The 133,871-nt window shown below is 39.8% G+C and overlaps 3 protein-coding genes and 3 long non-coding RNA genes across 12 annotated transcripts in view; 2 read left to right on the top strand and 4 right to left on the bottom strand.

Annotated features, from left to right (window-relative positions):
* MPZL1 (myelin protein zero like 1) overlaps positions 1-9,726 on the top strand; it is a 35,891-nt gene extending 26,165 nt beyond the window's left edge. For both annotated transcript variants that reach the window (XM_021401963.1, XM_021401972.1), the window contains exons 5-6: positions 1,200-1,305; positions 5,907-9,726. In XM_021401963.1, the coding sequence (XP_021257638.1) occupies positions 1,200-1,305; positions 5,907-6,008 (208 nt within the window). In that variant the 3' untranslated portion in view covers positions 6,009-9,726. The remainder of the gene's footprint in view (positions 1-1,199; positions 1,306-5,906) is intronic.
* MPC2 (mitochondrial pyruvate carrier 2) lies at positions 12,997-20,069 on the bottom strand. The gene is made up of 5 exons (XM_021401910.1): positions 19,831-20,069; positions 16,743-16,783; positions 15,007-15,091; positions 13,874-13,985; positions 12,997-13,240 (listed from the first exon to the last, which is right to left on the bottom strand). Exons 1-5 carry the CDS (start codon positions 19,934-19,936, stop codon positions 13,183-13,185), a joined length of 402 nt encoding a protein of 133 aa, XP_021257585.1. The 5' UTR covers positions 19,937-20,069; the 3' UTR covers positions 12,997-13,182.
* DCAF6 (DDB1 and CUL4 associated factor 6) lies at positions 20,601-97,880 on the top strand. Of its 6 annotated transcripts, none has more exons than XM_021401869.1 (21): positions 20,601-20,836; positions 36,216-36,277; positions 41,339-41,431; positions 44,528-44,713; positions 49,400-49,513; positions 50,553-50,688; positions 51,352-51,566; positions 55,281-55,374; positions 57,412-57,531; positions 57,767-58,012; positions 62,141-62,314; positions 67,935-67,994; positions 72,323-72,428; positions 72,975-73,090; positions 73,959-74,042; positions 74,197-74,518; positions 86,176-86,314; positions 91,505-91,661; positions 92,636-92,724; positions 94,571-94,676; positions 97,439-97,880. In XM_021401869.1, exons 1-21 carry the CDS (start codon positions 20,743-20,745, stop codon positions 97,501-97,503), a joined length of 2,778 nt encoding a protein of 925 aa, XP_021257544.1. In that variant the 5' UTR covers positions 20,601-20,742; the 3' UTR covers positions 97,504-97,880. The 6 variants fall into 6 exon arrangements, with proteins under 6 accessions (XP_021257544.1, XP_021257533.1, XP_021257553.1 ...); XM_021401858.1 differs by having other exon boundaries at positions 72,975-73,117; XM_021401878.1 differs by lacking the exon at positions 67,935-67,994 and having other exon boundaries at positions 72,975-73,117.
* LOC110401161 lies at positions 98,006-104,581 on the bottom strand. The gene is made up of 4 exons (XR_002440274.1): positions 104,099-104,581; positions 103,228-103,698; positions 100,070-102,594; positions 98,006-98,225 (listed from the first exon to the last, which is right to left on the bottom strand). It is a non-coding gene; the product is annotated as an uncharacterized LOC110401161 (long non-coding RNA).
* Positions 104,678-112,678, bottom strand: LOC110401126. The gene is made up of 3 exons (XR_002440265.1): positions 112,521-112,678; positions 111,534-111,591; positions 104,678-110,532 (listed from the first exon to the last, which is right to left on the bottom strand). It is a non-coding gene; the product is annotated as an uncharacterized LOC110401126 (long non-coding RNA).
* Positions 122,314-133,871, bottom strand: part of LOC110401117 — a 14,572-nt gene continuing 3,014 nt past the window's right edge. The window contains exons 3-4 of the long non-coding RNA XR_002440262.1: positions 128,487-128,594; positions 122,314-122,472 (exon numbers count right to left, since the gene is read on the bottom strand). This is a non-coding gene — a long non-coding RNA (uncharacterized LOC110401117). The remainder of the gene's footprint in view (positions 122,473-128,486; positions 128,595-133,871) is intronic.

Raw genomic sequence — 133,871 nt, 5'->3', positions numbered from 1 at the left:
CCTTCCCTTCCCTTCCCTTCCCTTCCCTTCCCTTCCCTTCTCCTCCCTTCCCTTTTCTTACTGCTGCATGTTTGCAGAGCTACATCTTCTATAGTTAGACTTACCAAAGGATAAATTGCGATTCCCCTGTGGTCTGCTTAATGTAACAGTCCTCATTTGTTTGTTTCTGTACTTGCTTTGTACACCATCTTCCTACAAAGATTGTGAGGAAAGGATGCCAAGAGGGTTGTGGTAGCAAAGGGAGCTCTTGTGTTTGCAATCAGGGAGGCAGACAGTTTTCTTTCTTGGGTGTGTGGGTAACAGAAGGTAGACATAGCATAAGAAAGATAGTACTGCGCTACCCAGAAGCTACTGAGGTTAACTTTGCAGGCGTCGCTCGTATACTTATTTCTGTGGTATTCATTTCTCTGTCTGTCATTGGCTTGTTTTCTTTTCAGTCCTGCTCTAAGTGAATGAGAAGAAGCAAGCACCAAGTGAAAACTAGCAACCTTGTTTTAGAGGTGTTAGTTCTCACCAAAAGACAGTTTTCTGAGTTTTCAAACAAGATTTGCCAATTTAGATATTCAAGTAGCCATATCTGGGCGCATAGCACACATGTCACTTGTAACTCTTGAAGTAATCACTCCAGGGACTACTGTCTGTTGTGAGTGGGCAGAATTACTTTGGAACCATTCCCCAAAGAAAAGCAAGGGAACTAATGTGGAGTTTGGTGGGAAGTACCTTGGGTAGTATGGAGAGCTGGTGGCTCTTGCAAGCGTTCACTTTAACTGTGGCAGTGGTATCACGCTTGCTTCAGTAACTGGGGCTATTTAGCTAATAGTTAGAGGATAATTGTTTATAACTACTAATTGAATCTGAAACCTATATGAAGAAAACATATAGGTATGTGGGCTGTAAAGTTTTACACTGGTTGGCTTGAATGGGAATATCTAGGGAACGAGAGTTTTGGAGGAGCTGTCGTCCGGTGTTAACAGTTGTCTCTTCATGTTGCTCACCAGTGAGACTAGGAGAAAGGACAGGGAAATGACTAGGGAGAGATGGAGAATTGTATGTGTTTATTACAGAATCCATTATGTTCACTTTTGCTTTGGCGTAGTCTGCCATTTTCATCTTGCCATCACTCGTTTTTTGTTTTTGTTCTTTCTTTTGTTTGTTTGTGCCTCTTGAACATTGTCGTGCAAACTCTGCCACCTCGTCAGCTGCGGTACATCTGAGAGCTTGATGTCACCAGTTAAGCAGGCTCCGCAGAAGTCGCCCTCCGACACAGAGGGTCTGGTAAACAGCGTACCCGCCAGATCACACCAGGTAAACTGCTTCCTGCTGCTTTCCGAAGCAGGATCCTCCTGGAGTGTGGGGGAGATGGTATGGAAAAGTGGAAGGCAGGGTGGGACCTATGAGTTAGGTGCTGTCTGTTAAGGTGAGAAGGGCGGGGGTTATCTGATCTGGATGAGAGATGGGCAGTAAGCTGGGACCAGCGAACTCTTCTCTTGAAGATGTGCATTTGAAAGAGTAGCATTTTTATATTAGTTGAGGTAGTTTTTTTGCTGTTTGTACACTAATGTATGAAAAAGATGGTTCTCATCTTCTGTGTTAACATACACAGCCGGTTGCAAAGTGCACTATGAGATCCTGAAGAAGATGAGGAGTTGGTAGCAGGTAGCTGTTTAGTGTAGGGATAACATTATCTACTAGATGTGTAATACCCTTCAGAACTGCCTAATCTGCTCTAGGATTGTGCTGGGAAGGAGTTGTACTTAATCTCTCATTGCTATGAAGGTGTATGCTCTAAGTGGCATGTAATTCCTTTACATGAGGATGAACCAAAAGCTCACTAGTGGTGATCAGTCTGAAGTTGGTTCTTGCTGCTGAGTTCATTTCTGCTGAACCACCTGGCTTCTGTGGGTTTGAAATTATGAAACTTCGTCTTGTTCTTGCTGGTGTTGGTGAAATTCTGCTGATTTTGAAGGAAGAAGGTGGCTCTTACCCAGACTAAACATCCCATGAGAAAGCAGTCAGAAGGGAGAGGGCATGCATCAAACATGCAACATATGATTATCTCTTAACAGGATTTTCTTATTTGCAAGCTGTTTCTTACTTCTTGTGTATGCTCAGCAGTTTTCCTGTGAGATATAGATCCTCAGTGATTTTTAAGTCCAAAAGGGACTTTTTCTTAATGTCATCTTGTAGCAAGTGTCTACAGAGTAGTGTGTGGACTTTGAGAAGTTTTAAAATCAGTGTTGACACCTAATTTCTTGACAAAGTAACAGAGATATGTTTTAATACTACAGGGGAAAAAATACAGTGCTAAGTGAGCTGGATAAGGTGAAGATCTCCACTCTGTTGGCCTTACAGTCTGTGAAGTGCTTCTTATTCTTGATAGGTGCAGTACTTCCAGAACACAGAGTTTTATTATGTAGACCCACAAAGCTACATAGTGACTTTAGAGAACAGTTAATCTCTGAACTGAATGCAATATAATGAAGTAATGAGGTTTAAAAATGGTTCAGATTTTGACTGAAGTGGTTCTGTTAGTAAGAGTCTGCCTTTAAAATCCAGATAAAAGTTGTCTTGTTCTGTAAATGTTCATTTGATTGACTCAACTCCACTTGTTTTCACCGTTTCTTCCTTCTCAGTAGGTATGTTCTGTCCTGTCAAATTTGTGTATAGTGTTTCTTCGCATTCCATCTTCTGCAGTGTCTCATATTCTAACATGACCATTATTTAGATGAGGTAGAAAAGCATTTCTGGCGAGGATGGGAACTAAATGTATTTTTTGGATGGATGTCCTTGTTTAGCTAGTAATCTGAGTTGCAGCAGGCAAACTGAAAAGCAGATGCATGTTGTCCAAAGATAAACTAACTCCAAGGTGGTTCCTATATATTTTCCTGCATACTTAGTGTCCTTTAAAAGTTTTCTAGTGATCATCAGCCTTCACATTTTCCTAGCAAGGATTGTTTTAGTAACTGATTTTTTTTTTCTTCTCTCCCTTTATGTTAGTGAGCTATTCTCTGGTGGAATGAAAGGTGAAAGCATCATGTTAACTTTTCCCTGAGGGAGCTCCAGAAGCATGTTGCAATAGTGTCTGAAGTATGCTAGTGAAACTGGTTGCTTTTCAGCTGCAGTGAGGTGGTATCAGCTCAAATACTGAGTAGACATGGGAGAGACATGTGGAGCACATTGGATTAGAGTTGGCAACAAATCAGATAGGTGGAGCATTGTAATAAATTCTTGCTCCTTTTTGTTCTGTTTTAGTTAATCTTCCATTTATTTAGGTGATGGTGAATATATCTAGACAATAACTTGATTTGGATCAGGTGACCATGCCAGTCAGCCTCTTCATCGTTATCTGACATTCTGGTTGCAGCAGGATAATTATATTTAACCTGGCATAAAATCGTAATGGTGATAAGATAACTGATCCCAAGTGAACTCCTGTGATAGAAAACTGACGCATCAGGAGTTTTTGAGCAAATTTGAGATGTCATACTCAGTATTTTATGCAATTGTAGAATTTTTTGGACTCATACAAGGTGCCATAGAGCAGAATTTACCATTTCCTTAAACTACGGCTTCGTGCAGGTGAGAATTCCTAAATTGCTTACAAATAAACCTTAGGCTCACTTTGCCTTAACATTTTTATAGGCACCAAGCTTTGATTGGAGTTAATAACATAATCCAAATACAGTCTCAGAGACCAGAACAATGTGAGAGACAATAGTGCTGAAAAAAAAAAAATAGTTGTTGTAACCAAACTCTAAATTTCAACTTTCCAAAGACATCTATATCTTTTTTTTTTTTATCATTTCTTTAGTCTTTGATTTATATTCAGCATTTTATATCTGCTTACAAATTTTCTTCCTCTCGTATTTGTCTTTGTAACTTGGGAAGTGCTTTACCTAGAAGGAAAACAGTTTCGCTTTATATTGCTTCTGAAGGACAACAAGTTATTTAGCAGGTGCATGCTTTACCATTGTGTTGGAAGGAAAACAGCTGTGCAAAAGTGTACCTATGTCCTTCAAGGATTTTCTTTTCTGAATAGAAGGTGTCTTCTCATCTTTGGCCCCTAATTGCTTTGGAAGATAAATAGAAACGGAGAGTGGCGAGTGGGAGAAATATCTGTGAAGGCTTCTTCTCTCTTGAAACTAAGGGAAACAGAAATGGAGTTAAATGGATGAAATCATTTTGAGGCAAAAACAGCTAGAAAACCCTCAATCAAACAGGAAGATCTGTCCTTGTAATTTTTCCCCTCTTCCCTCTGCCCGACAAAACGGTCCCTTTCTCTCCTATGTGGGTAATGTTTGTGTGTGATCTCTCCACTTAGACTGCCTGGTAGATGATCACAGCCTTGTGCTCTGTGTTTATTTCAGCTGTGGCATGCAGAATGGGAGCTGCAGGTCAAAGCTTTCCATAAAGTTCCCATCTTTACCTTGTCAGGCATTGCAGGCCGCAGTCCTGTCCTTGGCTCATCTGGAATAGCTACAGCTTGCTTTCCTGTGGCTGTGTTTTGGAGGATATGGTGCTTTAGGGAAGGGCTCGTTTATTTGCATGCTCTGCTAGATTGTGATTTAATGTCCTCCACTCCAGGAGACAGAACAAAGGTGTATGGCTCTGTTGCAGTCTTTTCTAGGGAAAGCCTAGCAATAACTGTCAGTGCTGGGTCGTACTGAACAGACTGTCACAAGGAGGTACCGAGCATACCTGATGTGTGAAACTGTAGGATCACTGAATATCCCAAGCTAGAAGGAGCCCACAAGGATCATCAACTCCAGCTCCGGGCTCCACACAGCACCACTCCAAATTCAGACCCTATGTCCGAGAGTGTTATTCAGGTGCTTCTTGAACTCCGGCACTTGGGGCCGTGCCCACTGCCCTGGGCAGCCTGTTCCATGCCCACCACCCTCTGGTGCAGAACCTTTCCCTAACCTGCAGCTGCCCATCCCCTGATGCAGATCCATGCCATTCCCTCGGGCCCTGTCACTGTCACCAGACAGCAGAGCTCAGTGCTGCCCCTCCGCTCCCCTCATGAGGAGCTGCAGGCCACCATGAGGCCTCCTCTCAGCTCCTCTGCTCTGGACTGAGCCAACCAGGGGACCTCAGCCACTCCATGTACATTTTGCTTTCCAGACCCTGCCCCATCTTCAGAGCCCTCCTTTGGATGCTGTCTAATATTTTATGCCCTTCTGGAATGACGGTCTTAAGTAGTTCTCTTGTTTGTAGGTCTGCACCATTCCTTGGGTTGGTGTGTAGCAAAGGGGAACCTTGGTGGCCTAACTGACCAAGGGATTCAATTCTGTTTTTTTTTTAAACTCTGAGCTGGTTTGGTTTGAAAGTGAGGTAAGAATTTTGCATTACTGAACCATTTTAGTATTTTCTGGCTTGCTGCTCTGTAAACCTTGATCCCATCATTTGCTTGGCCAGTGACTATGGTGTCCTGAAGTGGCTGCAGGTTTGTTCTCTCCTTTGTTATCTGAGTGGTACAGCTGAGCTGAGATTTACAGGACATGGCAGTACATTAAGTATGCTCAGTTATCTACTGGTAAATCTGTAGCATAGTTTCTCTTGTAAAATATTAAATCTGGCATGCATCTGACTAAGCCAAGTATATTTCTTCTCTCTACAACATCTAAAAATTGCTGCTTTTCAGAGCAAATGATTCTAGATTTAGCTTTTCATGAGAAAGCAAGCAACCTTAACAGTATTAAAGGGAGGAAATGTTTGGCACACTCCTGATGTGAGCACGGTGGCAGACTAGACACTCAATTATAGATGAGGGCTCATTCCGGTTGCTTCAAAGTGTTGCTAACAGTCATAAAAGCTGTGTGGTCTTGCAGTAGCCCCTGCAGAAGGGAGGGACAATACGACCTATTCTGAACAATATTGATTGTGGTTTTTTATTCTCTTTCCAGGGCCCAGTCATTTACGCGCAGCTAGATCACTCCGGAGGACAGCACAGCGACAAGATTAACAAGTCAGAGTCTGTGGTCTATGCTGATATTCGGAAGAACTGAGATGTGATCCTTATCTGTCTATAGCAAAACACACATTCAGACTGGAAATCCTTAAACAAAATTTGACCCAGAGAACTCACATGTGGCCTTTGATGCCTAGGCTAGGACCAATGCATGTGCATACAGAGGGAAAGATATCTATGTATTGTGTGTAAATAGTCTATTTAATCGTAGAGAAGTGAGACCAATGTTGCATGTTGAAATGCGCTAAGAATTCCGCTTATAAATTGCCAATATTCTTTTTTGTATCTTGTACGATGAGAGAGAAAGTGCAAACTCACATCACAATTTAAGAATATTTTTATTAATGGAGAAACTGGAAGATACCTGAAGATTCTAGATTGACCTGGAGACTTTTTTGTTTGTTTATAGGACCTAATTTCTTTAATTGTTGTTGAGGTGAATATAAAGAAAGTAACTTTCGCAGGGTATTCATATTTTCTTGATCAGATTATCAGTGCAAAAGCTGCCTTCTCCTATGAGGTAGACATTCTCATTTGGTCTTGTAAGCAGAATTGTGACTCCTAGCTATCAGAAATAGATGTCTTACCTCTGTAAGTGAAGGAAATGCTTAGACCTACCTGACTTGTCTAACACAGTTCGCAGAATTGTTTACTTCTATATCGAGCCTGTGTATTCGAGCAGTCCGAGCTTAGGTACAGGGATAGTGCTGATCTAATGACTTCTGTGAAATTGTAGTTTACCTGTGAAAACTGAGGAGCTAGTAAATTAAAGGGATAAGAAGCTGTAGCTCTAGGTGGCTGAAAAGTTCACTGAAAGAGTCTGAGGCAACGAAGTGTTTCTTTCTCAAAAATGTCACTTCATATGAGCACAAAAGAAGGGCTCCAAGCGATCTGGAAGTTCTAGTATTCCCTCACCTCTCCCTCATGGCTCCACTGTACCTCTGCCATTTCTGAAGAGATGCTTTATCTGTTCTCAAAAGCCTTTAATGGAGGCTGAATGACCTCTGGAAGAAATCTAGAGCTTCAATTTTTTTTTTTTTTTGTTAATTAGATGTGGGGTTTTTTTGCTTTTTTTTTTTTTTTTTTTTTTTTTTGCTTTTTTTCTTTTATAATCTTTATTTGCACAGAGAGATGAGGAGGGTGGTTTATTTCCTTCTTCTCTACAAGTCTACTACTAGACTACCAGCACTCCAGCTGAGGTCTTTTCAGAGTAGCACGTAGTAAGTAGGATTTCTGTTCTGTACATCCTAATGTAGTATTAACTTTTCTCTAACAGCAGTTAATTTTCAGTTTGAGCTACCATAACCTCTTCTCTCAGATTCTTACCCATTTCCTAATTTGGTCTATTTCACAGAATCATTTACAGAATGGTTGAGGTTGGAAAGGATCTCTGGAAATTATCTGCTCAAACCCAGGCTGGGTTTAGCTAGAGTAGGTTGGCCGGGCCTGTGTCCAGTTGCATTTTTAGTGTCTCTGCAGATGGAAACTCTTCTGTCTCTTTGGGCAACCTATCCCACTGTTCGGGCACTTAGAGTAAAAAAGTGTTTCCATGTGTTCAGGTAGAATTTCCTGATTTTTAACTTATATCTGTTGCTTCTTGTTCTGTCCATGAGTACTACTGAGAAGAGTCTGGCTTCCTCTTCATTCTTTTTTTCTCAACAAAGTTGGGTGTGCAAACTTTGTATTCTTTCATCAGGATCACGCTTGACTGGTTGCCTAACAGCACATGCTTTTGTTAGAAGTATTGCTAAAGTCTGAGTGAATCCTGCTGCTGCTTTCCCTGTCAACTGGGCTGTTTCTTCCAAATGTTTGTTTTACACTTAGCAAGAAATGGAAGCTTAGTTGATGGAGGACCTTTGTTTTGATCTGCCTATGGTCATCGCTGTGCATTACTACCTTTCTCCCTAGACATTTTAGAGTAAAAGGGTGAAATGTGATTAATTTAACTATCAAAAACTTGGTGCTACAAGAAAATAGGGCTGTCTGTCCTTTGCTCTGAAGTCACTAATTGTTTCTGTGGGATTTCTTTTTTCTTTGTTTGATTGTTTTTCTGCTGGGATATACTGAAGAATCTGAGCACAATCCTGCTACTTCTGGTGCTAACTATAGGAAATGTAATTTCATTGCTTTTCTTTAGGTACAGGTTTGTTCATATAGCCTGCATGGAGAAGTCTCATTGCAAGGCTGCCTGGATTCGGGCAGCCTTGTGTGTGAAGGCAGATTAAAGTGTGGGTTTTTTTTGTTTTTTGTTTTTGTTTGTTTGTTTGTTTGTTTTTTTAAATGTGGAACTTTTTTTTTAAGAAAGAAACAAACTCCCTTTCCCACAGGAATAGGAGAAATGAATCTCAAGTATGATGGACAGCTTCTCTGGGCTGCCTGTTCTAGTGCTTTACCACCCTCTGAGTGAAGATTTTCCTCTTAATATCTAATCTAAATCTTCCCTCTTTTAGTTTAAAATCATTCCTCCTTGTCCTATCACCATCAGACTGTGTAAAAAGTTGGTCTGTCTCCTGTTTATATGCTCCTTTTGTACTGGAAGATCCTTTTAAGTACTGTAAGTTCTGGAGACTTTCCAGAACAAAGGGGAATTTAGATTAGATGTTAGGGGGAAATTCTTCACTCAGAGGGCAGTGAGGCACTGGCACAGGCTGCCCAGAGGAGCTGTGGATGCCCCATCCCTAGAGGTGTTCAAGGCCGAGTTGGATGGGTTCTGGGCAGCCTGTGCTGGTGGGGGGCAGCCCTGCCCATGGCAGGCAGTTGGAACTGTGGTTTTTAAGCTCCCTTCTAACCCAAGCCATTCTGTGATTCTGTGAACTTGAGGCAGCATGGGACAAAACTGTTGTGAACTTTCTGGCACTCAGGTTGTGTTAGCTTGTTTATTTGGATATGGTAGCCTGTGCTGATGAAAGGGACTGATGCTTAGTTGGTTTACTTAGTAAAGTCTCAAGTGACAGATGACTTCTAATCTCCTTGATGGGTAGCAAGCAGAGATTGAAGTCAAAGTCATCAGACTGTGATGTTATGATGACCAGAAGTTCAATCAGGTGTCCTCTACTACTGCTATTCTCTCAATTGTTTGATGCTGTTTTGCAGGTGGAAAAGAACAGCATGTACTTTTAGGAAAATGAAGTGTATTGTCCTTGACCAGTTCCAGTACTGCTGCTAGCTCTTTTTAAGTCTGTCTGTTTTGAAAAGACTTGCTGCTTGCTGCAGCCCTGCTGAAGAACTGACAAGATTCTTGAGGCAGTACTGAATGACTGTTACGTGAGCAAGCAATCATGGATGATGGAGCTGGGGAAGGTCTGCGTGATGTTGCGATGTAAAAGATTTACAGTGAATTCTCTGCTGTGAGGGCAAAAAAAAAATAGTCTTTTACATGTAAAAGTGACCTTATATGCATTGTAGGAGCACAGTTTGGGAATGCCAGCTTGGGCTCTGGCTGCTGAGCCGGCTTGCACCCCCTAGAGACAAGAAAATGAATGGCATCACTCATCTTTGTCATCCCTTCTTCTGAAAAGAACTGCGAAATGAAGAGTTTTGTCTCTACTAACAATGGATATATTCTTCCTTACAACTGATTAGCAGAAATAGATTTGGAAGGATATTAGGTATAATTATATTGACGTAAGTAAATCAGTAGCTATACTCAGCGCATCAAATCTCCATGGCCTTTTTTGTCTTCAGCAGTTGTTCTGTGAGGGAGATCAGCAGCGCGTTCATTAGATGGCACTAAATTAAATCAAATTAAATTTTAATGAAGTCATTAAGTGTGTTCATTAAAGAGCCACTACGGGTTGGCAAATGTGTCCCTATATTTAACTACATGATGATAACTGGAGACCTGTAGGGTTTTGTTTTTCCTCAAAGCTTAAGTGCTGTTTCAATTTGTGACAAAATGAGCTGGAAATAAGTTTTCAACTTTTTTAAACCTGTGAGAACTGCTTAGCTAACCATCTGTCTGGTAACTGCAGTAAATGCAGCTTATAAGGGAAAGCTCATAAACTTTCTATGTCAGGGTGGAGGCCGGTCACGAGTGGTGTCCCCCACGGCTCAGTCTTGGGGCCAGTGCTCTTCAACATCTTTGTCAATGACATAGACAATGGCATTGAGTGCACCCTCAGCAAGTTTGCAGATGACACCAAGCTGAGCAGTGCAGTCGATACATTGGAAGGAAGGGAAGCCATCCAGAGGGACCTGGACAGGCTGGAGAAGTGGGCACATGTGAACCTAATGAGGTTCAACAGAGCCAAATGCAGGGTGCTACACTTGGGCCGGAACAATCCCAGGTATTTATACAGACTGGGGGAAGAACTCCTTGAGAGCAGCCCTGCAGAGAGGGACTTGGGGGTCCTGGTGGACGAGAAGCTGGACATGAGCCAGCAGTGTGCGCTGGCAGCCCCGAAGGCCAACTATGTTCTGGGCTGCATTAGAAAAGGAATGGCCAGCAGGGAGAGGGAGGTGGTGGTCCCCCTCTACTCGGCTCTTGTGAGGCCCCATCTAGAGTACTGCATCCAGGCCTGGGGCCCCCAGCACAAGAAAGACGCAGGGCTCTTGGAAAGAGTTCAGAGGAGGGCGACCAAGATGATCAGAGGGCTGGAGCACCTCTCCTGTGAGGAAAGGTTGAGAGAACTTGGCTTGTGTAGCTTGGAGAAGAGAAGGCTCCGGGGAGACCTCATTGTGGCCTTCCAATACTTGAAGGGAGCATATAAACAGGAGGGGGAACAATTGTTCATGAGGGTGGATAGTGATAGGACAAGGGGGAATGGTTTTAAACTGAGACGGGGGAGATTTAGGTTAGATGTTAGGAGGAAGTTTTTCACACAGAGGGTGGTGACGCACTGGAACAGGTTGCCCAAGGAGGTTGTGGATGCTCCATCCCTGGAGGCATTCAAGGCCAGCCTGAACGTGGCTCTGGGCAGCCTGGTCTAGTGGTTGGCGACCCTGCACTCAGCAGGGGGGGTGCAACTCGATGATCTTTGAGGTCCTTTTCAACCCAGGCCATTCTATGATATGATAAGGTGCATTGCTGTAGAGTGCATTCATTGAGGTAAAATGCAGGCCATTTGATTTATGACCAAAACTTTCAGTCTGTTTTGAAATTTTGTCTTGGAATTTTACATTAATAATGTATCTGCCAAGGACTTCAAATACAAACTGTTCTTATTGTACAGCAGGTGATGGAATTATTTTCTCTTTAAAACTGTCAAAGCTGAGAAGATGGGTAAGACTTCTGGGCTGTGGCCATAGCCCTCTGGTGCTAATATTTAGGTAACAAACTACAAAATCATATAATGATGCTCAGTACTTGTACTCTTCCGAGGCTTCTCTTTCCCTGCTCTTCACTGCCCTAAAGCTACTAAACCCTTTAATTTAAAGGTGTTTTTGCACTCTAAAATGCAAGTTCAATGCCTCTTGAGATCAGTGCGCTGTGCAATCTTTTCTGTCTCCCTACAATGGCAGCTCTTTTTATGTGGTAAATATAATTGGGAATATAGACTGGATACTTTTCATAAACCTCCATCTTGGTGGTATGTGGGAGAACAAACACCTGTAAGACAGGTGTATAATCTCTGTGAGGGAGCTAGATATGCATTGCATGGCCTGACTACATGAAGAGCCTGTGTATCAACGGTTAGTGCTTTTGCTTTTACAGACTCATGTGGAAAGTTATCCTGGATATTTTTTCTTGAATGGACTTTCATGTTTTCTGTTGTAATCTTGTGAATATTTTAATACACTTATTTCCCCCTCCCATTATTGGTTTGTTGAATGAGTCTCATCTTCTCAGGAACTGGGAAGGGAGGGGGGCTGAAATACACCACTTTGCTTCCTGGCAATATTTTTCAGTCATTGCACTCTCTGTCAGCTCAGCAAACACACAGCTGGAGAGTTCACTGTTTGAGGTGATACCCTGCATGACTTCAGCTAGAAGAACATACACAGGAGAAAATGTTTGAAGTTACAGCACACATCTCCAGCAGAATCCAACAGGGAGAGAAGGAGCTTTCAGAGGCAGGATAACCTCTGGAGAAGGAAATCTGGTTCAGTATCAGGCACATGTCTTGTAAAGAGAGAAAATGCTATCCTGCACTAATACTCTGTGTTTATATGTTTACATATAGGGTGAGAAAGGCAAGGACTTCAGCGCCCAAGCAAGGTGCTGGAGCTGTTGTTAAATATAGAACAGTTTCGTCCCGTCTCCACCCTTGCCATGTGGGAGTGGTACCTCAAATTGGATTGGGCAAAGTACAGCGGAGGAGAGAATAAGAGGCCATTGTCAACTTCAGCATTCAAGGCATTCACGTTACTGAGAGCTGAATACAGAAGGAGCTGCTCTGACTTAGTTCTCTTTTTTTTCCCCGGCTACTGACTCCTAGCTTTGGAGGAAGAGGTCTCTGCCAACATGCCAGAGGAAGCTGATGGTTGCCATGCTCTGAGTACAACTACCTGATACAGATGGACTTCTGCAATGTAATGTACAGCTTTTGCTCTGAAGCTGTTTCATGGTGCTACATTTTTGTCTTTACAGGAAATTAAGTAGGGAGAGAGGTTGACTTTCAAAGAAGGTTTCATACATAAACATGCCACAGACAGGAGCAGACCACTTCCTCCAAGGCTTTGGAGAACTGACATATACAAGTTCGCTGAGCGCACAGCTTCACAGAAAATCTGTACGTACTTAAGGAGGGTGTGGGAAGTGAGTAAGATGTTTTGGCTGCTTATTTTTCACTCCCAAGAACCAGGTACTTAAATGTGCCCATCTTCAGCCTGAGTTGTAGAGGATGGCAGAAGCTGAAAAAAAGGATCTATTGTAAAGCATAGTAAAACCCCACACAGGTGTCACCACGACATGGAAGTATACTTCTGTCTGGGATTTTGGCTAACAGTCCCAATACAATGGCATGCCAAGCTCTGTTCAGCAGTCAGGTAAGGTGAGGCCCAACAAGTAATTCAAGGCACAATCCGCAGTCAGTTTCTTTTAAAGAGACAATGTAAGTTCTCTGACATAAGACATACAATTTTACTTAAATTTAAAAGGTTGCATTTTATTTAAATGTATGGAGATACTTTGTTATTTGCACTTAGAAAATGCCTGTTCTCTAGACTTTCAGAATTCCTCTTTCAGTTTTGAAGAGGACAAAAATATTAAAATTAGTGAAGCTAGGTCCCATAGGGAAGGGTTTGTGCGTTGCTGGATTTGACCTGTGGAGTTAGGCATCTTTTTGCAGTAGCTGCTCTTGTTGTTTTGCTTTTAGCTCCTGATTGTACCTATTGGAAAGAAAAGCAGAGACTAAGGATAGAGCTCCAGTTACAATAACGGTATCTTTGTAACAATCTATTCTGTAAAGGAGGTTTAAAATTACAAAGAACTTGAGGGTAGAAACTCAGGATAGGATAGTTTAGTTTACGTAAAAAGCTCCCAGTTAGATGCTAGGTTTGCATTATTTCTGTCCAGTACTTCAGAAGGGAGAGAACTCTCCTCAAGAAATAACCAAATTAAAAAAAAATAAATAAATAAAAATCACACTGCTGTGCTTAAGGACCCTTTGATCCAACTGATCAGATTCAACAGTAAAAGCTGACAGAAGCACAAAGCTTATGAAACAGTGTAGGCTTTTTGTCAGACAGACCTACAGCTTTTAAAGAATGCCTTAAATTTTGAAACTACAGCTTACATAGATAATTCCTTAAAAAGTGCTCTAGCTATAAGGAAATATTTACAAGCTTCCCTGCTATTCATCTGGAAAACTAAAAATGTAGCAAAATGTAATGTTTAATTAATTGTTTCCTCTTGCTTGTTACACTGACACTGAAAGCTGGTAGAATTTTTCATTTCATGATTAAGATTAGGTGGTGTAAGCACTTAATTACAGCGTGTAGATAGCCCTTCTTAATACATACCTCCATATTCGGAAGAGTTGCGAGCCACCAGCACAGCCAACAAAGAAGTTCACCGCAAACAGGCTCCAGTTTTTAGGAATAATAACTAGAGAGTACCTTGACCAAATAAGGCCTGTTGAATGACAAGGAAAATTAGGAGACATTACATCTTTGTCATTAAAATATTCAGACATCCCCTAAGTTTGGGGACAGAAACACGGGCTAGTTTAAGTACACCAATCTTGCAACTTCATGTTGGGCAACTGTTTTTCTTATAATTATCTGTTTCTCAGTTAGAAGCATAACGAATGCCAGTGAGAGATACAGGTATGTGCTTCATTCCTCCAAAATGACATAACCGGACAATAACATTAATCATAGTCCTAGTATCAAATAAAGATTCTCTGTACTCTACAGCAGCCTAAAGCTTAATACCCTGGCGTGGTTGCAGGGTAGTGGCTTTTTGCTGCAGTATATCCAGTTTGCTGCACCCATTTGGGGATCACAGAACATATCACACAAAGCACACAGCACTAAGCCAGATATCAAAATAAAGTCCAGAGAAGGAAGAAGGTGGCAGCTGTAATTTTGATTCTCAGCTTTAGCTGCCACAAGCGTCACCCTTGACAAAATCTGGTAGAAGAACTTGAGTATGGAACATTAGTTCTGGCAGCGTGATAACTCATGGCAGACAGCAGTGCAGTGGTCTGTATACCACTGCTTCCAAGCTCTTGTAGCACGTGGAAATTCTTTCCATCTAGCATTGTTTAATCCCTTCAAATCCATTCTAAAAAAGCCACCGTATTCTGGACTGATTTCAAAATTTCTTGACCTGAATGAAGCAGAAGAGTTTATTTCCTGGAATGATGGGTATAATTTGTAACTGAAGGGACTAAATTCATATCCTAACTCAAAAACAATTTGCTGTGGACAATTCCAAATTAAGACACTTGTATAAAACTATTATATAATCACAGAACTCTCATAGATTTAATAGCAAGCATAAGCGTGTATTACCAGGTAACCGTGACAGTGAGTGCTAGCATACTCAGCCTTTTCTATGTAAGTGGCTTAGTGCCGACAGAATACAAAAAGGAGTGGATACAGTTGTAGAGAGGGTGTTGTGTACAAGTACAGAGTACCACTGGCTTTACCTGTGGCCATTAACACTGCAGACTGTGCTGTGCTGAGCTTTTCTGCCGGTCTGGTCATATCAGCCATTCCAGCGCATACCAAACCCTGTAAAAAGAAATTTATTGAGCCAGTGCAGTACCAGGACCTAACAGATCAAGTGGTTCACAAGGGGAAGTTGCTGTATAGCTCAGTGCTTATTCTGTGTGCGTTATGCAGGAGATGGGATGTACGAGCTGAGTAATTGCTCTTGGAGAGCCCGTACACTTCTAGTCCTTTGTGGAGGAAATAGCATAGTTATGGGGGATGCGATTAGCTTGCAATAAGATCCCAGGCAACTTTTCATTAGTTTAAGCACAAGGTTAATTCAAGCATAGCTGCTCTTAAAAACAAATTGGTTTTCATGCAGCAAGTAGAATCCTGTCTAAATAGAAAGACCTTTCTTCCTAAAGCTCAGTTAATAAGGATATACATGTGCAGTCTTCTCTCAGCTTCATCCAAGGAGGTAGAAGTGATTCTTTTTTTGTAAATATAATTTCAGTAAAAGTGGAAAACTCCCCACTAAAGTGACAAACAGCTTGACTGACCTCCAACGTTACTAGCAAATGCACTGCTTGATTTATTTTGTTGTGTTATTGCCCTCTACTGGAAATACAATTTGTTGTTCTACTACAGGAGTTAACCAAAATAATAGAACAAAAAAAGCCTTAAAGCTTTTAACTCCATGACTACCACTAAGGGCTACTTTGGGCTCCACTCAAGAGATCAGTTTTTAGGGGTAGAGACTCCTGCATGCTGCCTCATTTATGGGATCAGTTTTGCTGCAATGGTGTCACAGAGGTACAGATTTTCAGTCCATTTGGGTAACTGCAAGTCAACTTGCCCTCGCTGTGTAGTAGAAAAGCCATTTTAAATTTCTCAGTGAAGAACTGAGCACAGATTGGCCTTCCTGCATTTTCATAAAAATAACCAAACCAAACCAAAAAAAAAAAAAGAACAACTATCAGTGTATTAGCTCTTGTGATAGAGCAGTAGACAGCAACCTGCTCAGAAGAGTTGTTGTACACTGAGGCTCAGGAGCACATTGCCTGAGGGCCTTCTGAAAAAAGCGGAGGTGAACCACAGATAGTGCAGCACCCACTGAGACTGTCAGAGAAAACAACCAACAGCATAGAGCACCGTGTGTTCCCTGTGGCCTGTAAGAAGTTGGTGTTCACAACAGCAGATTTATGAACCACTTGGCAATAGAAAGAGGAGACTGTATCACTGCTTGTTATCAAACAGGTATATCAAGCTATTTTATGATTTATTTCATTTGTACAAATTACGACAAGGATGAGGCATGTACTTCATGTGCGCAAACACAGGCCAAACGGTGTAATGAACTGAGAAGCAGAACTACACAAGGAACACAGCTACTGATGTCTAAAATGCATGCTTTGAGAGTTTCGAATGATGACAGTTCACGTCTACCTTAAGCAACAGTGACTGTCCAATAAAAGAAAGCTTTCATGAAACTTTCAAAGTCAAGCGTACAGCTTTTCCAGAAAGTACTGCTTCTTTTACCCCTCTGTATCCCTGGAGTGTTGCACCACGCATTTTTAAGGCTAATACTGTTCCTCCCCATATGCTAAAAATCAGAGCTTCGGCATCAAACCTTTCTGGAGGCTCATGCACCTGCTGGGAACTATTACTTGCCCAGTGGGTTGCCGCAGACTGCCCTCTGATCGACAGACATGAGTTGGCGTCTTATACTTACCCATTTCATAATAGGTGCCCAGAAAAACACTGTCTTGGGACCTGAGGGAAGAATGAGGGGAAAGTTAAATTACTCAGTGAGATATGGCTGTTTTAATGGTCGTGGTAAGTTTCGAGTTATTGCTGATTTTTTTTTGGTTGGTTGTAGTGGTTTTTTGTTTGTTTTTGTGTGTAGGGTTGTTTTGTTGTTGTTTTTTAAGAATAGTGAATTGCACAGTGGTATTGTGTAACTGTGTGTGTATTAGCATACCTTCTACCACTGTACAGGCTTCATCACCTAATACTCATATTTCATCAACTCTGTGCATCAACCTTCAGTTGCATAATCAGCCCACCTGTTTTTGCAACAGATGAGAAAGAAAGATTTTTCTACTTCCAAGCAAACAAGTGTACTGCATTTATAATGAAAATAGTTGGGATCAGGCCAGGAAGAATGAAAACAGTTTCTGCATGAAGATTAAAACTTACACTATTACTGAACTAACTGAATGAGAGTTTGAAATCTTTGTAATCTGAATCTTGTAAACTAAAGCCATGAAACATTTTGTTATTGGCACTGTAATAAGTCAGACCCTGATCCCTTTCCAAACCATAACCCATCTCTTCATGCTACAAAAGACATCCTACACAGCAGGGTTAGATGGTTAAAGAGAGAGTACAAATTGCAAACAAGTAGCAACATGTTCTCATGGACCTCTAATGCACACCTCTGAATAGTCAGGTCATTAACCTCCCACCTCAATATTCTGCCAATAGTCAAAAGAGGATTACAAGGATACAGAAAGGAGAAAAATCAATGGAATGGGATCTGGAAAAACATCTCTCTCACAATTATGTATATCCTACAGTGGTGCAGAAATAGCAGTTGGTTGGTTAAAACAAAGTACTGTAATGCTACACCTGCAATGTGCAGACTGTCAGCTGTGCTAGACACTGTTAATCTAGGAATACTGCTCCAAGTCTTTAAGGAGAGACCACGATCCAAAATACCCACCCACCACACTGGGGTACAGTCAGGGCACTGGGTCTGACTTTGTCAAAACACATGAAGTTTGAGGCATTGCTAGGCAGATAACATGTGAGATGAAGCCAACTTTCCACTATAATATGTTACATATTATGAGTCAAAGTTTTCAAATATAAACAATAAACACTAGGACACTGGTTGCTTGCCTTTTATGTGTGCTAATATTTAACTAACAATGCAGCCTTATAGTAACCCTTTATATGGCCTGTTTTAAGCACCCTCGTGCTTGGAACAACTTGGAACAACTAGCCACCAGGTTTCTGCAGCATGTGGACGTGAAGCAACTTATAACATGGGGGATAAGACTTACTGTTAACACATCTCAGTTGTTCAGTCACCTTAAAGCCAGCTAAGCCCTATAAAAGGCATGACTTCAACACAAATGCAACAAAAACTAGCTTGGCAGCTTTGCATAAAGCTCTAAGACACATACTGCTCGTGACAGTGATCAAGTTTCAAGCTGCAGCTAGTAACTTCTAGCAGATTACTTTTCACCTTAAGAACAGAACGTTTCTCCCTATAACTTTTTTTTTTTCTTCCATGATGCAAATTTCAGTCATTATTTTCTTAGGCAGCTCTTTAGAAATCCATCTTACAGAATTAGATTTAATTGCTGTCACTCACTTTCTTCTGAAGCACAAATTCAAATTTGGAGTAGTAGAGAATTGGGGGGGTGGAGAGGGTATAAATAATCAATTTGACATTCCGTAAACAAATAGTAAAATTTTCAAGATATTAGTTTTTATTAGCATTAATAGATAACCCGGTAATTTAAAACTACTGACTATGAAAGTAAGAAACAGATGAGGACAAGGTACGAAGCCAAGCTGGTTATAAGAGAGGGCTGTTAAATCCTGCAAGTGGAACACCTCCCCAGAGATGTCCCAGTGAGGAGGAGTCCCCAGCTAGGGTAGGCTCTTCCTAGACCACAGAATTTTTCGGGGACAAATGCAGCACCTCAGAACCAGGACATTAGTAGAGGCTAATCTGAACGCTGTATGTGTAAATAGAAGTTTACATTATATTAAGTGTAAGAAGTGTTTGTCCTGGGGAGCTGTATAGTCAGGCCAAAGGAGGTGGAGTACAAGCAGAGCCCAGGCCTGTGTGGCTGAGAAAAGCCGCGCTCCCTGCACGATGGCAGTTGACATGTCATGCCCCAAGCCCTTCGCTGCCCTCCAGCAGCCGTGCTGTGTGGTGCTAGTCAAACAAACAGCTCTTCAGAGCTGGCACTTTCCTGGAAGCTTTCTTTGTGCCAGGAAAGAAGCAAGCATTGTTTGTTCTTCACTTGCTGCAAGCGATTTATAATTTCACGATAGCGGCCCTTGATGTCATTCCCAAATCAGACTAGCAACTCAGTTATCTCCGGGAGATATGACGTCAGCCTTTCATTTGTAACCTACTTGTTTGCAGTCAGAGTGGCATCTATTGCTCAGGTTTCCGAGACCCATCTGCACGGCATTCAGGGCTGACACTGAGCAGCAGAGGCCCGGTTTTGATACCTGTTTGTTTTGTGGCCTTTCTCACCAGTGCCACCGGTATGCGGGCCTGCTGGCTATTTATGGGTTACGGCTGCAGTGTATACATACATACACGCTCCGCCAACGTGAATGTTACCATGTTTCTGTCGCTCTAATGAATTTGGTACGCAGAGCTGGATAGCGGCATCTTTCTCTCCTCGGTTAGAAGCCACAACGCGAATTCCAGGAGCGCACCGCTACGGGATGGGAGGGAGCAACCGCCCGAGCACCAAAGTCCGTTCTCACAGCACACATCCCAGCTAGGTGAAGAGTCAAGGATGCGGCACACGGGAGCCGAGCACCGGCCTATGGGGCGCTGGGCCTTTATCGCGCGTTCCGCAGCTGCCCCGTGCGCCCTGTTTGCACGACAAACATCACCGGGGCGCGCCGCGCTGCCAGAGGTCTGTCCCCGGTGACACGCTTTTGCTCCGGACCAGCTGAGGGCACCCCCAACCCCCCGCCAGGCAGCACCGACCCCTCGCTGAAAGGAACCCTCCCCAGCAGCTTCTCCCCGTGTCCAGGCCCCTCCCGCCCCCCGCCGTTACCGGCCGGGTGGTTGTAGAAGGGCCGGAAACGCGGCGGCAGCATCAGCTCGATGCGGTCGAGCAGGCGGTGGTAGGAGGCGCGCAGCCCCGCGGCGGCGGCCGCCATGTCGGCAAAGCGAGAAGGCCCCGGACAACCGGCGTGTCAGCTCGCCGCTCGGTCACACAGCCGGCGGCTCCGTCCCCTCGCGACCCGCCGTCCTTCCGCCACGCCCCGCCCCTGCCGCCCTCGAACCGGCGGGAGGAGTGTAGAATTCCCGCGCCCTCATTGGTGGTTTGGGCAGGGGGCGGGGCAGGGCGGAGTGGTCCGCGAGCCGCGATTGGCTGGGGCCGCCTCGCGAGGCGAGCGGCGCCGGCGCTCTGGGCAGAGTGCTGCCGGCCTTCTTTGGGAAGGGCATGACCGCCGTCTCGTGCCCGACTCAAAGATGGCAGCGGAGACGGCTTCACGCTCTCAATCAAGATGGCCGGTGCGGGAAACCCTGGCCGGCGACCGCGCGCCCAGACCTAAGATGGCCTCCTCGTGGCTTCACCGCATACAGGGACTGTGTGTACGTATGTGCTGTGCATCGCCGTCACCCCTCACCTCTACGGCGCCCCCCACCCCCCGCAGCGAGGAGGCGGTGCTGCCAGCTCAAGCGAGAGGCGGGGCGCGTCGGAGCACCGCCCCTCGCCTCGCTCCCCCCCCACCCCCGCTCTCCGAGGCGGGGCTCCGCGGGGGCGGGGCGCCCTGGGGGCGGGGCGCGGAGCCTCCACCGGCCCCGCTGCTGCCGCTGTTGCTCTCTCGCTCCGCCGCTCTCTCGGTCGCTGCTCGTCGGAGCCGCGGCGCGAGGCGGGCGCGCGCGGGCCGGCGCCGGTTTCCATGGTGATCGCGCGGCGCGGCCGGCAGCAGCGGAACGCCCGGCCCCGCGCGGGGCCATGTCCCGGGGCCGCTGCCCCCACCTGCTGTGGGACGTGAGGAAGCGGAGCCTGGGGCTAGAGGAGCCCGGCCTGCTGCGGCGGCACTACCTGGGTAAGGGCTCGTCGGGAACGGGCTGGGGCGCAGCGGATCCCCCCGCCCCCGCGGCGGCTGCGCCCGGCCGCCGAGTTTCCCCGCCCGCGAGTGCCGCCCCTCCCGCCGCCGCCGGGGCCCCGCGAGGGGGGAGGGGGAAAACTGTTGCTCGGGGCCGGCCCGAGCGCCGCGCACGGCCGTCGGTGGCCGTTGTTGGCTGGCGGGAGGGCGGTGGAAGCGGCCGCGTTCGCTTTCCACGTGAGAAAACGGCGCCGGGGGCGTTCTTCGGTAATGGCGGAGGGTGCGTGCGTGCCTCGCCCCCCCACCCCCCACTCCGCTCGCGGCGCTGGGCACGGTGCTGGCAGCGTGGATGCCTGTTAACGCGCGTCGTCGTGGAGCTCTCGGCTTCGGTGGGCTCGTAGGCAGCGAATCCCCGGCTTTGTGCCCCGGGGGTGGAGCGATTCCCGCTCCCGAGGCGAACCGTGGGGTGCTCGCTGCGCTGGCAGTGTGTTCCTGGCTCCTGTTGGAGCTCCCTCGCTTCCCGGCGGAACGGGGGCAGTGTGTGGATGATGCCCGGGGACCCCCGGCACTCGGCAGGGTGGGAAGGGTAAAGGAAAAAGCAGAGCCCTTCCTGGGGCTTCCACCTCCTGTGCAGGGACTGTGTGCACGTATGTGCTGTGCAAAAAATTGTGTGCTTTTTTTTTTTTGATGATGATCCCGTTGACTGTGGCTTGGCAGCTTGTGTCTGGATGGCAGTGTGTGGCAGGCTTAGTTGGGGCTTGTCCTAACCTAGAATCACAGAATGTCTCGGGTTGAACGGGACCCACAAGGATCACCAAGTCCAACTCCTGGCTCCACACAGGACCACCCAAAATGCAAACCCTATGCTGAGAGCGGTGTCCAAGCGCTCCCTGAACTCCGGCATTTGGGTCCGTGCCCACTGCCCTGTGATGCAGAACCTTTCCCTAACCCCCAGCTGCCCATCCCCTGACACAGCTCCATGCCGTTCCCTCGGGCCCTGTCGCTGTCCCCTGAGAGCAGAGCTCAGCGCTGCCCCTCTGCTCCCTGTGAGGGGCTGCAGGCTGCCATGAGGACTCCCCTGCTTCTGGTAGTCAGATGTGAACGTCCCTCTGCCTGGGCACATGAGGAATGTTCCTTCTGCTTGCTCCAGTTCGAGCAGAAAGGCATCGTGTTACAACTGGGGCTGTGGTGTGTATGTTTTGAAGGGGCACTGTAAGACTACTTGCTCTGATGTTACACCTCCTCTGATAGTTGATGTGTGAAATTTCATCAGTAGAAATCACTCCTAAGTTTATGACGATCTGTGCGGAGCACTGCTCCTGTGCAATATAGGTAACTTCGATTAAAAACACTATCACTCTGCTGACTGGAGTAAGATCTTATTGTTCGGGACGTTCGCTGAACCTGTATGTGTTCCATAGCATTGTAGCGTTTGAGGACATGTTCCCTGGGACAGGTGGGACATGCCGCTGGGTTCATGCTAAGATAGTTACTGGTGGTGGCAAGTATTGTTCACTCCTTACAGTTTGTCCCTTAAGCTGCAGCTAGGAGTTGGAATCATATTCTGAGGTTAGCATGTAGTGTGCTTGTCTTGTAGAACCATCACACTTGTACTCAAAATGGCATTTACTACTCTAATACACCCACCAGTGGTTCTGCTTGGCAGGGGGGTCTGCTTGTGCCTGGGTTTAACCCATGGCAGGCCTGTTGTGCTTTTCATGTGCAGTTCTGGTGTGCATTACAGGTCTTCTCCTTTTCATATGTCAGCAGCTCTGTGTAGGATTGTTGCTGTTTGGACGGAGGCTGTGTTGAAGTCAGGTGGGTGGTGGTGGTTGTTGGTCCTCCTGGAGCTCATCTGAACTGGGAGTGAAACTTGTACCTGTCAGGCTGCCTCGGCGGCCTGAGGGCCAGAACAAAGGCAAGGCAGGTGTCTTGGTTTGGCTTAGCAGGAGTGCTATGAAACAAACACATCGTCCATGCTTTTTTTTTTTCCCTCTCTTTTTTTTGGTAAATTTGTCAAAAGAATTATACGAAATAGAGTAGGTTGTGTGTCTTTTTGCTGCTGGCCACCCTTTTCAGCCAGCAAAGCAGAAGAGAGGTCTCACAGCAAGAACCTAATGGTGCAGTTAATAACGCATTGGAAGACACATTGTGTTTACCAGTGATAACTGTACAGAGAACCATTCACTTAGATAGCATCATTATGCTACCAAATAAAATACAGGCAGTACTGAGGTGTCTATGTATTGGAGGGACACATCTAAGAACGAACTGCTGTTTCTTATTTACTCTGCGTTTTGGTTTCATGTGAACTGGCAATCAAGTGGCGGTCTATTTATAGCCCCTTTCAGCTCTCAAAAACAGCTGCTCCAAGAGGGATCTGCGCATCATATTGTGCCGCCCCATGCAGGTCTCTCACTCTGGGAATTTATATCTTTGGAAAACTCTGCCTGATTTTGCAACATCTTCCAATAACTGCCCTGAAATGTGGTCAGTTAAGGACGAAGTTGCAAAGGACAGTCTAGTGGAAGTGGGCCAATATGTATGTGCCTGGGATGCGTCTTCTGGACGTCATCATCCATTAAGAATTCTCTCTTTGGTGCTAGAGGGAAATGTGGGTCTTATGAGTGTATCAGTGGTAGCTACATTTTCTTCATCATAATTATTTTCCATTTCAAACAGTGCTTGCATCTGAAGTCTCCAGAGAAAGCCAGGCTGTTCTAGGAGGCTGGCAGTAGCACTCTGTGCTCTGGTGCACTTTGGCCGTCGTCTTAGTCTGATGCTGGTGGGAGGAATCCTGCTGCTGGGTTGCGGTGGAAACTGAACTTTGCACTCCTTTCAGTTGTTTGAAGCATCACAGGGCTTGTACGTTGAAAAGCAGTGTTAGTAAGCTGTAGTATCCTACTTAATGAATTTAGGAGGACACATTCAGAGACGTGCTACTTTCTTAAGTCCCAGATCAATTCTGATAGCAGCTGAAGTGTTGGGTGTTGTCAAAATGAGAGCCTGCGTGTAGGTTAACTATGGCATGTCATTGTCTGTCTAGAGCAGTAACAGCCTGGGGTTCTTGTAAGAAGGGAGTGGATCCATAATTCCTCTGAAGTATTTAATGTGACAGCTTTATTTTCTTTCTGTGAGGGTCGTGCTGCTGAGGATGGCTCTGTATGGCCGTGAAGAGGACTTAACCAAAAGAAATTTTTTTTTTTTTAACTGGCAAAGCAGGTTATCCACAGAAACTTTATTAATCTAAAATAGTTCGCAGAGAGGAATCACTTGCGTGGTTTTGCTCAGAATGATTGTCAGGAGTTGTGCTTGAGACAGTGAAAGCGAGTTTCAGAATAAGTAAATTCTCCTTGGCTTCTGATACTCTTGTTGGCATCTGGTTTTCTACCATTTTCCTCTCAGAGTTTTTAGAGCTTTCAAGATTTGTTAGAGAGAGTGCTGTAGTGCTGTCTGCTGAGCTTCCCTCCACCTTTTCTGAGAAAACTTTCATATTCTAGGGCATATTTTGTCAAGGAGTGCAGCTTATAATACTGTAGTTTTCTAGTGCTGTTTTGTAAGAATTAGGAAAGGTGTGAGATCTACAGGTTAACTGTAAGCAAACCAGTAGTGAGGTTAATCGTGGTCAAATTTTGTAAAGCCTCAGCAGCTTTTGCTGCAGGGAGAACTGGAAATATATCGTTATGCAGATAGTTTAGCAAGTTCTTCCATTTCCTAATCAGGCATTGTTAGCTCCCCCTCTTTATCAGGGTGAACTGTCGTAAAACCGAAACTACTGTCAGACTGGAAGCAAGTCTGTTTGTAGGTGGGGCTGAAGAACAAGGTGGGTAAGGTCAGCAGTTTCAATATTGTCTGTGTTACGCTTGGTGACATTATTAGTTTATACAACCAGCAGTGGCTTACTGAAGGTGGGTAGGATTGGGCCTTGCTTTAAAGTCAGACAGCTTTCAAGGTAAGAGCTTTGTAGCTGCTGCCACTGCAGGCTTGGAGATAGTCGCAGGGTATTTAATCAGCCCTTCTTCTTTAATTCTTTGCATAATACTTTTGATGTTTGGGTATTTTCAGGTGCACTGTTACGTTTCATGTCCTAAACCTCTTGCATTAATTTTCTTCTCCAGCATAAATTAAAGAGACTGCATCTGTCACAGCTAAAAAAACACATAATTGGGAGAGGTGTTTTATGATGATCTTCGTTTTATAAGTCTGGCAAATTAACTGCTGCTTGAAAAAAGGAGCTCTATAACTTCATCTGTTTGTTTATTTGATTGCTGTTTTAATATAAATGGCTTAACTTCCTGGTGTTCAGCATCTTCCACTGCACTTTGTTCTGTGCCCAGAAAACCAGCTCTGTAGTGGTTGGTGTGTGTTGGCACACACCAAATGCTTTGTGAAATGAGACTGAAAGCTTCAGTAGGAGGCAACTGACCTCCCCAAGTTTGCTTTGTTAGCTATGTTTTCTGAGTAATAGAAACTGTCACAGTCAGAATCAAAATTTACGGTATAGTGAATGAATGAGAGGAAAATATGTCGTAGAAACAAACCCAAATACCTTTAATATCCTCAATCTATTATACATCTGGCAGGAAATCTGGTACAGCCATTGGATTTTCAGTGGTTGTACAGAGTAAGACATATCAGAACATAGCAAGAGAAGAATGCTGTTTTTTTTAATTATTGAAAGAGTAGAGTGATTGGGTACTGCCTTAAACTCACTGTGGTTTTTGTCAGTAAAAGCGCTATACTTAGTAAGTCTCGTCCTCTAAAAAATACAGATGGGCAATTGAAAGAGCAGTGTATTATCGAGACACGTTGATTACAAATTGGCTTTGGAGGATTTTAATGAAGAGAATATGTCTGAAGCAAATTCCGTGATACAATCTCATTGAAACTGCTACCAGATAACGGAAAGGCACGGTGCATGTGCGTATCGAGTCACTCTTTAAAAATGTTGGGGGTGATCCTAACACATAAAGATGAATGAATTTTTTTCAAGTTCCAGAGAAATCAACTGAGATAATCAAGACAGCCATATAAAATGTTTTAATATAGTGATGAGTGAAAGTAGCACAATATCTATAAAGCAAAGTAAAAATGTAGCGTAGCAGAATCATCTGGACAAGGTAATAAATGAAGAAAAGCTGGTTAGCTATAATTTGATACATAAGGGGAACTCACTACAGAAATAGCTATAAACCAGTGTAACCTAAATAAAGAGGGTTTCATGTGATGGCACACTACATTGGTGAAGTTATTCTACATTATTCCACCTGTAGATTAATTGAACTCTGCAGGTGGAGACACGGAAGTGGGTTGCACCTGAAAGTAGCCCACACCGCAGTGCCACATGGCTGGAAATTTGCCAGCTTGTTTTGCTGCTGTCTCAGTGATCTTTGCCCATAGTTAATGGTACCATTGGCTTGACCTCAGTTACCTCTTGTGTATTCCTGTAGTTTAATTGTTAGGTTTTGTGTTACTGTTTCTGTCTCCTTATTTTTGTCCCATCTTGCTCCTCAGGGTGGGAATTACAGTGTTGGCAGTCACTTCAGTTTGTTTTCTGTTAAACAGAAAATTGATACACAGAATATAGGATTACTTGGTGCTTTGGTCACTCTGTTCTGAAATAGGAGAGTGAGACTGATAGGAATGCAGCTTGTGTTTATATGTGTTAGTTTGCGAAAAAACTGATTTTCAGAAATATGAGTCCTTTTGAGTTACCTTCAGTTTTGTCGCCTCTGCTTGACGTGAGCTTAACTGTGCCAATGAACTTTTTTCTTCATTTTATTTTTAAGGGATTACCCTTATCTGTAATATCTGCGCACTGAACATTAACCATGCATGTTCACGGTTGCCCTAAACATATAATAATACATTTAAGTATTACACAAAATATATATATGTAATAATGTGCTGTAGTCCCAAGGCTTTGCATATTCGATTAGACTATTTGAATTCCATTCAGTCTTAGGATGCAAATGTTGTTTGCTTCATATACTTTGGAGTCTTAATCGGCCATGCATACAGCTGGAGTCTATAGATCTGTGTGAGCTTTATATACCTTTTCATTTTTTGATTGCAGTACTTTCATTAAATTTATACAGTGTGCTTTTAAAGGCGCTCTGTACAAAAGAAATGTTTTTGCTTTGTAAATGACTGCCTGTTCCTTGATACGGAGTGTTTCAGACAGCTTCATCGCTCTGTTGCACCTTGATCTTGGAAAAATGAGTCTGGGATACATGAAAGCTGTCTCTTTCTGCAAAAACAAATTGTCTACTGCGCTTGTACGTAGATTGCTCTGAAAATAATGTCTCCTACTTATTTCCATGGAAACTACAGCAGATACAAAGAGCACAGTAATACTATTTGATAGAGCATGTGCTGAATTACAAAGCGCTATTTTTCAGCAGTCACCACTGTCAGCAAATTTGGAAAGATGAGCTGATCAAGACACTCTTCGTTTTGTGGTGTGCCAGCTGTGCATGGCTGTCCAGAAAGTGGCTTGTCTTTCACACTGGTAAAACACACCACCCACTGCATCAGTGCACTCACATCCACTGACTGGTCTCCATCAATGTTCAGTAAGTGTCAGTGAATGTCAGTGGGAGGTATTTTTTCCGCATGGAGGAATTCAGTGACACTTCTTTGCTCTATGTGCACTTCCATGTCAGGCACCATTTTGTCAGACTTCCCTTCTGCTGCCATCTGCTGCACAGCAACAACATGTAACAGAATACTGGTGGGAAGGTTCAACCTCTACTGCCGTACCACCAGCATGCGCCTCTGATGTTGTGGCCAACGTGATAACATAAGAAGCAATACTTCAGGAGCAGTCATCGCATTTTTCAGGATGGGGCAGTGATGTGGGAGATCTCTTTAGTTATCCTTTCTTTTTTTTTCTTTTCTTTTTTCCTTCCCTGTAGTCTTCCTCCAGTTGGGTTGTTTCTGTTAATTGCCCGAGGGCAGACCTGTGCGTGTGTGCGTAGTCACTGTTAAAATGTTGCATTGCAATATGATGAGATGTTGTGACTTTGCTTGTGATTCCTGATCTTCTTTGATTTAAATGTCCCCAAAATAGCCCAGTGGGATATAGCTGATCATGTATCAAGGACTTGTTGATACTTGAAACTAGTCCTATCCTGGCAATGAGGAAGAAGATCAGTCCGTTATAAAGTATGCCAGCCCTCAAAGTAAGCTGGATTTTTCACTAACGAAGTGCAAGTCTCTGCTTTTTCTTGTCCATCTTTGAGGTTCAGTGAGTTACTGATTCAGATATGTCACATATGCTTTAGCGTAGTTTGATTCAATAAATACTGAATATAAGTAGAATGAAATGGAATCAGATAAACGTCAGTGAATTTTAATGTATTTCTTGAATGGAGTGTAGGCTTTCCTTGAGAGACTTGAACATATAGATGCTGCTGCTCTCTATTTAGCAGGTATCATGGGGAAGATGAGGTTCATTCTTCCCTTGCCTGTGAACTGAATGTGATCCAAGGCGGTAGTGCTGTTTGTCTAGCTCTGTTCAACTACTGGAACTTCATCAATGTAGAAAGCTATCATGCAAAACCCTCTTTATTTAGGTTATATTGGTTTGCAGCTATTTCTGTAGCAAGTTTCCATTATTTACCCTTCCTAAGAAAGGAAGAAAAATGAGGTTCCATTTGTTTTTATTCTATATGCCCTCAAAATGCTCTTGAGTGAAAAAGGATGAATTCATGCAATCTAATATGCCAAGCAACTTTTAAAAGTAAGATTTGCTGTTTTTTTTTCCCTTTGTTTTTAATGCCAACTTATAATTAAATTTATATCGCCAGTGTTGCTTCATAGTCATCTACTAGCAAGACTCAGATTTCTGCTTCAGATTTTGACGTCATCTATTTTTAAACAGTAATCCTGGGCAATTTCCAAGTGTTTACATGTGTAATCTCTCAGGGATGCTTATCTGTATTTGTTTCGCTGTGTGTCTCTGCTTCATTTCTTGCTCCAAACCAGATGGTTTATAATTCTCATACTGGCTAGGATTAAACAGTATTTTAATTGAGGTAAGTGTGCAGAATTGTAAAAGCTTCAATTCAGTTCCCCCTTATCCAAATTCCTAGTTTTACCAAGACGTCTTTGCAGGAAAGGCAGAAGGCTTTTTTTTGCCGGAAGGCATGTCTCCTTAGATATGCTGGTAAGCTTCTGTCTAATCACTTCCTAATCTATTTAAAAATGTGGATTGAGTTAGCTTAGACGACTTTAAATAGTAGACTTTGTTTTTTATTTTTTTTACCCCAGCACCTTTGTCCATAAGCAGCCAGGGAATAAGTGCGTGGTGAGTTGTGCTGGCTGGTGGGAAGAGGCAGCAGCCACTGCTGGGCACTGAGGGGCAAATGGGAGCCTGGCAGTGTGCTTAAGAGCTGATTCCGATAGCTTTTTCTGTGCAGCTATTGTCCATGCTATGGTAGTTGTCTGTCCAAATACGTGGAGGTGACAGAATATCATAGTTCTGCTGCCAGCGGTCATCGCTTTTGCCCTGGGGCAGAGTCATATCCCTGTTTCTGCTTCATAGGCATCCTCTGCACTTGCTGAAGTATGGAGCCCCTGATTAGCTTTGGGTGTCGTAAGAAGTGCTTTAAAGAACCGAATGAATATCCAACCTGCTGAAAACAGTGTGTTTTCCTTTCTCCTGTCACAAAACCACACCCACTTATCTTCTGCTCAGCTGTAATCTGTGGCAAGAACTACCCAGAAGACTTTTCTGTGGGCAGCCAGAGTGGGGACAGGATAGCTGTCAGAATGCGGTGTACTTGTCAATGAAATCCACTTAGTACTTGCCACTGTGGCATGGTTGGTCTCTCACAAGGTGTTATTTAGAATATGCAGATAAAATGCCATCTCTGGGACTGATAGTTGGAATTTACAGCATGCTTATGCTATGTGAACACCTCAAAATTGTTATCAATGCAATTGATTTTTATGTATTAAGTATATTTCAAGCATAAAATGTGGTAGACGTCAAACAACAATTGAACAAATTATCTGTGATTATTCACTGCGCCAATGCTTGTGGCTTTGTCAGTGATGAAGCCCAATGGAAGCTTATATTCAGGAGTGGGTGCATTTAGAATATGAAATATATTTGAAAGTTAATTACAGATGCTTCTGCTAATGCAAACAGATCTTATCTGTGTCATTACCTGCAGAAATTAACTCTTGCAGCTATGGTAGAAGAAAACAGAAATTGAAGTCTTTTCTGGTATGGTTACTGATTATCCTAATGTATCTAACATCATAGGGCCAAGTTTTTATTTTATTTTTTTTATTTCAGCTGATCTTGTTATGTTTTCTTTTGTGAGACTTAATTTTCTATCAGTATACTCACCAGGAGACTCCACTAGAAGACCTGCTGTCTTGCAATTCAGGGCATAGTAGAAACTGCCTTCTGTAGTTTCTGTCTTAATATGTGAAAGTTCTCTGCTTCTAAATACATGAAGCTTATTCTGAAGTGTCTTAGGATTTAAGTGCAAGCTTGATTAACACTAAGTCATCTGGTGCTGAGTGTTTAGTAACAAAGCTCTTGCAGATTAAAATGACAAGTAGGTCTCTTCACAGAAATTAAATATTTTGTGTTTCTGTTAGGTGTTCAGACCTTTAATCTTGACGAATTGCCATTAAAAGTAGAGAAGAATTTGGATTATCTGTTCTGAACTTAAATCATAAAGAAGCAGTTGTCCTTAGCAACTTGAAAGGTAGTCTTTTAAACACTGATAAAAGCAAGTGTTACTGTTTTGGGGGCATTTATACAGAACAATTAGGAAATATAACAGAGGGCATTGAACAAAGGACTGGAGGGTCACTCTAATGGATTTGGTTTCTGGCACTACTTCTGATTCGCTCTCTCACTTGATAAATTGCTTTGGTTTCCTCTGTCACAAATTCAGTGTCTATAAAATGGGGCCGCTCTAAGTCTGTGAAGCTAATACGTGTTTTACAAGAGTTCAATTTGTGTTCAGGGACTCCAGGATTTCTTGATGAAATGTAATGCATTGCTTTTAGGGTTGTTAGAGTTAGGGAAGCATGGTTAGGTTGAGGTTGAACTTGATGATCCTTGAGGATCTTTTCCAACCTCAGCAATTCTATGATTCTATTCTGTTTCTGTATGGTATATTCAAATTTATTTGCTAAGGAAAAATGGTGAGACATGGACCAAAAGATGCGAGGACTGCTCCAAAAGTAATGCCTGCAATGTTATTATGTTGGCCCATAACATCACAGACGATTGTCGGTGGTACGGCAGTAGAGGTTGAGTCTTCCCACCGGTATTCTGTTACATGCTATTGCTGTGCAGCACATGGCAGCAGAGGGGCAGTCTGACAAAATGGCGCCTGACATGGAAGTGCATATGGAGCAAAGGAGTGTCATTGAATTCCTTCATGCAGAAAAAATGGCACCCAGTGACATTCCACAAGCATTGCTGAACATTTCTGGAGACCAATCAGTGGATGTGAGCACAGTGAGGTGGTGGGTGGTGCATTTCAGCAGTGGTGACAATGGCAGTGAGTCACCTCTGCTGGTACAGATTTTTATGAGCACAGTATACATGCTCTTGTTCATCTCTGGTGAAAATGTGTAGCTGATGGTGATGGATATGTTGAGAAATGGTGTATCGTGGATGAGAATTTGCTCTGTCAAATAGTGTTATTGTGCTCTTTGTAGTATTTTCCATGGAAATAAATAGGAGACATTACTTTTGGAGCAGCCAATGTATACTCAGTCATTGTGCTGAGTTTGACACAGTCCGGCCAAATAACCCATTTACAAATTAACTGAACTTGTCATCTTCTCATGAAGCAGCTTCACAACCATGTAAACTCTGTGCCAGAGGTCCAAGAGAAATTTTGGAATGGTCTTAGAGTGAGATACTATGTGCTCTGCAGTGGGAGCGGGCTCTGGCTCTGTTTCAGTTTTAAACTAGGGCATTTCAAATGTCACAGCAAGCAAGCACGGAGGGACTTGGCCTCAGGAAGAGCCAGCTCGACTTAAATGAGCGTTCATTTGACAAACAGGATCTATTAGTGTTTTTTGGAATAAAGGTTACCTTTCAGTTTCACGTACCATGATGGTGCAGCTTTGGATCAAAAATTGGTTATATTTCTGTATAGCGCAAACATTCTTTTAAGTCTAGACCTTCTTCATGAAATGATCTCTACTTTTTCAATGGAAAAATCTGGACCGAATACAAAGGTCTTGCATACTTGAGGCACTGAGCTTTTCTGCTGTCACCTGTTCTGAAGTACTATCAACTAAATCACATGAAAAAGAAAGGTACCCATACTCCTGCCAAAATATCAGTGTAGAAGGTACCTGACCAACAATTTCTAAATTGAGAATTGTGACCTAAACAGCATCATGACTGTTACGTGTGGGGAACAAAAGGAGGTAGTGTTACTTCACTCAGAAATGAGATGGGAACTGCATATATCTGCCTGTGCACCAAAGTTAGGTGGTTCTCTGGAGAGGCGTGTTGGGAAGGCATCGCTGGTTTGACGTTGTGTGCAGTGTGGCATATTGAAGAGATAACATGCAAGAAAGCATTTATGCTTTCTCTTTTGCCTGTTTTCCCATATTTCAACTCGTGTGAGGTGTGCATCAGGGTGATGCTTCTTCCATACATAAAATGTGGCCTTGGAAATGGTCCTGTAGTCTTGTTTAATAAAAAATATTTAAAATATATATATTAGTCACTGTACTGAGGGTGTCACTGTACCTTGAGTCTTCAGAAGTGTGCAGTGTTTGGTGAAAATGGGTGGATGGACAAAACCTGAAAATGGCACTGATCATTGTACTGAGAGTGGCAGTATCCCTTGAGGTTTCAGAAGTGCACGATGTTGAGTAAAAACGGATGAGGAGAGTGCTGGCTTGATAGCTCTCCAAATTTCAGATACATAAACACTTCACAGGGAAGTCACTACTGCCATTTGAAATTTCACAGTGCTTGTTTGCTTTTTTGTTTTTCATAGATAGTTTGACCTTAAGAGTTTCAAAGCAAACCTCAAGTATGTTCAGTGAGCTAATCTGTGTCATGACAGCTTGGCCACTTGACCCTCTCGTAAACAAACCTTACTTGAATAGAAGTAATGATATATTAAGGCGTCCTCTCAGAATTAAATCATTCATTCTCTGGTGGCACATACTTAAGCAAAAAAAAGAAACAGTTTCTGGCTCTTGCAGAGCCTGTGTGCGCTGTTAGCAGAAAAAAAGTCAGCAGAGGTTTTGAGGCCAGAAAGAATTACACTGAGCTTTTGTCAAAAGACTGCATCTCCCCCATTGTCTTAGCTGAAGGGAGATCCAGGAGGGCCATTTCATTGGAAGACAGAGGGAGCAGGTAGCCACTGCAGGAGGTGAATGAGAATTAAGGATTTGTTGAGATGCTTGTCACCCAGAAGAGCAGAGTCTTTGAAAAGAGGAATTTTACTGTTAGGAAGTTTAGCGGTAAGAATTGTGATAAGGCATCTTAAGAGTGGAGTAGGAGTGTAGCCTACTAGTTACCAAGATTAACGGTATTGTTTTCAGTGCTTTAATGTAATAAAAATATGGAAGTTACAAAAAATATTCAGGTGACTTAAATAACAGAAAACTATAGCATTTATTTACTGCTGAGGTTTTCTCAGCTACTAAATACTGTTTTTCAACGTAGCTAAAGGTGAAAAACAGTAGCTATGCATTTTTGCCAGCAGTGAACAAGAGCCTGCATGCCATGCTTGTAAAAATCTGCATCTGTTTTGACTCCGGCTCATATTAGTGACACCACGTATTGGTAAGGATATGTTCCGGGAAATTGTCACCTTCAGCCTCTTATTTGTTCTGTAGGTCCTGACAAACTTAGATATGGTGTTCTTTCTATTCCTGTGTGAGCATTCATGAGATGTACCTGGTGCAAACTTTGCAATATTTCCACATTGCCATTATCATTTCCAAAGTGTTGAAGCCGATATTCAGCTCTGTGTGGAGTTCTCTGGTCATAATCTGCCGATTCATGCAGATGAGCTGATTGAGACACTTTGCATTTTGTGGTGTGACAGCTATGCACGGTCATCCAGAATGTGTCTCGTCTTTCACATTGCTGTCGCCACTGCTGAAATGCAGCACCCACTGCCTCAGTGTGTTCACATCCACTGATTGGTCTCCAGAAACGTTCAGCAAGTGTCGATAAATTTCAGTAGGTGCCATTTTTTCTGCATGGAAGAATTCATCATGTTTGGTTCATACGCACCTCCATGTCAGACTCCATTTTGTCAGACTGCCCCTCTGCTGCCATCTGTCACGCAGCAACAGCATATAACAGAATGTTGGTGGGAAGGTTCAACCTCTACTGCCATACCACCAACATCCATCTCTGTTATCATGGGGTAACATAATAAAATAGAGGCATCGCTTTCAGGGCAGCCCTTGAAGAAATAACGGTTTTTGGAGGCAAAACGTTTTGACATTTCTACAATGTCTCTTACCTGTCTTTAGTCCCTATACTGTCTGAATTCTCACTGCACTACCTGATTTATGGGTAGAAAACAGCCCACCAGCTGCGTAGGGAGGGTATTGGAAAGACGTTTAACTCTACCCTGTGATTCTAAAGGTATGCCGTTCCTAGAATTCTTGCTCTGTGTACAGTGAGTGCAATCAAACAAAACTAGAAAGACTAATGCTGAATACTGCACCACTTAATTAGTAAGGTAGTATGTTTTTAATTTGTTTTTTAAAGCTGCTTTAGATGTGCTTAGAAACAATTGCTGTATAATCATCTCACCCAGTCATACATCCTCTTTAAAAAAAAAAAAAAAAATCCTTTGTAAAAGAATACTCTTCAGTCTGCCGTGGTACTTAAGCTATGTTAGTGGAAGTCTGGCTGCCAAAGCATGCCTTTTCATGGAGGGAAGGCTAGATGCACATTTACTGAGGTGCAGTTGTTCCTGCTGGAGCTTGTAATGTTTGAAGAGTCCCTGCGTCTTTGAGGGTGCGTGGCATTGACGTTCTGTGCCTGCTTCTCAGTCAGGTGTCTGGCCTGTGGTAGCCTGGTTTGCGAGGGGACAGCCGTGGATGCCAGGTGGTCTTTTTTTGGTTCAAGAGAGTGTGTGGGACAAGTAAAGACACAAAGAGGAAACAACAGAGAGGAGAAACTGTGGTTTCAGATTTGTACTTCGAATGCCAGAGGCAACAAGGCTGAGTGCCTAAATGGGGCCTCCCATTTGATCGGAACCAAAACAAGCCTTGAAGCATAGAGCTTTCTGATGCAGGGAGGGTTCTCTTCTGTTGCAGTTTTTCTCTCTGTGGCTCTGTAGTTTCCTTGAGGGAAAATTAATTTTGAGTGAATGCAGTAGCTGCGGTATTCGGAAACAATACAGCCTAATATCTTACCTAGAGTTTTGTTCTGAGATTTACAGAAATAGAGGATAGCAAAGATAATGGTCTTGGAGTCTACAGGCTTTTAGGATTTAAGTAAAAAGATCAGGCTTGTCAATATTTGCCTTTTTTGAAAGTACTTTCCAGGGATTATTACATTCATTTTAACCCGTTTTCAGGACACAAGGGCACTCTAACCAAATACCTCCCAACTTTCATTTAAGAACTTCAGGAAGTGGTGATATTGTTTTCAGTATGCTTTTTTTCTGCTCTTCATTTGTATAGAATAGTAGTGTTATAAAGTGCAGTTGTATGGTAGCTAGCATGTGGAACATAAGAGTAAAGTTCACGGGACCTTGTTGTAGTCAATGTGCATTTATAGATTTTTTTTCTCCTTCATCTCTACATTTTATGTCACCTTTCCAAAACTTTTCTTTTTTGTCTTTCATGTATATATCAAATGCAATGGTACTGAACTTCGCTGTTGCTTTTCAACATGCAGAATTAATAACAAAATTGAAGTTGAGTTTTCTCTAGTTTAAGAGCAAACGTAGAGTTATACTTGAAAGATCTTCCAATTTTTTGCTGAGATTATGAGATCATATTTTACTTGAGACCCAAACATGTTCTCCTTTGCTTATCTTATACAAAATGTCATAGTTCTGAAACTATGTTGAACTTGCTGTCTTCTGTGAAGTTGACCAAAGAAACCCACAGGATTATTCTTGATATTACAGCAGTTAGTTTCAGGGTAGCCATCAACCTGTGAATTGTGCGTGTTGCCATTTTTACACTGTTGAAATTGTTGGAAGAGCTAGCAAATGCAATGCTTGTCTTAGTATTTGTAAAATGAAAAGCATATGAATTGTTTCAAGACTGACATTTAGATTCTGGTTCTTTGTTGTTTAGGTTTATACCTGCTAGTGTCCATTAGTAGGATCTTAATTAGTTCTTCATTCTTACCATTTTAAAAGGGTATTATAATTAGTATTTTTCTTCACAGGGAGAAGAGAATTTATCCAAAGATTAAAACTTGAAGCAACCTTGAATGTGCACGATGGATGTGTAAGTGACTTGTTGCTTTTTTTTCTTTGTTTGTTAAATGTTGTTAAATTGTGATTATGTTGCCACAGTAATAGTTCATTGACTTAAAAATGCGAATACCATGTGTTAAATCTGAGCTGGAAACCTCTGCTTGTTGAGACCTATGTGTGAATTCTCTAGGTATTTGTTTCTTCTTAAGCATTCAAGAATTTCTCTTTGAAGAAGAACAAGATCCCACTTCTTTCCTTCAGTTCCATGTCCTGCTACATGAATGAGTTAAACTCATGTGCCAGGAAAACACATGCTTGTCTTTTCAGTTAGAACCAATCTTAAAGTGGAAGGCTTGAAATATTTATGCTTATTTAAATGTTTAGTTTTTTGAAAGTGCTCCAAATGCTACAGGATGTCTTCTTTTAAATACTTAAACTAAGCACAGAACAAAGAAATATGTTTTAACATCAAATGGCTTCATGCTTTAACGTAATGCTGATTCACCAATGTTAGAAAACAAGTTAAAATACAAGCTGGGTTTATTTGCCTGTGAACTGAATATTGGAGTAGTGAATAAATACTCATAGCTCTATCTTCTGAATGAAGAAATTATAACTGTTGTGATAAGATTTTTTTTTTTCTGTATTACCTTTGTAAATGCAGAAGTAAAGTAAAGATTGCAATATCCTTACTCTTTAAAATGCTTGTACCATCAGTGGTAAATTATATTTGTCTCTTCCCTCCCACCTCCTCCTACTATAACTGCTCAATCAGCATACATTTCAAATGTAAGAAATGAATGTCATAGTCATCTTACTAAGAGTGTTTTCTGGTTTTGTTATTTTGTTACAAGCATTTGTATTCTTCTGTGGAATAAGTTTTGACTTGTATATTCTGTGTAAAGCAAACTGGGCTACTAAAAAAGATGAACAATGTACTTGAAGCACAAATTTGCTTTTCTAATGGAGAATAAAAGTGTAACTTCCTGCCCGTCATTTGATTTATGTATTACACAAGAGAGAGATCTTGTTGAAAAATAGGCCTGTATATGTAATCATACTCAGACACAACTTCTTTGAGGCAGGATGATAGTTCTGTGAATTACTTGGAGTATGCATATTTCTGTAGCATTAATATTACCATAGCACCTTTGTGTTTGGGATATGAGTATTTCTATCTCAGAGTTTAGCCCAGAAGTTGCTGTTTTCCCTGTTGGCTCTAAAGGAAGTTTAAGAGGGTGAGAAGCTCAGCTGTAGATGCATAAAATTAGGTGAAATGCTTTCTTTATGAAATTGGCTACATTGGACTGGTAGCAACAAAGGGTGAAGTAAGTAGAGGAAAAAAAACAACTGTAGAACATATTGATTGAATCCTGTGAAAACTGTGTAAGGTAGAGTTGGAGAATATGTAGGTAGATGGATCATTTGGTATGAGCAAATACTACATTTTAAATCAGAGGGGAGAGGATCACCTGAAGGAATAACTTCTTGTTTCTATGTATAGATATTTAGTTCAGTATCAAGTGTTTGGTGTGGCATACATCACTCATTCAGCAGAGCATTTGTGAGCAAGTCACTTTTTAGACGTAGTCCTCAAAATTATGCTTAAATTACTACAAGAAGTATGTTTAGCATACTGTTAGAACTTGTAGTTCTTACTTCTTCCTCCATATGTGACAAGTAGTACCTTTTCAATCCCTTCTGTGCTTGGGAGATCTTTCTGGTGTGTCTCTGAAGACATCTTTATTTCATTTCTTCTGTTTTTTATAATGTCTTTTTACATTTTTTGTCTTTTTACAAAAGAGTTTATTTTGTTGGTACATTAAAGAGGAGTGAGTGAAAATTTTGATTTTTTTTCAGCCTCAAAGCTTGCTTGTACTGCCTTCTGTATTCTCTTTGAGGAAATCATGGAGGTGATGTATGGACATGACACTAAGGAATGTAGTTCAGAGCTGGAACTCAGTAGGTCAGGTTGGTGGTTGGACTTGATGATTTTTGAGGTCTTTTTCAACTAGATGATTCTATGTTTCTATGATTCTAGTAGATGGTAAATTTATTTTTAACGATTTGATTGTCAATTTAAAAGTGCTCACTAATTCCTTTCAAGGCAAGTTGAGAAGCAAACAGAATTTCATACAGATGATAAAGTGTGGAATACTTAATAGAAAAAAAAACCTAATTGCATACTCTTTGATTTTTTCATCTTATAGTAATTTTCCGTCACTTCAGTCTGACATCTCTCTTATTTTGGTGCTAACATGAAGAATTTCAAACCCTTTGTGTAGTAACTGTTACGCTGTGCTTTCAGCTGGGCACTGAGTGGCTGTGAAGGTAATATAGATGCGTAGCTTTTCTAAACAGTTTTGCAGTATGAAGCAGTTTTCTAGGGAGTCCTCATTTGATGATGTATTTTAAGAGTGCGTGTTCTACCTTGCAATGGGACATGAGGATTTTTCTTAATCTGCTGTCATTGGACATCTGTTTTCAGTTGTCCATATGTGTATTTATTGGGGTAATTCAATGTTGGTCAATAGAGTCTACTGAGCACAAGAATTATAGTGTATTAATCAACAACTTACATAAAATAATTATTTTCTGGGGAAATAAAAATAAAACTCAAGCTTATTCCACTGAAAGGCTTGCATATTTTTTGTCAGTAAGGCTGGGAAGGTGATCCAGTACAGAATTAAAAGCCTGTTTAGTTGTAGACTTCTAGCACACAGTGGGCTGTCTTCTCACTTCACGGTTTTTTTTCTGAACCAAACTTGGCTTGGGTAGGGTATGCTGAAATTGCTCAAACCTGAATGAAATTAGAACTTAGAAGGAAAATGATTGATGTCTTGTGTAGGCTTCTGACACTGTAATTCATATAATTGTTGTCTCTCCCATTTCTTTCTTTATATACGTTTCTTCCTATACGATGTTTGCTTTTCTTTCTCTCAGGCTTTTTGGACAGCCTTTCTACCCCCATCAGTTCAATTTTTGTGCAAGCTGTTTTTCACATCACTTCCCCCCCCCCCATCTCTACTTCTTACAACTTGTTGTGGTTTTCACTGTTTTGTTCTTGTACTCTTTCTTGTGTTAGCATGTTAATTTCTTTAGGGCAGTCATGGTATTTAGCTGCCTGAAAGGAAATATAGATGAAAACTAACATTCTAGTGTTGGTACCACCTGTAATACTGTTCTGTGCTTGACTATGTATTTTAAGTACTGTAGTTATCAGGACAGTTTGGATCTGTTAAACATGGAAGTAGGGGCTAGTTGAATGTGCAGTTCTTGGTGACTGACAACCAAGGCAGGTAGGAGTAGCCAAGCTACATCACACCACTGCTCAATCAAGCCTGCTAACTTGGCTCTGATGATGGCCAGTACTGATTTTTGAGGAAAGCAGAGACATGGCCAGCATATAGTAGGGAGAATACGTCAGACTTTAATGGGCAAATGGAGGTGAAATTTGCATCTTTGTTTTTGATCAGTTTTCTTTGGCAAATATTCTTTTCCACTTACGGTGTTTAGGACATTCCATGACAATGAATTCCAGTTTTAATAAAATGCCATAGGAGAATCACCCTTTGTTTTGGATGTGTTGCCAGATGGTTTCATTGAAGGCTCTCCATTTCCTGGATTGTAAAGAGCTGTGGAAAACTGTTTCTTACTTTTGCCATGCTGTGAATGATTTCATAAACTTCTGTCATATTCCCTTTCTCTCTCCCCTGGACTAGCAGAAATTTGCAATAAAAAGCTTTAGGTACTTGCAATCACCCTACCCATTCTTTTTCATAATTTTGCATTTCATATGGGTATTAATAGAAATTGTGAGTATGGGGGTGGAATATGAACCAAAACTGCAGTATGGAAGATGCAGATCTGCCATACATGGATTTATACACTGACAGAATGACATTTGCATTTCTATTCATTTCCTAGTGTTTGTTTTTTTTTTTTTTTTTTGAGTGCCTACAGTTAATTTAAAGATCCTCAACAAATACGTAAAGTTCTGGTAATTTCTCTGCCTGCCCATGTGATCTATCCGTGCAAGCAGCTAATTCTCATTTTGCAACTTTGCCTGAAGAAGGACTCAACTAAGCGTATGCTTAAAATAGTAACTAAAATGAGTATTCTTATTTTAAACAAAAAGATTTTTGCTTTTCAGGCTCACAGTAAGAATGAGGCATTTGAATCAAAAGAAAGCGTAAGAGGAGAACGTTAAAAAATGGGGTTTTGACTAATAATATAGTCCACTCATATCAAATCATGGCAGTTATCTTGCCCACGGAAAATAGCCATTGGAAAAGTTGATGACTGCAGTTTGACAGCTAAAGCTATTTTAGGGTCTATTTGAAATAATAATGGCCATGCATACAGTCTTTGGTGCTTGTGCACGAGCTGCTGCTGGAAGACAAACCTACCTACTCTAAGGATACTTTCTGAGCTTTCTGGATTTTGAGTGCATATACAGCTTTGTGTCATTAACACAGTATTGAACACATTATTGTGGAAAGGAAAACTGATAAGGAAATGCATTGTAAAATTCTCCCAGTACGATTCTGCACCTCACTGTAAGATTTGGCTTTCCCAGCATGCTCACATTCCTCAGAGAGGGATCTGGGATAGATTCTACATTGCTTTTCACAGGATCCTTGAGAAGATGTGGTGACCGGTAAGTCTGTAAAGCAGTGGATGTTCAGAATTTGGACAATGTGAAGATATAATGATGAGAGCACTGTGGTGCTTGTTGAAGTTCCAAGAACTTTGTGGAGCATATTTGCTACGTTGAAACACTTGAATGTATAAAATTGAGGAATTTGATGTCTTTGTAGGAAGGCTTAATTTACTTAATTAACTCTTTAGGAGCAAAGGAAACGACTGAGTTGCAAATATATCTATATATCTATTGCAAAGGCAATAGATTAAGCAGATGATTCCCTTATCAACTTATTTTGAAAGTATTTTTTTCTGTGTGTGCTAGCTGATTTCAGTTTCATTTGTTAACTCCTTTTTTTTGTAGTGTTGGATAAGTATAATATGTTGATGATTTAATAGTCTGAAAATTCTAATGCAGCTCTAAATTGTTGTTAATTAATTCATGCAGGTGAATACAATTTGCTGGAATGATACAGGAGAATATATTTTATCTGGTTCTGATGACACCAATCTGGTTATTACCAATCCTTACAGCAGAAAGGTAGGTTTGCTTCTGAATACTTAATATGTTTCAAATGAGATTTAAGTTGTTATTTTTCAAGAGAAACTAATTATTATCTGACAAAGATAATATCAGGCACTTTGTAGTGTTCTATAAATGGAATAAAACTTCACAGTGCTTTAAAACCTTAGTATTCTAATCCCTTCTAACAGAGGCATTATCCCATTTTACGGTAAATGGTCTGGCACAAAAGGAACAAAGTCTCACAACAGATTAGTGTCAGAATTAGCAATAGCATTCAGTAATTGTGAAATTTTATAGTCAGATACATTGTCTTCATTTTAGCTTTAAAATATTGTATTAGCTTCTGCTGTGCACAATATACTGAGCTGTCGTTTTGTGTAACATAACGTTGTCGAAATGAAGTGTCAACATGTATTAAAAAATTTGATTACCATTTGAAGTGACGTTGTCTTGTGTGTGTGTGGATGGAGAAAAATTTGTACGGAGATGGAGGAAGCAGGTTTGTGAAGGTAAGTGTTGTAAAAAGCTTGGCTTTTCCACATCTGCACTTGCATAGGTTAAGATCTGTTCAAGTGACTTCCAGTAATGTCAGTAAGTGTCCATCACATTGTAGCAGCGTTCCATAATTTACTCTTCAAGCATCTGCTGTCAGTTTACCTAAACAGATGCTCTGAACTATGTCCTTCAGTGCTGGAGATCCTATGCAGCAATGTTCAAAGTCCACTCTTCCATACTCTCTCAGAGGTCGTCAACTAAACCTAGAAGAGGTACTGAAAAAATTAAATGTAGAAGGAGAACCAAAATGTGTGGTTGGTATGGGGGAAGGGAGTTTAAATTGAGGCAGAATGTATGCAACTCCAGTTTGTGTTGTGTGTCCTCAAATGGAAATATTGTTACTGTGTGCCTCAGAAGGAGAAATTTTTGGAGAATGATTGTTGAGTTTGAATAGATTATGTTTGTGTTGTTAGTGTATCTGAGGAGAAATGTATTACTGTGATTTCTAATAGTAACTGTAAGCCGAAAACAAAGAATAAGTGCTTTGTTATATTTTGAGATGACTGAGAATAATTCATTTAGTGGATCATTCCTTTCTTACACTGTTTCACTCAACCCATTGCAGACTAATAACCTCCTTTAAAATAAATGTTTCAGGAATCTCAGTAACAAAATAACTAAATAATTTAACTGTCTGGAGCTAAAACTCTTTGTGCTACAAGTACGTCAGGTTGAGCTCTCATTTTTCAGAACCTTTAAATGTAGCCTGGGATTTCTGTCAGCTAAGACCTGTGTGAATGCAGAACTCTCGCTAATAGTTTCGCTTAAGATTTTTGAATCTGTAGCCTGGTTTGCCTTCAGAGAGGAAAAGGGTTCAGCTCATGAGAAAGTGTTGGAGAGGCTTTGGAGTGTGTTTAGTGCAGCTGAGAGATTACATCTTTTTCCAGAGTCAAGACTGCTATTTTTAACATTAGGAAGAGGTTCCATTAGGTTTGCTTTCCTTTTACTTCTAAAGGGGCTTTGGCTGCTTCAAAGAAATACTGTTCCAATGGCTGGATTGTAAATGATTCTGAGGTAGATATCTTAAATGGGATCTCTAACTCTATCCTGAAAGGCTTAGTAACCCTCTGATATTTGGCTTGGGTTTGTTTAAACAGGCCTCTTTACAAAAAATAAGCTGAGTGGAAAATAAATGAAAACACTTCTTTGAGTGCTTTTAAAAAAAAAAAAAAACACAACTGTTTTTAATATGACTTCAAAACTACTGTTTTGTTCATTATCGTCCAAAAAAAAAAAAAAAAGAAGATGGCCCATCTCTGGAGGCATTCAAGGCCTGGTTGGACAGGGCCCTGGGCAGCCTGATCTGGCGAGGGTTGGAGTTGGATGGTCTTTATGGTCCCTTCCATCCCAAGCCACTTAGTGATTTAATTCATAGTAACAATAGCTAAAATCAAAGGTGTATTTGTCAGATTACATGTTTTTAACTGTAATCTGAACCTAGGGTACCTTGTGGACTTCTTGTTCTGAGTTTTTCATTTCGTTTGAACTCTAAATTAATAGACAGATTTGCTGAAATAAAATGAATGTCTTGTGTCTTCTGTTTTTTCTTATTTTTTCTTCCAGTATTAGGCTTTGAATACCTTTTAAAATTTTTGTATAAACTGTTTAAAAGATGTGAAATGTTGTAAAATACTACGCATCAGTTACTGCTGACAGAGCATCTTAATTTGCATAATGTTTTATTTGATTAAGTTAATTGAGTGGAAATTTTGAAGGCATTTTTATAAGGTAAACAACTTGGTATATATCGTTTTCCCAGAGGTAGTGGTGAAAACGCATTTAGTTTATAGGGAGGAAAAAGAACGTAAGTGTAGAACATTCACCAGTGCACAGGAAGGTTAATGGAGGATTTTTTTTCAGTTTTAGTAGACTAATAAAAAGTATATTAGTAAATGAAAAGAGTCATCACAAAGTGTTTAAAACCAGTTATTATGGTAAAATAAATTATATGCTTTTCTGCTGTACTGTAAATGAAAGACATTTGTTGAGACTGAATTCAACTCTTAAACTCCTAGTTTAACTGCCTAGTAATCGTGTTCTTAAACTTTTATTTGACTGGCTTTAAAGTATCCTTCTCTATAAACTTCAATTCTCCTTTTGAAGTGTGTTTATTGTACAGGAAGCATCATTTTTTTTGAAGTCTGTAAACCTGGCTTGGATTAGAATGCCACCTTCTTGACCCACAGTGTTCCATATCTTTGAAATCTGTCACTGGCGTGCAGGCTGGCTGTTTTATCATACCAGCCTAATGGTTTCCTTTGAAAAACCTGATGTGATACGTACCTAGCATTTTAAAAACAAAAGGTGGCAGTTGCATTTCGTGTCTTTCATTTTGCAGACTACTTTAGGCGAGTACATATGTCTATGTGGAACAGATTCTTTCTTAGAAGAAATGTGGTGTAAAGAAAGCTTCTCTTTGCTATTAGTATTAAACTATGCATCACTGGCAGCCTGTACATGAGTGACTTTTAATAGTACCTGAGTGTGTATTATTTTCCCATTCTTTATTTGCTTTGAAAACGTTAAACTGATACAGGCTTTCTTTTTCTTTTGTAGGTTTTAACAACCATTCGCTCAGGACACCGGGCCAATATTTTTAGTGCAAAATTCCTACCGTGCACCAATGACAAACAGATTGTATCTTGTTCCGGTGATGGGGTCATCTTTTATACTAACGTTGAACAGGATGCGGAGACCAACAGACAATGCCAGTATACGTGCCACTACGGAACCACCTATGAGGTAACACACAAAAGTATATGATAATTTTAAGATAAAATTCATATTTTCTTGTATTGTTGTGCAAGATATTAACTAGATGATGAAAGTGAGAAATAAAGAACCTTCCTTCTGCAATCTGATTATTTTACTTTACAGAGTAGGCTTTAGAAGAGAAATAAATTGTCTGAAGAATTTTCCAGAAGTGAATGTCATTAAAACCACTTTCTTTGAGAATAAGGTAGCTGAATAAAACTTCATTAAAATAATAATCTGCAGCAAAAATGGTTTGAACTGTGCTGTGAATTTCCTTCTCAGTTGACAGAGGAGGAGTTGGTGGCTATGCTTCACCTCTTGATTTTTTTTTGGGGGGGGAGGTGAGGGGAGGAATAAAAATGTTTTCAGTGGTTTAGTCCTTTTTCACAATTTAAATCCTAAGAAATTCTTACTTAAGCATTTGTGAATAATCTGAAAAATGTGTTTAAAGTTTTGGGTGATTTCTGTTTCGTGTTATGGTTAACTGATTACGTGTAAATTTAGATCCAGTGTTTCAGTCCTCTCTTGAAAGTCTGTGTTGTTCCTATAAATAGGCAAGTGGAGAAGCAAAGTGCTGCTTAGTTTAGGAAAACGATCAGAATTTACATATTTATTTTAATGACTGCAAAATCTGTTACTTGTAAAGCTTAATTATTTTTAAAATAGAAGAAAATAATATTATTTCTCCTTAAGTTAAAAGTATGGCATTCAAAAGAAGTCAACTCAAATCCATTGCTTTTGTAATTATTTAGCTGAGATTTCATAACAAATTTCTAAATCATTTTCTTTACCTTTATAGTGAACAAAGTTTTTAAAAATCTGTTAAGACTGACTGAATTTGAGGTGTGTGGAAAGGTTGTGTGAGAATTCATTTTTTGATCACATTGTAAAAGTATCCTTACAGTTGATATTATACATGTTCAATTAAAGGATTTGTAAAAAACACTTTGTCTGCAGGTAGTCTTGTAGATCAGTCAGTCAAGCAAACCTGGTGTTATTGACTGTGTAGACATTCATGGGATTGTGGTTTGTTTGTCTGGTGTATTTTGTTACATAGTTGTTCTTGCCTGGGTTTAACTCAAGACTGTAGTCTATGTACGAATTTTCAGTTTTGGAAAATGTTATTCTGACTTGCATTTCCTGCTTTTAGTTTTGAGATTGCTTTCACTGAGGAACTACTGTTCACTTTGAAAAGCAGCAGTCCTGTGGCCCTCAGCCAGAAGCTTAAACTGCCTCAGTTGCCACTGGAGCTTACTATATATAGTAGTCTGTGTGTTAGTCTGAGGATTCTGCAACTTGATTGGACGTTCTCTGTACCTCACATAAACCCTGCCTTTTGGTAAGAACATCTGGAGGCAGAGATGCTATTTCTTAAAGATGGAATGTCCTCAGATGAGGATGGAGTCTGTCAGGTCAGCGTTCTGACCTCCTGGAGAAGTAAGTGCCTGCTTGATGGCTGGGCACAGACTTGAGGAGCAGCCAGCTAATGGCTCAGCTAGTTTCTGTTTCCTGGCTAGCTAGCTGTGAGTTTTGTGTATTTAAAAACAAACAAACAAAAAAACATTGGAGCATGAGAATAGGAGAATAATTATGGACATTGGGCTAAGGAGACATAAAGGTAGCGTCTGTAATTAGAGCAGTGAGTTTGTGTGCCTGAAGTTTAGGGTCTTGGGATCAGCTGTTATGAGTGCTGTAAATAAAAGTTTTGATGACAGAGACATTACTAGAAGTCACAGTTGCAATCCTGAGTTTTGATTTGCTCGAACTTGGGCTGACCAACAATTTGGTTGATTACATGAAATGCCTGACAAAGGGTGTTGCTGCAAACAAATGATCAAACTGGAAAAGTTCAATGAAAGCAGTTGCAAGTTGACCTTATGGGTCAGGTGCGTCAGCAGAGGCTAGAACGTAGCTCTAACAGTTTTTACTGTGAGATGCTGATCAACTCTTGCAAGGGGTTGCTTGTCATCAGTAGCAATGGTACGCGTGTTTCCAACTACTAGACCTGATGGCAAAGGCAAATTATTAATATAATTTAAAAAAAAAAATTAAACTCAACAAAACAGAAAAAAAAAATAAGATCAGTTTAGTAGAAATAAGGACTGCCCAACAGACCAGCAAATCAAAATGAAAGATTTACTATTTACCGCATAGACTTGTATTCCATACAACCAGTTATTATTTAAATATAACTCAAAATCATTAGTTGAAGAGAGTACGGCTGTTTGACTGCTGTACTGCACAGGCAAAATTGTAGTGTTGTGGATTATTTTTGTTCAGCAAATAACATTAAAAAGAGGGCAATACTGTTGTTTTGACTGATGGGATCCAGAACTGTTTTCTTGATTTTTTTTTTTTAAATATCATTAACGGAAGCTGTCTCCCAGTCCCCAGTACAACACTGACTGTTTTAAAAATGCCTTTTCTTGAAATGAATTTTCTTAGGCTGTTTTGCGAATCAAGAAGTTAATAACTATCTTTTAAAAAAAAAAAAAGTTTTTGATACATAGGTTTATAAAATATTTTTTCAGGAAAAGATACTACTTCTAAAGGCTTTAAATTCTGTTACTGTCTTAAATCTGTTTGATATGTGAACGTTAAATGCCTGTGTGGGCATAGCAGACCTTTTTTGTTCGAGCCTTGATGCGTGGAAGTGTTATGGAGTAAATACTAGTTCTTTTCAAGCAAATGACTGAGGTGCAGCCTCAACTTCTGGTGCAATGCACCTTAATCACTGAGAGATTTCTGGAGTGGGAAAGTCATTTAAAATTTTGTGGTATTACTGCCCAGCTGTAACCACATCATCGTATTAAATATAGAACTTTGACTCACTGGATTCTGTAGATAACAAAAGCTAACATAATTTGGCCTGGAGGTACTAATTCTAAATTTGAATGCATTTTGGATTTATACCGCACTTTAAAGTTGAAGTTTGTGACTGTTTCAGGCAATACAAAAACACTGAAAAATAATAATGTAGAAATTTGTTTATATCATTATGAACTGCGAGATAATTGGATAATATTTTTAAGTCTGGGGAGAACAGAGTAAGTAGATACAAAGAGAGAAGTTCTTCAGAAATGTTTCTGGAGAATTTGTTTATACAATGCTATTGCAAGTTCATTTTTATTCAGCCAAATGCTTTATTACTGCTCGTGTCAACTGTGTTACAGGAGGAGAGCGTACAGCTCTTCCATAAAAGCATAGAATGATTCATAGGATGGCTTGGGTTGGAAGGGACCTCAAGGATCATCAAGTTCCAACTTTCCTGCCCTCTTACCATGACAAAATAGTAAAATTATCATATCACAATGTATTTTTTCAAATAAGTGGAACATACAGGAGAAAATGCTTTCATATGTTTGAACTCAAATATGTTGTTTGAGCTTAAATCTATTATCAACAACTCTTCATTACTGGGATCTGTATCTCTATGTTTCTTTATTTTAGTGTTTATGAATTAGCTGATATGTTCATAAGCACCACACATAAAAAAAAAAAATTGGCATATCTAGGTGTAGGTATGTACCATGCTGTTACATTTATACTGTGAAATGGTGTCATTAGGAACAAACATAAAACATGACTAGAAATAAGAGTTTGATGTGTTGTACCATATTCAACATAAATCTCGAGACAAAGTAAACATTTGCAGTGCAAGTTTTGCATCTCAACACAGATAAAAGCTGAAAAGATTTAGTGGATTAAAGAGCAATTCCTGGCTTAAATAACTACACTAATAAAATTATTGATTTGAGTGAATATATATTGGAAAATGTTCTTTTCAATGTGGTAAACTAACATATGAAAGAGTCATAGTCATATCTTGGAATTTTATTATTCTGTTGGTATTAAAACCTTGACTTTGTTCTCCTTGTTAAATTTCTTATCTGTCATCAGTAAAATTTGGCACAGCTTGCATTGTTTTAGTTAATATACTGAGCGCTACAACAAGAATTGTTGAATCCTGCAGAGATTACCTTTGTAATCTCACTTTAGGTAGTAAGATTTACAGATATCCATAGGTAATTTTCATTAAGAGTTTGAAAAAAAAATCATTGCATAAAAAGTGTTAGAGAATCGATCTTTTGCTCTGTGTTGAGCTATTGTACTACACGATTATTGATTTTTGTAGCTCTATAAATTTGTCGAGTTACTGATAGCAGTATTGTAAGTAAATAAGGATGCCACCAATTTCTACAACATCCTCTGTTTTGTATTTAAAGGATACCGTATAGAAACATGTCACTTCTTGTGTGTTCATCAACCTGTGGAATTCAGCTTCTATGTTATGTTTGCTTGCCTTTTTATTTTGTCTTGAGGAGGGCTTCCTGAATGAAGCCATACGTAAGATGCATCTGAGTCTTTCCTAGTTTGAGTGAGATCAGTATAATGGTGCAGTACAGTTTTACTGTACTATAGTACACTAGTACTAGAAGTTTTTTAGCTTGTCCCATACCACACAGTTTGTTTTAATTTCTGTAGTTCAGACTTTTTATTGAAAATGAAGAAACATCAATATTTATTCAGTTTTCTTCTTTGTCTCAATAGAAGGCTCAATGTGAGTCATTACTGCTTCAGTCTTTACTGTTGCTCAAAATGTTGATGCTTTTATTTTCACATGAATGGCATTTCCTGAATTATTAATGCTTTTTTTTTTCCTCCACTGGGCAGATTATGACAGTACCAAATGATCCCTATACTTTCCTCTCTTGTGGTGAAGATGGCACTGTACGATGGTTTGATACTCGAATCAAAACAAGTTGCACAAAGGAAGATTGTAAAGATGTAAGAGTGAAATCTTTTAATAAAGATGACCTAAATGTAGAGCTGTACATCATACAAACATAGGATTTGAATTCTGGTAAGGCTTTTAGAAATAATAGATTTCAGGGTCGTTGGTGGAGATGACAACATATTTCCCAAGAAACATTAAAAAAAAAAAAGTTTGAGCATTCCTTTTTTCTTTTCTTTTTTTTTTTCTTTTCTCCCCTTTTTCTTAATCTTAATATCATTTGAGGAGCTTCCTTGGTGTGATGCTGTAGAAAAGGTTCTACCTTGAAACTGAATCTATTGGTTTGGCTTACATTAGTTACTACAGAGTGCACAGTTGGAGGCAAAAAATTATTGATGAAAATCAGCTGCACCTTTGTGGTTTTGGCCATCTTTTGTCCCTCCATAAGAAAGGATTTCATAATGACTTAATACTAGATCAAATTAGTCACTGGTATTACTCCCCAGAAGGTAAGATATCAGCTGTTTCCACTGTTTGGAGTTCAGAAATGGTATTGAATTGAAGAAAAAATTGACACCAAATTACTGCTCTTGATTAATTCTGTTGTGCTTTGTGCACGTCTTGAGTTTTAGGAATTTCTTTGGCCCCTTGTCATATTAAAAGATATCCAATTATCTGCCTGTAGATGAAATCCATTCTAATTATGTTTCTGCGTATTTGGTACTCATCCAACTAAATGCAGTTACCTGTGTTTGCATAGGAAAATGCGATGTGCAAGCCAGTTTATAAATCTGTATTATGCTTATCTTTTCTGAAATGTTTGTTGCTGTGGTTTGTCCTTTGTTAGTTTGTTTTGTTTTGTTTGTTTTCTTTTTCATTTAATCTCATGATATAATCTACTTCTGTGATAGCTTGCCTTCTCCGCAGTGAGTTTTCTGTTTGGCGTATTTACAGCCTGTCTTCACAAGGCCAGACCTGACTTTCTTAATAACTCCTTGACAAATGGGCCTGTGTCCTAAAGTAAAAAGTAAATTATACTTCAGATGCTCAGAACTTTTGTTTGAATGATGGGTTTGCTTTCTTTTGTTCCAGGATATTTTAATAAACTGTCGTCGTGCTGCCACTTCTGTTGCTATCTGTCCACCAATCCCGTACTATCTTGCTGTGGGTTGTTCTGATAGCTCAGTAAGAATATATGATCGGCGAATGCTTGGTACAAGAGCAACAGGTAGGAACCATGCTTTGTAGTAAGCGTCTCTAACTATGTGCAATTCGACTTTCAGGTTCTTTTTTTCAAAATAAATGGTGAATGACTGAATTGTAATACTGAATGAAGTGGAACTTTATTCTCTGAGAACTATGCTTTTCAATAATGGAGTCATTTCACTTTAATATTTGCTAATATAGAAATCTTCAAATAAGGAAGCTTCTTACTGGAAGGGATCTTATGAACTCTATAATGTCACGCAATCTGTTTAGCTTTGCAGAAGTCATTGCTATATCTCGCAGAATTTTACTGAAAAGTTACAAATTGTACGGTTGGAAGTTAGCAATCTTCAGATGCTTATCTAAGGATTTTATTCAAAAAAATTCAAGTTACAGCATATATGTAGTACTAATATATCTCTTACTTGTAATGTACGATCACTGTATGTTTCAACATATGTACAAATCAATATACATAGCTGTGTATCCACATTCATAAAGGTATTTATTTTTATTTACACATACTGTAAGACCTGGTGTGTCACTATTCAGAACCAATTTAATACAAAAGCTGCAGGTTGCTTAGCTATTCTCTGATCATCTTTGGATATTCCCTAAGGAGTATATTGAAACTGCTTGTTGAAAACTTGCAATAGTGAATGTATTCTTTCTCATTCTCACACAGGGAATTATGCTGGTAGGGGCACTATTGGAATGGTGGCACGTTTTGTTCCTCCTCATCTCAATAACAAATCTTGCAGAGTAACATCTCTATGTTATAGTGAAGATGGTCAAGAGATCCTTGTTAGCTACTCTTCAGATTACATATACTTGTTTGATCCTAAGGATGATACAGCACGAGAACTCAAAGTTCCTTCCTCTGAGGAGAGACGAGAAGAGGCAAGTGATTAAGATGACGTGTTTTCATGTTTTGTCTCCCCCTCTCCCCCCCTCCAGGGCAATCCTATTGGTTTTGTTTCCCTTGAAATGATTCTTGAGCCATCACTTGATTCTCAAACACTATTTTAAAAATAGTTTTAGAGTATCTACAGTATTGATGGGGGGGGGTATGGGATTATTGGTTTTTGGGTTTTTTTGGTCTTGTATATTTTGTTAAGAAAACTTGAGGAAGAAGCAGATCTTGGTTTTGCCAGAGACATATGAATACTCTGTTTCCCTTATACTGGAAGTCCACAATAGACTGATATTAACAGAACTTGATACTCTGACCATTCATAAAATGGGCTGTTTCTAGAAGAAAGCGTGCAAAATCATCATCTCTTTATTCTTCCCAGTTTGACATTTTCTAGAAAAAGCCAGTGCCGCAGAGATTCTTGGTTAGCCATCATCTTTTTGTAACTAGATCCAGACATACAAGATGGGAGATATGTTCAGAGAAATTTATCTTGTGGATTCTGACTGTCTGGCAATTATTTTTGCACCTAAAACTTCAGAGTGCTTTGCTTTCTTAGAAAAATTGTTGCCTCTTTTCAGAGCTGATGAGAATTTGGAGTACCTGTGTCAAAATGAGAACCACAGATCCTTTTGTACCATCATTTTGGTGATATATTAAAGTTTCCACCATGATTAACATGTACCCGTGAATTCCAGTAATGTAGGAAGTCAGATAAATTTTAAAGGAAATTTTGCTGTTCCTAGCTCATAGAGAAGTTTAATTGCTGGCAGTTACAAGAAGAAGAGTAATATTATAAGGTCTTTGACACAGAGCTCTTTAACTTAATAGCCATGGACAAGGATCTCGGTCTCAGTTTTTCTTGTACCCATGTAATTCAATCATATAAAACAACAGAATTTAATAGAATTATATAAAATTCAAGATATATTCCGAGATCTGAAAAATTTAGCCAAAATGCCTTAAAACACATGTGATACATAGCACTAGTGTTAAGGTGGAATTTCTTTTGAAATATCAGTGAAATTACACAATGCAATTGTTTGAACAGATTTCTATGAAACCAGTTAAGGTATTTTTATAATAGGATATAGAATTGAGGATGAAAACAGAGAGAGACTAATAGCTGGAAGTAGAATATACCCCTTGCCATATGTATGAAATGGAAAAGAAACTTCTTCCCTCTGTTTTCTGTAGCAGGCTGAAGTTGAGGAAAGATAATGCTCCTAGATTGAGATGTGACTGTGAAATTGTGTGACAAAATCTGCAAACTCCATACCTAATGTATGAAGTGCACTACTTTGACACAAATGCCTGGTATTGCCTACTAGTATGTGGGGATGAAGTTTTTAGTTATTTGTTACCTGCTTTTCAGTATGTTGTGAACTCATACAACCTGTGGACAGTGGAGTTAGTGACTGACGTTTCTTACTTTGTAGTAATTGTAGATGTACACAGTTTAGTCAACTCTAAGCAAATTGGAGTTCTGGCTACAATGAGCTTTTGCTTAGAGGAAAGTCTTGTCTTTTGCACTGGCTTTCTGCATGTTTTCATTTTTGCAACTTACTGAATGGCCTTGCAAAATTTGAAAATAACGTGGAGCAGAAAACTTGACTTACCTGTGTGAGGCCTCAAGCACTTGTAGACAGAGGTACAAACTTAGTCTTTTATTTCTCTCTTCTGTCTTACGCAACTGACTACATACTACATGTGACTTTTATTTTGAGAATGATATTCTTAAAACATTTTATCACTCTGATTTTCATTCTTGACTTTTTTTCCCTCTTCTAAAGATGAGAAAGCATTTGCGTGACATCAGGATACAAAACCAGCAGTGGTGGGAAGTAATTGAGTTGTATTCTCTGTTATTTTCTGCACCACCAAAACCAAATACCTTGACATCAAGTATAAACACTTAGGAAGAAGCTATCATTTAATGACAAAAATAAGGGGATACAGAGTGTTTGGACCAGAGAGGTGATCCACCATTACAGCAGAGCAGTATTAAAGGACTCTGCAGTGTAACCAAAACACAAGCAGTTATTATCAGTTGAGTTACAGTGATGCTGACCTTCCTAGTCTAAAATTTCTCATCAATTTAAAACAAATCTCTTTAACTACCATCATTACATTTCTTTCACCCTCCTCCTGCACCCAAACCCAACCATCCACTCCATTTTTCTGGCTTTACATTCAGCCTTTCACAAAATCCTCGGGGTCCAGAGGTCTTTATCTTAAGTCTGAGACAGGGCTCTTAAGGGAATTTGCAATTAGTTGTCAGCCCCCTGATGTCTTCACTGACAGGAGAATTACTGGTCTGCCAGTATGGCATGCCATTTGCTTCTATATGCTTGCTCTTAGTTCCTCATAGTTACCCCTAAAACTGTTTTAGTTAAGGCTCAACCTTTGCAGGGTAGTGAAGTACCACTGGTGAGCTGCTGAGAAGGTGATGTCCTCCTGTGTCCATACTTACAAGACCTCTGCCTTCACACCGTGCCCATATTACTGAATGCTCCATCAAAGCCCATTGCATCTGGGTGATTGGTTCTTTTTTGCAAATATTGTTTTGGATAGGGATTCATAGGATTCAGGAAGAATGTCCAGCTGCATTAAACTGTTACTGGTTGAGACAGAGGAAAGCAAAGAGGAACTCAAAAAAAATGGTGCTACACATAAATGGTTTCTCATCTTTCTCTTTTTCCTATGTAATTTCAATCTAATGTAAAGTAATTCAGTGGAGAATTCATTGCCTGCTTTTCTACAGAGAGGGAAGATTGTGACTGCTTATTAATAGCAGATTCGATGTGTTCTTCTTTACGCACAGAATATATTGTGTAATTTCATTTTGTTAGATAATTTCACTCAAATGGTATTTTTATTTCACTCTTGCTTTAAGTTCTGCAGAGTAGGAAGAATGTAAAGCTTTCTTCCTGAATCTGCTGGCTCCTGAACGTTAACGCTTTAATTTACTTCCAGGGGGGTTTTGCGTTTAATCTCAAATTGACAGCACAGCTGGTCGCTATTGTTACTTGTTGTTTGGTTTTGTTTTTATAAGCCATAAATAGCCAGCCAACACACTTAATTTCCAAGTCTGAACTGCCTTTTTGAATGTACAAATCTCTAGCTGGTTCTTTTCAGGTTAGCAGAAGTAGCACTAGCTGCATAGTACTCTTCTTGTGCTACTTGTCACGGAAAACCTTTTTTAATTAAGAAAATTATTACAGGAGAGCTTGAAGTTTCCTCATAACATTTCTTTGACAGTGTCTGAATGTTTTTTTTTCTACTTTGCTTAAATACTAATCTACATTTCATCAGGATGAGACTGGCATGTAGTTGTTAACATGAAGGGGTGAATATTTCTGTGGAATTCAGGCTGAGTTTATTGTTCTGTATGGAATGCCACAATTAATACAGTAAAGTACTGAGTAAAATATTATTGAGTAAAATAGAAGCAGTAATAGTTTTAAGAGCTGTTGATTTAAACTGATGAAATTCTGTATAGCTAAAACACTCGCCACCTTTTGATACAGGGTTGTGCTTATTCATAGTTGATCGGAGCATATGGCTGATACAAATTCTTTTTCTGTGACAAGTTTTTGCATCTTAAGAAAATGGGGATGTAGCGTTTATTTTTAAAATAGAAACTTTGTTCTGCTCAATATAAATAACAATATAATAGCTTTCTTCTTTTTTTTTTCTAGTTACGGCAACCTCCTGTTAAACGTTTGCGGCTAAGAGGGGATTGGTCAGATACTGGCCCAAGAGCAAGGCCTGAGAGTGAACGGGAGAGAGATGGTAACCTGTTTGCTGTTGTGGGGTAGGGATTGTCTGGAGGGGGAAGGATTTGTTGGGTTTTTTTGTTTTGTTTTACTTAAACTTTCCTGAAATATAGAAGTGCTCCAAATAACTATCCGCATGTTTTAAGAAACAGTCAGGTAGGTCTTAAGTGTGTTTATTTTTAGCTTAACAGGGAACTGCTGTTCTATATCGATCTTAAAAACTGTCTAAATTGAAAATACTCTCGCAAGAAAAGTTTCTTCAGTGAGGCTGATGTAAATCAAGGACAGCGTTCTGCTCACTCAATGCTTTCATGATTCCTCAGACCTGTTTGTATATCTCCTCATAATAGGTGTTTCCCATCAAAATTAGTCACTGCTTTGCTTTTGCTCAGAGATATGTTCTATCTGGAGTTTGTTTTGTTTTTGTTTTGTCAGTTAATGTTCTGCAGCATTTTTCTAGTTGTCACTTCCCTGTCATATCAAGTAAATCTGCCAGGGAGAAAGTAAAACTTGAAAAAAAAGGACTCCTCCAGTATAGATACTGGCTAGATTTTTCTTTTGTCACAACAAACCTTCTGTATCTTTACTGTATGTTATTTGATAGAATAGTGACTGATGCACTCAAGAGAGTCGTTGAATTAGTCAGGCATCTGGTGACCTGTGATTTATTTTTCTGTTAGCTGTTTGGTATCCCCCTCTTCACCTCACTATCCACCTTCTGTGTGTTTTTATCAGCTCTTGCATTCCATTTTGTGTTTTAAACATTTGAGGCCAGAACTTTTCTGCTTGAGCTGCAGAAAGGGAACAGGGGAATCCCAGGGAAAGGTCAGAGAGCCACAGTGTGGAAATGAGGATAGATGTGGATGTTGGGGTAAGATTGGGGGGCATTGTTTTTTGTGTATAAGTTGATGTTTTTGCATTCTCAAATCCCAACAATAACTCTTAAACTCAGCTGTGAAGCAAGTAATCCAAAGGCGAGGTCTAATGATGTATTCAGGGCATATCCTAGCAGTGAAAATTATATGCAACCCTCACAGATAATTCATTTCTCCAGATATTTGCTCAGTCTTTCAGCTTTCATAACATCTGTGCAGGTAGCAGAACTGATCTTTGAATGAGGCATCTTCTCAACGTGCATGTTTTTGTTGAGTATGTTCCAGAATCTTTGAATGTCAGCTTTTGTCTGCAGACTGTTAATTTTTTTTTTGCATATGCATTTTGATAAATAATTGTACTTCTCAGTGATTCCATTTCCTATGATCTTTGATTGCAAAACTTTTGCATATATCTGAAGAGGCTAAGGAACCAACAGAAGCTATTACATCCCTATGTGTGGAATGGTCCACCAGTGAAATGGCTTTCTGTTGGGAGATGTCAGTATATTCAAGAAAATAAATAGATTAAAAACACTTAACAGAATGCAAAACATAATTAAAGATTCAGACTCTCAGCCCTTGACAAATGGAATCTTCCTTCTCGGAACAAATTTTGTTTCATGTGTAATAAAACCAGAAATAAAATAGAAGAAAATGCTTTGGATTACATTAAAGAGAACCTGTGCAAAGATTTTGCTGCTTTAGTGTTTTTGCAATCCTGAAACTTGGTCCAAAATGTAAAAATGAAAAACCTTAAACTCTGCTGTTTTACTGAATTGTGCTCATGAGGTAGATCTAAATCATGAAGAAGTCTTTTGAAAATGCTAAAAATGTCTTTTTTTTCTTTGTGATAAAATTGGCTATTTTATAATTAGCTGGAAAAACATAAAAATCTGGGCTTTCTTATTTAACCAGCATCTAGAACTGAATGGTATAGAGTTCACAATTACCTTTCGTAAACATGATGTGAAGTAGAGAACAGAGGAGAGCTTTGGGTGGAAGGAATTCCTTTTTTGTAATGCCATGTTCAGCTGGCAATTTGTGCTGTGCTGTTGTGCTGACAAAATGGCATTGGTTCAGGGAATTACCAGTTACGTAATTTGCTGTGCCTTTTTTTTTTTTTNGGGGGGGGGGGAATGAATGCTTTTGTAAAACATTAAGCATTACTGTTTTTACAGGTGAACAGAGTCCTAATGTCTCTCTAATGCAGAGGATGTCAGACATGCTGTCAAGATGGTTTGAAGAAGCTAGTGAAGTTGCACAAAGTAATCGAGGACGAGGAAGATCACGGTCCAGAGGTGATTTCCTTCTTTTCAAGAATAGTAATTACAGTAGAGAGTATGCTTATACTGGATATAAAGGCCTTGATTGTCACTCCGTCTGAGCTATAAACTAAAAATTTTTAGTGCACATTGAAGAACTGAGCACATGTGGATACTATATGAATAGTAATGAAAAAGATTCTGTAGAAACAGATTAAGTTTACCTTTGAGCCTTTGTTTCTCTTGCCTTTTTTTATTTTTTTCATCAAAGGTGGGACTAATCGGACAGATGCTTCTGCTACTAATAATGTACCACCTGGTACAGAATCAGAAACTGCAATGGAAGTAGATGGTTCTGAACAACTTCCATCATCTTCATCTTCTACAATGTCAGCCCAAGCTCCTTCAACATCATCTTCAACGGGAAGTCCCCCTTCAACATCATTACTGTCCTCTCCTGATAATGAACAAAGGCCTTCTTTGGGGGCCTCATCTCAACCTGTGCTCCATCAGTCTGGTGAGAAGAAATCCATCTTGTCACAATTCGATAAGCAATTTTATTTTAGGATATTTGGGGTAATCGATTTCTATTTGCGCGTACTTAATAAGACTATTTTATAGTTACCAAGTGACTGGTAAGCTTTCATTTTAAGTAAAGAGTAAAAACATAGATATATTTGCCTGAAGAGGGAAATGTAAAAAGGGAATAAGCATTAGTGCCGTTTCAAATGGAAGTAAGAAAATACTGCTTTTATCTTCATCTCCTCCTCCCTCCCCAACTTACTGTTCTCTTCATGGAATGTAAGTAACGTCATGCCTTCTTCAACTGTAATTTGGCTGTAGCAGTGTCAGTGCAGTGAACAGCGGGATCAATGCCTGTTTTTAATTGGAAGAGGTAGACATGTCAGTCAGCAGTGTTCTTTTTTGCTTCTTAAAAGTATCTAGACAGGGCTCACTTTGCATGAGGTTCCATTATTATTTAATAATTTGTACTACATATTGCTTTTTAAGATTGCGTATCTTGGAATTCACCTGTTTTAAATAGTCTTATATCTTTGTCGTGGTGAAGGAAGGAAATATATTTCACAGCCAGTGTCAGAATTTTCTTTGGGCAAAAGTAAAAGAGCACCTTTTGCTTTGGCCTGCGTTTATGCATCTTTATGCAGGAAAAGATGCCACAGCCCTTAGAGTTGCATGCAAATTTGTTTTTATTTTATAAAAGTGGAATAAAGAAATGGGAATTTCCCAGGAAAAAGAAGTTTGTCATTCAGTGTACTGTGGCTGCTGCTACCAAAATCTCTGGCACAGCTGAGAAATGACGGAGTATTTGGTATTTGAAATACAGAGAAGCTAAAGACATGCGTTGAAATTCATTAAATGTGTTATTCTGAGCAGTTGGAACCTTGCAATTATTCTAATACCTTATTTAAAGAAAATAAGTTGTGAGGATAGGAACATGACAGTACGTATAATCTGTGTGCTATTTCTATGAGTGAATGCTAGAAAATTTGATCAGTAGCAGAGGCTTTTAGTCCCCAGTGGTAAATCTGGTTTGCATAATGATAATACAGTAAAGAACACTTCTGGAATTACACATTTTCTATCTTACCGTTTTAAAGAATGCATCTTTAACAAGTGTTTTCCTCTTTGTCTCTGAACCTGTCTGAATTTCTAAGTAAAAGTTTATGATGCTAGCATGAAGCTGAAGGTGTTACTATTCAGTGCAGCTCTCTAAGAGCATTTCCTCTTTCCCGTTGCTAGTTTGGACTCTGTATTCAAATTTGAAAGGGGTAGTGGTGGTGGTTGTGGTGGTTTTCTTTTGTTGACTGACAACGGATACCTTCTAGCTTACTCTGTAATGTTTGATAGGTGCTTTGACTACACCTAAACAAAGTGTCCGTGGGCTACTGCTGCTGCTTCAGTAAAGTCTAGTTTATCTACTTAGAATAACCCATGATGGTGCTAAGTCATAGTAGTTTATTTACAGCCTCTGGTTTATGAGTATGAGAGTGCTGCACACTGTATCAAGAACAGTATTACCTGGGTATGGGCAGCTACATTTAGACATGAATAAAACCTCCTGCTTCTTTGGGGTGACAGAACAGGTTGAAGTGATGCTAGACAAAGCAGATTAAATATAGTGAGGGTTGAGTAGGAAGGTCAGGTAGAGATGTGTTGTAAAAGCTGGATGACTAAGGACGCAGCTTGAAAAATGGAAGAAGAAAAATGAGAGGCTTTCAGGCATCACTTTGCTTAAAATTGTGGCAGATCAAAGCTTGAATGTTATAGCAAAAGTGTTAGCAGGTAAGGAATATGTTCTAGGGTAGTGACTTACTTAGAATTAGAGCATTCTGTGGAACAGGCTTATAAGCAGCTTTTCATAACTCATTTCTACAGATTTCTGTACTGAATGCAGATTACAATAGTAAGCCTATACAGGAAATTGCAATATCTTTATATATTTATTATAATTCAAATATGTTGTTGGTATGGTGTACCAGTAAATATACCATGTGTTGAGCATTTCAGCTTCTAGGTGTGCACTACTTCATCTCTTAATGTTTGGAGAAAAAAAAAAGTACTAATTCAAAAAGGACTTGATGCCAAAATAGTTCAGTGCTGGGTTTTGTTGGGATAATTCTCTTTATGAGAATGTATATTGTAGAGGAATATAACTGAAATGTATGACTAAGGTGCAAATATTCAGCAGGATCTGTGAGATGCATCTCAGTAACCTGCTCTTTCAGTTCATCTGGAAAATACTCTTCTATAATGAGATAGGATAGTTGCTGGAAACTTTCATGCTTGTCACCAAGGAAAACTAAATAATATATTAGTGATATAAGGTAGCTTTGTCTTTAAATTTTGAATAGGAAAGGGACAATAACTTACTTTCTGTTGTGTTTTTTTCCCTTTTCTTTCCTTACTCCGTTTGCTGGCAATATAAACATTTGCTTAGAGATTCTGAAATGTCTTAAAAGGTGTTGTAATTAAATGTATTCCCCATAGTAGTTATCTCTTTGCATTTTGAATTTGAATTCATGTTATGTCTTAAATTGGAACTGTCTCTGGAGTGAGTGGAGGTAAATCAGCAGCAAGTACTGAAAACTGCAATTTTAGACACTATTCATGTTTCCTTAAAAGCATTTTCTAGTATTTTTGGATACTTAATTTCCATAAATGTTCTTTGCACATGAAAATTATTCATAGAAAATCACCTTAATACCATATTCCTCTGAAGAACTATATCTTTTTTTCTTCTTGTTATACCTTATCAACCTAAACTGGCAAGATGCACTTTCCAGGAGTGGTACTAGGACATTCTAGCTTAAGATTTGTGATTATCAACTGCCACTAATGTGCTGAATGGTTGGATTATAACGTTGGGTTTATTTCTTCATGTGAAACAAAACTTAAAATTTGCTTGCTTCACTGAGTGAATAAGGGTTACAAAATATTTTTGAAGCTTTTGCTTTATTGAATGGTGATGTACCAATATAATTCTCCATCGAATTTTAAGATTTCACAGCGCTTTTTTTTTTTTTATTGCAGATTTCCTCATGTCTACAAAGTACTGCAGGGTGTCCTTGATAAAAATGCTTTCAGAATAGATCTAGGACAACAGTTTATAGCAGAACTAGCTAGAGAATTTGATGTGAATGTATGAGTCTGAATTAGCTTCATAACACTACTGTATTTACAGGTGAGAGTAGTAAGCAGATCAGTGTTGTGCTTTCAGCTGTTGCTAATGAAGACACAATCTGTATAGTATAAAGAGAAGTGCTTGTTATGTAGCACTAGTTTAAGTGGAGGAAATCTGCAAAGAGCGTATAAAGAATGAAAAATGACTTGGTACACTTGATTTTATAGTAGTTTCCAAAAAAAAATACTGTTAAGCGAGGCAGTGACTTGGTACACACCAAAATGCTATAGCTTACAAATGAGTAAAGGCAAAATGATGAAAACAATGAGGTCTCTAACGAGATATCTGCTGTTGAGAGAATGATGCTAAGAAATGTTTTTGATCCAACAGATTGCTTTCTCTGTAGGACCAATTAACAATGTTTACAAACTTTGAATCCTCACCGATTGGGTATGTGAGATAAATGTGGAGTTCATGATAAAATCTACTTTTTCACTAGGTGCTGTTCTGTCACCTCTCTCAATGATCCACACTTTACTTTTTTACAGGTTTGTTTTGACTAAAACAGTATTAAAGTATTTTGTGTGTTTTTGACACCAGAAAGCCGTGACATTGATTTTGAAAATTTACCTGTACACCATAAATGATCTGATTTGTTGAATGCTTCTGTAATTTTCCTTGTTTTTAATCAGTCAGGATCTATTCTTCTTTAGTAATTGTTTGATAAATGTTTTAAGTGTTGTAGATGGGGAGGGGAATGTATGACGTGAACTCCGAACTTCTAAGTCTGATGTGAGCACTGAAGATGACAAAAGCAATTTAAATATTCTTATTCTGTAATTCCTGGATGTCAGTAGATGGATTTGTAAAGTTTTTATCCCTTTAATTACATATAATATCCATTGCTTCTCTCTTCAGTCAGTCCCCTGCTCCACCCCTATTTCTGTATATTGTATGTTTGATGTTTCTTTTTTACATATTTTTTTTTTCTCCTTCCATCAGAGTTGTCAGAGTTAATGGGACCCGAGTTAGCTATAATCCGTAGGGGTCTACAGCGGCTGAGGCTTAAGAAGGCAGAACAACAGAGACAGCGAGAGCTAGCTGAGGGTTCTGCACCACAGTCCTCCTCTGATCAGTCATCCTCTAAGGGCTCCTCACAGGACCCTCAGACATCAGGTTGTCATTTGTCAAGGTTTCTTAAGCAGCTAACGTAGTTGTAGTTTGTGCTACTATTGTTTGCTGAGAGCGCTTCACTTCCAGAACAAGACAGTTAATGCATTTGCTGCTTTTCTTACCTTGCATGTGGTGGTGTTTTATCATCACATGGTTAGGGAAAAAGTAATAATGACAGATGTCATTTATCTAATGTGTTTGGATTACGTAGTGCAACACCACTATACGGAGAAAGTTTCCTTGGTGCACGTTATCAAGTTTTTGCAATGTTCGTTAGAGAAATTGCTGTGTCCTGAATAGAGCAGTGTGCTTCCACACGTGTTCTTGAATTGCTGTTAATCTCAGGTAGTAAGGTGGCTTTGGTTTAGTCAATCAATCAAAGTAACAATAGAGTAAAACAACAAACAACACTCCTACATGCTGTGTTTTTACAGTAAACGTAGTGCAAATACTTCTAGCAAGCCAGTCCCCAGATGTGCTTTTTTCTAAATAGAATGACACTTCCTTTCACCAGATTAAAACTGATTGTAAGAAAGCTTTGGAGATATTTATAATAAAAAGAGACATTTCTGTGAAGTTCTAAGTTGGGGTAGAATCATCCATAGGAATGTATGAATACACAGTTAAACCCTAAAGCGTATAAGCTTGGAGCAGACTTCGTCATGGCACTGTGTAAAAATGAATGGGCTGCATGCTGTGTGAAAAATGAGCTTATTTTGTGTTGAAGTAAATGTAAAAGTGACATGTCTAGCAGTGTTTCTTTCCTAGCAGTGTGCGATCTCTTACTTTTTTTTTTCCTGCAAAGTTGCGCTTGGTGCTATGTTCTGTGGCAGATGTTGAGTCTTCAGGCACGTACTAGTTGTAAGTTTAAAAAAAAAAAAAAAATTAAAAAAAAAAAAAGAAATTAAACCTCCAAATTTGTCTGCTTCTATCTGAAATGAAGTCATAGGCTTTGTTTGGCCCAGAGCTGCACGTTCTCAATCTCTACTTGGGTATAACTTAAACTTGCAGTTTTCTTTTAAAGTCAGTGTAATGCTAACGTCTTTTTCTTCTGCCCTGTATTTCATTCTCAGTTCTTGTCCTCGCAGTTACAGAAGCTCAGTTATCATTGCTGTAGACACCAGGGGGGAAGAAATAGTTGAATCACATAAGATTACCAGTAGAAAATGTCATGAGCTGAAAGCTCTTACTGGTTTAATAGAAAAGGTTGTCATGCTATTGGACTGTATGGTATTATCCTGTCTCCTCCTAGCCTAAGGATTTGTAATGGTTACACAAAGATTTGTAAGCTTTATCTGTAGCAATTAACGCTCATGGAAGTGTGGCCAGAAGCTTAGGATGCTGTTGGATGCAAAAGTGAATTAACTAAGTAATGATTCACAGTGGCTGATCTGACCTTGAGAAAATGCATCATCCTCAGATGGCAAAGAAACTTGGTTTCAGTGGATGCCTCACATGAAATATTGTGTAAACTTGGCAGAGCTGCTGTAGCAGAATGTGCTGTGTGTATCAGGCCTGTTTTGTCTTCAAGTCTTTTACATTGAACTGAGATTTTTTTTTTGATAGCTGCTCGAAGAGGGAACTATGGTGAAAATTCTTATATGCTCTCTCCTGTAAGGACTTGCCTTGACTTACGTTTTTGTGGTATTTGTTAACATCCTGCATAGTATTTAAACAAGTATAACTAGGCTGTGTGCAAACTGCAAAGAAATGAAACCTTTATAACCTGTTGATGCTGCTGCCCTGCCCAGAGCAGATGTGCTGTGCACACATTGCCATAAATCAGTAATGGGTTATAAACTGAAGGAAAGCTTTGAAGAGATCTTTACCTCTCTTTTTGAAAAGTTTTAAGTAAATAAAATACGTTATGAGAAGTTAGAGAAACATGAGCCATCTGATTGTGAAAGAAAAAAAATTGCAGTTATAGGTCAATGTGGATCAGAGACTCCTGCAGCTGTCAGTATGCAAGCATCTTATGTAATCTGAGTGATAAAAACTGCCTTTTTATTCTTGGAGGTTTTGTTTTAAATGTGCAGATATAGAAATGTCTGCTTGAAGTCCAAAAGATGTAACAGAGAGCTTAATTATTGCACAAAGCAATTATTCCTAATCACTGAAGCAAGTGTTTATCTTCTTGGATTAATGTCCACTTTATCTGTTATGTCTGGGACTCCAAAGGCAGGTCTCGCTGCCTCAGGCCTGACTCTCTCACTGATGCGGGTGTTCGTGCTATAAAGAGGAAATTTTTTTTTAACCAAAGCAACAGAGGCAACATGCTGATATTTTGAAGAAGTCAAGTGCTGATTGTCCAAACTATAGGAAGATCCTTCAGCATGTAATTGACTTAAAAATTATCTTCTATTTTCTGTTTGAGGTTCCCCATATTTATGAATCTCCAGTTCCCTCTTTAAGTGGTGTTCCAGTTTAGAATGTACTGGTGACATTACAACCAGTGGTGAACTGCACTGGGATGTAGACCCAGCCTGTGAAGGCTCAGGTAAGAGTTTGGATTTTTGTTTGTTTTTTTAACTATATGGCACAGTTTTGGTAATGCTTTTTTTTTTTCAAAAGCTTTATCAGAAATGATGAAAGTACGTTTTCAGAATTTTTACAAAACCAAGCCATATATTAAAAAAAGAGGCATTTACCTGAACTTCTCTAGGCTGGTCCTGTTGATTTCCCTGCCTGAGCTTAAGGTTCTAGACTGCAGTGCCACTTCCGGGGGTGCTGGTGATCTGGGGCTTCGAGAGACTTAAGGGAGGAAGGAATAAAAGAGAGTGAGGGAGTTGGGAATTGCTACATATTGAGCTCTTAACCGTGTTAATTGGGTTGTTTAGGATGCTTCCTCGATTTCGCTTATGTTTCTCAAAGGTCATATTGCAAGTAAAACACATTCAGAGAACTGTAAGAAGTTATCAAAATAGTAGTGAAATGTGGGAGATTTAAGTCTATATTAGCAGAGACTATTATCTAGAATTTTTTTTCTACTTACTGTGATTGAATGATATGCATGGTAAAACATGCTACTATTTACTTACTTTTTAATAACTGGAGGTCTTATGAAAATGCAGAAGTACTGGAAAGGGTATTAAATGTACGAGGGCTGCTCCAAAATATCTTACCATGTTGACACACAGCGTCAGAGATGGTTGTTGGTGGTATGGCGGTAGATGGTGAACCTTCCTGACAGTATTCAGTTGCATGTTGTTGCTGTGTGACAGATGGCAGCAGAGGGGCAATCTGACACAATGGCATCTGATGTGGAGGTGTGTATGAAGCAAAGGTGTGTCACTGAATTCCTTCATGTAGTAAAAATGGGGCCCACTGACGTTCATTGACGGTTGCTGAACAGTGGTGGAGACCAAACAGTGGATGTGAGCACAGTGAGGCAGTGGGTGGTGTGTTTCAGCAGTGGTGACAGCAACAGTGGGTCACCTTCTGTGGTGTGGGTTTTTACAAGTGCAGCATGCAGGCTCTTATTCAGCACTGGTTAAAAATACCATACCTAATGGTGGTGACTGTTGAAAAATAGTGTTTTGTAGCTGAGATTTTGTCTATCAGACAGCGTTATAGAGCTCTTTGTATCTGTTCTAGTTTCCATGGAAATATACAGAAGACATTACTTCTGGAGCAGCCTGTGTTATCTCTTACGCTCAGAATTAAAGTATGCTTGTTTAGTGGTATTTCTTCTGTTTGTTTAAGCTTGAATTAAAAAGCTGATGAGATTGGCTTTTTCAGCAAAATAAAATGTTTGGCAGCATGGTATGCCCCTTAAAAAGATCATAGGATGTATAAGCATGTAGAAACAATCAGACTGCAAGGACAGAGCTTGTCTGAAAATCCCTGTCTTCTGTGATTCAGTCTTCTTAGCTTGCTAGACAAGAAATCCCTTGCCTTTAGCACTTTGGTAGAAGTTAATCCCAGCCATGAGCTCGTGGCTATGAATATGCTCAAAGCCAGCCTGCCCTTGAGAAAGACATATCATTTCATGTGCTGAGTCAGCTGGTCATCTTATGACATGGTGTATCTTTACACCAGCCTTTTTCCTCACATTTGCATTTTGAAATTTGGGTTGCAGTTCCACTGAAAATACTCTGCTGTAAACACTTATCTTCTAAATTAGAAATTATGTTTAAAGTAAACTTCAGTTTTGGAAAGTGAAGTATATTAGTGTTGTGGGTCTCACACTGAAGAGCTAAGTCCCATCTAAATCTAGAGGACAAATTCTGTGGTCTGGCTTTGGTATCTTTGGTGTAAGGCATGAGCGTGGTTGAACAAAAGGTGAAGACAAATTAAGAATTATATTCCATTCCCCAATTACTGTGTACAAGCCCAATTACTGACACAAGCCAGCCTCCAAAGCACGCTGAGCTTGCATTAAACTTCCCCCGGTCGTCTTCATTCCTTCTCCCCTTCCACACGAAGCGAGGTGTCGGTGTAATGAAGGAACTGGTGATTCTTGCACCAGTAGTTGGGAATGAAGTATCATTTTGAGGATGTATCTTTAAATCAGCCTTGTCAGTTTAGCAGGTTTTATAGCTGTTCTACAAAACGGGTCATGCTGCTAATCTGGCGCAAACCTCAGAATGAATCACCTGTAAGAGGAGATCTCTTATTTGATTGCTTTCCCATATAGGATTTAAGTTCATGCTAAAGTTCTTTTAGCATGCTGTGAAGTTTGCAGACTAACTCAGTTTGTAATACAGGATATTAAATCCATTTAGCTTAGCGTGAATTTGTTTGTAACAGAAGATTAACAAGTGGAACCAACATATGGTAGCCTAGCCAATATTAGAAATACTGCACTGATTTATGTACATCCGTGCATCTTGCAGTAATATGAAAATAAGATTTGGCTTACAGAGTCTGCAAGGGAAATGGACTTCAGAGAAGATGTAGAACTTATCATCTACTGCTATTTTTTTTGTTTCTATTTCTGTGATTAAATAAGAATTTTTGTAAGACTGGTTGGTGTGGTAGTGTGTCATAAACTCGTGAAGATGTTTCCAGTCATCAGATGTCGCAGATGTTTATAGCATCCAAGAATGCAGGACTACTGAACTGTCTTCTGAGTGGGATCTATTTGGGTGCCTTGACGTTATACAAGCAATCTGTATGCTGCTATATCCGTAAATCCTCTTTTCTTTTACAATTTATGTTCATAGATACAAATACTGAAGATACTGCTGTGCCATGAGTATTTCATGTTGATGTATAAATGCTTGGAAATTTACGTGTAGCACATGGTTTCAAGTACTAATGTCATTTGATAGTTTCAGCAGAGGCTTTAGAAGTCATAACTCACCAATGTTCTTTGAAACATTTTAGAAACGAAGAACAAGGCAAAATCCTTGGTAACAGACAGGCATTTTTAATATCAAGGTCAGGAAGCTTCAGGCTGTTCAGTGACTACCTAAAGAAACACGTCATAATTTGAAACAAGTGGCTTTGCTTCTTTCATGCCTAGAAAATGCAATATGGCTGGCTGCACATAAAACAACCCCAAAGCTTCCTTGTGTTGCTGCTTTTTATTTTTTTTATTTTAAACTAACGTATGATCGTGACATTGCTGTGCAGTTCTCTGCTGCTTATGTTTTAAGTTGAAATCTCATTTTTGTTTCAGATTCTCCTTCTTCTGTGGTTAACAAACAGCTTGGATCCATGTCACTTGATGAGCAACAGGGTGCGTGACAGGAAATGCGCTATACCCAGCCATAGCTGATTGCAATGCTTCCTTTTTAAAATTGCCTTTCGTGATGATAAACAGTCTAAAATGCTGTTCATCTGCATAAAGTAGAATTCTGTAAGCAGATCTGCTGGAAACTCATTAATTATTTGATTCTCAATACCAGGATCAGAGTAAGGTTAATTGTTTTCGAAAGCCATCCTATGCTCAATTCATAATGCGTTCAATGTAGGTACAGTAAATGTCTTATGTACTCTACAGAAATTTAGTATGTTTTTTAATGTGAAATTAATTCTTTAAACAGTCTTTCTGTTTTTTCTGGATGGTTGTTCTTGAATCAGAACGCAGCTGTCAACTTGAAATAACATGCAATCGTGCAATGCTAAAGTAGTTTATTTTATGCAAAAGATATATGCAGCTTTGTTGTACTTGCACAATTTAAGTAACTTGAGCACCTATTGCATTTAAGTGCATCTTACCTTTGTAGTCTTTTGTCCTCTACCCCTTCTACTAAGCAAGTACTAGTGTTTCTTTGTAAATGCCTCAAGTTCCACTGGTAGAAAGAATGCTTCTGAGCTTTCTTTGTTCATCAGAGTCTTCAAATTGTGAGCAGTGAACTTGGCCAGAGGTGACCCTATTCTAGCTGAACCAATGTCATCTATAGTGAATATTTATGCCCGAATAATTAATGATGGAGGGTAATTTAAAAATAGATTTCCATATGCTCTGCATTATGCTTACTTCCATATCAAGGCCTCAATAGAGCTTAAGTAGCTCAAATGCCAAAAAAGAGCTGGCTGTTTCATGTTTCACATTGAAAGCTAGAATGCTATTTTGATGTTCCCTTTCTGAAAGACACTGTTTGGCAACTGTTGAGGTATGGTTTATGTTAGGATGCCAGAATGCTTGGGAAAAAAAAAATTAAGCTGTGCTTGATTTATTGATGTAATAAATTCATGTTGCAGAAATACATTTTGTGGTGAAATAGCCTTAAATCTTACTACGTACATTTACTAATTATTCATGGTTTAATAGTCTACATCACTTCATTCTTCAGGTTTGGCTGGAAGACTTGCTTGTTATTAGTGACCAAATTATGCTCTCTTATGAACCCAGAGCATTATTTGATGGTAGTAGAATAAGCTAGAATTAACAAGTCTGCATGCTTATTGGAATTCTTACAACCGAAAAATTTTGGAAAGTTGATAAAACAGTTTATTCAGTAAAGTTGTAAATTAAACCCATATAACAACAAAAATAAAAGCAGAAGTTTTCATCCCAGAAATCAGTTCCCAAATTTCTTGTCTAGCAGGAGAGCTAGTTTGTATGTTACTGATGTTAACTGCGTAACTGTAGTAATCTTGAATGCTTGAAGGCAGTATTTTTCTTTTGTGGTGGTAAGGATCACCTGAAGAGACGCAGTATGTTACCTTAAGTTTCATAACCTAAGAAGTTGGAAAAGCAAGTAATTTGTTAGGAAATCTACCTTATCCAAATGAAAACCAGAAGAAGTAATTTGCTGAGATCCAGAGGAGAAATTTGAAGTTAAACTCCATTAGTTTTATTTGATACTTGAATAGAAATCTCAGAAACTTGTAAGTAGCTAATGGAAGAAGTTGTATCAGTTCTTATGTAGAAATACTTTGTCGTTCTTACTCCTCTTTTCTTTCTTAATTCGGTACTGAATTAGCTGGCTTACTGTTGGACCAGACTTTGTTGTTTACATTTATGCTTTAAGACGTTTTCTAGGTTTAAAGACCTTTTGATACTTATACCTATGTAAACATATAATGCCATTTTTTTTCTGACGTTCTAGCAGAAGCTGCGAATCCTTCTATACTTTAAAAAATAGCTTCCAAATGGATTGTAATAATCAGCACTGAATGTCTTGTTTGACTGTGATTTTAATAATAAAGTATATCTATAAGATTTCTTTTAGTGTAAAGGCAGTATTATGTCTTTAAGGTACTGTCTGAATCGGTATGATCAGTGAGAGAACCTGAAGCCAGAGCACTAGCTCAGTAACTTTGATATGTAAATGGATGCTTGCATCCCGTACTGTCTTACTGCTTCTTCCTTCATACACAGAAGCTTTATTGAGTGCTGATATTTCTAGATATTTGCAAGTTAGCGTGTGCATTTATGGAGCATCACTACTATGGTGATGTCCGTGCCAGATGGTTCAGTGCCACACTATAGGTATGTGAGCCGGCTCGGAACAAGCTGGTTTGTCAAACTGTGGCAGAGTTCTCAGTTAGTGCCCTCTTTGGATATGCTTATGGCAGTTCTTCCTATTTTTTTAGTATGAATAAATACAAGCATTGCCTCCACAGTAAGTGCAATCAGAAGACCAGCTTTCGAGCATTCTGCTCTAGTTTTTTGATGTTGAGGTTTTAGGACGTGAAAGCGCTCTTATGATGATAGATCTGAGCTTTATAACACAATCTAAACATTCAATTACATTCATTATAGTTTTGTGATGTTCAGTTACAAAGATAGCTCTCATCTGTATCTATGACAAAGAAGATGAAGAATTCTCTGTGTCATCTTTTACTCTTTCAGTGGCCCATTCATGACAACTTGTGCAGTATGCTGAAATGATCAGTATTTGTGCATGCATAGGAAGGAATTCCCAAACACTGAACGGATTTTTACACCAGGAGATACTTGCTGACAGATTGCAAGAAAAAAATACTACTACAGCAACAAACACCTCTTTAATTATGAAAGATGCATCATTTTTTTTCCAGTTTTGTTCAAAATACCTGTACATGCCACTATGAGATAGTTTGATCCTTGCTTCACTCTAGTAAGAGCATAACTAGAAGCTTTCTTTTAGAGAAGCGATGAGATGTTGACACTCCTCATGTATGATTAGGTCATGTTTGTAATTAAAGCTCTTTCATGTATATTTTTTTTACACTATTTTCTCAGTTTCTCATCAGGAAATGTAGAAATACATATTTAAAGTTCTTCAGAGCACTTATTTCTGCTCTGATACTGTAGTGGGTTTCTGTCTTGTCAACGGTTTACAGACAAATACTGGTAGCTAGGTTAAATTCTAATGTGCTGTTTCATAGTTCCTACAACTTAATTGCATTTTTTCATAAATATCCTGTGGCAATCTTGTAGCCATTGTTGTTCTGGCATGGGAAATTTGTATGCTTGTATTGAATGTTAGATTTTAATTGATGTTTACCCAAAGATTATCTGAAGTTTTTACTTTACTTTTAAGTTCTGGTCTGTTGCCATTACTGCAGATATCCTTTTAGTCAAATTTCTGTACTCTGTAAACCAAAGAAAATTGGTCATGCTTTTGTCCAAACAGTGTTTGTGCAAAGCAAGTCTATGTAGGCTACTTTACTAGTCATTTGAATGGTGCCTAATACTAAGTGAACTCTACTGTCTGAATTCTGAAAGATTGGCACCTATGTAGTGAGGCTTAATCTGATGCTACTTTCCATTAGCTTTTTAGTGTTGCCCATAGCCAACTTAATCATTAGTGGCAGTCGGGCCGTGCATGTAGATAGTCACCATGAATTTCCCTCAAGGAGGTTGTGTGGGTGGACGGATGTTATTGAGGAGTTCCATTTTGAAGGTGCCCACTGAACAGTCCTTAAAACTACGTATGCAACAGGAATTTGCCAGGATTGCAGCGGCTTTCAATTTGACTGACTTCTGTTGCTTTTGGATGACACACACATTTAGTTTTGCAACGACTCCCCTTCTGCTTAAAGTTATTATAATATGAAAGGGTTTTTTTTAAGTCTGAAGCTATCAGAACGTGAACTTACAGTGATTTTGAAGCAATTCTTGACAATTTATGACAGGTCTGAGGATATTTGTGGTTGAGTGATTCTAGGTAGAAAAGAAAGTAAAGGATGACATGAATTTCTAGAGTGCTGATTGTGGTCTCATCATCTTTCTTCATGTGTTTACATGAGACTAACAGGACTGAACATAACATCTAAAGTACTTTATGTTCTTGTTGCTAAGATAGTTGATAGGAAAAAGATCTGCTTCTAAAGGATCATATTGTGTGTACACATACCTAGCTGACAATTTTATTTATCTGCATGTTGAAGGGCAGCATCTTTGTTTGCTCTTGTAAATACAAATTATTTTAAGCCATTTTTAAAGCATTGCAAAGTATGAATTTGGTGTGTTTACTCTGAAACTTTTTAACTGTTTGCTTGGGCTGTAACAAATCTTAAATGTTACGTCTTAACAATGTGACCTTTTTGAAGATAATTATATGAATCTTCAGAAATATAGCATCTTAATCTCTGATGCTTATCCAAACTTTATCAATTCCATATTTACAGAGAGTGATAAGCCACGAACAGGAACAAGTGAACCAGTTTTAAGTTTGCACTACAGTACAGAAGGAACAACTACAAGCACAATAAAACTGGACTTCACTGATGAGTGGTAAGAATTTAATTTTGCTTTTGATTACTTGTTGACACACTTCACTAACGCTGGCCTAGCATAGATGTAAATATTTTTACATATGATATAGGTATATTTTCCATGAAGTATATATTCAATTTGAAAATGGCTGGAGTTGTTAGCACGTTCAAAATGGAAGACAGTCATACTTTACCATGGAATTTATGTGAGAGTTTGTGATATTTTACTGTAAATCTTTTTAATGGTAGCGTAGTTGGAAACGTAGCTATTGTCATAAAACCAAGCATCATATTTGCATTCATTACTCTTATTAAAGCAAGGTAGTACATTGATGGAAAGGGGTTTTGGGGGGTTAGCACTCAAGTTTTAATTCTTGGTTCTACCAAACTTCACATACATTATTTAGCAAATTAGTCTTTCTGTGGGCACAGTTCCTGAGTTGTAAAACAGGGAATTCAGTTTTTCTATGCCAGACTACACTACAGTGATCTTCTTATCAATTTACATCGTTTCTAAGTTCTGTGGGTTTTTTGCTTGTTTGCATTTTACATGTTACATTGCCAGGAGCAGTACAAATTCAAGCTCTAGAGGGAGTGGAAGTCATTGCAAAACTGAAGGCCAAGAAGATTCCTTAAAAACAAAAACCTCAGAAGAGTCAGGACCTGAAGATGAAGAAACAAGTAAGATTCAGCATTACTTCTGTAATGGTAAGGTAAAATTTCTGCTCTCATATGTCTATGACTACCACTGAATACAACGGGAGTCTCATACACACGCATATGAAGGCAGAATATAGTCATAATAGAACATGGTGCTTTTGTTCTTTTTTTGGGTTTGGTGGATTGTGTTTCTCTGTTTTTCTCAAAGAGAAGTGTACTGACCTGAGAGAGATGCAAATAAATGCAAACAAAATGAGCTTTTCTTGTTTTTAGTTCTGATACTTTAGTTATTTTTTCTTAGGAACATATTTTGGCCCTAATTCGCATTGAAAAATAGTAGAGCTGCTGTTTGTAGTTGTAATGAATACTAGGTATTTTGCAGCATTCCTTCCGACTTTTAGGTGTATTTTTTTATGTAAGGTTGTATTTATGTATTTTTTTTAACGTGAGGCAGTCTCGTTCATTTCATTGCCAAAAGGGCAGTCAATTCAAATTACAGGTTCCAGATAAATCCACTTTCAGTAGAGGGATAACTTAATTTCTCTCTTCAGAAATAATAGTTTTCAGTAAGTGGTCATCTGTTTGAAGAGTAATATTGCTAGTTCTACGCTTAAATACTGATTGCATGGGATACAAGTGTATTAAGGGACAAAAATACTTTATTCTTTGTTTATGTATTGACCTGAGCAACTAGAGAAAGAGGTTTTTTTAATATACTGACTTTATACAATTAATAGGTAAGATCACAGTAAAGTGAGATACAGAACTTGCAGGGCATTGCTTTCATTGGTTTGGACTGGGGCTGCTGGTACCATCTACTAGTAGGTAGGATTGCTAGGTATGCATCTAAGTGAAATCATGCAATTTAATATCAAGTTGTTTAATTCAGGAGTTCCTGATGAATCTCACAAGGAAGACACAAGTGCTGAAGAATTGAAAACTACAGATGAAACTGTAGAGACAACAGAAGAAAGTATGTATATGTGCTAATACTGTTATGTGAGGATGTAGAGAGTGGAAAAAACTAAATTTCTAATATAACCTCAATATGCATAATGTAATTGTTATGACCATTTATATTGACTTCTAAAATAGGCTGTAATAATTAAACCGGTGTTTTCCATTAGCTGTATCAGATAAACCTGTTACTGAGCATTCTGGAATCCAACCAGAAGAAAATGATCCCAGTGCTGAGACTGTCTCCAGAACTGTAGAGGAAGAAGCTTCTTCTGAAAAAAGTGCAAATCAAGAAATTTCAAGTCAAAGTGCTGAATCCACTGCCAACTTGCTTAGTGCAAACGATGAACCTCAGCCACACCCGGAATCCTCAGGGCTTGCAACTCCAGAAGATTGTTCTACCAGAACCTCAGCTCTCCAAGAAACTGATGACAGTGATGATGATCCTGTTCTGATCCCAGGGGCAAGGTATCGAGGAGGACCAGGGCACAGGTTAGAGGAATACTTGTCTCTGCTATTGCTTGGCAAAATGTATTTTTCTCTTAGTGGAAGTACTAGAGGCCAATGCTTTATATCCTTAATTTTAAAAGTTGGTTTTGATAGCTAGACCAGCATGATGGCTGAGCCTAATTTGCCTATGTATAAGATACATATAGCTACGTTTTTCCTCCTAGCCAGGCAAGCTTCCACACACCTAATAACCTGTCTGTGCTTTTTTGTGCCTGCTGAATATCCCAAGGCTAAACATTTGCTGTTTACTTTTGATAATTATGACTCCAGTGAGAATAGTCAAAAGTTCGTATAATTGTATTTACAGCACAGGGGCCTACATTTTCTTTTTCAACTGCACTTTGGGTCTTTTTTCTTTGACAAAACAAGAGCTGTTCACTGTTGTTGTTCATCAATATTATGTCTTTGTGTAGTACATACATTAAGACAGATGGGATCAATCATCCTTGTTTTTATTCTCTGAAGGAGAAACTGTAATCCTTTTTCTCTTCTCAGTTGTTGAATGTCTATGTATAGCAGTAAAAACAGTGTTTTACTGAAGGTTGTCATCACCAAGAAAAGGTGCATTTAATAAGTGCTGTATATTCTTTTTCTTTTTAAAATGTGAACACCTATACATTATTGTTTGATCATTTGGTAAACTTAGTCCGCAGTTTAGTATTGCTTTTGTAATACCTTTGTTCACTAATTTCAATTGTTTTACTTATAAAAAGTTACATTAATTATTTAAGCAACATCCTTAGAGTTAAGAAAATATCTTTTATTTATTTTAGATATTATATAACCTAGTGTCAGATGCCTTAGCTTTACTCCTGTCCTCTTCAAAGGCAGTATTATCTTGCTATTAATTCCTTGTGCTCATAATACAAATTCTTTACTGGAAACATTACAATGTATATTCGTTAAATACTCTGAAGGACTTTAATAACTGAGTGCAGAAAAGGTTTTGAATAATTTGCAGTTTAAGAAAAAACAGTCATAAGCAACTTACATGGTCAGTGGTGACAGAGTGCAGTGGTTGCTTATTATATAGCACAAATAATTCAGTAAGTGATTTTTTTAATGAAAAAGTCATTATGTACAGATTCTGTCTTAACTGTTAGTTTTTCACACAATACTAAATAAACTTGAATTGCAGATAAATATCTTGTGGCTGAAATAGTTGCTACTGCAATGCCAACGTTCATTATAATGTAGTGGATGAAGAGCAAGCTGTCAAAAACTCTGCAATTTTAATCTCATTTCTGCTTTCATTTAGGATTCTTAGCTTCTCTTCATGCACCTAATATTGGCTCTATTACATAATAGTTCTTGTAGTAATGTAATAAGAATGATACTTCCTAGTGTCCTGTAGCTGTTACAGTTTCCCACCAGTGTGGACATCTTGAATGAAGTTGCCCTCCATCTGGTTTTTCTCCTCTTGTTTGTGCAGTGAGATTTCTTCTGTAGCAGTTGAAATCTATCATATATGAAAAATCATTCACCAAAATTAACAATGCAGTTAAAATCCTTTATGCAGCCCCTTGCTCCCTTATTCTTCCCCCATATAAAAACCAACAAAAGCTACTGTTTAGTCGATACTGGTTTAGGATTGCCTCCAGGCTTTCATTACTCAGGCTTAAACCGACCACCTCATTTTATTCCACTTCTTTTTATGTGTGAACAGGGAATTTTTCAAGTTTCATTTCTAACTACTCAGATACGTATTTACTTTGTTCCCCTCCAATTCTTCTGGTTTCAGGAGTTTCTAAATGCCCTCTGAGATACTGAAGAAAAGTGAGACAAGCTATGAGTAATGAAAGAAATTTGGATATCCAGAGAGAGAGATTAGGCACTGGTGGTCTTAAGGGCTAGCTGTAAGCCCTCTTAGTATTTATATCTCTCATGAAAAGGAGTGAAAGGAACTGGAAGTCCTCTCTACTACTGCAGCAGATCTTATAGCATATTATCCGTTTTATAAACTTACATATCCCTTACATAAAATCCCCCTGATGCCTTAATGAGTGGGAAGTTGCTTCAAAACATTCCTAATATAATGGGTATAAGTTGACTATAATTAGTCTTTTTGTTTTGTGCTAACATAGTGCTTTGAAATAACTGTTTTTCCATGCCCAGTGCATGGATGAACAGGATGAACATCATTTAAATGATGCTCATCCTGCCTGTTGTTGGCTTTATTTTGCTAGACTAAAGAGCGCTATGATTTTCTGCACTCTTAGAAGTAAAATCTAGTATTCTTCCAGGATTGTACTGGTTCCCATCTGTGCTCTTCCTAGTTCCACCTCTTTCTCGAATCTGGTAGGCCAGAAGTACGCACACTGAGCTGCTTGGATGTTGCTAAGAATAATGGTATGAATATTACTCTTTTTCTAGGGAAGATTCTCTGTGGTACCAATGGGATGTAGTTACATCCTTTCTCTCTCTTGCCTATGGCTGCCTCATAGTGGTGGCTTTTTGTCTTCAGATTACTGAAGTCTTTCCTACTTCATCATTTCCAGCAGGATAATGTTCCTATGTATACGACTGTTCTCAAGGTCCTACAGTCCTATATTCTTAAAATTACCCAATTTCATGTTCCCAATGCACAGCATGAGTACATTCCTACATTTTGCTCAAAGATCATTAGCAATACATTAAACAAATTGCCTTCAAGGCTGGTGAGTAACTCCACCCAGTATTCTTCCAGTATAGGCTTACATTCTCTCTTTTCTCACTTAGTGATTTGTTACCTAACAATTCCTTTACTAAATCTCATCTTCTCCGGTTTTACTTAATTATCGAGTTTCCCATGTGTCATCTATATGACATAATTAATGTCATTATTGCAGAAGTAATACAGTAGATTTCATCTCTCTAGAATATCTAGGAGGTATTGGGTTTTTATTTGTTTTGTTTGTTCTTCCTTTCCAGAGAAGGTTGTAAGATAATCTTGCAATAATGTAACTTTTGTAAACCTAATTTACACAGTGGCAAAAAAAGAATTTTTTTTCCTCTGGGACAAAAAAAAAAAAATAGACTGTAGCCTTCTGAAACAATTTAAAAAAAAAAAAGTTTTGACTATGTTGCTAGTTCTTGTCTGGAGCAAATTCTAGAGTTTTTTACTTTTTTTTTCTCCATACCTAATAACTAGTTATTGTTTATGTAGAGGAGAAACTCCACAGATGGGGAAATGTAGATAAAAGAAACTGCCTTAGCTTTCCACTGTAAAGTAAAACTTTCTCCACTGAGAAAGGGAGGGTAGCCTTCTGAGCCTGTACTCTGCAATCGTGAACTTCCTCTTAAGGACAAGAAGTGGCTGAAGTGCCCATTTGATACTTCTTTTGACGCTACTACTTGAAGTTAAATAAGTGGAGAACTTCTGCTGCATCAACCTTGCAGGTTTCAAACAATTTTTAGTAAAATGGATGTAGATTTCAGATTTATGAACAGATTTTTTTCATCCATTTTGCAAATCTAATGTTTGCAGAACTTTCGTTGTTTGATTCCAACTTTTAATGTGTTCAAACCAAGAATTTTATCTCGCTTATACAATCTAAGAATTGATACAAGGGACATAAACTCTTATTGTAGTTGCGTCTCAAAACACAATGATGGAACTTTGTCTCCAACTAACCTGAAGTTGAACTGCCACGAAAGACTGTGTGACAGAGAAACACAACATCTGCACCTACATGAGTATTTTGAAAAAGGCCTAAAATACTAGCAGCAAAATATGTAGAAATATGACAGTCCTTTGTAGGTTGATAAATTGGTTAAGTCAACTGAATATTGACTAGGAATCAGGTTGGCATAGTTTTGACATAGAAGGATTCATTGAAAGTAATAATTGAGAATGTGACATCTCTTTTCCTTCAGCATTTCTGCAACTTCTGAACATCGTTATAGGGTTGGTGGAGATCAGTGACTAAAAGAATCCTATATTTTGGATTGACTATAGGCTAGTCAATACACATTCTTTTTAATGCATAAGGAACTGCCCAGAGTGTTTTTAAATTAAAAAAAAAAAAGCCACAACAAATGATCATTTGTCTTAGAAATATGATAACATAAGCAGGTTTTGAAGTCTTAAACTAGGTCCATGGCATATCTTCATTAAAACTTAGTAAGTGTAGCAAATATAGTTGGAACAGAGATGAATGGCTCACCTGAGCAGTGTCCTTCGTAATGTGTGAGGCAGAGTGAGGAATCTAAGAAAGATGTATGTACAGAGAATGCAGTTTTTAACTGACTGAGTTGGATTTTCACAAAGTAGTCAATACAACTCTTTCAGGGCTGTTTTCCTTCTTAAATGACTTAATCACTTTTATCTAGACTTTGACAGAAGCTGATCTCTGAGCGGAGGTTAACTCTGGAAGATTTTAAACTAGTAGATCAAAATTTGAAACAAATGCAAACGTAAAATTGAAATGATAATGCAGCTGCTTCTGTTTCTGCTATAATCTATGAAAATTACTGCATTTTATAGGATCTACTTTGTGTACTAATATGTAATCTGAGTATTATTTTTGCTGAAATTGAAATAGTCTCATATACTAACACGTTGAGGAGCACAGATCTCCTCAGTTGGAAGAAGTAGAACACATTTTGTAATGGATGCTAACCTTTTAAAAACATGATATCCAGCATTTTTGAATGACTTCAGTTGTTGTTCCCTTTACTAGATATAATATCAGAGGAACAGCGATAGGTGATAGAATAATGAGGTAATTGATTTTTTTCCTCCCCCCCTCTTATTATTTCTGTATAATGGATTTATCAGGTTCTTGTTTTTTGTATCTAACTGGCATTTTAAGAATTGCTATACTTTAAATGCTGTGAGTTATATTTAGCTGCATGAATTTGCATGGAAATGGAAAAGAAATGGCAGCGTATACATCTAACGACATACTAACATTTTTATTGTGTGCAATAGAAATTAATGGAATTTGTAAAGTGTTAAGTTTGTGAAAAACAAATACCCTTTTTTTATTCAGCTGCTGAAGAATGTGTTAAATTTGCATGTGCCACTGCTGATCTGCTTTGTCTGGCACTAGAGAACACCCAGTTCTGAAAAAAATATAAGAATTTACATCTTTTTTTTTCCCTGAACAAGATGTAATTATCGAAGGTATACTTGATAATACATATTTATTAAAAAAGTGCAAAATATAATGAGGTTACATGAAAAAGTTACTTGATCTCATGTTCCTCACTGACATACGTGAGTGAATTAGTTATAAGAACATAGAAGGTTTGGACAACTGTGTTTGGCCGTGTGCCATAAGAGGGAGAAATGATCTGTGATTTAATGCTAAAGTCTAGGGAAATACAGAAAACAGGGAGAAAAATAATGCTGCTGATGAAAATTAACATACTGTCTTTGTGTGGCTGGAAAGGAAAAGGCATAGGATGTTGTTTCATAGAAAACTTCACCTGAGTCCTATATCTTAAATGCTTAGAGGAAAATACCACAGGCACGTATTTCACTGTCTTATCTTTCAAACTTATCTGTAATTGAAATACATAAATTTAACACAACAATATTTGTAAGGATTCAGGAGTCTGTGTACTTTTTGCTGTATTGCACATAAATTTCACGATAGGCATTCTTTCTGTATTAGACATGTTTACCATGAAGTTCTTTAGCTCTTCAGTAATGCCCAGGGGAAGAATGATTTCATATGCTATAAATTTAATATAAAAATGAATGATTTATTCAGCATAGAATTTTTTTCCAGTACACTTTTCTCTGATTTCAGATGTTGTTCTTCTGTAGAATGTCAGAATTTTTGAAAAATGAAAATTTAGAAAGGTTTGCAGCTGAGGAATGTTGAAAGACTGGCTGTGTTAGAGGGCCAGGAAACGACTTAGGAAGGCATTTGGGTAAACATTTTGTTCTGTATAATCAACAGAGAAATAAATTTTTGCCTTTAGGATGTCAGTAGGCTGTTACCGTGACAGTTTTGCCCATGTTTATGAACCTTCTTAATGCTTGAAATTTAACAGTAGTAGTAAATCTCTTTCCTAGCATCAGAGGCTTCCATAGGACCATGGGTATTTGGTAGTTAAAATCAGAAACATAATCAAATATTGATATTCAGAAACAGGATCTGTTTTAATATAGTTTACTAGTTAGTCACTTTCCTGAGCTGGATTTGACTTTGCTGATGACAGCTTATTTGTTACGAGACGTGGTAGGAATTCTTGGGCAAGAACGTGGTAGCAGGCAGCTGGATTCGTCTACATGGTCGGTGAAGAACTGACCATAAGGCATCAGAGAAACTGCTTCTAAGGTAATGGCAATCAGCCTTAGGTTGCCTGCATTTGTTTTTGATGGGAAAAATAGTTCAAATGAGAAGATGGCAACAACAGCAAAAAAGACTTCAAAGAGCAGAAAAGAAGGAAGCAGTGTTCCTGGAACTTAGCAAAACCAGACAATGTATGGCTGTGTGTTTTAGTGAATTCGGAAACCTTAAAAGACAAAGATCCTTTGTACTGGAGGGTTCTGTGCTGATTTAGTTGAGTAATCAAAGCTGAGACAAGAGGAACGCAAAAAGAAAAGAAGTACACCTGAGCTCCATAATCAACTGCTACAGCTGAACTTGAGAGATGGTCAATTTGCAATAATGGTGTTGGAAAGAAGTTATCCAAGGTACCAGATTAATTCTGTGACAGCTGCTGCACCTGGGCCTCTACTACAAGAATGTTTTTAGCAGAATTCCTGTAGACTGTCTGCAGATTCAGCTGGTGGTTAATTGTGATGTCAGGTTAGTCACTCTTCTAACTAACAAGTAAGCATAGTTGTTTTAAAACATGAATGGTTAGTTAGCCAGAAAATCTTGAGTAACATACACTGGGAGCTATCGTCTGCAGCTCTCAAAAATATATTTTAAAGAAGAATGATGTTTTACTTATAAGACAAATAATGTGCTTTAATAACAAACTAGTTATTTAACTGTGCAAATTGCATATATTTTTTTCTAAAATCCTTATTAGATGTCAGAATTCCTAAACATACAGAGAATGTCCTGTGTGACAAAAACTTCTCCTTCAAAAGATTTCTTAGCTTACAAGTTCGCATCTTTTCCATTTTTCTGGCCATATAATTGAAAGAATATGATTGCACCTGTGAATGCCTATTCAATTCACATAGAGCTTAATTTAAATGTGCTTTTGATAATTAATATTAGTAACAACTTTGAAGACTTGAATCTGGCTGATTATAAGGGGCAAAACTGTGCTCATCAAGTCTTCACATACCAATTTTATTATAAGATTTTACACAAAGGTAGCACAATATATGGTAAAAAAAAAAAACTTTAGCTTTATACCTTCAGATAAGGTGGGTCGTACTGAATTATTCTAAAATCAGAGCATTTCCTACAGTATAAGGACATAACTATAAGGAATGCTCTGAAAGTAATGCCTCCTGTTTTATTATGTTGGCAAACAACGTCGGAGGCAGATGTTATGGCAGTAGAGGTTGAACCTTCCCAACCATATTCCATTACATGTAGTTGCTGTGTAACAGATGGCAGCAGAGGGGGCAGTCGTGTCTGACATGGAGGTGTGTATGAAGCAAAGATGTGTCATTGAATTCCTCCACGGAGTAAAAATGGCTTGCATTAACATTCATTGACACTTGGTGAATGTTTCTGGAGACCAAACAGTGGATGTGAGCACAGTGAGGCGATGGGTGGTGTATATCAGCAGGGGGAGACAGATACGTCAAAGATAAGTCACATTCTGGACGGCCATGCGCAGTTGTCACACCTCTAAAAGAAGAGTGTCTCAGTCAGCTCATCCACACGAATCAGCAGATTACAACCATGGAACTGTATACGGAGCTGAATATCGGCTTCAGTGTGTTGGAAACGATGGTGACAATGTTGGAATATCGCGAAGTTTGCACCAGGTGCGTCTCATGAATGCTCACACAGGAACAGAAGGAACACTGTATGAAGATTTGTCAGGACCTATTGAACCAATCTGAGGCTGAAGGTGACAGTTTCCTGGATTGCATCATTACCAGTAACGAGATGTGTTGACACCACTACAAATCAGAGTCAGAACAGCAGTCCATGGAGTGGTGATATGTGAAGAAAAAGCTCAAGACTTAGCCCTTGGGAGGTAAAGTGATACACATTCTTTGGGATAGGAAAGGGATGATTTTTCTGAATTTCCTGGAACCTGGATAAAACTATCCACTCTGACTGGAATCAAGCCGGAGAAGAGGACAACCTTTTTCTTGCAACGTGGTAGTTCCAGGCCTCATACCAGTCTGGGGACCATGGAGCACATTGTAAGACTCAGCTGGACTGTCTTACCATACCCATTGTATAGTCCAGATTTGGCATCTTCTGTCTTCCATCTGTTTGGGCCCGTGAAAGATGGACTGTGTGGGCAATGTTTTCCTAGCAACAGCATCGTCATAGCAGCTGTGAAACAGTGGGTCACCTTTGCAAGCGCAGATGTTTATGAGTGCGGCATGCAGGCTCTTGTTCATTGCTGGTGAAAATGCACAGCTAATGGTGGTAACTATGTTGAAAAATAGTTTTTGGAGCTGAGAATTTGCTCTAACAAGTAGCGTTATTGTGCTCTTCGTAGTTGTTGCGGTTTCTGTGGAAATAAATAGGAGGCATTACTTTCAGGGTGACTAACAGAAAACAATGATCAGTTTCATTGGCATTACAAGACATAACATTTTGTTCCATAAAATTCATAACAATTAATAATACTTTGTATCCAACATTTTTCATACATCTTCACTATTTGATGCCTGAATATGAATAAATAGCTTGGTTTTATCAGTTGATGGAGCTGCCTGAAGGATGTTGACACAACGTGCATAAATTTCAACATCTGGCGATTTGTGCTCGGAAGAGCGTGCAGTTTGGAAGAGAAGCAGCTGCTCACAGTCAGCCTTAGGCAAACTTCAGAAGAGAGATGAATTGCACAGCACCCTTCTCTACCTCCAGATGCTCCGTATCGTTAGGCTACTGCCTAACTTTATGTTGCAATGGACAGGTATTGCTTATCACAAATATAAATTAAAAACCCAAGAAAAATATGTTTTTATTTGTTTTCTTAATTGGTGTTGGTTAGCGTGGCTTAGAAATGTACAGAAAATCTTCAGTTACGGAGAAAAAGTACCTCTCAGAGAGAAACCTTTTTCCTGTAACGTACTGTGTTCTGAAATAGCATTAGATCATGCTCATATTTATCTGTAGTGGAGAAGACTTGCCTCTGCCAAGCTCCTGCTTGTTGCAGCATGTTACTAGAACGCGTGATAACTGTCTCACAGTTATAGCCGCATGTGCTTGGCTGCGGTCTCCATGCTGAAGGTAGTCATTGACTTTATAAGATAACTAAGTACCAGTCCGTTTATGTTGTTCAAAATAAGACCCCAAATGATTATTTTAAACTCAGAACGGAACTTAAATGAAAGACATCGTTTTTATCTAAGATGGCTTTTTGTTTCTGCTTTTATTTTAAAAAATGCATGATTCTGAATAGCCTTGACATTTTTTGTCATTGTCTGCATTAGGGGAATTTCAGTGGGGTCATTCATTTTTATAGGAATGCTAAGACAAAAGAAAATAAATCAAGGAACTACTTTGGGATACTGGTTAGTTATTTAACACCATCCTCTGATCTCAAAACTTCTTAGATGCAATCTAACAAGTAACCCTTTTGAAAGAGCTGGATAAGTTTCCTGCTTTGTCAAACCTAATGATGTTTAACTTCTCAACTTCTCTGCTGCTCATCTTTTTGATAACTAATTAATACAGACAAATACACCGCATCCCAAAATCCAAATGGGCGTCACAGTGAGCAATAGTTGTATGGCTAGTAGGCATGGTCTTGAAATCCAAAAGGGTCTTCCTGTGATGAGTAGTTGTGTGCTGTTTCTGAAGCCTTGCAATCATTGATGTGGTTGATAAAGGAAATAATTATTGTTAATTTATGTCGGAAACAACTTCATTTTAAGCATAGGTACAAAGCTAAATGTCTGTGAATAATTGTTTAAGGTTTCTGCAAGTATTTTATATAGTTTATCATGTGCCAGTCATCTTTTTCCATCACCTAGAATAAATAACAATCACAGCGTACTTACTTAGTGTAGTGTATGAAGGTGGAACTAGAAAATTGCTGAGATATGAAGTTGGAGGAGGTAGAAAACTCGCAAAGGAAACAGAAGTACTCTGTTTTATAGAATTGTTTTCCAGACAAATTTCCAATAAGTGTATTAGCCCACTCTTGAGTGCATCTGTTGACTAATACTTACAAATCTCTTCTAATTTCTATTTTAAAAAAAAAGTATTAAAATGTCCTTTGAAAGTTTAGCCATATTAGAAGACTTGTCTTAGTTTGGCAGATAGTTTATATAAATGCATACATATTCTGTATTAATTATTCATCATTCGGATTCATTTTCATCTTTGTCTAGCTGTAGGATAACAAGTTATCTTAATTTTATTGTCCAACTTCCTCCTGTGACAAAAATGAAACAGAAGTGTGCAGACCATTGGTAGAGATAATTATGAGACAGAGTTTTCTGGAGGTTTTTTTTCTGGGAAAGGCTCCTGTTGCAAGAATCCAGAAGCAGCAGCTAAAACACCACCACATAATTTACAGCCTAATTCTGGCTACTAGCTTTTGCTTAGCAGCATTCTGAGGTTAGGCGTGTTCAATTCTGGATCAGTTTAGTTTTCAGGATCCTATATATTTCTAGTATAGTTAGATTCCTTGCTTTCTGCTAAAATCTGTACCTGCTTCTCCCAGGGGGATGATGTTCTCCTTGGACTGTGTTCAGGACCTCAGAGCTAATAGCAACACTGACACAAAGTGAAAGAAGAGCTAGGTGCAGGTGATGAGTTTGGTTAGTTTGGTTATAACTGGAGTTATAGGGATCTGCAAACTTAGGGCTAAAGAGGAGAAACATCGCACCAGGGTCTTTTCACATCTTAATCAGAAAGTAGTTTCCTGGAACTAAATAGTCACAAAAGAGAATATATCATTTAGCTAATTTTTCTTTGTTATTCTAGGAAGACTTCTGCTGTAGGTCCACTGCTAACATAGACGTAGTTTCTACTGTAAATTATTTCAAATCATTTCTGTCCTTAGTAGGGCCATGTTTAGAAGATGTTTAAGCCTGGAGCTTTGTCATAAGGAAATAGCAAAGAAAAATGTATTTCATGAAATTTGAGAGAGAAAAAAACAAACACAAAAACCCACGAACAAATCACACTGTAAGGCACACTAGATCCTTAATAGCTTTCTGCATTTTTAAATGTCTGTATTAGCATAGATTTTTTCACTTCGGAGTTTTGCTACCTCATTGTGTTTGGAGTATATCTCTAGCACTTAATAAAATAGCACGTGAATTTTGCCAACACCTGATGTTTGTACTTCAGAGAGGCAATAAAATGTTGCATCACTTGACAGTCCACCGTCTTGCATGCTGTTCTTGCTCTAAGCCAGGATGGAAATCTTTAAAAGTCTGCAGTTTTACATTTGGGATAGTGTGGATGTTTGTACCAAACTTATGGAGAGTGTGTTTGAGTGCCTAATTATTATCTTATAGCCCTGTTTTGATAGCCCATTTCAATGTTTGGAAATGGTGTTTCAGTACTGTTCTCTTTGTGTACTATTCGTAGACGATCTGCTGTTGCCCGTATTCAGGAGCTCTTCAGAAGGAGGAAGGAAAGAAAAGAAATGGAAGAGCTGGAGACTTTGAACATTAGACGTCCTTTAATAAAGATGGTTTATAAAGGTCATCGGAACTCCCGAACAATGGTACAAATGCTTTGTTTGCTTTTGGAGCCAAAGGTTTTTGTATGGAGTGCATTAGTGTGGGTGTTATGTTTGTAAGCTTTCCAAAAAGGACGTTATAAGCACTTCCACTTGTATATTCAGTTGGAAGTCATATAATTTGCTCTAAATGAAAATGAAAATCAGCATGGCTGGTGTGTCACCGTGTTAGACAATCAAGTTTTCAGCAGTTTGATTTTCTCCTTAGGTTCCTTAGAAATCTCAGGTACTTATCTGTCAGCTTAAGTGGTGTAAAATATGACTGCCTTCAAAATTATTATTGGATCCTCACGTTCCCTTCCAAGCTCTTTAAAGGGAAATTAATGATTAAATTATGAAGAGACTGGAAAGGAAAAGCGAGGATTCAATAATAATTTCAAAAAGCTTTGATATATGTGAATTTAAAAAAAGGAATTTCTGCTAGTTATTAATCTTTAATATCAGTATTAAATACCCTGCCTTTTTCATATAAAATGCTATATTTTAGGGAAAATGCAGCTACTGTTTTTAGAACAGTGGTGCGTGAAAAACAAATGCTTTCTTCCTTGCTGTTTCTTTTTTTTTGTCTTTTTACAGTACTTCGAAGACATTAAGTTCTCAATACTGAGCGGTGTTCTGTAGAAGTAGTAGGTGTCTTACTTTGAAGATGATCTGAGGAGTAGTCCTTTCTTCTCCAAGAGCAGTTTTCTAGAGTTTAAATGAAAGGCCTTGATTACAGTGGGGGGAAAATACTTCAATAAAAGCATATTTCAGTAAGCATAAAACAATAAAGCCTAGAATAAAATTGATTAATGACAAGATCTTGCACTGTATTTCACAAAATAATTACTCAAAATTGCATTAGTTTAAAAGTCATACCATCAAGCACTTAGTTCAGAGATATTAAGACTAAGCTTGCCTAAGTGGTCTTAATTTAGTCTCCGTCTGTGTATGTGTTTTTGCACAGATTATTTCATGCACGTTGTTATTTGGCTTCTGTAGAATTTGGTTTGGTGCTTTAGCTTCTGTTTTACATGAGCACCTCTGACAAGGGATGCATGCAGTAGAAGACTGACAAGTTTGTTTCTGTGGTGGCAAACATCACTTTAATTATTGTTTTTTCTCATGGATGCCCTCCGTCCTGCAAGAAGAAAGCTGATTTCCATTTAAATTTGTGAAGGAGGCAGTGTAGAGAACGCACTTTCTATACGCTTTCTCTGTTTCCTATACACTTGAGCTGCCTGGGGATAAAATTGTCTTGTCAATTACATAGACATCTATTATTTTGATACATACACGTATAAGAGGAATGAACTAAGGTCAGGCATGCAAATCAATTCATTTGGGTGCTTTCTTACTTTTGAAAGTTTAATTTGGCAGTCTTACAAAAACTTCTAATGATCATAGTTTGTGTAATTCCTGTATTTGTTAGAAAGCAAAATATCTGAAAAGAACGATAGCAGCAGTGTGTGTGATGGTTGGGGGTGGGATTTCGTGTTTCTTTCTATCTGCTCAGGAAAAGAATGATCTTGTGAGCCCAAGCTCTACTTCTTTCTCTTCAAAATTTGTCTTTCACCATGTACCTCCAGTTCTGTTTCTCTGGTCTCTTTCTTACTACTCTTCCCTCCTGTCCTAGTCATCTCTTTTCGTATATTTGCTGTTCTTCCTTTCGTTACTCTCACCGCAGGTCCCGCATTCCCACTTTAAAAAGTTAACTTCAAAGAAATTCTATTCTTCAGTAGAGCATTTGTTTGTAACTAAGAAGAAGATAAGCTATGTATGCATGCAGCAAAAGCTTATCTATAAATTTGAAAACACAAAATATTTTAAATGTGAATTTGAAATCTGTTGCTTTATGGGACGCTAAAATTAAGTCATTTGAAAATTACAAATGTAAAATAAACAGATACATAAGAAAATACAAAGAAAGCAGGAAGGACTGAGAATAAAATAAGGTTGTTTATTATTATGGATGTTTGGGATGCACTTGTATGTAACAGAAAAATAAAAAGATGAGACCTATAAGACAAAAACTGCAAAAAGATGAAAATATTAGCTAGAGTACAGATTCCAGAAATGCCATTTTCTTGGCTTATTTTTAGCTATAAAGATGACATTATTGTACCGACTGTATTATAGGAACGTACTCTATAGACAAAGACCTAGCAAGATCCTAAGTCTGAAATTTGATACTGGATGTACTTATGCTGAAAATACGGTGCATGTTTTTAATTGTGTTAATGGTTACTAGTATGGGTCTTTGTCATGGCATTTTTTAAATCAGCGTAGCTGGGTCAAGGCACAGAACGAGACTGTGTCTGTCCTTTCCTCCAGTGTGTTTTCTGGAAAAGCTGTGCAAGAAGAAAGGATGAAGGTGCTGCCTTGAGGGGAAACCCCCAAGGGTTTCTCAACTGCCTAGTTGAGAGCTTCATTGTGATGTGTTACCTGGAAAAAAATCCATAATAGAATTCTGTCTAAATGGTCTTTTGCCTTCTTTCATACTCAGGTTTCTATCTCTTTTGTATGAGATATTCTTAATTACTAAAAATTAAGAAATTACTTTATGCTGTACTTCCAGGATTGAACATCATCTGTGTGAACTCTGAAAGCTGCTCTATGGGAAATTTCTGTTCATATATCTCTTCCAGCGTAGGTCAATTTAAAAAAACTAATGCCCTTTAAACTTGATAACTGTTTAAAGTGTAATCTTTTGTGTGGGTTTACATTTTAAAATTCCAGCCCAGATTGTTCTGAAGGTTTCAGCTCGGGCATTGTAACTGAGCTTTGACTGTTCTTGAAGGAGCATCCCTTCTCCCTCTGCCATCCCATCTAACCTCTTATTCTGTGGTTGACATGGAAGATGGAGAGTGAGAAAGATAATGCTGCCTGACCTGTTCTTCAAATAGTTTAACAATGGTTACTATGACATCCTACTTTATGTAGAATCAGAAGTGATTCCTGAAGATTACAACCATTAGTGAAGGAAGTGACCAGTTCTTGTCTGCTCAGACTGATTGTTTGACGTCCTTTGGATTACTATGTTCAGACGGTGAAGGCAAGAGAGAAAGGTCTTGACACAGAAAGATTATTCTGGATTTAACATAGTTGTTTCTTAAAAATTATTCTAGTTTTCTATTTTAGGGGTTCAGAAGTTAAACAAGCCACATTCTTTTAGGCTATAGTCATAAGAGTATTGTGAATGTTACAGGTGTGTAGTAGTAATAGCATTGCATTTCAAGGAAATGTATGTCTGATGCATCTGAAGAGGCTGTTTGTTCCTGGCCTGCAATTTCTGTTATTTGCACAACCATTTTCACTGCAATATTACTGTTTCATGGGGCTACTTCAGCTACATTAGTTCCAGAACTCATAATTAATAAATAAATTAATAATTACTATACAGGTAATTATTTACAAACAGTATTTTAAAAATAACAGTAATATTAGGCTAACACAAATAGTTATATTAATAAGTATAAATAGAACTAGTATATATAAACAATTATTAGACAATACGTTATTTTATAATCCAATAACCATACTGTGTCTTCAGGGAAGGGATGGGGACAAAGAGAAGATGGTTCAGATTTGCCTTCTCACTTGTCTCCCAGGAAATCTTGCAAGTCAAACAGGAGTTAAGTTAGTTACCTTGTCATTGACTCTTCTTGCTGTTTTCCATAATTCTCAGAATCAAGGAGAGGGCAGCCTAGCCATTTTGAAGGAGAAGATGGTGACTTCATTAGAAAAGTGGTCACAGCTTGGTTAGCAAATCATATCCAGAAGAACAATGTTGATGAGACTAAGAATATTTATGGAATTTGACGTACAAATACCTCCTGAATTATAGCATTTCACACCAGGAAAATGGAAATGGGTTATATAGTAAATCACTGTATAGTATACTAGGTACAGTATACTTAGGCACGTTTTGCTGATTGTGAAGCTCTGTGACAAACTGTGGTTACAGTGAGAAGGGTCTGGCTTTCTGGAAGTCTTCTCAGGACCTTGAATCTTTCTGCAGTATACTTCAGTCAGTGGCTCATTCAGCCCAGTTGTGGTTGCTTATGAGCAAATGTGCACACTTTAGGTCGCAATGCAGTATTTTTTTATTTTCTTCCTATTTTTTTCTGTTTTGCAAGGCATTCCTGAGTAAGTTTTGCATCTTTCAAGTACAGTTACCAGTCTTATTGTCAGAGGTGTAGAATTTCCTCCCTCAAATGTATAGTTCTCCAACAAGCACATGAAAAATCCTTCCTGACTGTTTTAACTACAATTACTATCGTGGTTCAAACTGACTTGTTATCAATAAAGCTGTAGAGGAGTTAGCTGTAGGCTGAAAGCAAAGGTGATCCAATTATTATTTTTGACGACTAAGTGACTTAAAAATAAACAAAGTTTGTGTGATATTAATCCAGCCACTGCAATGTAAAATTCCCTGAATTGGTCCGAAATGCTAGAATGACCTTCTATGTGAACTGCAGGCACTCACTGAATATGCCACCTATAAATTGATGTACAGCAACTTGTGTATTTTTAAGTTTTCTTAAAAGTAATAACATCCAAATTTATTTTACTTCATGAGCACTTTTCACTGATAGCATGCAAGAGCTCCTGATATGTGACAAATGTTAATCATGTCACTTTAAGCATTTCACAAAGCTGTCCGCATACCCTAACAAAACAATAGGAACAACATAAAGAACAGAATGCCTCATCTCTGGTTTATTTTGTTGTTGTTGTTTTTTTAAAGTGAAACTATGATATTACTGGTTCCACTTGCAGGGAGAGATGCTACTACTTTCATCTGCTTAAGTGGACTTACTTCCCAAAAAATGATTCATGCACCCCTGACTCCAGTGTATCTCATCACTCTGGAAAGTAATACATCTGCTGTCATTCTCTGTAGACCTTCAGCTGCAATGTAATATCTCTTATTTATTTCCAAACTGCTGAGTCTGTCCCAGCTTCTCTCCTTTTTTAGTTAGCAGCCAATTTGCTCTGGAGATCTGTAACCTTCTACGTTTTCTTTTTTTGATTGTTTTTCTTTAAATGTTTCCTTTAAATTTCCTTAAGTGCTCTTTCTCCCTTTACAGAGCTCTAAGTTCAGATGCAGTGTTACTGTAGAAATGAGATTATACTCTTTGATGTGTTTCTAAAGCTGGTTTTAAAAATAATTGTTTTTGTTTTTTATTACAGATAAAGGAAGCCAATTTTTGGGGATCTAACTTTGTCATGAGTGGTTCAGACTGTGGCCATATTTTTATATGGGATCGCCATACTGCTGAACATCTCATGCTGCTGGAAGCTGATAATCATGTGGTAAACTGTCTTCAGCCTCATCCATTTGACCCAAGTAAGATGGTCGCTTTCTACAGGTTATATGTTCAGGTTATCTGTATTAAGTTTCTCAAAACTCAGTCTTCAATTCTTTGTGCATTACTGTGTTGTAATGATAGATTTTCATTAAATTCTTGTTCATTTTTCCCAATATAAGTTAGATAACACTGCTTTTAATTTGGTCTTGGACTAATGACTTTGGCCTCATTCAATAACTTAATGGAATGAAAACATTACTGACATAGTATAAATAGAAAGCTGAGATGGAGTAAAAAGAATCTCCATCTCTTGTTCCTCTTCCCAGTACATTGTTTTCTATGACACTAATGAGTGAAATACGGGGGTCGCTGAAATGTTGGCCAACATTCTAGGACATGATACTTGAATCTGGTCTCTACTTGCTCTGTTTAATAATTGAGTGAAGTGTGTTCAAACTCAGTGGCATTGTGAGATTTGAAGAATAAATAAAATTCATAGGAATTCTATCAGTTTGTATTCAGGGGGGAATATTTATGGAAAAGATGAACCGAAGTAGCAGAAGGAATCAGATGTCGTCTGACGCCTGGATGAAAAATCTGAACCATTCTGCAACTTCTGACACAGCCAGAGAAAGCATGCGCGTTATTTCTTTTTTTCATAGCCTACATGGCTGTAGAAAAATAGTTAACTATAAATGCATAAAGTTAAAATAGTAGCATAAGAGCTTGGATTTTTTTCTGACTAATCCTACTGAATGATAGGATTGTTAATCTTGTACAGATTTCCAGTTACTGAGATCTTTCTGTGGAAGTTCTATTCTCTTAGAGTTGTTGTACAGTGATCTGGAAGATGTTTTGCATATTTTAGAAGAGTATCCACTGCTTTTGTATATTCTAATGTCAAAGACATTTACATGAAAGATGATGAAGTTTTCAACTGTACTTTTATAGTTTGGTATTATTTTGCTTCTGTCTAATCACATAGTTCATTTAGAATGACTCTTACTTGTAGTTCTGGCCTCTTCGGGAATCGACTATGATATAAAAATCTGGTCACCATTGGAAGAATCCAGGATTTTTAACAGAAAACTTGCAGATGAGGTAAGAAACTTCCTTCCATTTCTCACTTACGTTGCACCTTCCAATTCTACAGAAGTCTTTGCTGCAAATTACAGATATTGAATTAGCAGAATTATCTAATGTTAAAGAAAAAATGAAGTACAAATAGAATGCTGTTCTTCATGGCAGCTAACTTTCTTATCAGCACACAGAATCACTTTGTATTTCATTTACACACCTAGAAAGCATATGATAGAATATGAAAATACGATAATAAATCATGTATAAGAAAAGCTGGAAAAAGTATGAACAGTCAAATAGAGAAGGAAAACTGACAGGAATTAGAAATGAAGGTGCTGGTTGTCTATAAACAAACTGAAGGAAATGCAATGATATACAGAAGAACAAGGAGTGGAAAAATCAATCCTATTTAATATTCTGTGACATTAAAAGGACTTACATTAAGATTGCAAATCAGGAATTTTATGGAGTAACATGACTTACAGAAAGGATGGATTTTTTAGCACAATCTCTTGGACAGAAGGGCTATACTAGCCTGTATTTGTTTTTATTTCTCTCTACTAGTGCCATATCTATTTAAAAACAAAGCAATAAAAAACAACAGCAGAGCAGCACGTCAGTCCTTAGCCATGAGCCCTTTAAAAACAAGCAGGTACAAACAACATCCCTGTGGGAGTTTTGAACCATTGGCATTATTTTAGAAAAGTAGCACTGGGTGAAATGATCCTTAAGTGTTGATTGTCTGATAGTTGAATGAGTCTTTGGAGTTTAGAAGTATCCACTACTAAACATTAATATGTTGTAAAAGTAGTTACTGTATTGATACTTTTGAAATAGGAAAAGAAGCGGCAGTGCTGTCTTCTCAGTTTGGTTTTTTTAGGAGCGGTCCGCTGTACTGAGTGCCTGGTAAGCAGATGATGGCAGCAGAAAAGGTCTTTGATTTGTACGAGAACAGGTCACTGCTGACATTTGCACGAGTGTTTTTCTCAGAAGAATGATAGGCTTAAGAAGGAGTCTCAGAGGAAAAAGAGAAATGCGTTAGTTATCTGCCTTACAGCAGCTGATCTGCAAGGAAGGACTGAATAATGGTCAGAACATCTCCCCACCGAGAAATCTGTATGCTTTGCAATACCAGAAAATGTGGTCTGAGAGATGGGTGAAGGTATTGAATTAGAATTTAGTGGCAAAGCAGAAGGGATGGCAGGGAGCTACACTGAGCAAGAAAGGAGGCAGAAGAAGTGAAAGTGCTTGTTAGTAGCATTTTTTTTCCTTGAAACTAAGAGAGTAGGAGATGGCTATTTCAAGTAACTAGAAAGCTGTAGATCTGTTCAGAAAGAATTATGGAGCTGAAGAATGTTCCTGAACTGGAATAGAATAATTGCCTGCGTTCCTTGGATTTTCTCCAGAAGTTTCAAGCAGCATGAAGGTAGGAGTTCAGGGCAACCTCATCTCTTTTCCTTCCCACATTCTTGGCCAGTGCTGTTGCTAGAACTTTGTTGTCTGCAATAGTTGCCATCTGTAACAGCACTTCCATCAGTCCTCCCTATTTCGTGCAAGATCTCATTTCTGAAAGATTTTCTTATCTGCCTGTCTCGATTTCTACCATGGGCATCAGCAACAGAGTGATGATCTTACTAGAACACTCTTTAGATAGACTCATAGGTATCTGTAGGCAGAGTCCACTGTCTTACTTTTCTTACCATGTACAATTGATATAATTGTATCTGTTAGTAATTATTAAAATAATTCTCACTTAATGCAATTCTGGGTACTGTAAATGTGTAGAAACTTCGTATCATCAAAATAATATTTATACAATTTTGTTTGTATTTATTTCTATGTTTTTTCTCCCCTTCACTGCTTCTAGGTTATAACACGTAATGAGTTAATGCTGGAAGAAACCAGAAACACTATTACTGTTCCAGCATCTTTTATGTTACGAATGTTGGCATCTTTGAATCACATAAGAGCAGGTGAGAGACTTCTTTAGGACTTGACCACCCACACTGATCTGTGAAATAGTGGATGGGCTGAGGAACCATCAAGATTTTCAGCTGTCTGCCTACATTTGGGGTTCTGGGGTTCTTCATTGGCCTCTTAATGGAAGTGCTATGGAACTGCTTCTGTACCGTGAGACTTGCAACGTTTTACAGCTACTTTTTTGTTTGTTTCTTTGTTTACCTCAAAGAGTAAGAAAATGGCACAGTATCTTTTAAATGTTGCCATACTGTTCAACCTGGAATTGTGGGGAACATGACCACAGAGGATAAGGAAAAAGCTGAGGTTCTCAGTGCCTTCTTTACATCCATCTTTAGTAGTCAGACCAGTTATCCTCAGGTTACTCAGCCTCCTGACTTGGGAGTCTGGGATGGGGAGCAGTTAGGGGCCTTGTACTCCACCTGAACTGCCACGAGTCCATGAGATCAGATGGGATCCACCTGAGGGTGCTGAGGGAACTGGCAGACATGGTTGCCAAGCAGCTTTGCACCGTCTGTCAGCATTCCTGGTCAAGTGGAGAGATCCCAGAGGACTGGAGGCTTCCTAATGTGATGCCCATCTATAAGAAGGGTCATAGGGAAGATCCAGGGAACTACAGGCCTGTTAGCCTGACCTGGGTTATGGAACAGATCATCTTGAGTGTGACCACACGGCATGGGTGTGTGCAGGACAACTGGGGGATCAGGCCCAGCCAGCATGGGTTCATGAAAAGCATGTCCTGTTTGACCAACTTGATCTTCTGTAACTGGATGACCAGCCTGGTAGATGAGGGAAAGGCTGTTCGTGTAGTCTGCCTAGATTTCAGCAAAGCTTTTGATACCACAGTATTCTCCTGGAGAAGCTGGCAGCCCATGGCCTAGTCAGGTACACTCAGCTAGGTAAAGAACAGGCTGTAGGGCTGAGCCCAGAGAATGGTGGTGAGTGGAGTTAAATCCAGGTGGCGTCTGGTCACAAGTGATGTTCCCCAGGGGGTCAGTATTGGAACAGTCCTGTTTGGTATCTTTATTGATGAACTGGATGAGGGAATTGAGTGTATCTTCAGTAAGGTTGCAGACAACACCAAGTTGTAGGGAAATGTTGATCTCCCTGGGAGTAAGAAGGTCCTACAGAGGGATCTGGATAGGCTGGATCACTGGGCTGAGGGCAGTGGGATGAAGTTCAACAAGACCAAGTGCCGGGTCCTGCATTTTAGTGACAGCAACTCCATGCAACGCTACAGGCTTGGGGCAGAGTGTCTGGAAAGCTGCACAGAGGAAAGGGATCTGAGGGCGTTGGTCGATGCTCAGCTGAACATGAGCCAGCAGTGTGCCCAAGTGGCCAAGAATGCCAGTGGCATCCTGGCGTGTACCAGAAGTAGCATTGCCAGAAGGAGCAGGGAGGTGATCTTCCCTGTACTTGGCACTGGTGAGACCGCACCTCAAGTACTGTGTTCAGTTTTGAGCCCCTTACTACAAGAGAGACACTGAGGCTCTGGAGTGTGTCCAGAGAAGGGCAACAAAGCTGTGAAGGGTCTGGAGCACAAGTGTTATGGGGAGCAGCTGAGGGAGCTGGGATTGTTCAGTCTGGAGAAGAGAAGGCCCAGGGGAGACCTTACAGCTCTCTACAACTGCCTGAAAGGAGGTTGTGGTGCGGTGGGGATTGGCCTCTTCTCCCAGGTAACTAGCAATAGGATGAGAGGGAATGGTCTCAAGTTGCACCAGGGGAGGTTCAGGTTGGACATCAGGAAGAATTTATTCTCACAAAGAGTGGTGAGGTATTGGAACAGGCTGCCCAGGGAGGTGGTGGATTCGCCATCGCTGGAGGCATTTAAGGAAAGTGTAGGTGTAATACTTAGGGACCTGATTCAGTGGGCAATATTGGTGGTAGGTGGACAGTTGGACTAGATGATTTTAAAGGCCTTTTCCAACCGTAACAATTCTGTGGTACTGAGACAGAAGGAGGGACAGGAGGTTTTGGGAGGCTGGTATGACACATGGGATAAAAACCTAGTGGAACTGTAGATGAAGGTGGCAAATGCGCTAGATGTTGAACATGAGAAGGTCCAGCACTGGCTGAGCTGAGTAGCAGCTTTATATTGGTGAAGCAGGAGGGAAGCTCTGCCTGGAAGCAATTGCTGCTCCTCTTTCACCTCTTACTGATTCACGTGGAGCAGACAGCCAGGAAAAGAAGAGGAAAGCCACTGTATCCAGGCCAGTGGTGTGCTTCAGCTCTGCTGTAAATGTTTTTGTTTGGGGGGGTTTTTTGGTTTGTTTTTTTTTTTTATAATTTCACTTATTTTTTGTGTTATTGTTGAGTGGAGTTTTTCTTAACCTGACAGTGCATGTTGCTTGAGTGGTACATCTTGAACCAGTTTTGTTCCTACACCTATTTCTATATCTGTCATTCTCTAAATATTTACATCAAAAAGTAATTTTTTTGACATATACAGTGGCAGATAGCAATTTCGCAGTTTCTAGAGTATACAAATTTCTAATTCTAATAGACTCTTCCAGTCTTAGCTCCTCAGAGCAATATCCTCAGTCCCTTGGACTCATCATTTCTTTTTCACTTTTTGCTGTCACTGTTGTTTCTCATTACGGCGTTATCTGCCCAATCCCTGCTTCATCTTCTGTCATGGTTCTGTTACTGCATAACACACAGTCACTCTGCATTGTATAATAGCGCAGAGAGATACTACATTGCCAGTACCCCAAAACTTCAGAAGTTCTCTTTACTGAATCTTCTCTGTGCCCTACAGACCGATTGGAAGGCGACAGATCAGAAGGATCTGGTCAAGAGAATGAAAATGAAGATGAAGAATAACCGGCAGTTGTGTGCAAGCACCTAGATGTTAATGGAATTTGTACAAGACATTAATTATATTTTTCCTTACAGAGCTTTAGTGCAATTCTAAGATATTGCTTTTGGATAACCTAACCTTCTGTTTTTGAATGACTGTGTGCATGACTTTGAGAGAGTGTGCAAGTAAAATAAGCAAAAATGTTTTTAAAATGTTTTGCCATGTATGAGGGGTGCTAGGAGATGCAAAGTGCAATATTTTCCTTAACCTGCAAATGTGGGAGCTTGGATCAATGTTTTAAAGTAACTTTCATTATAGTAAAAACGTTGGTTCAAATAAATTTCTATACCTGCTGTTTGCATGTTTGTTGCTTTCTAATTAAAAGATTTGGTTGTTTTAAGTAGTTTCCTGTTTTCTCTTTGTGCAGCCATTGATTTATCACCTTGTACCTGTATCCCCATTACTGCTTTCATTCGCATTCTTTCCTACAATGTTTGTGAAGTGACAAATGCAGTTATTTCTTGTAGTGAACACTGGTGACTTTGAGACACCGTGCCTCTTGGTTCTTGCATTTCCATGGATGTAACCCTCACGTACTTACACAGCATTATCTGTCAGTCGTACTGTAGTGCCACTTCGTATGCTTCACGCTTGAATCTGTAGTGCTGGTGAAGTAGTTCTGTTTCACTGATGGATCTGTGTGTGCAGGTTCTTCGCAGCAGCAGCAGGTACACCTTAGTTTCCACTGGATTTAGAACAGAGAAAATGTACTGCAGGTTTACTAGAGGAATGTGAATTTGAAAATTCCTGTGCATTACTTCCTGGGGGTAGTTACTAGGGAAGGAAGGCAGTTCAGTCGGAGAGTAATGGGCTGTCCCATTCGGCATCCTCCGAATGCTGTTGGATGGCAGTGGAAAAGAGGAAATGAAGGAGGACAAAAGAACATCAAACAGAGCAGCTTTGCTCAATGGCTGTTGTTGCCAAGGATGCAGATACCAAAAGGCTCCATCGTGAATGAGAAAATGTCAGGAACTGTAAATCAGATGGATGAGGGTACCTGAGTGGGAGGCTCCACACCCCAAGTCTTGCTGGGACCCGATTCCTGTTACAACGCAAGCATGCTAAAAAGGCTTGGAGAAGGGATATGAGTCACAGAAATAAGGGGAGATGAGAAACCTAAGCTCTTTGTGGAGATGGAAGGGAAGCAGGAATTATATGGAACCCAAATGGCAATAAAAGGGCAAAGGAAGAAGTAGGGGAGAAGAAAAGAGTGAGGAGATGGATAGGGATTTTTATTTTTTTAATGGGATTAAATGGTTGAGAAGAAAAACTGGGCAGGAGAACACAGGAGATTAGTAAGGAAGAGCAAAGTATAAAGGCTTCAAAAGCAATCCAGCAAAGTGAATTTCGGAAAGAGGAAATAATTGTAGGGGAGAAAGTTTTGGAGGAGGAGGGTGCTGAGGGAACTGGATGTTTTGGAACGCTGCGCAGCTGTGGAAAATGGAACACTTCATACCCAAAGGATGGAAATCTGGTAAGATTTTGAGAATGTGTCTGCCACAGGCAAGGTGTGGTGAGAGAAATCGAGGTAAGGAATGGAGTGAAAGTAACTCTAATACGGATATTTCCCTTGAATTCTTAGTAGTCCTTTCATTAGGTTTGAAGAACTGTGCAGTAAATATGTGTGGTAGACCTGGTGTGTCTGTTATTAGGGTTTTCTGCTCTGATCTAGCAGTAAGAGGAACAGAGCTGTGTTTCTGCAAGGGATCCGGAGCATTTCTGTATGGGAAACATGAGTAGCCCAGTGTTTGGTGTGTCTGTTAGGTCTTCAGCAGATGAAACTCTGAAGGTGATACTTGAGGCATATCTGCTAATCTGCTAATTATTTAACTAGTTCATTGTGTGTAGAACAGAAAAGTATCTCTGTGAGACTTGCATATGCATGTTACCTATAATTCCATTGTTTTTTCATTCTCAAGCATTCAGACACGGTAGCCATTGTCTTCACTAGGGAGGTCCATAAATCATCATTCAGGATGTCTTTATTTCTAGAAGTAGAAAAGCTGCACTTGCTGCCTCGGCATCAGCCACGGCAGTCACCAACGAAGACCATAGAACACCAACCGAAAGCCACAGTATCTTAATTTCAGAGTTCCTCTGTAAGCACATTATTGTCTCAGGGTCTTACTGGTTGATAGGCTAATTATTAATTTCAAATTCCAGATGCTTAGATGCGGGTTCCCTAATTAAAGGGATGGTTGAGCTTCAACACGGGCAAAAGATTAATATTTGAAAGATTTTTGTCAAACTTCAGTGATGCATTTCAAGCGGTTCTTCTAAAACTACCATACCCATCGCATTTGTCTTTGGTTGGAATTGGTAATTGGTTCTGTCTCAGTTCCCAGAACCTGCAGTAATAACTGTTGGCAGAGCTGGTGGCAAGTCTCTAGAGTTCGTAGCAACAAAGGAAAGATAAATGATCTAATTCAAAGATGCTCGGAGTCAAAGAAAGAAAGAAAAAGAAAGCGCGATCCCGACCCCCGAGCTGAACCCTCCCATCTTTGGGCCGGGGCTCCCCCTAGTGCTCACCTCGAGCTGCTGCGGGTGTACGAGCGTTCGTCGTGTACGCTGCGCCTGGGCCGTTCCTGCCGTGGTGACACTGCTCGAGAACACCGCTCTCCCTTCCACTAAATCCAAGGAGAGGAAAAGGCCAGTGGGTAATACTGTTGCAGCGTGCTTCAAACGAGCAGTTGATCTGACTGGACGCTGCAAGATGCGTCTCCAAAATGTTTTGCTTCTAGCTACCGTGACAACAGCCCAAATGTGATGAACAGGAGAGTCAGTGAGAACTTCGGGGCACGTTTTATTTTCCTGCTGTGTGAACTGCAAACTGTTGGTGTGCTCAATCTGCTCCTCTCCCATTTTGTCCTTCCTCCTGCAGCAGCTTGTAAGTGTTCGCATCTTAGGAAGAAAAGCAATTAAAGAGCCATTATCTGATGCCAGGGTTCAGATGCCATTGAGCATGTAGAATCCCACCGATAGGGAATGTCTTTAAGAAGGATATTAAGACTGTTGCAAAGATGAAAAGCAAATTCTTTGATGTGTCGCTGTGATTCCTGGCAACTAACTGGGTGTCAGAGCTCGGGCAGATGGGCGCTGTAGGCGCGTTCTCTGGTTTGAATGCCAGAGGCTGAGCCTGTTCCTGCACTCATCTGCCGAAGCTCCGTGTCTTTGTGCCGTTTTCCCCCGATGGAGGCAGGGCAGGGTTCACTAACGACATCATCCTGCGTTACCTTCGTCATCAAATCTTCTCAGGTAAATGTAACTCCAAAAAAAAAGTCAAGGTAGAATACTCTCTGCATCTTACACACTTTGAGAAAATCCTTGAGGATGATTTTGAGGGGGAAAAAAAATCCAGAAATAAGCGTTCAAAATAGATGTTATTGGAGGTGCGTGTGCATGTGTGTAAGGGATGGGAGGGTATGCTCAGAGATGCAGGCCTGGAAAGCTGAGTGGTGATGTCTGCAGTCATTTTTTCTGTGGAAAGATGCCATCGAGCTGTTCCGTCTGTGGGACTGAGGCCTGATGCAAAGCCCACAGACCTTGGGTCCTTGGGAACCCTCCCTCAGTGCATCGTGGTTGTGTGGGCCAGACCCAATGGCTCCGTCAGAAACAAAGCTGCCGGTCAGCACGGCTCAGGTCAGAGCCCCTGTTCCTCCTGGTCCAGAGCCATGTCGCTTTTGAGAGAGCTCTGCTGAAATAGAGGAAATAGCACAGAGGGCAGGTGGGTGGTGACCCGGCCCACCTCAGTAGAGATTGATTTTGCCTTTGAAACCTGGGGCTAAATCGATCTTAAACTATTCTCATGTATTGTGAGCTGTCCCAACGCTTCCAGCAGTGAAAGCGTCTGGTTTCTCAGTGATGTTGTCTGCTGTTAAATCTGAGCTGTTTTTTGGGAGTTGGTAGAGGTTTATTTACTTTTGTTCTAAATGTTCCTTTCAGTATTTGTAATTGCTCTTTTCTTTAGATGGAAAGGTGTCATCTCCCCTCTCTGTGACTCTTTAAGAACTTTCTATCAATGCTCCCCACTTGATTCATTTCCATTTGCTGATAGAGCAAATTAAAGTCCAAAAAACTAGTGATGGTGGGCATAATGAGATGTATTTATTCAAACCACAGGCACGTGCCACTCTTGAAGAAAGCTCTTCTGTCCGTTACTCAACATGTTACCATGCTGCTTTTTGTGGGAGAAGAGCGGTACCCAAACTCACAGAGTCTGGCAGATTCAGTGCCCAGATCAGGGCTGATGGCTCCTCCTTTAGGCACTTCTTAGTTGAGTGAAAACCCTCTAGCTAGAGCTCGTTAATGGGCTTGTCGCTAATTGGAAAACGAAGCCCAAGGGACCTGCAGCTGCTGTCAAATAGTACTGAGGGTCAATGGTCAGAGTGTTTCCAGTATCTCCTCCTGCCCGCCCTGCCCTTAACCCCGTGCAGTCTGGCACGTAGCTGCTATTTTTTTTTCCTGCTGGTGAGTGGTGAAAGAGGGAGAGCAGGGAGGGAGGCAGGAGCAGGCTGTGGGAGCGCTGTAAGAGCCGCAGCTGAACGTTTTCAGCAGCACTGCGCAGCGCTGTGCTCCAATCCTTTCCAGGGCACCGCTGCTGTGCAGACAAATAAAGCGAGCCTCCCGTGTACATTTCAGGTGCACTTATCTCCCTGCTCCATCGCTCTCCTCTTTCATGCAATTCCCAACGTCCCCTCTGAGCTCAGTGTGAGCGCACCATTATCTCTGTGCCTCGATATCTCACTGAGCTGGGGCAGCCGGCCGGTACCACAGTGTGAGCTCCAGCCCCACTACACTGTCACAACCAGCCATCGTAAATCCGTGTATTCTAGTAAGTACCTGTCTGTTTGCATCTAATTGAATAGAGCTGCTTCGTCTCCTACAATTAGCACATTAAATTTTAATGGCCCTTTTTGTTCTCCAGTTCTCATCCATTTATGGAGATGCATGCATCTCTGAGGAAGATTCACCAGTACTGAGAGTCTGTTCTCCACATCTCTCCTATATAAATGCTTCTTGCACATCCCTTCCTCGCTTTGGCATTGAAGCCCCATCTGGAGAAATTTGATTTAAAACAAGACACATGGAAAATCAACCTGTAATTTTGAAATCATTCAAAGGAATAATAGGTGTTATTGTGATGTAGGATGTTATTTGTGATGAGTGTAACGCTGCTTCTTTTCATAGAATCACAGAACCGTTTGGGTTGGAAGGGACCTCAAAGCCCACCCAGCCCCAACCCCCTGCCATGGGCAGGGCTGCCCCCCACCAGCTCAGGCTGCCCAGGGCCCCATCCAACCTGGCCTTGAGCAGCTCCAGGGATGGGGAGTTGCTGGACTAGATTTCTGTTCATCAGTGTGCAATGGCCATTCAGTACTATGTGCACGATGGGTTCATGCTCTCATGTAACTTACTGCTGAATGAGTTAATGTCGTTACAATTGTCAGCCACTAGCTCTGAGGGCAGGAGGTGCTGCTTCAGCATTTTACAAAAGTATCTGAGACTGTTATCCATCTCCATGAAATACATTAAATCAACAGCTCAAACAGAAATACGGTGCTTTAAAGCAACTTGCTGTTATTTTACCTGGGATTAGAAAAAGCAAGGAGGGTTTCTGTGAACCTTTAAGTGGATATGACCTTTTAGCTCAACCTCTATATGTTTGGCACCGTGACAAAACCACTTACTTGGCTTGAATGGAGGTTGCACGGCAGCAGCTTTACAGGCTCCAGGGCTCAAAATACAACACGCTCCAAAATTCTCTCCAATCATTCTCCAGTAAGTTCTCCTGCTATTAAAAAATGAACCGTGTTGTGCACTTGCTGTCGCTGCATGTAAGGGTCAAGCAAGGAGTGCACTGGACAGCACGGGCCCCTGGTTGCAAGACCTGCTGCTTTATCCCAGTGCAGGGAGCACCCGGAGCCGCAGTGGGGCCTCCATCGACTGGCAGGGGCCCCGTGCCTGCGGCTGCTGCTGCATGGCTGTCACCAGCAGCGACTGCTGTGCCCTTGCCCACACCACGCTGAAAATCCATCCGCTTGCTCCAAAGCCCGGCTTCTTCATTCACATCACGAGAATTTCATATTGCTGTGTTGGATGGGTTTGATTGCTGCCTGCAGGCTCTCAATTCGGCTGTGACAGACCCTCACAGAGGAGAGCTGAGTGAAAGATGCAGAAAGGAGGAATTGGATGAGAGTGATCATTTCATTTGATAAATGATTTCTCTCGGCCCTCTTTTCACAGTCCCCCTCTAGTGCAGTTCCCATAGGTGACCCTGAGCCCAAGAAGCGGTGGGTGGCTGCAGCCCTCCCCTCTGGGCTTCATGAGGCTGTGTTCTCTGCTTGGCTGCAGAACAGGTGGGGCTGGGAGTGTCTGTGTGAGCAGTACCAAGCCTATGTTGGGCCTGGGTGATCTACATGGTAACAGAGCCAAGTGCTCTCAGGGCTCTGTCTCAGTACAGTTGGTGTAATGGTTTAATTGCTAGGGGCTTATGAGAGGGTAACAGCCATGGGAGCGATGGGTTGGTGCAGGTAGGATTGGATGGGGCTCTTCGTTCACCTGTGAGCCCAAAGGCCACGAGGGGCCTCCTCCACGTGCACGATTCAGCCATCGCCAGGTAGCCGAGTTGCATTGGAATCGGCATCTGGTGGTCTGTAGGGGTTGCCACGGCAACCGGTGAGGTGCGGTGTGCTGAAGGAAAACGCAGCTTCTGGGCTAATTTCTGGGCAGCACGTGGCCGTCTGCCTCCGAGGTGTGCCCCTTCAGTTCCAGGTGCTCCCAGAGATATACTCGAAGGTACGCAGGAGTGTAGATCCACAAACCTCCTGGGTAGCTGAGCTGGCATACAGGAGATCTGGTCAGAAGCAGAATTTAGTCTAAGACATTAACTTGTTCCCAGATGCGCTCACTGAGGCTGATCAGAAGCCCCACTCTCTGGCAGCCTCAGGCACATCCTGAGCCATGGGCCCGGGTTACCGGGCAGCCGCCATGGAAACCCAGGTTGTCAGTGTCATTGATGCACTCCAGAGCGCAGGCAACGTATTGCATTACGGAAGTGTTTCCGAGATGAAATTTCATTAGAATATTCTGTTTGCAAAGCAAATTAGGATTTAAAAAAAAAAAAAAAAAAAAAAAACAACAAGGAAAGATGAAACATCTTGTTCCAGCGCAGCCCAAGACCACATTTTAATGGGAACATTTCTCTTAAGGAAGACAGCCAGCACGCTTTGTCAGCCCTCACTGCCTGGCACCGCACACCTGGGAGGATGGGCAGATCTCTGCCTCCGGGTGTAAGTCAGGAAAACAGAAACCAAAACAACCAGCCCCACCGGTACATGAGTAGTCGCTGTATTAGGGCAGTTAATGCTTTTTGTGTGGTGGTTTCTGTTGTTTGTTTCCTTTTGAATCACGTTTACTGTGGCTCCTTTCTACAGAGTGCATTGTGAAGTACATTGCAATGAATGTGTCATTATGTTAAATTCATTCGCCAAGATTCTTTTCAGAAACATAACATGGTTCAGTATCCACAATTTACGCACAGTTTCCAAGTGTTTTCTTTTCCTGTGCAGCTCAGCTACAGCTGCTTTGTACTTGCAGAATTTTTTAATTTGTTTGATTTTATTGATAGGTCAGGTCACTTGGTTTGTGTTGGAGCGCTGTCTCTGAAAATATATCATCATCAAAAGGTAAAAAGTAAATTAAAAAAATCATATTTACTTATCCGATCCAAATACTCTTCCTCTAAACTTACTAGTTTTTGAACAATGCATTCTAGACTTTCCTGCTGTAAGTAGTGCCAGGGCGCTTCTGCCCGATCTCATCTCGTTTGGGCTGTCAGGAGATCGCAATAACTCTCCCCAGCACCTCTCTTTGTTCTTTTATTTTCTGCTGCAAATAACTGTCAGGTCTCGTGTTTGCCCACACGGCAGTGGGAGGCTCTGAGCAGCAGGGATACGAGAGCCTTGGTTGAGCTGGAAAGTAGTTTTTCTCTTCCAAAAAAAGTGGCACGGGCTACATTTGGACACCGTTTTCTTGCTGCTTCTGAACCTGCACACCCTTTGTCCTTTTGGTTGAATTCAGTTGTACCAAGAGAATTCTGAATAATTTTTGGTCCTGGCTGTAAGAGTCATCCTAGGTCCAGAGGTTCAACACAAGCCCTGAGGCAACTGAAAACACATTTCTTCTCTAATAATTTTGTTGTTTTCCCAGAGATGGGCTGTGCCAACAATATCTGTGCTGTTTTTTCCCTTCCTCGTTTCAGGTGAGCTAGATCGCCCAGATCTGCTACATACAAGTGTAGCTCAACCAGACCAATGTGTTACTAAGATTGCAAACCTAAGAATAATGCTTGGTGGGGGTGCCAGCTGCCAAAATGACAGCATGTGCTCATGGAGATAAGTCCAAAGTCTCTGATAAGGCCCGCTTCTGAGCTATTTCTGAGTCCCTTTTTATTTCTGGTGCTTCTGTTCTCAATACCGTCTATTTACAGCTTCAGTATCATTGTGCTTGAAGGTCCTCAAAGCAGAATCCCTTTTGGTGGAGTCACCATCCCTGGAGGTGTTCAAGAGCCGTGTGGATGTGGCACTGAGGGACATGGTTAGTGGGCATGGTGGGGATGCATCAGTGGTCTGACAGGGTGACATTAGTGGTCTTTTCCAGCCTTAACGATTCTAGGATTCTAAAAATTCATGCTCAAAACTATATGAGGCTGAGTAGCGTTTCCTATTTGCTTAATTCTTTTTTAGGCTTTCTTTTGAACAAAATGATGACTGTTGTACTCTACAAAGACCTCACTTTGGCTTTCTGCCTCACTCTACACACTTCAAATCAAAAACCCTGTGATGTTCAAATCTGACATGTGTCCCTCTCCATTTTGTCTCTGAAACTGTTACCAGCTGATGGATGCACCGATTTAAAGACCGTGGCTTTGAGCTGCAAGGGACACCTTTATCCTGTGTCTGTTCGTTTTGGGCTTCGTTTCATCTCGTTGTGTGATACAATCTGAAAAGTCCAGGAGAAATGTTTTGGTTTTGTTGTTCAAGCCTTGCTGGATGGATGAGTCCTGGAATTTTGCATAGCTGAAGTTGTGGATGAATGAGTCTGTGTTGAGCTTATAGTAATTGAATTCTGGATTTTTTTTTATAGATTAATGTTGAGTCTTGCAACCAAAATATGCGGCACAGGGCAGCTCTTAAAAGTCAGCAGTAGAAATAAGGAGCCAGGATGTCCCAGTTTGGCATATTAGGAAAAGCAAGGAATTCACCTGATGTCTTATTGTAGGACACAGAAAGAAAAGTACTTGCTGTTTGAATGAGATAAGGATTTTTGCTCAGTTCCACTTGAAAAAACATCAGCAGTATTTTTCTAGCCAGCGGGAAATTACGCAGCTTGACATTTTTGCTAAACTCCCAGCTTTTAAAGGCACAGAATCTAAAGCTGACACTTAGAATAATTTTGGAACAGAGCTTACGATTATACTTTCCTTTTTTTGTAATTTATGTAAGACTGTTATTACTCTCTTGAGACTGCTAGAAGACGTGCTGTTCTCCTGCATTAAGAATTCACTTGCCCTTATCCCTACAGTATTCCATGGAAAAATAAAATACAACCAAGTATTTATTTTAACTATACTTAACACTTTATCAGTTCCATAACCTAAGGTCAACCTTAAGTTATCTGTGGTTCTCTCTCGCTATTTTTGTACTATTCACCCTCTGACAAGAACTGAGAGACCACGGTGGTTCTGTAGCACTTCACTACATCACTGGGATTTGAGCTGGTTTATTTCCCCCTCTCCCTCAAAAATAAAGGATTTCTGTAATTTCTATTCTACATACAAGGACTTGCATATATACGGCGGTCTGTGTTCAATAAGATAAATTCCCAGATACTATTTTCCTACATACATCTACATTTATGGAACTCCTTACTGTAGCAGCAAGCAGAATTAAATTGTAGTCTAAAGAGATTATATGTATCAGTTTATTATTTAGTTTGAGTGGATTAACAATTAGGAATTTTTCTGTTTGTATATATACAATAACTAAATTCTGGGTTGTTTTCTCTCTCGTTCATGAGATGAGCATGGTTGGTTCTTTCTGTTAAAAATACATGAGCATATGACATGTTTGTGTATTTTTACTGGTCTACTGCTAATCTGCATCATAGATATCCATGTGATGATACCTCTCATCAGACTTATATCAATGTCAACATCTCAGCTGTTGGACTTTCTGTTGTACCAAAGTGGATCCAAACTTGTACTTTGGATAATGTACATCTGATCCATTCTTGAAAATATCCTATTGTTTTCCTAACCTATGTATCTGATTAGTAGATTTTAAGGCCTGAAGGTACCAGGGTGATCAACTTGTCAGACCCTTTTGCCTCAGCCTCTGGAATTTTAATCAGTTTTTTTGCCATTGGATCTTGCATGCATTTTTTCTATCAGAAACAAAACCGCACAGACTGAGAAATCATCTCTTTGCTGGAATACTCTCTCTGCAATTCTTTTGATGTGTTTCTATTCTTCCAACGCTTTACGAGATAGAAAAGTCAGTACTCTGATCCTGGATTTAATATTCTAGTGATGGTCTCTATGAAATGGCACACCAATGCAATTACCTCCTATTTCCAAGGACTAAAGGATCAACTCTATATTTTTATAGACAAATAGCTTTTAGAATTACTATTTCATTACTAGGATTGTATAATGCATATTTTCTTGGGACAGCTATAATAAGATTTCAGAAGAAAATGGAATGAGACAATGCAATTATCACCCATGATTACTCCTTTTGTTCTTGTCTGAGTCAATTCTGGGGGGAGGGAGAGCTTCGTGTTTAGCGTTTCATAAATAATCTCCTGGCTTTAAAGGTAAATTTAATTTTATGACTCAAAGTGGCAGAGAAGCCAGCAGAAAATGATAATTGTATTCTTAAAATGATGTATCAAATACAGGGAACTTCAACTGACATGATTGGTAGTGTGCGAGCAAAACGCTGGCTAAAATGACAGAAGAAGTAATGTACGCATTAAAAATAAGTTAATGACTATACACTGAATTAGGCAAATGAACACCAGCTTCACAGCAGAGGAAAGGCGAGAGGATGTCTATATGTCTGGTTTATGCAGAAACGTTATGTACGCGTACCTATATTATACAGGATGCTCTCATGAGACTCTTCAGTGCCGGCAGCACTTGACTCTAGATGTCAGAAAATGTGCTCACAAGCTAACAGTTTTACAAATACTGCAAATACGATGTAAAATGAAAACAGTCTGTGCTCAGGGCTGGCCAGTGAAGAAAAGGTTCCAGATCATAGCAGGCCAGAATGCTAATGCCAAAATCAGCAACATAACAATAAGATTTTCTGATCCTGTTCAATGACTCTGAGACAGCTGGTCACCTCCTCATCTTCACCTTCATCAAAATGAGCCCCCAGAGTTACCATCGAGCTCTTTCAGTATTGCTAATGTTTTTTCCAGGAAAACCTTCTCATTCCTAAAAAATCCCATTGGACTTTGTTTATAATTCGCAGAGACACTTGAGCAGAACATTTGTGTAAGTGTTGGTCCAAAATACTGAACTTTCAATGACATCACTTTTCTGGATTGTTGTAACTACTAATAAGTAGTGTTTACTGGAGTCTTACGTGCCTCACTTTTCTCCAGATGAGTGAAGTTAGGAGGAACTCATAAACCATAGTAAAGTGGGTTGGGGCTTGGGGAATCTTTACAATTCCAAATTACATTCTTCAAGATATGCTGGTGGAAAAAAATATTTTCTTCTTAGAAGTCTGGAACAATACTGAACTGATTTGAATGAATCAATAGCCAACTCCAAGTTGGTTGTGTAATAGCAGAAAATAATTCCAAGTTAAAAAAAAAAATCCAGTTGAAGTTACTACAATCAATTACTGAGAAGGGAATGACACTGTAAGAATATTTTTTTGACAAATGCAACAAGACAACTCTTCCAAATGATGTTTGTCTGCCAGCTCTTCCAAATGATGTTTGTCTTTCCAAAACAAGCACTGAAAGTGACTTGATTTTTTTTGTTTTTTTTTTTGGTGTAAAAGAAAGAATTGATCCTCAGCTTCTGTATCTGAGAGATGTGGGATGTGAAGACATTTCAAGGAGAACACAGCCATTTTGCCCTTTATATTTTTTGTTTGTTTTGTTGTTATTTGTTTGATTTGAATAACGACAAGTCATGAAATTATCGTTTTCATGGTGTCTGGGACAACATATCAAAAAAGAAAAAATAGTTGAAGGAATCACATGTGAACAATGTTAATCTATACTTCTGCTCTGCCTCATTTATGATTCTTGGTCAACTACAGCTCTCCGAATCTCAGTTTTGACACAAGGTTCTCCCAGCACGTTACTCGTGGAGAAAATGGAGCCTTCTATCCTGCTGTCAGAGGATAAAAACTTCCCCCACCACTGTTGAAGGCTTCTGCTGCTCATGCACTGCCATGGTGTGGCTCAGAAACGACCAAACTTTTTGAAGAACAGACCACCAATGAACACTAGAGAACCAGAAAAATGGCATGTGAGTGACAGACTAAATGCCAACATAGGCTATAAATGCTCATGAGCTGATAAGATGGTACCCTACTAGGGGTGTCGGGAGTTGAGATGAAGTGTTCCCAGCAGCAGGTTCCTTATGGTATGGGAAAAATTGCCACTGAACTGCAGTTTGGCACTAAATGTCTCTGGGTTTTTTTGGCACTTGATGTTTTACTCTTCTGGAAATAAGTGTGTTTTGTGAGTGTAATCCATAGTACGCTCTTGGTTTTCCATTAAACTTGGAATCATCATCTCCTTGGGTTTACAGTTTAGCTTTGATGCCTGAACATTTGTGTAGTACACAAGGATGATGTCTCTTCCATCCGTTTTCACAGCTGAGTCCTTAGTGTCCCACACCAGCCAATCTCATCCTCTCTTTTCCAGCTTCAGCCAGGATTCAAATTCACACCTCTTCTCTGCTGTGGAAGACGCAGGATTATGGCAGGATGAGAAAAATATGGACTGATATAAACTATCACCCTTCTGTAAATTGACAAATAGTTTGTTTTAATTCTCATTTGCAGCACAGAGTAACTGGAGGTCAGTACTTCTTAATTTCACCTATCATGTATTTGCTGCGTAGCTGTCTTGTTGCACAGCCTTAGGAGGATAGGACACCCATAAGATGGAGAACTTTGCACCAACCATTGCAATGTTTTGGCTGTTGTCAGCATAACAAGTCTTTTGTTTGTAGGTAAGTGGATACTCTGGGATAAGGTGAAAGTTTTCATATAGACTTTTGTTGATACTGAAGTATTCTTGCAGGAGAAATTGTTTAGGTTGTGATGTCTTGTTTCTGAGGGAAAGAAGGACCCTAGCTACATGTGATTTGATTAAAACAGTGCATGTTTGTAAGGGACCGCTGGGTGCAGCCAACTGGGCAATGCTGAGGTTGCCTGTACAATGCTATGTGATGGCTGTAGAAAGTAAATTTGTGGTGGGCTTTCCAAAGTGACCTATAGGCTCCAGAGCTGGAGCCTCCAGCCCTAGGTGGGCCATACCTTACGGAAGTCACTTCTTGTGGACTGCTGCAAACTTGAAACTCAGTAAATTCTAGAAAAAGCAGAAGAGCTACAAAAAATATGAAAAATATTTCCTTAAGCTATAACATCTGTTAAACAGATAGCAAATTCTATATAAAACTGCGCTGTTAAGATAGTGAAACTGAAAACTCTCCATCCAGATTAAATTTGGATAAAAGCGACACTGTGTGATTAATTTCAGGAAAAACGAGATTTACTTCATTAAATATGTGATTCATTATAAAGTTCTTCAATATTTAATGCAATTAAATATTGCTCAGAAAGAATCTGGAGCTTGTCTTAGTTAAACAAGAAGAAATGCAAAACAACTGTTGATTTTAGTGCAAATGGAATAAAAGTTTTTTGTGGTCTTAGAATATTTCAGTAGAACATCTTACCTGCTGATACACTTTGTATAAGACAGCCTTCAAGCACATAAATCTTTCCTGTCCTTGCCTATGCAAGAAGAAATCAAATGAGTGTTGGAGCAGTTTTGTTTGTTTTAAAATGTGAATCACTTGCAGCTGGGAGAAAGATGGGGTTTGAAAGTGGGAGCTAGAAAAGAGGTGGGAAACATTTTTGGGTCCAGGACACAAGGTTGTGTCTCATTTAGGAGAACTGGTGACTAGGAGCCCAGACAAAGGAGAAAGGCGTGCGCAAGGGTTGCGACTTTGGGAGATGGAAGCTGTGTGGTTAAGAATAAGTGAGAAGGAATGCCAGTGTATTTTTAGTTGAAATTAGAGCCACCTTTCTAAGCCTAGGGCCATATTATCCAGGCTCCTCTTACACATCACAACAATTATGCCGGGGACGTAGCCTCACAATGACAAACATGTTCCTGTATGGACTGCTGCAACCTGAGTCTCAATAAACTCTAGAGAAATCGTGATAACTCGAGAAAAATCTGTCCTTAAACTATAATATCTCTTAAGCAGATAGCAGTGGCACACTTCTGAATTGGAGTGTTGTATGTGCAGTTAGGTTTTTTCTCCTGTTTTTACCAGGTTCAGAAAGAAGTTGCAGAAGATCCCATTTATTGCAAGACTGTTATCACTGGAGAAATAAAGGGTATAACGTTGTTATTTCTAGATTTCCTAGGCTGAGGAGTTGTGCAGGAATGTTACTATATCTGTGGGTTTGGAATGCCAGGGTAGCTGTTCAAATGTGATGCAGAGGAGCTATTTAGGGTAGTAAGAAGCTGAAGCTGATAGCTGCAGTCAACGACAAGGAATTTTCAGGGTGCCTACGGGTGAAAATTAACATTGTGTGCAGAACAAGCAGAATATTGCTAAGCTGTTAACAAACAGAAATTTTTAGCAAGCTGCAACCCATTCAGAACAAAGCATGTGCTGGTACCTGACCCACATTAGAACATCAGCACAGACCTGCTCGTGGCTGCTTCTCCACTAGTCAGAGATGTCTCTGGTTTCCTTGAGTTAGCCTGTCTGCACAAGCTTTTTCCTCTTACTCAGCAGGTGTTTCTCACTGTTATCAAAGGACACTTAGAACTGAAATACCCTCTCCAGGAGCCAAGCGTAAATGAGATTACAATTCTCTCCCTGGAAAGGGGATTGACAGCTGTAGCGTTAGTGCAGCTGTCCTGAATCATAGAGATGCCCCAGCAAAGACAAAAGCCCATCCTGTTGCCTATAAAAATCACTAGCAAAGTGGTTCACTAATTTTTAATTTTTAAGTGTTTTTTTTTTTTTTAACTTCTGCGTGATTAGAGGATGTATTTCTTGATAGGGAGTGGAGGGACAGAACCTTGTTAGTCACAGCACCTTTTCTAACTAGCTCTTCAAACTTCCTAAGCCAAAGGACTTTTCCAGCATTCATTTTGAGAACTGACACATACTTCCTCAGGGCTAAGAAAATCTGATTGATCTCCAGTCTACATTTGGACAGTGCAGATTTTGTTCTCCACCAAAGCATACCTCATTTTTGTTTGAGCTAGTGACTAGACATTGCTATTGAATTCCTGCTATCAAGTACCTCATTCTGAAAGGTCAATGGGCTTCTATCTCTATGGTTCAAAACATGTTCAGCTTGGGCAAAGCAGTTAATGGTATCTTACAGCCCACTCACACCAAATGATTTCAGACTATAGTTCACTCATAGGCTGATAATGGACGAAGCTAAATCTAATTAGAAGGTACATTGGCAGTCTGCTCGCCTTCATTTTTTCTACCTCATACTAGATAAGAGTATCTAGATAATAAAAATAATAATAACGATAAATAATTAAAGCCTTCTCAGAACACTTGTCTGGCTGAAGGGCTGAATGTTATAAATTGCTACTCTTCCAACTGCAGGTTTGCAGACAGACATGTGCTTCCTTTGTGGAATAGTTAATGGTTTTAAATGATGTTGGATAATATGAGAAACAATCTTTTTTGATTGGCTTAATTAGAAAAAAAAAAATCTAAACAGCCCTAAATCTAAGACATCCAGTTATGTAATCTGTTGCCTGACTAAGGTGAGAATCTTAAACTGAAAGAAAACAGTGTAAAACCTGAACTACCTCTTCAATTTTAGTCATCACACCTGGAGAATGGAGTTTGCTTTGGTTGGAAAGAGAGTGCCTTTAAGTTCCCAGTGGGGCAAAGCAGGATGTAAACAGGAAAATAAAGGGGTAGGAATAATTGAGGTTATGAGACATGCTGGGCAGTGGAGTTGTCTGCAATGAGTGGGCAACGAAGAGGATGCAAAAAATAAATCTTTCAAGCTAGTTTTGTAGGAGAAATATGAGATGAGAAGGTGTTTAACAAATGCCTGAAGATACAAAGCAATTCAGGGCTATGGAGATGGGGTAGAGAGATGATTTTGGCAGTTAGCAGTCTAGAGGTGAAGCTACATGGTGAGAGGGCTCCACTGAGAAAATATAACAAGTATAAGACAGGTGAAAACACTGATGTTGTCTGCAGAAAGAAATAAAAATGTTAAAAATGGAGATCTATGAAGTTGAAGCAGTCTGTAAAGCAGACAGGATAAAAAGAGAGCAATCATTGACAATCGGGGAAGGAAATGTGGCAGAACAATCAGGTAAAGCAGCTATAGAAATGTCTCCTTGAACTCAACAAGGGGAGAATCACAGGTGAAGTGTACTTGAGGAAAACCAGGAAGAGAGATGTCAGAGAATAGTGTCCCATGAGACCTATGGAGACAGCCTGAGGAGATGATCAGTGCTGTTGTCATGGAGGCACCAGCTAATTTACTGAGAGTCAGAAAGGTAGAGTGAGAAGAAGGGCGATTTTTCCAAGAAGACAAAGCAATTGAAAATAATGGGGAGAACACTAGGACATGAAAAGCAAAGGAAATGAATGGACAGACTAAACAGACTAAAGAGGGCAAAAAACTTCTTCTTGAGGTGATGCAAAGGTCAAGCTCTTAGCACAACTGACATTGCTTGTAGAAAATGAAATGCCCTGAAAGCTGGGAGAAACATCTAGCAAATCAAAAATTGCTAGGAAAGAACTGTTTTACTGGATTTCAAGTACAACTATCAAAACTGTAATGTATGGATGCCAGCATGGCCAGACTGTCAGAGGGATATGTCTTCTCTCTACCATCCCTTACTCCGGTGAGATACTCAAGCCTTCATCTGCTCTTCATATCAAAAAGCAGAAATGTGTGGTCTTCCAGGGGGGTAGTGGGAAGAGGTTTGTAGAAATTCTGCACTGAAAAGAAAAGTTTTCTGACTTTTTTTTCCTGGTGATTCTGGTATGTAGACCATCTTCTGATTAATGGCTACCAACGTTCATTTCAGGAATTAAGCATCCCTCACCGGACAAAGCATTATTACTATCAGAGCAGATACCAAGGACACAAAAATATTCCAAAATCAAATAGATCATTCTGTGGCATACTTCAAATCCTTATGTTACAACTCTCACCTGGCTTCTAGATGAGTTTTGCTTCTTTTCACCTTCTATTTGAGGCACAGGATTTCTTATAAGGTCTTGTGGGCATCCAAATTTGTCAGAAAGTAATATGGACATTAAAAGCAAATTTAGATGTGGCCTTTACTCTTTCAAGAAAGAAACACAGAAAATTGAATCATTACCTTTCAGCTTCATTTGCCTCACTGTGGCTAAGGACAAAGGTACTAAGAGGATACAAGGTGTTAATTGCAGATTTGTAAAAATCCTTCTGTTGTGCAAAATAAGAGGGCCAGTAGCAGAGATGCCAGACTTCTGCTTTCACTGTCTTCCTTTTCCTTGCTAGCTTTTCCTTCTCAGAAAGGAATGCCTTCCTCTCTAGAGTGACCAGCGCTTCTGTAATTACTGAGGGGTCTCTTCGCTGCCAGAGCATTCCCCTTTGCAGTTTAAGGGTGCTGTTTCACAGCTTACACCTGCCTGATCCTTCTGTCTTGTTCCTTCTCCTTGTCTTGACTGCAGCACAGGCTGACTGCAGAAGTGAGGTAGGAGTGTGGAACAGCAATATCTCCCTTAGCTTTTCAAAAGCTCAGAACGATTTGTCACTCGTGCACATAAACATCTGACAGAAACATATGGCAGGAATGAGCAATAGCCCCCTACGCTCGCTCACAGTGGAGCTGGCAGGGCTGCTCGATCCGTGGTATGGAAGAAAAAGGGAAAAGGAAATACATTTCTTTAAAGCTGGGGGATTAAAATGTTCTCAAAGCCGATCTTTGCAAAGCCGCTGCCAATTCCAACTACTTGCTTATGATCTTTGTCTTTCTCTTAAAATCTCTTTCTCTTCTAGCCACACAGTCTAACTATTGCAGGAATCAAGCAGTTGTGTACAATTTTTCTGTGGTGTGGTATCTTGTGTTTGAGCTGTTGACCATACCATGCTGCTGTATTGTCCAGTCACTTCTGACTGCCTGCCATCCAGACGCAGTCATCCAAATGCCATCCAGATGTCACCCTTTTTATGGTCCAGATTTTTCTGAGCCTTGCTGGGTCGGTTATGGTATTTATTTTTTTTTTTTGTACAAATAATGATGTTCTTCAGTGGTTCTAGGAGAGAGAACTGTGCTGAGATTCAAGCAATATGGGGCACGGCACCTTTATTCTGGCAAGTTTTAACATGGGGTTGTCCCAGAGAGTCCTCTGTGCTTCTGAAGAGGTGGTGGTGTGGCTACAGCAAGTGGCTTTGGGCAGCCCCAGCTGGCAGGGAAAGACGGAGGGCCCAGGCAATATCCAGCACCAAAATACCATTCCACTTGGACTCAGGGCTCCTCTTCTTCCCTCTGGTTTTATCTCACATGAGAACAGGTTAGTTTATTTTTAGGCTTGTTTTCTTAAAAAATACAGAAAATATTCAGGGCCATCTAAACTGGGAGCTACAGGACACAGGGAAAATACCATCTAGGAGTCCAGGGAGAAAAAATGTCCAGGAACTGGAGGCTGGAATGAGCACCTTTTGTGACTGCTACTCTAAGTGATCCTTCAGAGTGGTGGATGGGCTCATTATTTATATCCTTGCATCTTTTCACCTCCATAAACCAATGCCCTCTCTGTAGATTATTGATGGTAAATTAAGATCTGATACTCCATGCATGTGAAATATGAAAGTGTCAGAGGAAATTAACACGATCCCTTTTCAACAGGTTATTAGGATGAGCATCTTCTTCCTCCTGCTGTGAGCAGGAATGAATGAAGAGGTATTCAAAGAAAGGTGACATTTTAAAAACAAACTGGTATTTCAGGGGGTTGTGCTCTATCAACACCTGGGTCAACCATGTCAGAAGTGACTGCCTTCAGATGACTCTCTTGTCATGTCCACTTGAGTCTGCTGATTCTTCAACACTGTGCATACCTGATATCAACTTGACCATCTTGATCTGAGAAACCATTGTGTCAACATAAGAAAATGATAAATACAGTAAAAAAAAGCAGATTAACCAAAAACGCAGTCAAAAATAAGGCAAGAGCACTGTCTAGCTATTTAAGCTGTTCTGTTCGATCTTTCTGATTCAGACCGTGAACTCCTTCAAGAGCCAGTTCCATATCCTGCATCTGTTTTCTGCAGTCTGTTCTCAGTGGATATTCTGTGTTGACTCTTCCTTCATAAGGAAGTTTACATACTTAGTGCATCTCACGTTTTCTCACATTTTCAAGTTTATAATGTCAAATTTCTCTCTGGTTTCTTGGTAGAAGCCAAGACCACACTCTGTATCTTTCATCTGTTGAGATGGCAAAAGTGTCAATATTTTTTCCCCCCAAATACAGGTTTTGCGTGCCTTTCTCATCTCAAAACAGCTGCATAATGCAAATGTTTCATTTCTGGCAAGTGACCACAGAATTATGGAGCTTCTGTACTATGCAATGCTCCTCCCCAGAAACACAGCAAAACTACTTTTTCATTTCTAAATAGCATATGAAGTGATGAGTTTCAACACTGATGAGAGAAGAACTCATATCTGCAAGAACACTAGGTAAGAAAACTAGGTAAGGAAGGGATGCCAATCAGAGGGACCTCAACAGACTCGAAAGGTGGGCCCAGGCAAATCTAATGAAGTTCAACACAGCAAAGGGCAAGGTTTTGCACTTGGGCTGGAGGAATCCCAGGCATATATACAGACTGGGAGGAGCAATCCTTGAGAGTAGCCCTGCAGAGAAGGACCTGGGGATCCTGGTGGATGAAAAACTGAACATGAGACAGCAGTGTGCTCCTGCAGCTTGGAAAGCAAATGGTATCCTGGGCTCCATCAGAAGAGGGGTGGCAGCAGGGAGAGGGAGGTGATTGTCCCTCTCTACTCTGCCCTTGTGAGGCCCCATCTGGAGTACTGCGTCCAGGTCTGGGACCCCCAGTACAAGAAAGACAGGGAGCTGTTAGAGAGGGTCCAGAGGAGGCTGCAAAGATGATCAGAGTGCTGGAGCACCTCCCCACAAAGACAGGCTGAGGGAGCTGGACTTGTTCAGCCTGGAGAAGAGAAGGCTGCAGGGTGACCTCATTGCAGCCTTCCAGTACCTGAAGGGAGCCTACAAACAGGAGGGGAGTCAACTCTTTACAAGGGTAGATAATGACAAGACAAGGGGAAATGGTTATAAGTTGAAGGAGGGAAGATTTATGTTGGATATCAGGGAGAAGTTCTTTACTACAAGAGTGGTGAGGTGCTGGAACAGGCTGCCCAGAGAGGTTGTTCAAGGCCAGGTTGGATGGGGCCCTGTGCAGCCTAACCTAGTATTAGATGTGGAGGCTGGCAGCCATGCCTGTGGCAGGGGAGTTGGAGCTTGATGATCCTTGAGGTCCCTTCCATCCCAAGCCATTCTATGATTCTACGATCAGCTGGGCTTACCAAAAATGTAATGTATGTATATATGAAAAGCCACAACAGCACAAACAAAAGGAAATAAAAGTTATGGAGATTATTCTTTGAGTGATATTGCAATGCAAAGAACAAAGCAATTATTTGGCAAAGTCAACAGGGGTTCATGAAAGGAAAGTCCTGCCTTAATAATTTGATGTCATTCTATGACAAGGTGACCCACTTTCTGGATTTTAGTAAGGCCTTTGATAATGTCCCACATGGCATCCTTCTGGACAAACTGTCCAACTGTGAGGCAAACAGATGCATGTTACTCTGGGTGACGAACTAGCTCAACAGTAGAGCTCAAAGGGTTGTAGTGAACTGAACTACATCTGGCTGGTGGATGGTCACTGGCAGGGTACCCCAGGGCTCAGTTCTAGGGCCAGTCCTGTTTCTTATTTTTATCAATGATCTGGATGAAGGAGTGGAGTGCATCCTTAGCAAGTTTGCTGATGACACTAAGCTGGGAGGTGCTGTTGATTCTATGGAGGTATGAGAGGGAACCAGATAGACTGGAGTTTGGGACAATCATAGATGGTGTGAAGTTCAGTGAAGGAAAATGCCAGATTCTGCACCTGGGATGGAAAATGTCAGATGTAGGCACAGACTGGGAGATGAGTGGTGGGAGAGCAACTCAACAGAAAGGGATCTTGGGGGTGCTGATCAACAGTAAGCTCAACAAGAGCCAGCAGTGTGCTCTGGAAGACAAGTGGCAAACTGCATTTCAGGGTGCATTAAACAATGCATAGCCAGCCAGTCAAAAGAGGTGATTCTATTCCTGTACTTAGCGTTGGTGCAACACTGACTTGAGTACTGGGTATGGAAAGCATGTTCAGTGAGGAGAGGCTGAGGACTTGGGCTTGTTAAGACTGGAGAAAGAATGCTTAGAAGTGACTCCGTTGCTCTCTACAACTTCCAGAGGAGAGAAAGTGGAGAGGAAGCTGCTGGTCTCTTTTCCCTGATACCAATTACAGAGTAAAGCTGTGCCAGTGAGGTTCAGGCTGGACTTTATGAAAAATTTCTTTGCTGTACAGGTGGTCAAACATTGGAGCAGGCTTTCTAGTGAGTCGCTTGATGCCCCATGCATGTTAGCGTTCAAGAGGCATTTGGATAATAGCCTTAATAACATGCTGTAACTTTTGGTTAGCCCTGAAGTGGTCAAGCAGTTGGACTTGATTTTTGTAGGTCCCTTCCACCTGAACTGATTCTATTCTACTCCATTCCGTTCCAAATTCAAAAACAAAATGGATTTTCTAATTAGTTTGTAATCAGTGTGATTCCTACAGAGAAAGTATAAGCATCTCTATGTTTTTCCCTGGCTTCCACTTCCTTAAAACACATTTGACCCCAAGGCCTTGCGTTGGAAATTTAAGTGCTGTTTTGGAGTGCTTCTGTGACCCTGAGATCTGAAAAGCTCCAGTAAGTTTTGAATTAGACTTCTCAAATCTCACTAGGTATGCCATATTCTTAACTGCAAGAAATCCCACAGAGTTGGTGGAGGAATAGTGTCTTGGCTTCAGGCAAGACTCAGTTTAGGAAGAATCTCTAAATGAAACATCGACTCCTCTATCAGGGGAAATGTCAGAGGAATTTGGGCTTTTGGGAGATGTTATTCCTGACCATACTTCACAGCTGGAGGAACTGCGCCAATTCATCTCAGCTAAGTAAGAAAAACTGCTCATGTTTTGATGGATATTTATTTTAACAAATGTTTTCAGGGTGAAACCCCTTCTTTCCAAATACTTCCGAGAGCAGTTTCCGCTTCAACTTAATTCAGACTCCAGAAAAGTCCTCTCCTTTTTGAGAATTACAGTATTTTCAGTATTTGAATAAATATAAGAGCATCTTTCTGTAACTCTTTAACATTGCGGGAGGTATAAAATGAGATAGAAGAAGAAATTTAATTAATTTCTGTCTAGGTACTGGATGAAGGCAAGTGAATAGCCACAATGTGTATTGACTTTAACTGTGAGCTTATTTATGAGATGAAGCAAGATCAGGGAAATTGGTTTCCCCTCCTCAAACCGTTCTAACAACCAGCTAACAATTTCTGCCTGGTCTTTCATCCATGAGATGCTAGCCCAGGAGTTTCAGCAGCAAGAACATGATGACAGCCCAGCCACAGTGATAAGGAGCTTGATGGCAGCTAATTTCTACTTCTTTGCCTGTGCAGATGTCTCTACTGGAGCTGTCAGATTGCTCCTGGTAACCACCTTTGCTGACAGCTCACGAAGCTCTGTGTTTCAGAATCTGCAGTATCAAAGTACCTTCAGGCTGTCAGTCTGTAAGCTGCCAGAAGATCTACAGATGAGTGGACTGCAAGCTTCATAGGCCCATACGCAATGGCACAGAGGAAATAACGTGCTGCAGGCAGCACTATGCTTAGCTCTGCCTGTCTGCTTCAATTTTAGCTCTTTAATATCCTGAGGCTGCAAATGATGGTGAAATGATGGAGGCTGTGCTGTGATTTAAAGATTCTGCCTTATACTACATGTGTTTTTGAACCGAGACCATCAATTTTTTTGTATCCATCCTTAGGATCTTTATCTGCTACTCCTTGACTAAAGTCTTTAGACATTTTCCTTTATTAAAAAAGTGATTTTCATTGAGAAAAAAAAAACTATATTCAAGGGGTTGCGAGGACATGAGGAAAATTACGTGCTGTATTCTAATCCAATGAATGTTGAGAGCTGCTGCATTTTACCTCTAAAATTTGCTACTAAATAAAAAAAAAAAAAAAGGAACTAAGTTAGACTTGCCATGTTTAATTATACTGGGCATACATGCAGATAGATGTTTAGATGAGGAGTGTTTGCATTTGTGTTTATCTTATCATGTGCTGTTCTATCAACTGAGCTTTTTAAAATGGAAAGTGGAGTTTTACATTCATTGTGAAAGGGAAGCCAGTGGCCAAAACCTCCAATACTTTTCAAGCATTTTAAAGTCTCTTCCCCACTAAAAATGGTAAAATGGATTTTTGATGATTCCTTGTTTTTCCTCTGGGATTTTTACATGAACAGTTTCTCCATCTTCATTTAAAACACCAAATATATATATATATATATATATATATATATATATAATGTTTTGACACTCAATGAGCAGCATGGAGATGATTCATGAGCTTTTACTTCACTGTGACTATTGCTGCTTCCTGACCTACACTTTCCATTTGAATTTGAATTGTTGGCTGTAGGAAGGTGAGATTCGCCCCTTTGTTTTGTGTAAGATTTTAGAAGGATGTTCGTATAACGAAAACACATTATTTTCAATGATGACAATGCAAATGATAACACTCATGTAATTCTCTTATATATTTGAGAGTGTGTATTAGTACACTTGCTAAGACTTACAGCCTTTAATTGACCAGCTGTGTTCTGAGCAAGAAAAGATAAACATGAAAGTTTTTATAAAAACACATGGAAATATGCATCTCTATAAGAAAATTTAAGGCAAGGAGGATTTTCAAAGTGTAAACAGAAACGTGAATTGTTGCCAGTGGGTATTAAGCTTCATGATTGCTTTTTACTTCAGTTTGTGTAGCTGCACTTTCAGGCTGATTCTGAATGACTAGGTACAGTCTTTCTAAATCCTACATTTTCCTCCTATAGATATGGCGTGGTATCAGAGCATTATCTACTGTTTAGCAAGGAAAAATATTCAGCAGTAGTTATAGATCTGTCTACCTTGCTCTTGCAGGAGCAGTTACATCAATATTAATACATATTTTTATATAGGTTTCATACAGGTTTCATACAGAATTAAGATCTTGCATGGTCAGGGTGTTGACATGGAAGGGGTGGAAACTACACAACGAGCAGTGGATATTCAATGCTTTCAACTATAAATACAATGAAAAATACAAGTATTTTTGTTCATTTAATGCTGTAGTACAGAAAACAGCTTTTCAAATAGCTTTACTTACAAAATGCTGAAAACGCTGCAGGCAGCAGAAAGCAGAGGATTTAATAACTGTCTCTCTGTTGAATCACGATATGCTGGACTCCATATCTTTTACACCATTTTTTTCGCTATTGCTGAGCTCCTTGATATGCAGCCTAAAAAGGGAACAGGCAAAAGAAGCCTTGTGAAAAGCAGAAAGGAGAGAAATAGATTTTCAGTAAAACAATCAGAAGTGGTTTATTTTTCCTTAGCATTCCACAAAGCCTAATTTCATAGCCCTGAGTGTTTGCCTCTCGTTCAGTTCTCTCTTGATGCAGTGGGAAGAGACTTGTGATACAACAACAGATGCTGTCACATAGATCTTTGGGGTGATTAAAAAAAAAAAATTAGTAATGAAGACAATCCCTCAGTATCACCATTGGTGGGAGAAATCCATATACTCAGTAAGTAATCGGATCACACAGGTGTGGCATATTTGTGAAAGGTTTGTGGGGCTGGGAGCTGCAGTGTGTTGATGGAGGGTGCAACACTGGAAGCCTGGGTGCGTTCAGAGTTCCTACGCTGTGACTGAGTGATGCCTCCTGCTTTGGGAGGGTCATGCTCTTTGGGAGCGAGTTACACAGTTATGTGCACTGATAGCAGCTGCACATTGCACTCCATGTGATGAGTGAAGCTAGTTTGTTACAGAAAGAAAAAAAAAACCACCAAAACACTTCAGAAATACTGGAGAGAATTCTGCAAGTCTTGCATGCTCTCAGTTCCTGAGCCTGTGCAACCCAGTACTTTGCTGCAGGTTTTAATCAACTCTGTGTTTATTCAGAAAGAGGCATAAATCCATTGCCACCAAAAATTAATCTAATTCTTGACATGGACTCAGAGTTGAGTCTCAGTTATCTCACACTTCTGGAAATCTCTCATGTATGAGTCGGCATGTACATTCCCCCATCCACATGGTATTAACTGTACTCCTCCCATCACAGGGTGTCGAACTATCTCTGCATTTCCCAAGCATAATCTGTTCTTCTCTTCCTGTTCTCCAAGTCTGCACACCATGGACTGACTCCCACAGCTATATCTAGCATGTTTATCACATTCCTCTCTATGGCATTTTCCTGAATGTGGATGTAGAACACACCATAATGTAATACTTGGCAGAACTATGTTCCCTGCAAAACAAAACGATGTTTCTTGTTACTGGAAAAGCTTTTAAATGTGACCACTGAAGACTAACAAAATAGAAGGCAAGCAAACAGTAGCTCATGCCTGCTCTTTAAAATCAACTGTCTTCAAGTCATCCTGAATTTTTGTGCTTGACAACTTTTGAAGTCTGGGAGCAAAATGCCTATGACATTGTTCCCCAAATTATTTCCACATCAGCTAATCTGTGGTGTTTATTTCCACAATTTATTTTGACAATCCTGGTAAAATCTGTGACAAATGAAGGCTATTTGCTGAGGCTGTAAGAATGCCTTTTGCTAAAGGGATCAGATTATAAATAAGAAAAGAATGTGGGATGTAAGGGGTCCATTCCCCTTCTTAAAATGTGTTAGTCATGCCACCTGCATAAGGTCACAGCAGTCAGTGCTGATGGCGTGCCACCTGATGTCACCTGGCAGGGGCTATACGGTAGTAGAGGACACTGTCTGTGTTGAGTTATACAGCAGGGCCCAATAGCACAAACCAGTTTCTGTACTGGAGCCTGTATCTCCCTATGTGCCATGCAAATTACAAGGAGATCTCCAGCACGAGCAATCACAAGGAAATGAAAACAAAACAAAACAATGCAGAGAAAACACCAAAGAATGACAGTAAAAAGTGGGGTCAATGGCAGGTTTAAGACAGGTGTGAAGAGGTGTTTATCCACACGCTGGGCAGCTCTGCTGTGGAGCTCCCTGCTATAGGCTATGGTGGATGACAGTGCTCTGCAGTGTCTTTGCAGAAAGGGATTTCTGGAAGGAGAATATCACTTCTGAGCAGGCTCCTTCTGTATTTTATCACTACCTAAAATATTCTTAATCTACGTGAGGTAATTATGTAGTATATTGCTGATACAAAGTAAATCTAGTTTTCTGGGTTATGTTCATGGAAAGGTCTGCCTTTTTTTTTTTTTTTTTTAAACTAATGGATTTAGTAAAATGGCCTAGAGAATCTCCTGTATGAAGAAAGGCTGAGAAACCCAGGACTCATCAGTCTGGATAAGGCTGAGAGGGGATCTCATCACTGTTAGTATCTAAAGGGTGGGAGTCAAGTGGATGGGGCCAGGCTCTCTTTGGTGGCATGCAGCGACAGGACAAGGGACAACGGGCAAAGACTGGAGCACAGGAAGCTCCATACGAACATGAGGAAGAACTTTTTTTTTTAACTGAAAATGACAGAGCACTGGCAAAGGCTGTCCAGAGAAGTGTGCAGCCTCCTCCTCTGGAGATAGATATTCAAGACCCACCTGGATGCTTTCCTGCTGTAGGGAACTGCTTTAGCGGGGGTTGGACTGGACGATCTCCAGAGTTCCATTTCAACCCCTACAGTTCTGTGATTCTGTAATTTCTTCACCTTTTCCCGGTGTTCTTACTTCCCACCGCTCTGACTAAAGCCCATCTGCTCCCACAGAGCTTTCATACTTCATGAAGCTGCTACCTTCATTTCAATTCTAAATATTTCTAATGGTCACTTGCTGTGTGCAATATAGTACGGCCTAGCAAAGTTTACATCCTGCAAATTCCCAGCTCCATCTGCCCGCTAGCCTTTGCCTCACGCTGTCCCCTAGATGAGGACCCTCTTCCTCAGGACTGCTGAAAGCCACCCTCCACATCCAGCCGGCTTTCTGGCCTTCTCCCCACCTCTCCCATTTTTAATGCCTTCCTCCTCCCGTTGGGCTGGCGCATGGCTGTGGAAGCACGGCAAGGCGCGTAAACCAAAACCCCCAGCCGCCAGCCGCGGAGCTTCTCTACTTTTGCCGCCCTACCACCCCAGGCAGGCTGCGGGGGAGGGCGGGAAGAAAGCCTGGGTCTGCCACCCCACACCTGCGCGCGGCCGCTGGACAGCGAGCGAGCGCGGGCGGGCGGCGCTGCCACCTCGCGGCCGCTGGGAGCAGCCGTTTCCGCGCGGCCGCCATCTCGGTGCTGCGCGTGTCATGGCGCTGGCAGCGCGAGGGCGCTTCCATCGAGCCAAACGTTAATAAAACCTGAATTTGGTGAGTTAAATTTGGCCGCCCGTTTCGAAACGAGCACTTGCTTTGTGGTGCGAACATCTGTTTCTCTGGGAGTTATCGGTGGGAAAGGCTGGAAAACAACCACTGAATTGTGCCTGATGGCTTTTGAAGCTGTTTTGTGTCCAGCAGAGACCAGACTTTAATCGATAAATAAATCTGTCTCTGTTTTGACTGCAAAAATCAAAAAAGTTTGCAGCGCTAAAGCTGAAAGCCACATATTTTCCACTGTGCAACAGGTTTTTTTTTCTCCTCGCATTAGCAGGTGACAGCAGGAGGAATTTAGCAGAGATGCAATGCATTTTATAAATTGGTTCCTGTCTGAGATATGGTTAACTCCTGGACAATAAACCAGGTGTGTTCTGATTTCCCTTTGTAGAAGTGCTTAGTGAACTTCGAGGTGGCAGCAAGAAGAGGGCAAATGCCGTTGCTGACTTGGTTTGTTGCAGTCTGTGGAGGGAAATGAGCCAAACGAGCTTCAGATAGCAATTAGGATCTAACTGCTGAGCGCCACCAAGAGACACTGGTATTTGCCAAACTGCCATGGAAGAAAGAAAGAAAAAAAAATCACACACAGTAGATATTGCTTTTCACATTGAAGCACCATGTTCGGGCTTTTCACATTGAAGCACCATGGCAAACTAGCTTGCTCCCGTTTTCTGTGAGTTACTCGGCCATATGGGTTCCCCCTTGATCTTCCTTTGTGAAAGACACCGAGAATTTTAAAGAGATGTGTTCTACAAACATAAAGAAGCAAACTCTCAACATTCTTGCTGGAAGGAGATAGACAGGAAAGGAAGAGCTCAATAGCTGTATCTAGCACCTGTGGTTAAGGTGGAGTTGTGCAAAGACAAAACAGTTACATTAATGCCTTGTTTTCTGCCATTAAACCAGTGAGTTTGTAAGTGTATATCCAGCGTGAATGTGGCTGCTTGTTTTTTCTTTTTCAAGACACACATTGTTCCTTAACAAGAGGCACTAAAACTGATCATTTTACTTTCAGAATTGCTGCTGTAAAAGCTAAGTAAAGGGATTTAGGAATTAAATTAATTAAGTGATTGGTCTGTCGGAGCAGAATGGCAAAAGAAAGAATTCTCAGTTTAGAAACTGAAAAATGAGAATGCAAAGAGTCAGAGAAATTTAGGCATTTTTTTGCTGTCCTTTACTTTTTAATGAATTGCACTTTCTCTTGATGAGCCATTGCAACTGAATGTTCACTCGTGAGAAGAAAAAGCAGAGTGCTGAATTTACACTTCATTTACAGGATTTTATCTCACCAGGATTTCTTGCATGTACACTGGCTGTGTACATTTCTCGGAGTACTTATTTTAAGATGTGTTGGCCACTCAGATGCGAATGAAACCAACTGAAAGCCAAATATTTTGTATTTCTTTCAATGGATTCTGAGTTAATGTAATTTCCCATTGCAATTCTAGAGTTTAAATTGCAGGTTTGAGATTTAGTTCCGCTATTAATGAGGGTATTTGGGAAAGTGGAATAGTGGCTCCAGGTTCATGGATACAGGAGTAGTCAGAAAAGAAAGTTCTTGCATGAACATGCTGAAGACAGTATGTTTAACATCCTGGAGTAGCTGTGAGATGAGCCAGACTTCACAGAGTGTCAGAACCTAGACCAGACCCCTGGGCTCAATCTGGATCCAGGTGACATACATGTGTAGACTGTCCCTGGTGACTCTGCATTTACAGATGGGTTTGCTTCACTTTATGCTGTGCTTGATGCCAGGAATGCGCTGTGTGATGATACGAGAATTTCAAAGACAGTGTGATACTGACATGCATGGAACAATATGTTTAGAACCATAATTTCACAAGAAATTTGAACTTGTGGTGCTAAAATTTTACATAAAAAAGGGAAAGGAAAGCAAACCAGCAAGTTGTGGTGCACTGCAGGGACAGAGGGGAGGGCAGGGTTTGAGCAGTAGCTGGTAGTTCTGTTTAAGCTGTTTGTAAAACCATAGAGTTTAACTGCAAAAATCTTGCACCACTTTTGAGATTAGATGTTTTTTTTGCTGCATTTGTAGGCTTTTTTTTTTTTTCCCTGTTTTGGTCCTTTTGCAGTCCTAAAGTATGCCATTTGTTATCTCAGACTACTTAGGACAGTCACGAATGTGCATTTGCCACACTACTGAAAGACTTAGTAAAGAATAGGATTGTAAGAGCTGCGTATCACTGCAAATGTTATATGAAGTGCTTCATCCATACTGGGCCATAATGCTCAGGCTCTGCTGTTCTCTTGCTTCATCTTGTTAAGAATTGAGAATGGGCACCTTATTCTCACAAGATGATGTATCATCTGTATTGAGATAAGTAGTTTCCTTAATTCTGACTCTTGTATTTCTGTGAGGGACCACAGTACAAATGGTAAGCGCTATGCACCGGGCCTGTTACCATAGAAAAGCAGAACGCTGCCTATTCTTGCACTGCAGTATTGCGTTCAAACTCTCCCACTGACAGCTCTGGTTAACCTGCTTTGTATGATTTGCTGGTTGTTTGTGATATCCTCCATCCCTTCTGCTTTTTACAACGTGTATTAGAAACCTGCGTGTTTCAGGAAACTCCTAAGAATACGTTGTCCATGTATTTAATTCTCTTATTAGGAGAATTAAAAATACATGCCAGGCTCCACATTGTATTTCTTCTATGTCTCGTGCAGCTAATTTTCAGGATTTTAGTGCTGACGTACTGTGTTGTTTCAGTTCCTGTTATTTAGAATGGAGTTCAGATGTGCTCAGATTTCCTGAAAAATACAGGCCTCTGAAACATCTCTACTTCCTTGGCATTTTTTCTGTTCGCATTTTGGTAATAGCTGTTGTCGATTTGCTCTGCTTTGTGTTGTGCAGAGGAGAGTGGTCTCTAGTTCCAGACTGAAATTACCTGAAACTGCATATAATTTTTCTGACTAAAAGGAGGCATATCATTTTTCAATATGTGGTAGTGTACTTACCTTCATTTCTTTTGCTTGGTTGGTTGTAAGCTGTTCCAGTGAGCTCAAGCACCGTTACCATGCAGTGGATTTGTCCTCAAAAGATAAACTTTGCAAGGAGTTCACGTGCTATAGAGAAGGGATAATTTTAAAGAAGTATTTCAGTAGTAACAAAGAGACAATGTTCTAACTGTGTTTAAACACAAGGAGCTGTTAAGAACTTGTCCAAAACAAGCAAAGTCTATTGTCTTTATTATTTTGCAAAGAAGGATCCTTTTAGAATTGATTACTATTAAATGCATAAGAGATTAACTTGTTTTCTTACTGGCAATTTATAATGATATCATAACCTGCTCTGTGTAATGCTCTCTTGCCCAGAGGAAATGAAAACAACTCTAGTATGAAAAAATCCTGTTGCTGCGGGTGACATCTAGTTGCTCTCACTGTTACTACACATCCATTAACGGAATGAAACGTCTACCCTTTCACTTTGCAGGAGTTCCTCCTGAGGACATCGTGTGTGGGGGCTAGACAGAATTAATTTCTGGAAATATGTATGTTTTGGAAATCCTCCATGGAGGATGGGACTTTCTGTCTCCCTCCCCCATCGTGCTTAGTGAGGATAATAGCTACCAGTTTCAGATAAAGGTGATGGTAAGCACTACAATATGGCTTTCCCCAAAGTCTCTGGAAACAGTGTGGATGACTATGCTGTCTTCCCTGGAAGTAATATACATGTTGTTAACCCTTTGTAGTTGAGGAAAATGGTTGGCAAAGAGTTAATACTGAATAGTGAGCAGATATCTGAACATGCAGTGATACCTTTGCCACACAACTTGCAGTGTAGCTAGTTTTTTATCTGGTTTGCTACTGTAGCTGCTACTGTAATGCCTGAGCTTGGGCAGGGAAAGCGGAGGACTCAAAGGCTTCTGGATGTTTTCTCTTATGTGATTTAATAAGATACTCTGATACTCAGATGTACGTAGGCTGGATGAGACTAGACAGCTTAAACAGATAGGCTTGGAAACAAGTATTTTCTCTGCCTGAAATGGATTCTTTTTAGTTATTTATTTTCCTTTTCCCCCTAGACAGTGGTGCAAATGACTAGAGCCTGTTAAAGGTCTTATGTATTTTTGGCGTATGTTTACCTTCTCCAGAAAGTCCACCCTAGAAATACGCTAAGAGCTGTTGGAAACACTATCTGGCTATCTCCAAGTCAGGCTACAAATAGTCTTCTGTGGGATTGTTGAGCAAGAAAGGATTGAACCGTGAACAGTGGAGAGTGAGAGGGGTAATAGGGTTAGAAGCCTTTAATCTAATCTAACGCTGTTACATTTTTATACTGATTGGGTAGGAACATTTTCTTACTAGTCCCAGGAAGACAGCTCTTCAACTCCAAATGGAAAAATCAGCAGGAATTAGCTGTTGTTTGGTAATCTCCTGGAAATAGTTTGCATCTCATTGTTATTTCTTGGGCCAAATAGATTTAGTTCAAAATCACAGGGGACTTCTAAGGAGGCAGATGCCTACATCACGAAATGATTATCCTGTTATGCTTTGATGTTAACAGTCTCAGCAGATAAAGTAGTGGGTGGGTTTTTTATTTCCCTGTTTGTTTGTCTGACTCGGGAAGAAGCCTACTGTGAGGAGACCTGAATTACTTCCATTTCTGTTAGATGGGGGTTAGGGATTTCCACCTCCCCTAACTTTCAGTCACATCTCTCTTGTTTTCTAGGTAAAGAACAATAAACATATGCTGATGGTTTTGATAATTACTGAACTTGCTCTTAAAAGGATATATTGACTGTGTCAGCTAAGGAGGTGTGTTGGTTATTGCCCAGTTTTGAGTCCACAAGAGATCTTATCACCTTTAATAGGAGAAACGGGCACTCTGAAATGAATGCCTAAGCAGCATTTTGTTGATTAAATGTTTTGCAATTCAATTTGCCATTGAACAGGCGGAGCAGGCTAAATGAAATTAAGATAACATTAGGGGTGGTGTAGGGATACTTAGGCATGCACGCACTTTATAAATGTAGGATAAATTAAATAGCTGCAGAGCTTAGGAAAAAAAAAAAAAGATCGTCAGTATTTTCCAATGTTAATCAGGAGTATTGAAATGAGACTTCACATGTAAGTTGGACTTTTTTCATGACATTATCCATTCTGTACTTACAGACAAAATGCTTTATACTACAGACCACAGAATCAGTAATGATGTTAATGGTTGGGAAGACAACGCAATGTAGCCAGTTAATGAAAGAGCTTGATCTTTACAGAAAATTATTTTGAGCAGATACACACATATATAGAAAGAAAGATTAATTTAGAGACCTTTGTCATTAAAGCAGATTTTTGTATGGTTTTGTGTGGGATTTAAGGGGGATTAAATGTTTGACATCACTTTGCCTGCACAGGCTATGTTGAAGAGGTTACTGAGCGGGTGATGGAGAATTCATATATGCGCCTGTGCTGAAAGAGTGGAAGCAATGGATCAGACTGCAGCCCGGCAAAACAAATTGCTGTATCTACTACATTTCTAAAAGTAAGGTGCTTCTGATTTGACAGCAGATGCTGCAGGGATGTAGAGCTTAAGGAATTTTTATGTTTTGCCAAAACATGAGGGGAACTCAGAGAGGGCATCAGAACTGGGATGCCACTGTCTTCTTTCTTCAGTGATGCCTTGCTTCATGTGCATCCTTTGTATGATATGCTGTTTCTAAGCAGTAAAAACACTAAAAATAAAAAGTCAGCAAGGTGGATTGGCTGATCAGGTGCATTTATCTTTGGAAGAGATGGTCCTGGTCATTAAGCTACTGTTCTTCACCTGCCTGTGGCCGACAGCAGTGCTACACAGCTCTCCAAGTCAGCGTCACCATCTTCACCATCGGCAACAATTCTCATTCTTAAGAAAGCATAACAGGTAAGCAACGTGTTCCCTCTGTCTATGTTCATCTGATAAACTTTATGCTGTCTGTCAGCAGTCTTTCAATGCATCTTGTTTGTTTATTGCCCTGTTTTGCCAGTTTCTGAATTTACGCTATACATAGTGTATGGATAGGGTGTTCCCAAAAGAGAAATGTTAAACTATTAATTATCAGAGGTTTTTCATAAGCAGACATTTCATATTGTGATTTCCTGTATATATTTCATGTGATTGTGCACATGCCCACAAACAGCTCTTTGAAATTTTATGGAATCAGAATACTGCTGTGATATACTGACTATTTTAGCTCTCTCACTCCCATTACAAGAAGTAGAAATGCCTTCCAAAGTTTAATGCCAACATTATAAAATGACTTCCATTAAGTAAATAGCAGAGCAGCTACGCTATCAAGATACTGAAGACATTCTTATGGTACTAAATGAGGTGAATTGTACTTTATTGTTATTGACAACACAGTGTGCTCCCTTTCTGCAATATGCCTATGCTTTCAACATTGGAAAGGAGGTTGTATCCATTCTTAGTCTTTCCAATCAAGTTGGTGGTTTAAAAGAAATAGGAATACAAAGCTTTCTACATTTAACGTTTTGTGCAAAGTGTTTGTGCTTTTTCCCACAAACACAATTTCATATTTTAGGTGTGGGCCCTCTAAGTGTGTTTCCCAAATAACCTCACAGCGTGTAAACAGACTGCTGGCTGCCAGTGGTGATCAAAGCAAAGCCCGTCTTTGTAGAAAAGTTGGAGACATTGTAATAAGTAGCCTTATTTAAGGAAGGAGAAATGATGCAACTGTTGCACTTTTCCATGTCCTTGACCTTCCTATTCAAGTAGACAGGGGAGCTGGTAGTTTGTTCATAATAATCACCTATCGAGGAAAAGTAACATGATTGGACTCCTCTAGTGTGGGTAAGCTATTTTTAAAGTTATATGCTTTGTAACAGGCATACAGCTGTTTACATTCTGTATCTCTCCGTATGTGATAATCCAGCAGTGATATATCTCTGAGTCCTTACATATCTTGTTAAAATCATGGTTAAGCAATGCAGGGCAAGAGAGCATATCCCAGTGACACAATGGAAGTGCCTGCAGATGCTGTATAGCTTGGTATTTCTGGATTTTCTCAAGGTCGTAGGTTCAAGTTTGGTCAACGCCAAGTGCTCGGGAACAGAACGCCTACTGGCAGACTGCTTCAAACACTGATAGTTTTGGAGTGAGTATGAGTGTGTGATTATTTGCTATAATTAAAATAAACAGAACTAGACCTAATATCAAAATGAAGTCTAATCTGGGACTTTATTAGTCTCAGGAAGCAGTTAAGAATCAAACTGAAACAGAGTAAAATATCTTATTATTGCCTTAGGGGTAATGGTCTGTTTTAAGCTTACTGATACATTTTTTTTTTTTTGTCACTGGTAAAAGGGAAACATATGCTACTGTTGTTTGCATGTGTCCTGTTCTGCTGTAGCTGAGAGGAGTTGCTTCATCACTGGCATACTAATTTAGAAAGCAGGAGGAAAGCCTGATGGGAGGAGACAGCAAATATGGCATCCTGCTGGACATTGCTGACCTCTTGCCTCAGGACAACAGGTCAGGAACAGGAACAATACTAGCACAGTAGCCCCTCCATCTTCACAGACCTTTACTAGTACCTACAAATTGGATTCACAGGACGGTCCTGTGAGACAAGCAGAAGAAGGATGTTAACAGAATAGAAGCAAGGAGGAATGCCAGCACTGCATTCTCAGATAATGCTGACTGGGGTCTCAGTTTTCTTTACGCGAGGCAAAGGTTTGCCCTTTTGTACCATTTGCTAGGCCCTTGTGATTTAAAATTTGGAATTGGGAAGAAGACCGCAGAATCTGAGCCATAGAAGATCCCAAAGCTTAACAGCTGCAAATCAGCTTTTCCGTGGAATGGATCCAAACACATTTAATTTCTTTTTGTTTGATTCTTTCTCTGATTCTGTTTCTAAAGACAGCATTATCTTCCAGTACATTGCAACAGGGGCTGACTTTCCACCGGCCTCTTTTTCATGCTGGGGAAAAACCTTTCAGCCAGCACCAGAGTTATTAGGGACACAGCTGACAGATGGCCTTAGTTAAATGGGTGGCCTTTTAGAAAGAATCCCATGTGAAAATGTTACTTAACCTACAAGTTCCTCTGGTTTAATAGAGTAACCCAATTCTCCCTCCAAAGCTATTTGTCTGCGTTCTCTTGTAAAGAAGATTTTAAAGCATTAACCAAAAGTACATGAGAAAGAGATTATTCTCGTGGTCCATTTCCTAAAGCAAAGAACAAAACATTTGACTATCCAGATATTAGGCTTTTTGGCCATACGTGTTGCTGATGTCACTGAACACTTGGAAATGCAGAGAGGAGAGAAAGAGAGGGGGGGAGAGAGAGAGAGAACTGTACAATTTTGATGCCTGTATCTATCTGAGTTTCAAAATTTGACAAATGTG

This window comes from Numida meleagris, chromosome 1 (genome assembly GCF_002078875.1).
Source record: "Numida meleagris isolate 19003 breed g44 Domestic line chromosome 1, NumMel1.0, whole genome shotgun sequence".
NCBI classification, from domain to species: domain Eukaryota; kingdom Metazoa; phylum Chordata; class Aves; order Galliformes; family Numididae; genus Numida; species Numida meleagris.
The sequence above is the reverse complement of the archived record's forward strand: the minus strand, read 5'-3'. Positions and strand labels throughout refer to the sequence as shown.

What these genes read in the sequence shown, in the direction of transcription:
- MPC2 (XM_021401910.1), bottom strand. Translation starts at nt 19,936, where the DNA reads ATGGCGGCCGCCGCCGCGGGGCTGCGCGCCTCCTACCACCGCCTGCTC. An exon ending in CTTCTACAACCACCCGGCCG is followed by an intron (nt 16,784 to 19,830) that starts GTAACGGCGGGG and finishes TTCTTCCCTCAG; the next exon opens with GTCCCAAGACAGTGTTTTTC. An exon ending in TGCAGTGTTAATGGCCACAG is followed by an intron (nt 13,986 to 15,006) that starts GTAAAGCCAGTG and finishes GTCATTCAACAG; the next exon opens with GCCTTATTTGGTCAAGGTAC.
- DCAF6 (XM_021401858.1), top strand. Translation starts at nt 20,743, where the DNA reads ATGTCCCGGGGCCGCTGCCCCCACCTGCTGTGGGACGTGAGGAAGCGG. An exon ending in CCAATCCTTACAGCAGAAAG is followed by an intron (nt 41,432 to 44,527) that starts GTAGGTTTGCTT and finishes TTTCTTTTGTAG; the next exon opens with GTTTTAACAACCATTCGCTC. An exon ending in CTGAGGAGAGACGAGAAGAG is followed by an intron (nt 51,567 to 55,280) that starts GCAAGTGATTAA and finishes TTTTTTTTCTAG; the next exon opens with TTACGGCAACCTCCTGTTAA.